Source organism: Falco cherrug, chromosome 5 (assembly GCF_023634085.1).
Source record: "Falco cherrug isolate bFalChe1 chromosome 5, bFalChe1.pri, whole genome shotgun sequence".
In the NCBI taxonomy this organism is placed as follows: Eukaryota; Metazoa; Chordata; class Aves; order Falconiformes; family Falconidae; genus Falco; species Falco cherrug.
The window spans coordinates 94376166-94505044 of record NC_073701.1 but is presented as its reverse complement, the minus strand read 5'-3'; the positions used below and the strand labels follow the sequence as shown (position 1 = coordinate 94505044).

General features: G+C 50.7%; 2 long non-coding RNA genes and 1 pseudogene across 2 annotated transcripts; all 3 read right to left on the bottom strand.

The window, feature by feature from the left end:
• Positions 1 to 44712: 44712 nt before the first annotated feature.
• Positions 44713 to 49017, bottom strand: LOC129736199 (uncharacterized). The gene is made up of 3 exons (XR_008732462.1): positions 48791 to 49017; positions 46206 to 46307; positions 44713 to 44872 (listed from the first exon to the last, which is right to left on the bottom strand). It is a non-coding gene; the product is annotated as an uncharacterized LOC129736199 (long non-coding RNA).
• A 7748-nt stretch (positions 49018 to 56765) lies between these two features.
• Positions 56766 to 60663, bottom strand: LOC129736290 (uncharacterized). The gene is made up of 4 exons (XR_008732660.1): positions 60532 to 60663; positions 59230 to 59274; positions 56972 to 57060; positions 56766 to 56863 (listed from the first exon to the last, which is right to left on the bottom strand). It is a non-coding gene; the product is annotated as an uncharacterized LOC129736290 (long non-coding RNA).
• A 17638-nt stretch (positions 60664 to 78301) lies between these two features.
• Positions 78302 to 126820, bottom strand: LOC129736197 (hydrocephalus-inducing protein homolog; annotated as a pseudogene).
• Positions 126821 to 128879: the final 2059 nt, after the last annotated feature.

The window sequence follows — 128879 nt, the reverse complement described above, 5'->3', positions numbered from 1 at the left end:
GGCCAAGGCGCAGGGGTCCGGTCCTGTGGTCTTGGCCCCAGTCCCGGTCCGAGACGCGGGGGTCCAAGTCCTGAGCTGCAGGGGTCCCGGTCCCCGGGGTCCCGGTCCTGAGCCGCGGAGGTCCCAGTTCCTGGTCCCGAGCCGCGGGGGTCCCAGTCTACAGTTGTCCGGGTCCCAGTCCTGAGCTGCGAGAATCCTGGTCCCGGTCCGAGCCGCGGGGGTCCCAGTCCCGGGGGTCCCGGTCCAGGTCCCTGGTACGAGCCGCAGGGGTCTCGGTTCCGAGGATCCTGGTCGCAGTCCCGGTCTTGGTCCGGGCCGCGGGGGTCCAAGTCCCAGGCGTCCGGGTCCGGAGGTCCCTGGTACGAGCTGCAGGGGTCTCGGTTCCGAGGATCCCGGTCCCGGTCCCGAGCCGCGCAGGTCCCGGTCCCGAGCCACGTGGTCCCTGTCGCCGGGGTCCAGAGGTCCCGGTCCTGAGACGCGGGGGTCCCTGTCACAGGGGTCCCGTTCGCGGTCCGGAGCCGCGGGGGTTCCAATCCTCGGGGTCCTCATCGCGGTCCCGAGCTGCGGGGGTCCCGGTCCCCGGCGTCCCGGTCCTGAGCCACGTGGGTCCCTGTCCCGAACCGCAGGGGGTCCTGGTCCCGGGATCCCGGTTCCGAGTCGTGGGGGTCCCGGTCCCCGGGGTGCGGAGGTCCCCGTCCCACGCTGCGGGGGTCCCAGTCCCTGGGGTCCCCGTCCGGGTCCGAGCCGCAGGGGTCCCAGTCCCCAGGGTCCCGGTTCGGTCTCGAGCCCCGGGGGTCACGGGTCCCGGTGGTCCAGGTCCCAGTCCTGAGCTGTGAGAATCCTGATCCCAGTCCCGGTCCGAGCGGCGGGGATCCCGGTCCCGGGGGTCTGGGTCCCGGTCCCTGGTTCGAGCCGCGGCGGTCTCGGTTCCGAGGATCCCGGTCGCGGTCCCGAGCCGCAGGGGTCCAGGTCCCGAGCAGCGGGGGTCCAGGTCCTGGACCCGAGCCACGGGTTGTCCCGGTCCCCGGGGTCCCGCTTCGGTCCCGAGCCGCAGGGGTCCCGGTCCCGGTGGTCTGGGTCCCGGTCTCGATCCCCAGCCGCGGGGGGTCCCAGTCCCGGGGTCTTGTCCCCAGTCCCGTCCCGAGCCACGGGGGTCTCGGTGCCAAGGATCCCGGTCGCGGTCCCGAGCCGCGGGGGTCCCGGTCCCGGTCCCATCCCGAGCTGCGGGGGTCCCGGTCCCGAGCCGCGGGGGTCCCGGTCACCGGGGTCCCGGTCCCGAACCGCGGGGGTCCCAGTCCCCAAGGTCCCGGTTCGGTCCTGAGCCGCGGGGGTCCTGGTTCCAAGCCGCGGAGGTCCCAGTTCCCGGTCCCGAGCCGTGGGGGTCACGGGTCCCAGTGGTCCAGGTCCCAGTCCTGAACTGCGAGAATCCCGGTCCCAGGCCCGGTCCGGTCCGAGCCACAGGTGTCCCGGTCCCTGGGCTCCCGGTTCAGTCCTGAGCCCCCGGGGTCCCGTTCCCGAGCCGCGGGTGAAACGGGTCCCAGTGGTCCAGGTCCCAGTCCTGAGTTGCGAAAATCCCGGTCCCAGTCCCGGTCTCGGTCCGAGCCGCGGGGGTCCCGGTCCCGGTCCTGAGCCGAGGGGTGTCCCGGTCCCCGGGGTCCCGCTTCGGTCCCAAGCCGTGGGGGTCCGGGTCCCGAGCCACGAGAGTCCTGGTCCTGAGCCGCGGGGGCCCCGGTCCTGATCCCGAGCCGAGGGGTGTCCCCGCCCCGGGGTCCCGGTTCAGTCCCAAGCCGCGGGGTCCCAGTCCCGGGGGTCCAGGTCCCGGTCGCGGTCCCGAGCCGCGGGGGTCCCGGCCCCGGGTCCTGCTCCAAGGCGCAGGGGTCCGGTCCCGTGGTCTTGGCCCCAGACCTGGTCCGAGCCGCGGGGGTCCAAATCCCGAGCCGCGGGGGTCCCCGACCCTGGGGTCCCGGTCCCGAGCCGCGGAGGTCCCAGTTCCCGGTCAGCGGGGGTCCAGGTCCCGTCCCCAGCCGCAGGGTGTCCCGGTCCCCGGGGTCCCGTTCGCGGTACGGAGCCTTGGGGGTTCCAGTCCTCGGGGTCCCGGTCCTGGTCATGAGCCGCGGGGGTCCCGGTCCCCGGCGTCCCGGTCCCGAGCCACGTGGGTCCCTGTCCCGAACCACAGGGTGTCCTGGTCCCGGGATCCCGGTTCCGAGTCGCGGGGGTCCCGGTCCCCAGGGTGCGGAGGTCCCCGTCCCGCGCCGCGGGGGTCCCGGTCCCTGGGGTCCCCGTCCAGGTCTGAGCCACAGGGGTCCCAGTCCCCAGGGTCCCGGTTCAGTCTCGAGCCCCGGGGGTCACGGTCCCGGTGGTCCAGGTCCCAGTCCTGAGCTGCGAGAATCCCAGTCCCGGTCCCGGTCCGAGCGGCGGGGATCCTGGTCCCGGGGGTCTGTGTCCCTGTCCCTGGTTCGAGCCGCAGGGGTCTCGGTTCCGAGGATCCCGGTCGCGGTCCTGAGCCGCAGGGGTCCCAGTCCCGAGCAGCGGGGGTCCAGGTCCCGGACCCGAGCCGCGGGTTGTCCCGGTCCCCGGGGTCCCGCTTCGGTCCCGAGCTGCGGGGGTCCCGGTGCCGGCGGTCCAGGTCCTGGTCTCGGTCCCCAGCCGCGGGGGTCCCGGTCCCGGTCCCTAGTCCGAGCCGCGGGGGTCCGGTCCCGTGGTCTTGGCCCCAGTCCCGTCCCGAGCCGCGGGGGTCCCAGTCTTGGTCCCGAGCCACGGGGTACCCCGTCCCGAGCCGCGGGGCTCCCGGCTCCGTCCACAGCCACAGGGTGTCCCAGTCCCTGGGGTCCCATTCGCGGTCCAGAGCCTTGGGGGTTCCAGTCCTTGGGGTCCCGGTCCCGGTCCCGAGCCGTGCAGGTCCCGGTCCCGAGTCGCAGGGTCCCTGTCGCCGGGGTCCGGAGGTCCCGGTCCCGAGACGCGGGCGTAATGGTCACAGGGGTCTCGTTCACGGTCCCGCGCTGCGGGGGTCCCAGTCGCGGGGGTCCTGGTCCAGGTCCCGAGCAGCGGGGGTCCCTGTCCCCGGGGTCCCAGTTCGGTCTGGAGCCGCGGGGGTCCCGGCTCGCGGTGGTCCAGGTCCCAGTCCTGAGCTGCGAGAATCCCAGTCCTGGTCCCGGTCTCGGTCCGAGCCACGGGGATCCAAGTCCCGGGGGTCCGGGTCCCGGTCTCGGTCCCCAGTTGCGGGGGTCCCGGTCCTGGTTCCTGGTCCAAGGCGCAGGGGTCCGGTCCCGGGGTTATGGCCTTAGACGTGGTCCGAGCCGCAGGGGTCCCGGTTCCCGGTACCGAGCTGCAGGGGTCCCGGGCTACAGTTGTCCGGGTCCCAGTCCTGAGCTGCGAGAATCCCGGTCCCGGTCCGAGCCGCGGGGGTCCCAGTCCCGGGGGTCCCGGTCCGGGTCCCTGGTACGAGCCGCAGGGGTCTCGGTTCCGAGGATCCTGGTCGCGGTCTCGGTCTCGGTCCGAGCCGCAGGGGTCCAGGTCCCGGGCGTCCGGGTCCGGAGGTCCCTGGTACGAGCCGCAGGGGGTCTCGGTTCCGATGATCCCGGTCGCGGTCCTGAGCCGCGCAGGTCCCGGTCCCAAGCCACGTGGTCCCTGTCGCCGGGGACCGGAGGTCTCGGTCCTGAGACGTGGGGGTCCCGGTCACAGGGGTCCCGTTCGCGGTCCGGAGCCTCGGGGGTTCCAGTCCTCGGGGTCCTGGTCCCAGTCACGAGCTGCGGGGATCCCGGTCCCCGGCGTCCCGGTCCTGAGCCACGTGGGTCCCTGTCCCGAACCTCAGGGTGTCCTGGTCCCGGGATCCCGGTTCCGAGTCGCGGGGGTCCCGGTCCCCGGGGTGCGGAGGTCCCCGTCCCGTGCCACGGGGGTCCCGATCCCTGGGATCCCCGTCCGGGTCCAAGCCGCAGGGCGGTCCGAGCTGCGGGGGTCCCGGTTCGGTCTCGAGCCCCGGGGGTCACGGGTCCCGGTGGTCCAGGTCCCAGTCCTGAGCTGCGAGAATCCCGGTCCCAGGCCCGGTCTCGGTCCAAGCCGCGGGGTCCCAGTCCCGGGGGTCCGGGTCCCGGTCTCGGTCCCGATCCGCGGGGGTCCCGGTCCCGGTTCCTGGTCCAAGGCGCAGGGGTCCGGTCCCGTGGTCTTGGCCCCAGACCTGGTCTGAGCCGCTGGGGTCCCAGTTCCCGGTCCCGAGCCGCAGGGGTCACGGGCCACAGTTGTCCGGGTCCCAGTCCTGCGTTGCGAGAATCCTGGTCCCAGGCCCGGTCTCGGTCCCGAGCCGGCGGGGTCCCGGTCCCGAGCCGCAGGTGTCACGGGTCCCGGTGGTCCAGGTCCCAGTCCTGAGCTGCGAGAATCCCGGTCCCAGTCCCGGTCCCAGTCTGAGCCTCGAGGGTCCCAGAACCGGGGGTCTGGGTCCCGGTCCCTGGGTCGAGCCGCAGGGGTCTCGGTTCCGAGGATCCCGGTCGCGGTCCCGAGCCGCAGGGGTCCAGGTCCCGGACCCGAGCCGCGGGTTGTCCCGGTCCCGATTCCTGGTCCAAGGCACAGGGGTCCGGTCACGGGGTTATGGCCCTAGACGCGGTCCAAGCCACGGGGGTCCCGGTTCCCGGTCCCGAGCCGCGGGGGTCCCAGGCTACAGTTGTCCGAGTCCTAGTCCTGAGCTGCGAGAATCCCGGTCCCAGTCCCGGTCTCAGTCCGACCCGCGGGGGTCCCAGTCCCGGGGGTCCGGGTCCGGAGGTCCCTGGTATGAGCCGCAGAGGTCTCGGTTCCGAGGATCCCGGTTGCGGTCCCGAGCCGCGGGGGTCCTGGTCCCCGCGGTGCGGAGGTCCCAGACCCGAGCCGAGGGGGTCCAGGTCCCGAGCCGCGGGGGTCCCGGTCCCCAGGGTCCCGCTTCGGTCCTGAGCCATGGGGGTCCCAGTCCCGGGGGTCCGGGTCCCAGTTCCTGCTCCGAGCCGCGGGAGTCTCTGTAACGAGGATCCTGGTCGCGGTCCCGAGCCACCCGGGTCCTGGTCACAGGGGTCCCGGTTGCGGTCACGAGCCGCTGGGGTCCCGGTCCCCGACGTCCCGGTCCGTGTCCGAGCTGCGGGGGTCCCGGTCACAGGGGTCCCGGTCGTGGTCCCGAGCCAAAGGGTTCATGGGTCCCGGTGGTCCAGGTCCCAGTCCTGAGCTGCGAGAATCCCGGTCCCGGTCCCGGTCTCGGTCTGAACCGTGGGGGTTCCAGTCCCGGTATCGAGCCGCAGGGGTCCCGGTCTTGGGAGTCCCGGTCCCGGTCCCTGGTCCGAGCTGCAGGGGTCTCAGTTCCGAGGATCCCGGTCATGGGGTCCTCGGGGCCCCGGTCGCAGTCCCGAGCCGCGCGGGTCCCGATCCAGAGCTGGGGGGTTCACGGGTCCCAGCGGTCCAGGTCCCAGTCCTGAGCTGCGAGAATCCCGGTCCCGGTCTCGGTCCCCAGCCGCGGGGATCCCGGTCCCGGTTCCTGGTCTGAGGTGCAGGGGTACGGTCCCGGGTTCTTGGCCCCAGACCCAGTCCGAGCCGCGGTGGTCCCAGTCCCGGTCCCAGCCGCGGGGTTCCCGGTCCCGAGCCGCGGGGGTCCTGGTCCCGGTTCCGAGCCGCAGGGTGTCCCAGTGCACGGGGTCCCGTTCGCGGTCCCAAGCCGTGGAGGTCCCGGTTCTGAGCCGCGGGGGGTCCTGGTCCTGGGATCCCGGTTCCGATCCGCGGGGGTCCCGGTCCCCGGGGTCCCGGTCCGGGTTCGAGCCACGGGGGTCCCAGTCCCCAGGGTCCCGGTTCGGTCCCAAGCCACGGGGGTCACGGGTCCCAGCGGTCCAGGTCCCAGTCCTGAGCTGCAAGAATCCCGGTCCCGGTCCCGAGCCGCGGGGTTCCCCATCCCGAGCCGTGGGGGTCCCGGCCCCGTCCCGAGCCGCAGGCTGTCACGGTCCCCGGGGTCACGTTCGCGGTCCGGAGCCTCGGGAGTTCCAGTCCTCGGGGTCCCGGTCCCGGTCGCGAGCCGCGGAGGTCCCGGTCCCCAGCCGCGGGGGTCCCGGTCCTGAGCCGCAGGGTGTCCCGGTCCCCGGGGTCCCGTTCGCGGTCCAGAGCCTCGGGGGTTCCAATCCCCGGGGTCCCGGTCCCGGTTCCGAACCACGGGGGTCCCGGTCGCGGTCCCGAGCCGCTGGGGGTCCTGGTCCCAGGGGTCTAGGTCCCGGGCGGGTGCAGTACCCACGTTTGGTCGCCAGGTGGCAGGAGGTCCCCACCAGCCCTGTGCTGAGCACTGGCCGGGCGAGCACTGGGCGGGGTCTCAGCCCAGTTTACACCACCGGGCCCCGGGAGTGCTCGCTGCGGCTGCGGGGTGCCCTGCGCTCTGCCCTTTGCCCACTCGCAGCCCGGGCACTCATACTTATTGCCTCTGTATGCAAAAGCACCCACGTGGCTCAAATTGTTAAATCCTTTGCGTATGATGCATTCCGTTTTGCTGTGGGAAATAGGGGTGCTTTTGCTCTGTTTGCATTTGGAAGCAGCTGTTAGTAACAGCACCTTTAAATTATTTTTTTACAAAAGAGAAGAGACTTTGCAAGACTGCCCTTTTTGAGTAGGGAAAAACGAGCGGTGTAAATATGTGGCTTAGGAGAAGCTCACGCTAGGTTTCCCCTTGCACCACTAAGCCATTACGAGCTCTTGAGTTCATAGCCACTCCCTGTGACGGGAAAGTGAGCCGTTACCAGAGTGAAGGGGTGCAGGGTACGCGGCAGAGCTGAAAGGTGGGACAAGGGAGTGGGGTCTTTCTTCCGCCTGCCTCCCTTCCTCCCCCCCCCCCGCCCCCCGCCCCCCGGCAGCGGGTACCCTCCGGCGAGGATTTGCTTTCCGCTGGGCCAGCCGGTCGGAGGGGCAGCTCGGTTGCTCTCGGCAGGGCGTCTGTAAGCAAGTGCAGTGCTTTGCAGGGCAGAGCCAGCGGCGGGCCGGGGGGCTGTGACACCGAGCGGCAGCTGCTCTCGGCCAGCAGCTTCGCCTCGGGACCGAGCCCCCCCCAGGCAGCCGCTGTGGGCACAGCCCGCACCCCGCGGGCAGCCCCCGCAGAGCCCCGGGGCCGGCAGGCTGAGGGGAGCCTGCGGCGGCACCGAGCCCTGGCCCGGCGTGGAACGGCAGCCCAGCCCCCGCCCGCCGCAGCTCTGAACGGGCAGCTGGTGCTTCTTCTCGTGGTGGTGCTTCTCACTTTGCCCTGGTAGCCATGTGGAGCGCACCACAAGAGCTGTGCTGCCCACTTTCTGGGGCGAGATGCGGAACTGCTGCCTTTTGCACTTGTCGGCAGCCAAAATGCTGCGTAAGCCTGGTTTTGGTTAGCTAACGACTATGAAGTCGTTCTCGAAGCAAGTGGTGGAGTCATAGTATACTACTGTGTGTGGGTGAGTGTCCCACAACCCAGCGGAAAAGTGTCTGAGCTGCAGCAACAGCAAACTAGTTGTCCAATACAACAGTTGAAGGGAAAGTCTCGCGCTTCCCCTGTTCCAGCCTTGCAGTCCTGCTACTTCTTGTTGTGTTTGGTGAGCATAAGGACCGCTGAGCTGACCGGAATTGACTGAAATAAGGACTGGTTGAGCTGACCAAATAGCGAGTCTCCCCTAGAAAAAGACCATTACTATAGTTATACAGCAAACACCCTAAAAATCATTCTTCTTGTTTAAGTTTTATAAGAAATATATATATATAAAGAAATATTTAAAGAACTGTATAGATCTGTGCTAGAAAACCTAGGACATCTACTTACAGGTAGTAGAGTAGAACTCCTCCTTACTGATTCAAAACAATCCATCCAAGACACAAGCTGAGGAAAAACTTCTGCTGTTTTTGAGTCGGTTACTGTACTCTGTCAGCAGCACATTGCTGGAGACAGAAGAGAAGAACTAATGTCTTCTGGCAGAATACAGTGTCCAAAAGAAATGCAAACCCAGCATCACTAAATTTGCACCCCAATCTAGAATGTTAACTGTGTCCTCAGCAGCATCAAAACAGGTTTGCAAATGCACGAAATTTATAACTATTGCATGTATTCTTGTGATGACGTAATGAAAATAAAAAGGCATGCCCAGTGACTAATGTTCGCTCAGATTGAATACTTATTTCCATTGAATTTTAAACTCATTGGATGAAAAACTTGCTCAACAACTTTTTTTTTTTTTTCTGGAAAAGATCCCTTTAGCAAGTGTTGTGACCACTCCTTAAATGGTTTTCAGTTCATTGGTCCCCCTAAAGAGTTCTCCAGTTAAGCTCATTCTATTATGCACGTGTGAAATATTTTTTTTCTTCCTCGCCTGAAGTTTTCTTTTAACCTAAACGTAGATAGCTTAAATTGATATCACCTAGGCTCTTTTATCTTTATGCTACTCTTTTCCAATAGCCATGATGTTTTGTTCGCCTCTCAGATGGGAAAAGTGTGTGGTTGTAGAATGGTAGTGCATTTTTTTCTGTGGGGCAAAAAAACAAGGGTGTATTGGAACCCTGCTGTTACAGATCTGAACGTTAAAGCTTGACCTAAAAAAAAAAGAGTTAACAGAATAGTGATTTGAATTAAAAAAAAAAAAGGGAAAGGAGGGGGGGTGGGGAGACACGGACACGACACACACCAGAATACAGTAATATTATCCAGAAATCCTGCGTCTTTGCATCTCACATACATTCTCATTGTTTCTTCACTCCTTTCCTGTTTGCATAGGTGAAATGGACCAGCACTTCATCTGGCAAGTTGTTTTGCTTCCTTTCCTCCTGAAGGGGAGGCAACTCCCTGGTACTCTTGGACTTCTTTGTTTCAGCAACACCTTGATGGAGCAGATAGAGATAAGGAGCATTAGATGCGGGAGCTGGAGCAGTATCAGAAGACTGAAGCCTATAAATCTTTAGCAGGAAAGCACAGGACAGACAAAAGGCAAACACAGACAAGGTATTGAACGGGACAAAAATATGTGCCTGGAACAACACAAGATTCCCAGCTGGTTGTGCAGACTGACACTCGTTTACAGCCTTTGATGTAAAGGCTTGTTAAAACGTGGATGCTCATCTCAGTGAGCTCATCTGTGGGTGTGAAATAGAACATTTTTCTTCCAGAAAATCCTAGTTTCATAAATATGACATACAGCAACCTACACCAGAAATAATAATTGTCATTATTTTGTCACAGCAGTGACCAAACCATTGTTAATTGTTCTCCATTGTTCTGGTATTGCTTGTTAAAGAAAATTTGAATTCAGAAATTTAAAGTGCTAAAGCAGCTAAGTGGCAGAACCAGGCCTTGTCCCTAGTGTAGCCCTAATCCAAGGCTGGTTTAACACCCAGTCCAGTTAATCACTGGGAGAACAGAGAAACAACAGATGATCAACTTGTGCACACAGGTGCTCGCAGAAACGCAGGTGTTTCAAGAAACAAAAATCAGTATATGTGAATAGGAATTGTAAGTGTGCTTGAAGGAGTGTGTGAGTTAAAGCAGGCAGAAAGAAGATCACGATCCGAGGAGGAGCTTGGAACCGAGGCAGAGACTGGAAGCAAATAGATGAATCAACAGGGACAGGGTCAGGTGATGGATTTGCAGAATGGACAAGACCAAAGGAAACTTCTAAAAACTTCGGACGTTGACTAATGATTTGATAAGTGTATATAAGCCGTGCTGTATCCCTTTGCTCTCTGCCACTCGCTGGGGCGGTGGCCCAGCTCTGAGGGGCGATTAAAGCAAACCTAGTGGTACCCACGTCTGTGTAAATTTCTCCTTTAACACTATATGTGAAGCATATGACGGAAGTGCTGGTAATCCACCGGTGTTGTGACTGTTGACTGATGTCCCGTGTTAGAATAAATACAAGTACAATGGCTAACAGGCCTCACATGCATGAAGAACATGAGAACGGTGGTGCTGGGTCAATGGGTCTGTGCTTTTCTCTAGTGCTCTCCTTGCTACCACCTAGCACTCAGCTGGCAAGTTCATGGGCACAGCCAGGACCAGTCCAGCCTCTTGTTTTCCAGGGAGCCGATCACAACACATATGGGAAACAGACAGTAGACAAGACGTAGTTCTTCACATTCTTTCCGTTGTTTTGCTAGAGAATCTAAAGTTTGATAGACCTTATTTTGTTTATATTTACATTGGCACTTCAGTGGGTCCAGACTAAATGGCCACTCTCTACCTGACTGCTGCAAAAATTGGTTTGAGCCCTCGGTTAGTAACCAGCCGTTGGTTAACTTTGTCTTTGAAATACAGCAACCTATGGTGGAATATGAAACTGAGACAGTTAGGGACATCGGTTGTATTTACTCAAAGGAGGTGGAAAATTTTCTAGGGAAATTTTTTAATAGTGTTAGCATAAAAATCCTGTATGTGGCACATGAGCGACTGCTCTAGGCAAATGGCTTTTTAGAATGAGAAGCCATCCCTGCCTTAAGTGACACATTTAGAAAAAGTCTCTACGTGAATATTAAGCTCACACAACAAAGCTGCAGCTACCTGATAGCACAGTATTTTTCCTGGTTTGGAGGATTTTTTTATTCACCTAAAACTTTCCAACAGTCGTCACTGCTAGTTTATTCCCTGTATGACAAATAAGTAGTAAATGAAGGTGTTTTCATACAATGGAACAATCTGCATGCTTGCATTTTTTTAACAGCTGTTGCAAAGATGTACTTGAAACCCTGAAGAGCTTTTGCTTTTTATACTGCTGAAAACCACACTACACAGCTTTTTGCAAATTTCCAGTCTGGAGAATCGCAGAGTAATTGTTCGTTTGTTTCCGTGAAAGAAAAAAACCCCAACACATCTTCCTTTAGAGGCAATATTTTGCTGCAGATTTTAGTTCTATCTTTTCTATTTCATCTACCCCTTCTCCAGCTCAGAAAGGTCTACTTCTTTAGAAATTCTTTTCATTTGATGTGTTAGAATATCTCTGTGTAGTAGTCGAAAAGGAACTGGACCTGCCCTTTGTCTCACTAAATTCTCATTTCTATAATACACGCAGTTTTCCTTTACTTATTAAAGAAAATTACCAAATCCCATACAGCTACCTGGGATCATGGATCAATCTGAATATGCGTGGCCCAGCACTACTTTTTGCAACTGATCTAAAATTCTGTGCCAAATTCTATCATAACCCAGGAATGGCAATAATAGAGATAACATACTTTGCATATCTTCTCTGCAGGTTGTTACGACCCGCTGCAAGGAAATAAGAAAAAATACAGGTAGTGGACATTTCTAAATAAACCTCTGACATCTGAAGAAGTCATTTTAATATCAGATTCATTCTCACCATACTTTCTGCATGGAAGACCAGAAGAATCTATGCTTTTAATACAATTTGTGCAGGAAAGCATTGGCAAAAATACTAGAGTACTTGTAATGTTTGTTCCTACACCAAACATGCTGAGGTGAGGCTTAAAAGCCCACCTGTGAATTCACATTTGCCGCAGTGCTGTTAGTAAAAGCTGTAACTATCTGTATTTTTTTAAGAATGCTTAAAATGAAACACAACCTAACTCTCAGTTATAGAACAGTGTAGCACAGCAAAGACGTTATCATCTAATTTTTTCATTATAAGATGTGGGTGCATAACCAGGAAGAACACTAACAATTATTTCTTAGTAAACCTTTCCAGCATAAAACCATTTAGTGGGGCAGTGCAAATCAGAACATACTCTGACTTTAACACGAAAGAACACTTCTGCTGTATAGGTAGACAAAAAAATTGACTTAGTGGGATATTTTCGTTCTCACCGTGCTGTTTTCTCTCCTTTCATTGTCAGTAACCCAGTGATTTTTGTGGGACATTAGGGTTAGCATAGATGTTAGGTTAGCTTTAGATGCTTTACATGTTAGAGATGTATTCCTCGTGATTCTGCTCCACGCACAAGAAAAAGCCCAGCTTGCCTTTGCCTGGAGCGGGACTCAGTATGTTTTCAAACAGTTTTTCGCAAGGATACAAACACTGCCCCACTATCGCTCACAATGCTCTGGCCACAGCCTTAGCACCATTCCACCTGGCCTCACAGTGTATCGATACATTGATGGCATCCTCAGCGGGGTAGAAGGGCCAGAAAGCATTACAGATGCAATGAAAACCATTTGGGCAACACTAATCAAGTTGGGACTGGAAGTCCCAGAGTCAAAGTGCCAAGGGCCAGCATGAGAAGTTAAATTCCAGGGAGTCTGGAGGGTTGCAGGAGCTGCCTCTCTTCCACCAGACACACTGGAAAAGAAAGAATCTGGGCACAACCCATCCAGTACGCTGGAACTACAAGTTCAAGGGACTGTGAAGTACTGGCGTAACCATATTCCTGCCTTTTCTGTCATTGCTCGTCCCTGGTAGAATTTGTTATAAAAGGGAAAATCATGGCAGTGGACATCTCATCAGCTCTGCGGTACCGTCAAGTTCCCCTTCCTGAAGGAGCATAACAGAGCCTGGCCGCCGGCTCTCCACTCCGCTCCAGCCCCCGTTACTCCTGTCAGCACGTGCTGAGGTTGCAGGCTGCGCTGCTTAGGGAGCCGTGGCAACACACATTTAGGATGGTGAATGCCAGCCATCCTGAAAGCGATAGCTGTCTCTTACCCTAAAAAGTTTCCTGTAATACTATGCTTCTCTGAGGTCCCACTTTTCTCGAATTGCCCCCACCCCAAAGCAATTTCCCCACAGGGTCCCTAAGCAAGGCAGTAGAGGAGTGGCTCTCTCAGACTCCCTCCCAGCCCTGCCCTGGCTGAAAGAAGGCAGAAAGAAGCCTTCAAATGAGGAAAGTTCTGGCTGCAAGAGAATACAAGCTGACCAGGTCTTGGGATACACTGACATCAACAGAAATTTAGGTGAAAACTCCCCTTTGACATGAAACTCAACTCCCAAACCAAAAAACAGTTGTGATGGGAAACTATGGTGGGGGTGGGAAATCAGCACTGAGGGCAGGAAAGCATCAGCAGGATGGGAAACCATTGAGTTGGGAAGTTGTTCTGTCATTAAAAGTCAAACTGTCACAATGCCGGCTGACGCAGGTGCTGGCATAATGATCACCATGGAGATGGAACCCCAGAACACTGTTTGCCCCAACAAATGCCACACTGGCCAACTGCCGCGGCACAGAGCAGCACGCTCCTCGTGGTGCTCCTGCCCTTCGGGTAACCCCCAACCAGCTGTGCCGGCCAGCATCTCACCCCATCACCCCCCTTCGCTTCTGCCCACAGAGAGGTTCCCCCTCCAGCTGCCGACAGGACCAGAGGTGCCCGGCATGAGCTTCAGCACCCTGACCATGCCGCCACCGGTCACTGCTGGTGTGCTGCCCTCTGTCCCGGGGCTGCTGATCACCGTTCGGCCTTTCCAGCTCCACACTGTCACCCACCAGCCCGCCCTGGCAACCTGGCAGGGGGTGCAGGGGCCCCTGGGGCACTCAGGGCAGGTCATGCAGCTGCCACACGTGCTGCAGCTCCCCAGCAGTGTGCAGCTGCCCCCTCTGCCTGCTCCTTGTCCCCCTGCCTATGGCCGGGGACAGCAAGTGGTGATGGGGACACTTGTGCCCCACCAGCCAGTGGGGCTGGGCCCATGGGACATGGGCCAGGGGCAGCCCCTCTACCCTACAGGCTGCACTGTGCTGAACGTCCCTGACCATGCTGGGCCCCTGCCACCGCAACACCCTGCGGCTCAGCATCGCGTGCAGGTCTCCCCTGTGCTCTGCACCCATCCTGGCAGCGCCCAGAAGCTGCTGGAGGCCTTTAACAACGACATGGTGGCCAGTGAGGATGGCGTCCCTGCTGCCACCCCCTGCCAGCCTGCCCTGGATATGCTCTCTGCAGAAGCAGGACCAAGCACCAAGGTGAGGTCTGCAGGGTGGCAGAGCCCATAGGGGGTGACCTGCACCAAGGAAGGCTTGCATCACCCTGGGGGTGGCTTGGCTTCGTTTGCTTTTTCAGAAGTGGTGACCACCCCGCCAAGCCCAGAGAATCTCCTTGACCTGCCCGAGCTGGGGCCAGATGCCTTCAACGAGGCCTTTCCTGAGCTGGCAGAGGACAATCTGCAGTTTCAGGATGAGCATTCGTCCACCATGGACAGCAGTGACCCGCTCGCCTGGCTCGACAGCATCCTGAAGTTCTCAGCGGCTCCTGCTTGACCATCCTCCTCAACAAGTTCCCGGAGTTCTCAGAGCACGTGGCAAAGGGTGGCTGCTCCAAGGAGCAATCGCTGGTGGCAGGGCTGGGGGACAGCGAGGACACCGACCATGGTGTCCCTGATGTCCCTGTCTTGACCACCACCCTCAACAGGATCCCTGACTTCTTGGAGTGCATGATGGAGGGCAACTGTCCCAAGGACCAAGTGGTGGCCGCAATGCAGGAGGACACCAACCCCTCCTGGCAGAGGGTGGCAACATCCCCCTTGCTGGACGCCAAAGGCAAGCAGGGTGGTCTGGCAGCGGTCTTCCCCACCCGGCTGCCAGAGAGCCCCATGGAGCCCTCTCAGGAGGGTCCTATGGACACTTCAGAGGAGAGCCCCTTGAAGGGATGCTCAGAGGGTCCCCACAAGGGTCTCCCAGAGAGTCCTCAGCAGATCCTGCTGAACAGTCCCCGGGCCAGCCCCCTGACTGCACCCCAGCACCATCCGCCCCGCATGGCCCAGCTGGTGGAGGAGGTGCTGCAGAGGCAGCCCGGGGTCATTTTGACCCGCTTGCCACCACCACCGGGCATCTCCTCCTGCCGGGTGGTGCCCAGATCAGGCAAGGCTGCTGGTAAACAGGCCAAGCGCCCCACATTGGCTGACACCCTCGGGATGCCAGAGATGTCCCCATGGGGCAGCATGCCACCCAAGAAGAGGAAGAAGATGGTGGTGTGCCCGGTGGCAAAAAGCTCCAGAACCCTCTGGGAGGGGAAGCCACACAGGGATGCCACAGCAGTGGGCTGTAGTGAGGAGCAGGGGGGCAGCAGCAAGCAGAGGGCATCCAATAGCGACTATGTGCCCACCAAGCGAGCCAGAACCCTGAGGAACACCAGGAGACAAGGTGCTCCACGCTGCCCCAGTTGCCGTTGATATATTGATAGAGAAGGTGTGGAGCACAGATCCCTCTGACGTGTGACCTGCACCTGCCCACTGCAGCCCCGGCCCTCTACCAGATCTGTCTTTCTTAATTCATTAAAGGTTTGATGTTCCTTGCACAGTGCCTCTGCCTGCGGTCATTCACGCAGCGGGAGATGAGGGTTAATGCAGCCCCTGCCACATGCAAAGATCTGACGCTCCACCTTCCCCTCTGTCGAGGTGACACCTCCACAGAGCTGACCCACTCTCTAAAGTATTTACAAATGAAGGGACTTCTCATCAAGGGAGGCAGCCTTGGCAGGGGTGAGAAACAAAGAGCAGGTAGTGAAAAGAGCACCGTTATCTAAGTTGTGCAAAAAGAAGACTTCCAATGAGGAAAGTTCTGGCTGCAAGAGAACACAAGCTGATCAGGTCTTGGGATCCACTGACATCAACAGAAAATGAGTTTAAAATAGGACAAAGATAATTGTGGCAGTGGGAGATGGTGACCTCTAACTGAAATAGTTCTGCCCCAAGGAGGCCAAAATCCCACTTGGGGAGCATGTGTAGTCTGTAAAACACTTCAGCAGTGCTACTGAGGATGCATACGCGTTTGCATTAGAAGCGAGAAACCAGTCACCAAACCTGTGTATGACACATGACTATGCAACGTGTGGCGCTCTGAGAAAGGCCCCGAACCCCTTCTCAGTGTTCCAATTGGACCTAAAAACTTTGCACGCACTTTTTAATCGCTGCCCCCAAAGTGATTTCCCCACAGGGTCAGTAAGCAAGGGGGTGGCGGAGTGGCTCTCTCAGACCCCCTGCCAGCCCTGCCCTGGGCGCCGGTGCCTCCGGCCCTGCCCCAGCAAACGTTGCTGCGCTGATGGAGGGGCTCCCTCCCTCTCCACTGCATTTGCAAAGGGAGTGGCTGGCTCACCCTTTGCTGCCCACGCAGCCAGCCCTCACCTTTAGCTGCTGTCATTCCCAGGGGCGCCGGCTCTCTCCCAGCACCCTCACACCTTCTCCCTGCGACACTGCGAGAGAAGCATTTGCCAGGCACACGGGTGCCGTCACTGCCCTGCGCAGCTGCACACCCCAGACTGGCCCTGCCTGACTGCCTCCCTCACCAAGCACCTCCACCTCCACAGTCTCAAGCTCCATCCCTTTAGACGGAAAGGGGGTCACTTTATTTCGAAGTAACTGTTCCTCATGAGGAACACAGTCTCTTCAGGAGGCAAAATACTTCAATAGCACTTAGAAACAAAGCTGGGACATCTGGGGGGCCACCTCATCACTACTCCAAACAATGTGTCCTTTGTGGAGAAAAACTGAAGAGCTAGACAGTTTCCAGAGGACAGCAAAATCTGACCTGCTGAGAGCTTAGGACAGTGCACGTCATGTTCTTCTTCACACTTGGTGCACGTTTGACAAGCTGCGAGATGATGGTAAATTACTTCCTTCAGAGAGGACAGCAAGACACTGTTGCCAACTCAGCTTAGGGGTTTTTGGCTTTTTTCTCTGGTTGGCTAAGCAAAGAAACGGAGGCAGTTTCGAAGTGCACAGAAGCACAGCTGCAGACATAATTCCTGCTGTCACGCAGGCAGGAGGAGTGAACTTCATCTCTTTGGGTCCTTTTGAGAACACCAAGCACCCACATTGTGCTGAAGGATGCTTTGTACACAGGGGACCCTCTGAGAGAAGCAGACATGTCCCCTGTTTTAGTCCCTGGGAAAATGGCCTGACACTGTCCTGCCCCTCAGGTGGCGTAGGACAATTAAACTTATTAGTAAGCATGGGCTGATTCCTGGCCCGCCATGATTTGAACAGCAGCCCTCAACTAGTTTTGTTCAGCCTGCACTTACGACAGTTACATTGCTCTATGTTGTGGGGGAAAGCAGATGACACAGCTTGCCCCCTTGATGCACAGGGCTGTGTTTCAAAGGACTACGACAAGCCCAGAAGAGCATTGCACAGTATGGCTTACGAATCAAGTAAATATTGCATCACAAACCATAATGCATGTGTCTGTCTGAGAAAATGGGGTTTATGTAGGCACATGCAAAATGGGTCTGCTGCTCAAAACCCAGCAAATCCTGATTTTAAAAAATCATATACTGAAACGATAGGGCAACATACTTTTGGATTAGTCTCTAAATCCCCATGTAGATGTAACTCCTTCATTGCCATCTGAAATTGTACAGCTTAAGGCACTTTCCACATCAAGCAAAGAAAGCTCAACTCAGAAGGGAAAGATCCTTCTTGATGGGACGCATCATCTGTGACAACCGGACACCTTCCCGCCCACTGAAACATAGCAGCAGAGTTAAAAGCAGCTTTTAAATTCCAAGTGGAGACATTCAAAGTTTGAAAACTACAGGACATTCTCTTCCTAGCACAAAATAATCAACTTTTTCCCACTTCTCTGCAAACCTTAACCCCAGTGTTTTGTGTTTTTCACACTGCAGCACAGAAAGCCAGTACCCACAGCTGCACAAGGACTTCCAGTGCCAGTGTGCAAAGCATTGAGGAGCCTGGGCTCAGTCTTGGCAGTACAGGAGTGATCCACCTCAAATGCACTGCACAGTCTGCACCTGGGGGTATCACAGGTCAATAGTTAATCACTGCTTTTCCTCCCAGTAACAATAAAAAGAGAAAAAAAGAAAATCTCCTTACATCCATGGCTCTTCTTTACAGGCTAGAGGTTTATGGAAGTGATGACCCATTTCACCCAACATCCAAGACACCTTTTGAACAATTTTCAGAACTGTCCCAAAACCCCCAGATCTTACACAACAATCAGTCCAAAGAAAGTACAGAGGTCTCTGCGCTACTGGACACATGCAGGAACACTTGTGTTTACTGGACACCTTTGTAAAGGGAAAAGGCATTACACCAGCGTACCAGATCCTTGCCCAAAAGACTTTTCAAACCACCTGTTTGTTGACGCAGTCACTGCATTTCAACCCTTCCACCCACGACAACATCCTCTCAGGGGGCAGACTTGCCTGCTCTCGATCACAGAATCAGTCAGCAGAGTTCATATTGAACCAAGCTAAAAACTGGGCCCAACCTCTACGTTCACGGTTGGGATACACGGCTCCTATCACAGGGCTCACATGGCAGTCCCACCTGGGTTACGTATCTGAAGTTGCATTTCCCACGGGTCAAATATTCCTCTTCACATTTGAAACTGAGGGCTCATGGTCAGCGAGAGAAGAGAGTTCCTTGCCTCCTGTGCAGTCAGGTCATGTTCCCCCGCTAAAAGCAGCCTGCTCAGGCCTCCCATTTGTGTACAATCTGTTAAAAGAGTAAAATCAAGTCTGAAGGTTACTCATTTGCTTCCTTAAACATTCTACCATTTGCAGCATTCAGCCCCCAGAAGATGACTTCTGACATAGCAACTTCTCCAAGCAACCTGCTATAAAAGGCAGTTCAACAGAATCACCAACAGCCAGGTCTGTACCCTTGGGGAGACACTTTCAAAGCTCTTTGGAGGATCGCACTGGATCTGTGCGCTTTAGACCCCACTGTGTGGATTTACTGTTTTACTGGCAAAGGTTTTATGTACCACACGTGAACATCTTCAAAACACCTACTGTAATGATCTCATGCGTAAACAGACACAATGATCCTCTAATATCACACATGAAGAACTCAATGGATGCTCCTACCAAGGCAGTGGTTCCCTTCTGTAGCCACTGAACAAGCAAAAGGATGGATCAGAACGACATTATCAAGCTCTGAAGCAAAACTTCTGTCTTCCTTTAGCTGCAATTTAGAGCTTCATTGAGTGCTGAAGAGTGTCAGCCTGACAGCTCTGAAGCATGAAGAGCTTGATCCTCTGTGCCAGAACCACACCGGCACTGGCCACACAAGCTGCCTGCGTACTTGCAGGGTCAGGGTCAGGGTCCGGGTCCGGGTCTGTACTGCCCTGCCACCACAACACAGAAGTGAGGAAAGTGAAATGGAGATAGAAGTGTTCGTTTTCCACATAGTTGATGCTGGCAGCTTCTTGCCTCCAGCATTCCTGCACCTCAGGAGCCTGGGAAATGACAACAAATGTGAAAGTTCCTAGAAATAATTTGCCTAACACACCACAGCGTAGCACTTCCATATGCCCACACCACACTTCTGGCTCCCAGCTGCTCTCCTGTGCTTCCCTTTAGCTACCTGGGAGGCACCTTTTCCATCTCCTCAGATCTCAGAACACCCAACTCATGGCTCTAACATTCTTCCCCTTCCTCTCAACATCTTCCTGGTGGTCTCAGCTTTCTGCCCTCCAGATTAGGGCCTTATCATAAAAGGACAAGGATAGCACTGGGGTATTTTCCTGTAAGGAAGCCAAATACTTAAAACTCTTAATTAAAATATAAAAATTAAGAGGAAGGGAAAAGCCAAAATGACAGCCAAGTGGAAGTTTCATTTGGTGCTCAAACCACCTGAATACTTATGCTGCAGCTGCAGCCGAGAGCTGGCCCTTAGATGCCTGATCAGGATAAAGCCCCAAATCCTGCCACTAAGGATTCAAATGACAAAGTAACGTCATCTAAGGGAAGGCAAAATGGATAAACACAAACATCGCCGTATGTTTACAGGGCCTTCACAGCACAGTGGTTCTCTGATGGCACCCAGAACTTAGCAGTATGAAGAATTACAAAGGTCAAGTGCTATTTATAAGCAATGCACCCTTAAATCAACACTAGTGACAAAAGAGCCAAGCACTTGACTTGCAGAACAGCAGATGATTTGTGACTTTCTCCACAGCTTCTACTACTGATGAAGCTTACAACCACCTCACCATTTGGGAACAACATCCGTTGCTAGTGTTGCTCTGGTTGGAAACTCAGCAGGCTGGCACGTTCATTCCTTCAGAGCCAGAAGGAATTTGTCATTACAGGAATTCTCATGCCACTGAACTGGCAGCAAGGTACACAAGCCTCTTAATCCCTTTTTATACTTCTACACTTGTGCCATAAAACCATTCTCCACTCTCCATCTCACTACCTCTCCAAGCAGAAAAGTCCCATCTGCCACACATTTGTCACAAACTACATAGGATATGACACAGGTTTCAAATACATCAGAAAGTATCAAATCAGAAACTTTAAAACATAAAAGAAAATTAAAAAAAGGTGGCAGTGGGAAATTATTTTCTACCTTGACTGTGAGGTTCACAAGCTGCTAGTAGTTAACATTAATGGCTCACTATTTCAAGGTCGTGATGGCAACAGCTCTGCAATGTGTGGATATCAGCGAGAGAATTGCTGCCTTACACCAGTTCAGGTGCTCCACCTATACCTTGTCACAGATTTGAATTTTTTTTGGTTTGTTTTAAATGCTTATCAGGGTAGGATCTGCCTACCAAGACCAGATTTTAAGTGAAGTTACGTTATGCTGCTCTTGATTTAAATACAGCAAGATAGCTCCACTGCTACATTCAGCCACAAGAACGTAAACACCTCCAGCTTCATAGACACCCATACATTATTTTTGTAAGGAACAAATGGCTAAACATGGAACAACACTATGAAAAAAGCAAAAGAATGCACACAATCAGCATTTCCCTATTTGGACCAAAACCCGAACATCTCTAACAGCAGATAAGTCTGAATTAAAAATCAACCACATCCAGATCCCAAATGGGGTAGGGGTTATTGTATGCCACAGACCTGGACTTGACTGTTGAAGGAAATCACACACTACGGAAAATTTGAGGTGGTTCTGCGGAAGTTTAACTAGAGCCTTGGCAACTTCACTTGGGACATGAAAGGTACGTGCGCTACAGTACCACCCGCAATAAAGGAAACTAGTCTCGCAGTTTGAGTTCAACACCACATCCGCAAACCAAATGAGGCTGCTACGTTTGAGGAACACTGATGGAAACCTCACCTGCCATCCCAAAGTTATGCTACGGCATTTCTTCCCTTTTTGCCACTTTCCTCAGCCTTGGTACATCTTTTGCAGAATCTGAAGCAAGGGCCCATAGCTTCTTCCTGTTTCTAACAGTGAATGCCTGGGTTTCACACGTTGGTTTCTTGTGCGGCGCCAATAAGACCCAACACTTGCCTTCATAAATGCATCCGTACACTAGGCAAGAAAAGGAAAATTACCAGTCACGACATTGTACTGCCCACAGGGCAACAGAGTGCCCCACTCGTAAGAGGATTTAAGGCAGTAAATAACCCTCAAATATCTTCATAAACAAGCACAGTTTAATCATGTGCTTTTAATCTGACTACCAACACAATCTAACAAGAAGACACATTAAGGGAAGCAGAGCTGTACTTAAAAAAGTGGGGCTTCTCTTTCCTCTCCTGAGGGTTTACCATCCAGAGCTGGCTGAAGTTCTGAACCTGTAAACCGCTCCCCCATGCTTGTATGCTTGCTCTGGGAAACAAAGACGGCTGTTTGAATTCTTTTGCAGGTACAATCTTTCTTTACTTTTGAGTTGGAATGAAATGAAAAGCTGCCATCAGTCCCACTTACGGCACACAGACACACCTATGTTCCATGCACATGCCTGCCCAGAAACGCATGCAGAGGGAAACCATCCCTTGGGTATCAAACACAGAAACAGCACTGAAAACCTTGACTTCTGAGAGTCCCTGCAGCGTTCTCCCGGGTCAATACACAGCATGCTTGTGGCAGGATCACCACTGCGTGTGCGTCACTTGCTTTCATTTCCATCTTCATCTCTAACCTGGCACTTGCCACCTCCAGAATGCAGCATGCATAAAAGCAATTCCATTTACTACAAGCACAGCACCGTGTGAACCTTCTGCATGAAGCCCGGTATTTAAAGAAATTGCTATAAAGAATAAAAATCTGCCGGCACCACTGACACACAGACACGCTGTGTTTTCTGAAGAGGGCCGATACATTAAACCTGCAAACTAAGGACTGCGACAGCTCGCTCCTTGCCCCTCTTCTTCTGCCCTCAGGCTGGTGCAGGAGCTCCTTTCACCAGAGCAGGCACACCACAGACACAGCCTCACCGAGAGGAAGGGTGGGGAGGGGATAAGGGCAGAGGGGGAAAGGAAAGACCCACAGAAGCAGCTTTGCTGCCCACTGCCAAAGTCACAAGCCGCTCACGGATCCTGTCCCCTCACCCTGCCTGTGCTGGTCTGTGCCTCCGTCCCCCTTCCCGCCCCTCCGCTCCTCTCCCTAGCCCTCTCTCCTGCTGCTGATCCTGCATTCCTTGCGGCACCCCCTGCCCCTCTGTCTCTGTCCCGCTCCATCCCTCTGCCCGCTCCTCGTCAGCCCCTGTCCTTTCTCCATCCCTGCCCAGCCCCTCCCCTCCCCCTGCCCCTCTGGCCGCCTCCTGTCCCTCTCCGGCCACCCCTCCGTCTTGACCCACCTCTCCTTGCCGCTCAGTGCCTCCCTTCCCCTCGTCTCTGCCCACGGGGGCTCCGGGGCCGGGGCCTGTGCTCGGGCAGTCCCGGGAAGGGGCCATGGGGCCTACAGGGCCCGGGCTGGGGGCTGGTGTCCCCCCAGGGCCTGACTGCTGGGCAGGGATGTCCCATGGCCTGCTGGGAGAAGGCGGGCCCCGGGGCATGCTGGGAGCTGTAGGCCCGGGGCTGCCCCATGGCCCGGTTGTTCCTAGGGCATGCTGGGAGCTGTAGGCCCGGGGCCGCCCCATGGCCAGGTTGTTCCCAGGGCATGCTGGGAGCTGTAGGCTCGGGGACCTGAGTGCATCATGGTGGAGGGACGTGGCAGTGCAGTAAAAGCAGATACTGTGGTGTCGCTGGGATGCCCGGAGGACTACAGGGAGGTCAGGGCTGGGACCACCCATCCCATGCCCTCTCCTCACTGCCCGTCAGTTCTACTTGGGAATGACATCCTGGGTTCAGGCTTCTTGTTCCAGCTTTATTGAATTGCAGCCATTCTCTGGAGAAGAGCTGCACCTCTGCCTGGCTTAGCAGCACCAGCAGCACAGTGATTGCAGGGTGCATCGTGACTTTTGCCACACCCTTGGAGTGCTCAGGATGGAGGTGGTCTGAACTGCCAGGGAACAGGTGGAGGCTCCACTGTCTTCCTCCAAGGCCTGAAGGGCTGTGATGGAAAGAAACGGAGCAGAGATGAACTGCCGTGTCTGCGAAAACCACCAGGCATCCCCTCCAGCCCATGCTCGCTACTCACTGCTGCAGATCTCAGCCAGCTTTTCCTCCCTTTGGTCCCTCAGGAGCTGCCCAGCAAGCCCTAGGGACAGAGCTTCATCAGACCCCCCACTCCCCAGCGTGCTCCCAGCAGCACAGCCCCCAGCTCAGCTGGCTGGGCTGCACGCCCTCCTCCCCCTCACCAGGCTGACCCCAGGGAAGAGCAGTAGCTGAGGCCGGTGGGACTGAGCAAGGCAGCCATCAAGCCCACCTGCATGGTCAAGGGTGGGAGAGAGAGGCCAAGGCCCTGCACGGGGCAGCCGAGGCTCTGGCAGCCACAGTGCTGCTCCTTGCTGCCGGTGCAGCGGTGGGACTGGGGCTGGGCTGCCAAAAGCGGGACCCTGGGGGCTGTGACTCACCAATGAACCTGACAGCTGTTGTTCGCAAGGTGGCCTGAGCATCCTCCAGGTATGGCAGGCTCTGATTCAAGTACTCTGCGGTCCTGCACCTGTCCCACCGTAGCTGGAGAGAGCACAAGGGTATGGGCATGTCCCACAGCCTCCCCAGCTGGCCAGAGCAGTCCCGCCTGCCAGCACCCGCCGCTGCCCAGAGCCCTCCCTCCCGCTGGGTGCGGGGAGAGGGGTGTGGAGAAGAGCCCTTGGGGCTCTCTTCTCGAGGACAGGGAACAAGGATGCAGCTCCAGGCTGTGGGCTGCGGGCTGCAGCAGGGCAGGTGAGGCACAGCTGCAGAGCGCACAGGGCAGACCCGTGCGGCAGCCCTCCTCCAGGGGTTGTCCTCACCAAGCACTCTGCAATCCTCCATGCCTGATGGCTCTGCAGCAGGTTTTTGAGTGTTTTCCACTTGAGGAGCTCTGCTGCAGCGAGGAGGGCTTCCCTGGAGGCCTGCAGAACAGCAGAAACTGGGAGATGACACCACGGCCTGGGGAAGGAGACCTGGCATCTCCCTGCCTTTTCCTTTCTTCCTGGGGTCATCCTGCCCTTAGGAAGCTGGGAGGTACCCTGGCCCAAACATCTCAGGTTTTCATCCCTACATCACTGCTTAGCTTTGGAATCTGTGCCTTGGCCACGCTGTGGATTTGGTCGCTCATGTGAAAGATGAGAGGGAACAAGCCCATTTCCACTTTTGTCTTCACCTGCCTCTTGTTTTTCCTCACCACAGTCTTCATTAGGTCTCTGAAGAGGCTGATGGAGAGCTCTCTCAGCTCGCTGAAGCCCTGGTAGAGAGAAGCAGAGTAGGACTTGCATCCTTGTAGGTAGCTGTCCCCGACCAGCACCTGCCTGCCCACGAGGCTTGGGCTCCCCCATCAGCCTTACCGCAGCAAAGAGGGGCAGGAGCTTCTCCATCAGCTGGACAGCGATGGGGCTGGCCTTTGTCTTCTTCAGGTGACCCACGACGTTTTGCAAGACCGCCAGGGACTTCATCTTGATATATCCACAATGCACATCACACCAGTGTCTCCGCTCGTGTGACTACGTCCTCAAACTGCTGGTTTTTCTCACCACTGGCCAGTACTCTCCCCATTGATGACACAGTCAATGAACACACCAACCATTTTCACAGTGAGCCTGTCAGCAGCACCTTATCGTTCCTGGCAATCACCTTCACCTCCACCAAAGGCCCTCATGGGCAGCAGAGACACCACTGTCAGCAACTTCTTTTCTTGTCAGGGCTGTGCTTCCCAGTCGTGTTTCTCTCTGCTGTTGAGGACAGCAGCGTTTGCTCACGTCCTTGGCATCCAGTTTCAGCTTTCAGGTGCCGTCCCCTCGGCCTCGTCTGCTGCTGCTGATCGTTTCCCAGTAAGGGACAGACCTTACGCACTGCAGGTGCTGCAAACTGTGCCTTGCACAAAGGCACAAAATCTGTCTACAGCACTGTCTGGGGTGCCCTCTACCCTGTCCTGGTGAGGCTGCGTCTGGAGTGCTCTATCCAGTTCTGGAATTCCTAGTTCAAGAGAGATGGGGAACTACTGGAGCAGGTCCAGTGTATGGATCCAAACATGAGGGGACCTGGAGCATCTCTCTTAGGAGTAAAGGCTGGGAGCTGGACCTGTTTACCCTGGTTTTCACCCTGCCCTGGTAGCCATGTAAAAGACATCATAAAAGTTTTGCTACCTGCTTTCTGTGTTGAGAAATTTAAGTGCTCCCTTTTGCATTCGTACAGAGCCCAAATGCTCTGTGAAAACCTCCAGCCACAGCTCCCCCAGAGAAGGTGTCAAGAAGGTTTTCTCTTGCTGGATCTCACCTTGCCCTGGTGCCTATGTGCAGGACACCACAAAAGTTTGGCTACTTGTTTTCTGTGTTGAAAAATTTAAGAGCTCATTTTCGCACTCGTACAGAGCCCAAATGCTCCACTGAAATATCCAGCCACAGCTCCGCCATATAAGGTGCCACGGAAGAATTATCTTGCTGTTTCTTACCCTGCCCTCCTAGCCATCAAAAGGCACACCACAAAAGTTCTGCTACCAGCTCTCTGTACTGAGAAGACTGGCCACTCACCTTTGCACTCATGCAGAATCCCAAAACACGTTGGCAAAGTGCAGCAGTGCTCTCCTGGAGAAGGTGCCAGGCAGGAATTCTCTTGCTGCTTCTCACCCTGCCCTGGCAGCCATGTGAGGCACAGCACAAAAGTTCTGCTCCCCGCTTTCAGTGGTCAGAAAATTGACCCAACACTTCTGCACTCATGAAGAGCCAAAAAAGTACATCTTGGGCAAGTGCAGCACTGCTCCCCTGGAGAAGGTACTTAGTGGCTTTATTACTTTTGCTACAGAAAGGAGGCGATACAGCTGGTCCTGGGAAAGGAGAAAGCCGACAGCTTAAAACAGGCAGGGGAAGGCAGGGCAGTTAGGACTGCCTTTATGGAGTTCAGCATTGTTCGCGTAGGCACATACACCTTTTGGCGCATCAGTGAGTGTAGGGAGTAGGGTTATGACACTGGCTGCATGTGCACAAACTCGTGCTCTCCGTTATCTATGGGTTGCTTTTATGGCGTGTAGAAACTAGTTTGCAAAATTGAGCCTTGGAGTCCAGAACGAGGCAGCACTGTATTTGCAGGAATCCAAGTAGTGTCTTCTCTCCCGAGAGCCACACCTCACTTGTCCCCCTTCAAACCTTGCAGCCGGTCACTTGGTTCACATGTTATCAGAGAATACCAAACAGGTGCAAGAACATGCTGGTACCCACTCCCTGTAAGAGCTTGTTCAGCACTGCTGTCTTTCTCAGCTGCTGGTCAGCCAAGACGACTGCATCTGTGTGTGACAGCTGGGATTCCAGCGGTGACCTCTGCACGCCGCACCAGCTCCAGCAGTGCCGTCTTACTGGCAGCTGGCTGTAGCCCGTGCAGCTGTGCCAACAGCAAAGTGCCGCTACACAAAAAAGTCAAACGCCATGATGCAGTCAGCCGCGGGTGGAGCTGACAGCAAGCGCCAGCCCTGCCAGGCAGCCATGGATGGGAGGAAGCCCAGACAGAACGACCTGTGAATGCCCGGAAAAGCAAGTGAGGGTCTTGGCAGTGCCGCAGCCCGGGCGGGTCTCTCCTAGGGAACCTGTGTCCCACCAAAGCCTGCCGGGGGGAGAGGCTGCAAGTGCGGGTTAAAACCGCCACAGCCCCCCCCCCAGCAGGGCCACAGGCTATACCCTGCAGCACAGCTGGTGGGGCTGCCCTGCAGCAGGGAAGGGCTGCGGGTTTCCCTGAAGAAGTGACCCCAAAATGTGAGGCACATCCCAGCTGGGGCTGCTTCTCCCGCAGGCAGCTGCCCTTGGGCAGGCAGCTGTGCCAGGGCTGCCTCCCCCAGCCCGGAGAGCCTCCCCCAGCCCTCAGCAGCACAGGGGTGTGGGGGCAGGAGAGGAGAGGAGGGTCTCCCTGAAACCCCCATCTCAGCTGCTTGCCTCGCCCTGGCCTTCAGGACAGCAGGCACTGGCCCCTTTGGGGATCTGCTGGCAAGAGTCCCAGGGCACTCCCCCTTCCCCTTCTGGGGATGCATCCCATCCCCGCAGCGATGAGCAAAGCAGCAGAGAAGAAGCCAGAAGTGGCCCCTCTCCCCCATTCCGACACCCACATTCCTCCCTCCCTCCCAGTTCTTGAGCCATATGCCAGCCTCTTCCCCAGTTCCCAGGGCCATACCCCTCTCACTCCCCGACTTGTGCAGCAATGAGCAACCAGACACAGAAGAAACCAGGTGTGGCCCCTCTCAGCATCCCCAGTGTTTTTATTTCAGGGGGCCCCTGGGGGGCCCGGACGCCTCACTCGGTAGCGGGGCAAGGGGCGGCGGCGCGCATGGTCCCCTGAGCCCGGCTCATCCTCCAAGAACCTGTGCAGCCACTGCAGACCTTCGCTGACGTCCGGCAAGCGGCAGAGGGGGCTGCGGTCTCTGTCCTGCGGGCTGGACATGCTGCGGATGCGCTAGCGGGGCATGGGGAGTCTGCCCTCCTCAGCATTGTCAGAGAGCCTCTGGCGCCGGGGACCTCCGGGGCCCCGCTGCTGCTGCTGCTGCCACCGCCCCTGACACCGCCACAGCTCTACCTGAGGATGGAGACGGCCGTGATGATGGCGAGCTGCCCCATTGTGGTCCACCTGTCCCTGCAGGCGGTGGATGGCCACAATGCACCCCCGGCATATGGGGCAGGTGGCAGTGACGGTGGTGTCAGCCCAGTGCTGGATGCAAGCGTGGCAGAATGCATGCCAGCACGGATCCACAGCAGCGGGGCCCTCAAGGGGACCCAAGCAGATGGGGCAGGTGTCCTCCCGCCGGGAGATCCTGGCGGCTCCCAGTGCTGCTGGCTCATGCCTGGACGCCTCCATCGCTGGTGCTGGAAGTTGGTGCCCTGTCAGCTGCTGGCGGCACTTGCTATATCACCTGCCACTGGCAGGGCTGGATGGGTGCCGCCGGCAGGACTCGAAGGCTCAGGTGCTGCTGGTGGGACTTGGAAGGCTCGGATTCCACAGGCAGGACTCTCTGGCTCCTCAGGCGCTGGCAGCTCTCAACATCTGGCGTGCTGTGGCAGGACTCGATGGCTTGGGTGCTGCCCACAGGACTCCACGTCTCGCGTGACGCTGGCAGTACGCGATGCTGGCAGTGTTGCTGTGCAGCCCAAGTGAAGTCGAGGGGTGACTGTGACCCTCTGGTGACATCACAGTGCTCTCAGGGGTGCACCTGCAGGTGCACCCAGGCGCTCACCCAGCCTCAGAGACAGACCCTGCGATGCAAAGCCCCTCCGGCAGCGTTGTTCCACACCTCCGTGTCTGCTCAAGCCCCTTTCAGGTGGTCCCTGCTGCTGCTGGTAGTTGTGCCAGCATCACACGCTGGTGCAGCGGTTGGGGCTGGCAGAGCCCTCCGGGGGCCACCTGGTGACAGCCCCTGTTGAAGGAGGGTCACCCTGAGCCGCATGGATGCTGGGCACCACTGGAAAGAGCCAGGCTCCAGGTTCTTCACACCCTGCCTTCAGATAGTGATCTATATGGAGAAGGTGCCCTGGGCCTTCTCTTCTGCAGGCTGAAGAGTCCCATCTCTCTCAGCCCCTTCTCACCAGAGAGATGTGTTGTCCAGATGGTCGGCATCAGAAAGTTTGTGAGAAAGAAATATCACGGCCCAGGCCTTCCCTAGAGCCACACACCCACCACAGAAAGCCTTTGGAGACAACTGATGGGAGAGACACGTCCAGAACTCTCTCCCACCTCTGCCGTGGGCCAGAGGCAGTGCTAGACCTTTGCCTCCCTCACTGGTGAGGGACTCCAGGACACATTTCACAAAGGTCAGAGGCTGCATCATCACTCCCATGCTAGAAAAAAAGAGCTGCCGAGATCAATCCCACCGTGGGCAGTTTCTCTTCTATCTTTTGGCTTGCAGTTCTCACCCAAACTCTCATGTTGTTCTGCACTGAAGCTAGGCAAGGTCTGGTCCTGACTTTCAGGACTGCCTCAAGTCCTCTCAAGTCAGCTGGACGGCACCATTAGAACTGGGTCCTGTGACAGGTCTCCCAGTCCCACAGCAAGATGTAGATGCTCCCTCTGAACATTTGAGCCGAGTTTTATTAGGCAGGAGCTGCAGTTTTCAGGGTATGTCCCTGCCACGCAAATCCATTCCTGACCCTGCTGCTTCTTGCAGCATTATTCAGGTGGCAGAGAAGGGTCCGGGAGCTTGGATTGCAACCCAATGCCTACTAATGAACAGGCACCACAAAGCCCCTCTCTAACCACTGCCAGAGCAGAGGGATGCACAGACCACTCTGCAGTCACACCCAAGGACACAGCCAGAAAAAGAAAAACTTTTTTGGGGTTGGGGTTTTTTTTGTAAATATACAATCACAGAAGCCTCTGCATAACATTCTCAACAGGACAGGCAGCTCCGCGGCCCTGGGGGCGAGCACAGGCAGCCAGTTCCTGGCTCTGCCGAGCTGTGCTCCGGAGCTGCCCCTGCTCTCGGTGCACGACACCCCACTCCTCGCCCTCCGCAAAGAAATCTGGCCCTCCTGGTGTCAGGGTGTTGCCTTTTTGTAGGTGACGTGGAGGTGCTGAGCCATGGGCTGCATACCATTACAGAAACAGCAGGGAATAACTGCTGCATCCGTCATCGCATCTTTACAAATGGGACATAACGACTCCTCTGGAATGTGATCATCTGAGGAGGAGGAGGAGGAGGAAGGCTCCTCTGGTAAAAAGGGAGGCTTTTCCTTCTTCCCTCTAGCATAAGCTTCTCTGGAGGAGAGGGGGGTGAGAGGAGGAAAAATTAAAAATCGAAAGATGGCTAAAGGAAAACTTTTACAAGCTTTGGATTTTATCCAACGAAGGTAATAGATGGAAGCCTTCTCACTCCACATTGGCTTTCTACAACGTAGGCATTTATGCTAAATGACTTCTCTAGAGCCACGCTATCAGAAGAAGAAGGAGGGAGGAACAGTTTTCCTTCTGCAGAACTCTCCTTTCCATTGGATCAACTCCAAAATTAGCTCAGACTGGAAAAATGATTGCTTGGCAGCTAGAGAGCAGGGGAAAGGAATCCCACCTCTTCTTTGCCAGAGGGTAAATGTAAATTGCTGGATCAGGGTAAAGTTTGTCCCCAAGTAATTTCATTTTGTAAATTAAAGAAGCCTGTGTTACAGCTTCTACAACAGGAGATCCACGACAGAAAAAGGGAAGTGCTACCGAGTGCACTTTCCAACAGCCACTCTTGAGAGCACACAGTAGGAATTTCTTAGTTTATAGCTACAGGAAAACTTCACTAAAAGTTGGAGGGGGAGGAAATCTCAGTCCAAGGGCTATTTATTAAATTTTGCAAGAAGCCTTTGAAACATAAACCAGAAGCAAAACAAGTTTTCAAAGAGAAAGATGCCAACTGTAAATGCTACTGAAATGCCTTGCATAAATACAGGTTCTTAGCATATCCCAAGGTCAGCCAGCTTCCAGGGGCATGAACATTAAGACCACCCTATTTTAATATTGTAAAGTATTGCAGATCTTAATGTTAAGATACGATGATAATGTTTCCTCCCTCGTAATGGCAGAGGCTGGCCACCTCGGCTACATTGACACTCAAGACATTTTTACATGGTTTATCTCATTCACTTTTTGGTCAATCCAGTGAATTCCACACTTACACATTAATAGTTGGTATTGCATTTTTCCTAGCCTTTGTCAGCATGGCACCCTTTGTATTGGGATCTTTCACCTCCATCATGAAACTTGTTGGAATTCCTGTGCTTCTTTTAATCCTGGGAAGAGACTCAACATTTTTGTCCTGTTAAGAATGGAAATGCAGACATCTCTCATCTTAAGACCCACACTTAATATGACATTGCAGTGATTATTTTAAGCAGTGAAAGCCTTTAATCCTCCCCTTTTACCTAGCATAAGGGTTGCTCGACTGAAATATCTACTTTCCTCAGTGAATATAGCCAGGATGTACCAGAGGTTTGAGCAGTGTTTTGGACTCAGTCATTCTTTGGCTTAACTTCAGGACCCTTCAGGGTGAAATAGCCCTTTGCTCACCATCTGTTCGGAGCAGAGACACAAACCCGCTGCCCCTCCAAAATGCTTTGCAGAGTGAGAGCTTCTTTCAGGGTTCTGAGTCAGTCCCTGTGGCTTATTGATGCACGGACACTGAGAGCAGATTGAAGACTCGAAGACAATCAAAGACACCTCAAAGACACTTTACTAAAATCAAGCAAGCCTTTTTGCCTTTGCAGCGGGCTGACGTATCAGCCTGTGATTGTGCTCAGTAATTTTCCACTGTAGCTCTTTTTTCTATTGCAGACACAGCAACTTAGCAACGGCCTTTACCTACAAGGCCACAAGCTCTGCAGACAACTCCGTATCTTGAAGTTTCTCTTCTTGCTCCCATGACTTCCTCCCAACAAGCATAACTGTGTCTCTCTCCCAAGGTCAGTTTTTGCTCACTGATGCTGTCGAGCTAGCTCGAGAAATATCCACAAGTCCCTGGGGAAACTTATATTCACCATCTATGTTCAAGGTTAATCATAGATTAATAGCAGTATTGTCTAGGTTAAAGTAGTAAGATTAGTTGTTAGCAGCAGTGAAAACACAGGTGCAGCAATAACAATATAACCACGTCCATTGTACAATTCTTTCCATGATTGATTTAGCCTTCAACTGAGTTAATCGGTAGTTAAAAATAAATGTGTATGTTAAACAGTAAGCAATAATCAAATAAGCCTGTCAGATGATTATGATTAGATATAAATGACTTTTATGATTTTGAGTCAAGAGGAGAACAGCGTGACCTACACGGTCAACAATTGGATTGAATGATGAGGATCAGCTGACGGATGAGAATTCAAAGTACTTTCCGGCTGACCAAGAAGAACAGAAGAATTGGAAAGATGATGAAACTTTAAGTGGACTCTTATGACTGGACTTTAGGGATTATGTAATTGCTTTAAGAAATCTATCTAAGATGCAAAATGAAAAATTGCAAGTTGCCACTCACTGAGGTGATGCCCAACTCTGTACTGTGATTAAAAGCAAACCTAGAGGAACCCATTCGGCTTGTGGAAATTCTTTAATAATCCATCTATGAAAGCTGAATTTGTCCCTTTTGCATATACATTCAGTGACTGATGTTAAACAGCATGAATACTCAGCCAGAGGCTTCTGGTAGTTAAAACTCACAGATATTCAATAGATGGGGTCAACAGAAACATCTTGTTTTTATAGGAAATACTAAAAACTTTGAATGGTCATTGAACAGAGTTAGAAGCAAGAAAAATTTCCAGTCCTACTGAAAACAGACAAAAATAGGTGTGAAAGTTCACTGAGAAAGATCTATGGACATCTTTAATGACTGTGAGCTAGAGAAAAGAAAATTTCACATTCAGAATTCCAGGCTTCCCTTGAATATGGAAGGGCTTTGCAACATTGCCATGTAACCTCTGTATTTCACCCCAAGAGAAACAATTCTTACTAGGAGCGTTCATGTCTTTGTCACATAAATGCCAAGGTAAAAACCCTAAAAGGTTCAGTAACACCAGAAGCGCCCCACAACCTTACCCATTTTGTTGGGCAGTTCTTTCTATCGTGGCCAGGTTTTCCACAACGAAAGCAAATGTTCGATGGTGGAGGTGGATCCCAGGGGTCTTTCATGTAACTAGAAGTTTTTTGAAAAAGAAAAAAAAAAAGGAAAACGTATGCATGTATCTTTCTTCTTAAAACAAACATCTCTACAATGTTCCCATAACCTTCAAAGAACATACCTGACACTTCCTTGACTGGGTTGTATTCACAGCAAGACTGTACCATCATAGCCTGTACCTTATCCTCTTTGGTAGCATTGTCTTCAGCCAGGTTGTCAGTCTGTTTAACAGGTACTGATTATTTGACACTCATGTTAGGCTACAAATAGGCTCTCTTTGTACCTTACATAAAGACTTGTTTAACCAATCCAATTTTCTTCCAAGTGGACTGAAGCTATGTGTAGAAAAAAGTACACCGCCAGCATTTTGAAGCTGGCCTTTAAGCTCCAGACTGGTTGAAGAAGCTAGCCACGGTACATTTAACTGAGATGCATGCAAGTAGCATTATTTATGTCTTGCAGCATTAAAAGGACACACAACTTAAGAGCTGTTGAAGATGCTTTTGCTTGCTGAAATTCAGCTTCAGACCCAGAAGCACTAAAAGGAATCAAGCTTTTGATAATCCCTTAGCAAGGGATTTAAGAATTTTCTGTTGGTACTGGATTTTCTGTTGGTTTTTGTCTGCCCACAAGCTCTGCTTCTGGCCAGGAAAAGGACTCTTTAACAGCAGCTATTGCCAAGTGCAGTGGAACTGCAGGTCCAACACGTACTCAGAAGCTGCTCTTTGTTGATCTTAAATGATTCGAAAACCATCCTCAGCACTCCTTTTCAAAACAATCGCCCTTTGACACCCAAAAGGAAACCTTTGGGATCAACGTGTCCCCAGGGAGGGCTCGACACAAAACCTCTGCCCAGACCTGCTGTCCTGTGATGCCTGCCAGCAGAGCTGGTGACGCGAGTGCTCCTTCCCCGTCTCCGCTGAGGACACTAAGGTTAGCAAAGCCCTCCTGTTTGTCTTGTTGACAGGCATGCTCAGCCTGAAAGGCAGTGAGGGAGCGCTAACAGGCAGCCCTGCCAGCCAGCCTGAAGGGCAGGGGGGATGTGAAAATCAGCTTGGGGCCGCCTGAGAACTAGCACAGGCATTTACGGAGGGAACGCGTGGGAGCAGGGTGTTCTCTCGCTTTCACTCGCTGGGAATGTGCAATCCATTCCTTCCCTCAGAATCTCTCACCTCTAAGTGAGAGACAGTCAACGTTTTAACGAATGTTTTACTAAATGCCTCTTTGTAAATACCTACACATACATACACAAACACGTTCTGTTAAAGTAGCAAAGAGTATGTTTCCCAGAAAAGAAGTACCTGAATTTTGAGAAATTTTGAAGACTCTTTGATGGCCATCTGAATTGTGGACCGCATCATCTGATTTGTGGACCCCATTTTAAACTCTATTTAAGGAAAGGGAGGTATGGGAATGATACCACTATGGAAACAGACAGTTAGGCATTTCACAGGAGTCAGAAAATGGTGCGTCAGCCACAGCTGGTGACTACCAGCTCCAATATTTTGAAGATTAGGAAACTATTTCAAAAATTTGTTGACAACTCTTTCCTAGAATTGTAATGCTCTTTCTAAGAAATCATTCGCGCAGTGCATTGCAAGAGTTGAAAAGCCCCTCATTCTTCTTCCTTGCAAAAAAAAAGAAAAAACCTGTTTACAGTTCTCTTCATTGTACTCCTCATTGTCATCTTCACCACTGTAGATGACAGTGGTGAAGACGTTAATCAGTGCAGAGCGTGTTGGTCTTAAAATATTCTCTTGAATTCTGCGTGATTATTTATGATGGGCTGGATGCAGAATCCCTTCCTGGAGACCCCGTTGCAATGGGGCATCTACAGCAAAGAACATTCTATTTATTTTGTTAGGAGGGAACTAGAACATGAAATCCAGGTTCAGACCAGCAGGCACAGTTTTTAAATCATTATCAGGCTGAAGGAACACTTAAATGGACAGATTGAGCCTTTTAGGAAAACTTGTCTGTGGTGGCTGGCAAAAACACTTCTTCCAGCTACAGAAAATCTGAAAAAAGATGGATATGACCCCCTCTGAATGGACAGGGGAGGCACTGCTGATTAAAGCCTTTAGATAGCATACAAAGCATGACTAACCCCTGATTTCTCATTTTTATAAAAAAAAGGAGCAATCTAAGGAGTTCTATAAAAAAGAAAGAAATGTTGTGGTTTATTTGTTTTTAAGCTTTTTGCGAGCTTTCCCAACCTTAATGGCTGTCCATTGCACGTTTAGTTAGAGCTCACAAAACAGAAGCCACTCTGTGTGGCTGTACCCTCAGTCCTCTGCACTACTGGCTTCTGCAGAAGCAGCAAAGGTACAAAGAAAAAAACCAAAACTCCATTGGTGAGGGGTGTATGTATTTACTTGACACAATATTATTACTGTCCAAGGAGTTGCATTTTAAAGACTGATCTTCAGGTTTTGAAAATCACAGGCCGTCTTTACACTGCAGCACAGTGAAAATGTCACAGAGGTACCTTGGTGCCAAGAACCCAGCGCAGCAGAGTGGTGGGCTTCTCCTCTGCCTCATTTAACCTGCTACCTCACAGACCTTGTGCTGGCCAAGTTCCGTGGTTCCCAGTGATGATCCCAGATTGACCGGAGCCAGATCAGGAGCTTCTACCCTTTAGGTCTTAGGGTTAAGTCTTAAGGATAGGTCTTTAGGTTAAGACTTATGGTTATGTCTCAAGGTTAAGTCTTAGAGATAAGACTTAGAGACACGCTGAAACTCACCAGTATACTTTATTTATTGAGAACTAACATTAGACAGACACGACAAAACCACAAGTCAATAATATCTACTAATGGTGGAGGAGAGGTCTACCTTGAAGAAGGCTGGAAAACATGACCATTCAAACCATGCTGATGCAGCTGATACAGAACTGGACTGGACGAATACATCGATGACAGCAACAATGCTGTAGTCAGGCTTACATTTGAATATCTGCTATTGTAATCAGATTCTCTGTCCTCCATAAATCTGAGGAATACAGCAGTAATACCTGGAGCACAGAGAGCAGCTTAGGCTGAAATCAAACTTAGAAAGGTAACTACTAACATTTGGGAATGTGCTCAACTGCTTTCTGAGCTTCAGGTTTGGAAAAGATCAACTGTTCCTTCACCGTCCTGGCACAAAAGGCAATACGCTTTAGGACGTTGCTCTTTTTCTCTTGCCCAACACAGGCATTGTCTTTAGGAAACTAATAGGAATCACTTAAGAATGAAACTTCTTGTTTGCACGGTTTGCCAGCTGGCCACTCTCAGTCTTTCCTCTGGAGACAGCATGCAGCCCCGCCACCCCCACCCCTTTGGGGTGTAAGAATACCCTGCCCCACCGCCCCCAAACAAAGGAAGCAGTCAAACACTGAGACTCGGACTGCTGGCAGATGGGAACAAATTACCAGTTCACACTGCAATGTGTCTCTCCGTTTACTTTAAAAGCACTACAAGCAAAAGCATAAAATAAGGAATCTCTCTGCTTAGAGGAAACAGGATGGAGAACTTGACTCTCAGAAAAACCAACCCCAAGAACAAACCCAATTCAAACGTCTGAACAGCTACCACTGTTGGGCTTTGAATGCCACGTCCCAGCGGGCTGAAAAATCTAAGTCTGCTTTGGGACAGATACATTGAAATCTGCCCTGTCACAACACAATTTAACAGCAGCTTTAACAAGAAAGATACAGCCGGAATGCCTCCGTAAACCGACAGCTACAAAGAAGGTGAACACACTGAAACCCCTCCCACAGGACACAACGCGTTATGGCTACTTACCCAAGGTCTGTTTTGCCGGTAGCTTTAACTCCTCTAACAGGGACTCTCCTAACAGTTACCGATGAGTGCCTTGGAATCAGGGCATTGTCATCTGTGTATTCTGAAAACAACATCAATACAGAGAAAGCATCAGTCAGTTTGTAAGAGTGATATTAATATGTCATGACATAGCACTTCAGGGAATCCCTTTACAGATAGAAAAGCAACATTTTACACACAGCATCAAGCTTTTATCATCTCCACACACTCACGGCACCTTTCCAGAAATCTTCAGGTCTGAGAGTCAAACACAAGCAGCAAAATCTTTTCCATTTGTTTTGAATCGTTTCAATGCCAACAGCAAAATGGTCTCCAAAGTCACTAAAGCAGAGTCTGCTACAACATGAGGCTCTTTCCTGATCTAACTTTCATTGCTTTTGCTCCTGTTAGCTTACAAAACCCTAGAACATGTCTCTATAATAGCGAGCACAGAAGAGGACACCCCCACCCCGCCTCCCACCTTTTAAAACACATCCCAAACATCCATTTTGCCTTCCCAACATCTTCAAAAAGAGTCCACCATCTCTTTTTTTTTTCCCCCAGTGATGTGTAAAATCCTGTTTACTTTTAGCTTCTATTAGCATTGCTTCTATTACGAGATTTCCGTGATCACGCGGCTCGGAAAAATCTGAGCAAGTTGGCCATCTTCACTCAAGGTTCACTGAAGGGTCTTTCCAAGATCATGCCAACATTTAGTCAGGACTCCTGCACAAAGTTATAAAACCCACTACCATATCTCCACAGGGAAGATCTCCAAGAACCCCCTTTAGGCAGAGCATCCTGGCCTAGTTCTTTCCTTCATCTTCTGAAGGTGACTTTAAGCACGTAGATGCTGTTCAATAAAAACGGAAATTCACGGTTATGTATAAAACCCCAAAATCTGGCATACATGTGTATGACACCAAAATGTATTCCTTAGCTTTGCTCTGACAACCACTGGGGGATTTTTGCATTTTCACTGGGAAAACACCCTTACAAAAGTTCCAGTAAGCATCTGTGTCACAACCTGTACGTCTGCCTCTACCTGCATGTCTGTCTCTACTGCTGTATATGACATGCGATCCCGTAACACCCCCAGGACCCCTAACACCGTGCTGTTAAGTCTCCTCACAGATGCGGCGAATGAAGAGACGGGACACAGCTTGATGAAAGCAAATGTCAATTTATTGTACAGAAGCACGAGGTTTTATACACTTTCAGAAGCTGCGCGTTTTAAACAGATTGGTTCTTGAAGCTAAGCCTTGCATACTAGGCAATCCCTGATTGGTGGTTAACTACCAGTAATTAACAGCAAGGTGTTGCCTTTCCTTGGTGCCATCCGTCTCCTGTTGCAGAATGGATGAAAGAGAACGGCCACGGTTCCATAGAAGGACTGTGTGATACAGCTTTTGACATAAGTCTGGAGTGAACCAAGCTAGGCCGCAGCGGGAAATTACCAGACTTGCTAGAAATGGAAAATTACCAGGCTTGCTAAAAATGGAAAATTACCAGGCTTGCTAATAAGGGAAGAGAGATAAGGTCATGCTGACCTTGTGCCTAATGTTGTAAATAACTTTGAGGAATTCGCGTAGACAAGAGAAGAAAAAAATATATGTAGTTAGCTATCCGCAGAAACTGCAAATAGGAGGACGTATGAAAGTGTAATCCTTTAGAGCTTAGCCAATCAGCAGATGATTTGTAGGCATAATTAACTGGAACTGTATATAAGACATAATCGCGCCGTAATAAATCGAAGCTTGCTCTATCACTCATATTGAGTCGGCTGCTTGCTTCCCCTCGCTCGTCGCAGTCTCCCACTCCCCTGTGCTCTGCAAACGTGCCTCATCACGTTAATTGTTGTCCAGACAAGCCTGAGCACATTCCCCTCAGCTAACTGATTGCCACGCATGGTCCTAGTTTCCAGACCGCTCCTGCATCTCCCCCTTCCTGTTGCACAAAAGAACCCCTGAAACCGAGCAAAAACAAGGCACAAGTAATAGAACAAATAAAAAACCAACTAAGACATATTATCAATGTCAAAATAACCCACTGTCTTTGTTCCGTACAGTTTTACAATTTCCCCTTTTTGTTTTTGAACAGCTAGTACCAGGTTTGCCATGTTCTGCAGGGCCCTTGCAAACATGACTGCAACCAAGGTAATAGCAAACAAACAATACTGCCAATTGAGTGAATGGATGCCAAAAAGGCTGAAATTTTCTCAGATTTTGTCAACATGTTGCTGCAATGGGGTGCCTAAAATCCACGCAGCACATACCATCAAAATCCTCACATCCATGTCCTTGAACCAACAACAAAAAGCAGTGGCAATTTTGACTCACATTCTTAATTGCTTATCAAACAAGGTGATTTAACTCTTCAATGCTTTCCCTGCTGTTACTCTGGATAAGAGAAGAACCGCTGCGACACGTTCCCATCATAGCCTCCTACTACATTAGCATCTACAGCAAGACAATTACCGACATTCAAAGTGTAAACAATATCAGCTTCTTTTGGATTAACATTATACGTAGGTGGAAGGGCACACCAACCAAGAACTGGTTCAGTCAAAAAGTTCGAAACATCGCATGCCTTCTCTGAACATACCTCTGGGGTCATTCCCTTCATTCCCTCTCTTTTTTATGCAAAGAGAAACACTTTTACCATAACAGAGAAGCCCCTATTTACATCTGAGCCCGGACACAAACCGCAGCTGTATGCTCCACCAGGCTCAGGGCAGAAATCGTTCATGTAGTTACATAGCTATGTATCACTACAAGTATGCAGACACCTATTAAACACTAGGTAACCATGTTTATCTTTCCTAGTCTCCTTCACAATACCCAGCTGTTCTCTCATCTCGTTAGGTCAAATATTCTCCAGCTTCCTCTCCTATATCTCTCTTCAGACATTCTCTATCCTCCTCTTTTTTGCTTGTTAATTGCGAGGAGGCAAAGGTTGTGTGTAGCTGGGTGACCATGACCTGATTTATGTTACAATCAACTAAACACTGAATACAGGAAAAAAAGGTATGGGAGACATAAGGCAAACATCAATAAGGTGGTTAAAGATAATTATAATAAATCCTGTAATACTTTTGAGTCATGGCCCAAAGTTTCCCAGCCGTGAGAAGAGACCAAAGGCATCCCGCCCCTGGCTCTGTTGCAGATCTTTGTTTTAAGGCTTTTAAGTTTTGTATACTTTTGTAAATTAATTCACAGTGGTCACTCAGATTCACGTAACACATCCTATCAAAGTCTTCACACTTGTGTCCCTGTGCTAATAATAAAAATCAATAGCAACTCGGTTCTGTAGCAACATATGATGGACAGAATCAACATCTGTTAATAAGCCAGAAAAAAAAAAAATAGTATTTGTAGTATTACTTTGTTTAGCAAGCTAGCAGCCTAATTTACTAAGCAAGTTAAAAGCGTGTACTATTCTTACAGAAGAGATTAGAGAAGCAAAAATCTGTTATGCTGCATTCCAGAACTCAGCCTGAGAATTACAGTCTGCTGTGAGTTCTGCGTTACAATCATTTGACACATGTTGGGGTTGCGATTGTGAAAGTTGCCCGTTTACAATTTTCATTGACATTATCACAGCTAGTTGTTTTAAAAGCAACCCTTGAGCTTCCTGATGTTCGACTTGTTGCAAAATATTCTGAAGCCAATCAATCAAGTTAGTATTAAAGTTAGTGACTCTCTAGGACCCTGCAAGACTGTGGCAAGACTCCCGCATCCTGACTGCCTTAATAGCCATCTCATTCATTTGCAAACAGTTGTCCCTGGCATACCTTGCCTGAGTCACAGAATCGGCACAGTTAATTGCTCCAGCCAACTGCTCATAGTTAACAGCAATTCCCCGATTAAGGTTTTCAGTCAAGGCCACTACACATAGCTCACAAAAATCAGATAACCACATCATATACTGTATCAGTTAGTACCATACAAAGCAGTAACTTCCAATCATGCAGTGTGAGTGTATAAGGCTCTGCCATCACTTCAAGAAGGGACATAGCAAATGTATGATGAATCCTCCCTTCCCGCACTGCTTTGCTTAACCCTTTAACAGCCTCGTATTGCACAGGCTGCCACTCTGCAGGTTGATTTGTCTGACAAAATACTGAACATGCCCTAGCAACTCCCAAAACCCATCACTTAAGTGTTTCCCACTTGCATTCCTGCCACCAATCCCTCAGACCCCCTTTCACCCTCCCCAAAAATACAATCAATGCATCAGGAGAGACGAGGGGGTGGGGAAAAGGTCTAGCTCCTTTTCCAGATCTATAGGACCTGGATCAAAAGGTTTATCAGTGTCAATAAAATCATTGTCCGAGTTGTCCTGTTCCCGTGCTTGATCCTGTGTTGTGAGGGTCGCTGCAATCAGTGACAGAAGCTTTGGGGGCAGAGGAGGTGTGGACAGAATCGCCATCGCTGGCGGTGTCTTGAGAAGAGTCGCGCTGTTGGTGGAATTTACAGCTTCTTCTGGTTTAGCACCATTAGTAGAATTAGTCCACACTTGGCAAAGAGTAGTCAGAATTTGCCACCAAGATGCTAAATGCATTCCCGACACGGAGTTCCCCTCCGCGGCAGCATCATACAGTTGGCTGCTGTATGTACACACTTTCATTCTTTCAAAGTCTCTAAAGTTTCTTGGCTGCTCACCTGTCTCGATGAATATAGGTGTTATCCTCGGGGTTTAGGTTGTCCGCCTGGTCCAGCCAGCCAGACGATCGTTCAGCCAAGCCGTCTCCTCCGGAACGCAGCCCTCTTCCACGAGCTGTCTTTTTTCCGTCCTTATTCTTCCAAGGCTTCGGAACACCACCATAGGGGTCACCATTTGAGGAGACTGAGGCACGGACTCTCTGATCTGACTAGAAGACCCTTTATGAGTCCATATACATCTCTTTCTGGGGACGAAGCCTGATTCCCCGTCACAGATTTCCCACAGCTCACCTCTCAACTCCAGAGGGATTTATGGCCGGCCGGCTCCTGCTTCCTTTCAGCAGATCATTCAAAGTTCTGTGGGATTCGCTGCATGTCGCTCACATAGGCGATTCGAGAGCCCTCCACATCAGATCCTTAAACGGTTCACGTCGGGGTCACCAATTTGCGGCGAATGAAGAGACGGGACACAGCTTGATGCAAGCAAATTTCAATTTATTGTACAGAAGCACGCCTTTTTATACACTTTCAGAAGCTGCGCGTTTTAAACAGATTGGTTCTTGAAGCTAAGCATTGCATACTAGGCAATCCCTGATTGGTGGTTAACTACCAGCAATTAACAGCAAGGTGTTACCTTTCCTTGGCGCCATCCTTGGCGCCATCCGTCTCCCACTCCCCTGTGCTCTGCAAACATGCCTCATCATGTTAATTGTTGTCTAGACAAGCTCGAGCACATTCCCCTCAGCTAACTGATTGCCATGCATGGTCCTAGTTTCCAGACCGCTCCTGCACACAGATACTCTCCTGAACATACTTTACCTATCTGTAGGTAAACAGCGTGTTTAGGTCCAACCACTCGAAAGGCTGGGGCCAAAGTTGCAGTTACTGCAGCAGGCATGTTATTCTGTTCAAGTTTTAATACATCAAACAGGGAGAGGAAAAAGTCCTGTGAGTACACATTGTCAAGAAAAGACTGTTGTGGGAATGTCACAGAACCACAGGAAAAAAGAAAAAAAAAAATGATAAAATTTGAATGTTTAAGGAATGGAGACGGTTTCCAAGTCTGTGTATTTCTGACAAGTCATATTCCAAAGTCTTTAATCACATGCAAGCTTTGCCAGACGGTAGATTACCAAACTGAAACAGCACGCTAAGTAATACAAAACCATTACCGTCTCTGAGAATCAAGCACCATTTCTCAGATTCAAAAGAACTTAGGGCTTCTCTAAGAACATTTTTAGGTATATTCACCATAACTGATCTGCCGTAAAACTTCAGTACTGCCCTGACACCGTTTAACACGCAGTACCAGGACAAAAACGCACCGTTTGAAAGAAATGAAGAAATGATGCTCAATAGCATCTGAATGAAAATGTCTTTGGTGTAGCAAAGAAGCTGTATTAGCAAGAAATGCCAAGTATACTTTAGACAGAACACTCGTGTACAAGATGGCTTTCCAGGGTCTGCATAGATTCTCACTCACAGATACACTCTTGATCCAAAACGTTGCTACTGAGCAGTTTCTGCAGCAGCCAAGCACCACTTTTCCAATGCGGTGGAGTAAAAGTAGCTGAAGACAAATTTCAGTCACCAAACCCACTTTTTTTCCCTTCAATTTAGCCACCCACTCCTTTTCTATCACGTTCAGCCTTCTCTGCCGGCTTTCAAAGAAATCTGGCAGGTTTGTGATTACAAGGCATTGTCCCACATTCCCTTATCGTTTTACCTAGAAGGGTTCCCAGAAACCAAACCTCTTCCACGTGCGGTGTCGCACATGGACCCCGTACGCTGCTGTGCCTGGCTGCGCACACAGCCCTGACGGCAGCTGCCAGTGCACAACCACAGAAGAGCAGCTCTGAGGCCCCAGCACAAGTCACCGCTGCCGGCCGTGGCCCAACCGCCTCACTGGCCGCCTGCGCCGCCGCCAGCCGGCCGGTCCCCGGTCCCCGTGCCCGCCGCCCCCACGCACCTTCCATGGTCTGGGCGTTGGTGACCTGCAGGTTGCAGTGGGTCGCCTTCAGCCTCTCGCGGCCCATGATCTGGCGCCTGAGGTCGTGCAGGGAGATGTGGGGGCCGTGAAAGGTGACCACATTGGAGTTCAGCCTGGAGGAGAACTTGTAGTGGACACACGACATGGCCGGGGCCAGGCGGTGCCTGCTCCGCGATGGCACCTCACGCAGCAGCTGGCCTCGCAGCCCCCACAGCAGGTCAGGGCCCACCGAGGGGCTGGGGCCAGCAGCGCGGGCTGAGCCCGCTGGCTCCTCCTCGCAGCCCCGGTGGGAGGACGATGGGGACAGGCCCTGGCTCGGCCTCCGCTCCCTCCTCGCACCAGCGCTGCCAGGCCAAGCTGCTCGCTATGGCAACCCAGGCGGCTCCGCATTGTGACAGAGGGGCTCAGGGGGCCACTCAGCGCCCCTGGGAGAGGGGCCTTCATCAGCCCCGCCTGGGCCGCCGGTGTCCCTGCTGTCCCCCAGCCTGTCACCGCCCCGTGCCCTGTCACACTCCAGGGCTGTGGTGTCCCTCCTGTCACCCCCTGGGGCCTTCACCACCCAGCATCACCTGTCAGCCCCTGCGCCTGTGGGGGCTCTCCCAACAGCCCTGGGCACATCACCGCCCCGTGCCCTGTCACCCCCCAGGCTGTCACGGCCTGCTGTCCCCTCCTGTCACCCCCCAGGCTGTCACGGCTTGCTGTCCCCTCCTGTCACCACCCAGGCTGTACCTGCCTGCTGTTCCCTCCTGTCACCTTCCAGGCTGTACCTGCCTGCTGTTCCCTCCTGTCACCTTCCAGGCTGTACCTGCCTGCTGTCCCCTCCTGTCACCCCCCAGGCTGCCACTGCCTGCTGTCCCCTCCTCTTACCCCCTGGCTGTCACGGCCTGCTGTCCCCTCCTGTCACCCCCAGGCTTTCCCCAGCCGCTGACCCTTCCCGTCAACCCCAGGCTGTCCCCAACAGTTGTCCCCTCCTGTCACCCACCAGGCTGTCCCCACCAGCTGTCTCTCCTGTCACCCCCCAGGCCTGTTACTACCAGCTGTCCCCTCTTGTCACCCCTGGGCTGTCCCCACCTGCTGTCCCCTCCTGTCCCAAGGCAGCCTGGGGGAGATGCTGGGGCTCTGCCGAGTGGCACTTGGCTGCCCGTACCGCAGGGACAGCGCAGGGAGGGGACATCTCAGGGTGTCGCAGTGTTGTCCTTGTTGTACTCCTCCATGGTATTAATGATGGTTCCTTTTGTAACTGGCTTTTATTCACTCTGTCTGACGGGGCTTCCTCTGGTAGAACCAGTGCCAAGAGGAAAAAAGGGAGCAGTCCAGTCGTAACGGGCGAGGTGCACACTGTCATCTTTTGTAATGCTTCATAAAATAGCTTTTATTTAAATTCTGTATCCTCAGTATTTATTCCAAAAATGTTCAGTTAAGGGAAGATGAGAGAAAGGGTAAGTCCACTAGCATGAGCGGGGAGAGATGTGCGACCTTGACCTTGAGCGGGGATAACCACGTGACCTTGAGCTAGAATGAGAGCCCCGACTCTTCTCTCTGCCTCTTCTTGGATATGGTGGTGATTGTGGGTAGGAATGAGAGGGGGCACGACTAGATGATTGAGAGCAGCAGCGAGGGTGGGAAGGACCTGATCTTGACTTGGAGTAGGTATGCGAACTTCTAGAGTGAGAGGAAGTGGCATAGGGAGACATGGACCTTAAAAAACAAAACGCAACACAAAGGAAATTAATGAAGTTAATTCAAAACAGTCACTCACACCATTTTTTTTTCTCCCAAATTTGTTTGGGTTTGGGTTTTTTTCCTCTCCATACGCTTATGTCAAAGCTTCTTTCAGCTGCTGGTATACTGCTCCTGCAAACCGAAGAGCATGACGGCATGTAAAGGTTTCTGCTTACGAGCCAGAACAGCTGCTGCTGTGGTAGTGTAAAAACATGCAGGAAGGGTAAGTCTGTTCCCACTCACTTCTATCGCATGGACTACCCTAGCTATGGATGGATTTCAGGGGTGTCTACTGGTCTCTGCTGGTACATGGACATGCAGATGTCTCACTATCCAGCATCCACCTGCAGTGCAAATCACTCTTGTGCTTTGTAAGATGCAAAACATGTGAGTCTTAATGGCTACAGTGCAGTATCAACTGTCAGGAAAGCAGGGTTTAGCCTGGAGGCAGTAAAGCTCCCTTTGAAAATGCCAGCTTAGTCTATTTAACTTCACTACGTATTTGGCAATTTGTACAGGATGCAAAATGCCCCACTTCTAGCCAGTGGTAGCCAAATTCTGCACATACCTCTAGCTCCAACCAAGGCCAGTGACTGCATTTCAAGAAAAATCCTAGCTAAAAGCTTCTAAACTCAGTCTCTAGTAAGCTGACGGAATGCCACTACTCTGGGAAAGATACTGACAGCATTACTACAAAGACAGCTCTTCAGATTCCTGCCCAAGGGCTTTTTAAGGACAGAAGACAGCAGCTATCTTTAGATTTTTCTTCACAAGTTATTCCACATATGTTCATTCCTCCTCCAACTTAAGATTTCCTTACGCAAGTCTGATCTTTTAATTTGTAAGAAAAATTTAAGGATGTCAGCAGAATCTGAGCAAAAGGCACCAGTTTGCAGTCCAGGTTGCAATCCGTCTGTGCGAGATTAGATGACAGAGGCAACAAAGGCAATTCCTCTCACGTATCTCCTCCAAAGTGCTTTGAGGTAACAGTTACAGTCAGAGCACGGAGGCGCAGGAATCCACACCTGTCCAGTTTCTAGCCTCCTCAGGGCTGTCAGGAGGCGAAGGATGTCACTGCAGAGAAGCTTTGGCAAAAGAGACACCCGTTCCTTCTCAACTGCTGCCCAGTTATAACTATCAGTCGCCTGTAATCCCTGCCATCTTTGAGCTAGTGACCTACATGTGGAGCTCCCATCACTGCTCGTCCCTTGAACCATCCAACCCACCTCAGGATAGAGAGGTGGACTGGAACTCCTCCTGATTCTTCTAGACAATCTGCTTCTCCGTTAGGGACATGCAACGCAATTACCTGGGAAATGAATGCCTGCGCTCCTCCTGAAACTCCTCACGTGCCACCAATTCCATAGAAGAAGTGTTTGTGAACACTTCGGGTCTGGACTTTTTCTTTTCCCTGTTAAAATCAGTTTGACCATTATTACAATTATAGTTGGGTATTTATTCCAAACAGACACCAAAATACAAAACACGGCCAAGATGAGAAAATGTCTACTGCATGTAATGCCAAACATGAACATCCTAGTCAAGCAAAACGAGTTTAGAATTCCCCCAGGATTTAGGGAAAGTTCTACAATTCCATTTGTCTTGCTTGAGTTTTGCACATTTACCATCTGCAATGAAAAGGTCTGTTGGATAAAACACGATGCCATTTTTGCTTCTGCCAGATGCACTTTAGTGTAACTGCAGTCCAAGGTGCTAACGAAATACCAAAGCGCAAACCCGTGCAACTTCCTGGAGCCAAACACTTACTCCTTTTGAAGTCTCCATTGTTCCCGTAAAACTCCTCCCTAGACAAGGGAGGCCAACAGCATCCTGGCTTCTGCCTGAAATACGGTGGCCAGCAGGACCAGGGAAGGGATTGTCCCTCTGTACTCAGCCCTGGTGAGGCTGCACCTCTAACACTGGGTTCAGTTTTGGGCCCCTCACTACAAGAAAGACACTGAGGTGCTGCAGCGTGTCCAGAGAAGAGCAACAAAGCTGCTGAAGGCTCTGGAGCACAAGTCCCGTGAGGAGCAGCTGAGGGAACTGGGGTTGGTTAACCTGGGGAAAAGGAGGCTGAGGGGAGACCTCACTGCTCCCTGCAACGACCTGAGAGGCAGCTGTAGTGAGGTGGGGGTCGGTCTCTTTTTTTCCCAGGTAACAATTGATAGGAGGAAAGGAAATGGCCTCAAGTTGCGCCACAGGAGCTTGAGATGGGATATTCGGGAAAATTCCTTCACCAAAAGGTTTGTCAAGCGTTGGAACAGGCTGCCCAAGGAAGCGGTTGGGTGACCATCCCTGGGTGTATTAAAAGAAATGTAGAGGTGGCGCTTAGGGACCTGCTGTAATGGCGGACTTTGTAGGTTTAGGTTAACTGCTGGACTCAATGATCTTAAAGTTCTTTTCCAACCAAACCTAAATGACTCCGTGATTCTGTAAAGAAAGTGCTGGTGTCGCTGGGAGGGTATCTGAATGAGTCGCTGGCCGTGCTGTTGGCTGATGACATGTTTGCAGGAGCTGGGGGATATTCTGGAGCGGGGCAGGGGTATACCCAGCAGATGGAGGCTGACCAGGTGGAAACTGAGGAGGTAGTGGTGGTGGTGGTACCGCCAGCGGGAAAGGAAGTGCCTGGGGTGGGGGAGGTGGAGGCACAGGTACAAAGGCTGCTGTTGATGATGGCAGTGTCGGGGCCTGAGTCCTCTGGGTACGTGTGCTACGTGGATGTCCTCCATTTGAACTTCCAGAGAAACCCAAACCCGCGTGTCACTGTCACACTCTGCCCTGATTTTAAAGAGGAATGTGAATGAAGCGGGAGCACGGTGGCGAGCACTTCTTGTTCTCAACCTGAGCATTTTTCTGGCAGCTTCCTGTCCATTTGAGCCTACCCTCATTTCTGGATCCTCACACTTGCCTTCCACATCCTCACCCCAAGCAGTTGCCTCAGGCTTCTCCCCCTACATTCAGCTTTGTGACTGTGGGCAGAGGCTGCCCATGCTTAAAGGAGACTCCCATCTCCCAGGTGCCAGGTGCCCACGGCTCTCTGCCACTCCTCGATACACTTCCTACTTCACACTTCCGAGCTTCAAAGTACTGCACAGATATTAACCAAGCTTCTCTCCAACTTCCTTTCAGTTCTTCCCCACAAACTTCCTAGGTTGCCTTGTGATGATCTGTTTGGCCTGGTCTTGTCCCTGAACTGTTCTTTCCTTGCTTACTGAACCTGAGAATTTTAGGTATCTCTGGGACGGATGCTGCGTTTTCTTTTGATTTATCTTTAAGATTTTATAAACACGATGCACACTTATAATCTATCCATAACAAATACATACCAAAAGGAAGAACTAACTGGTATGGCAATAACAGCAAAAACAGATTCCTCTCTCTCCAACGGAGAGAAAGCAGCTTGGCTATTTGAGATGACTAGACTAAAGAAATTCAAAATGGTCATAAAAAACCAGCACTGACTCTTCCAACAATTTGCTCCATCACTAAATCATTAAAAATCAAATGTTGGAGGCTGACTTCAGTTGGGAAATCAATTTCTTCAGCCCTATCCAGCCAGTAATTCGAAAGGGTGGCTTTGCACCTCATCCTGTCATTATGTTTAATTTTGATATATACTTACGGTTTCCTCCAAAAGTGTTTGTTTTTCAGAGTCTACTTTTCGGTCACATACTGGAGTTTTATTTGCAATCGTTTTACTGCAAGCACAGATCCCCTTTGTTAAAGGCAACTCAAGCTGAGCCACTTAAAAATGAATTGCCACTTGTATTCTCCACAGCTATCTGTGCATACGCATTTCATTATAAATCAGCTACTGTAGAAGTAATGTAGGTGTTACAGCCTGGTTTAACAGGTTACAAGTCGTCAGAGACTGAATTTCTGTGAAATACTTACAGTCCCCAGCCTGGTCTGCCACCTGCTGAGCGAACTGCACTGGCTCTCATCGGATGACCTTTTGGAGTGGGGAGAGGAAAAAGAAATAAATCCCATTCAGTTCATCTGAAGATAATTTTTTTAAAAGAAATTCTAAAGTTACGGTCACTCAACAGGTGTGGGTATTTTTTGCTCTTGGGGGCCCAGAAGACATGGTACTGCCGGTTGTCTTGCTACAGGAACCGGAAAGCCCTTGTGAATAAATGCAAACAGTTGGAAAATAAGCTCTAATAAATACTGTATTTCAAAAGCATATGTTGAAATAAAACTTAACAGACCGCTGACTGACAGAGAGGAAGATTTAGAAAGTCTGGTGGCAGTCACCTGAGCAGCAGGTGTCACAGTCACAAGTGGTCGTGCAGGCGGTGACGGCGGCTGTCGCTGCTGCTGCTGAGTCTCCTTATGGAGCCCTGTTGTGTAGCCGGTTCCATTGTGGAAGTTGTTCAAAGCCTAGAGGCAGAAGAACATTGACAAAAAGATCAAAGTGTCAGATTATGATGACAATAGATGAAGAAAAGCCTCCACAGGGTAAAATTGTAGGACAAAGCCTCAAGGACAAGAGTCCAAGTACTGATAGCCTGATAAATAGAGACTTGTTAGAACTTGTAGGGCACAAGCCCTGGGAGCAAAGGAACAAGCTAACTGCAGACCCCTGAGCCCTTACAGTTGAGGAGGCAACCAGACGGACAGAGAAACAAGTAGCCAGATAAGGGAACGGATGGCGCCGATATGTAATTAAGAAAGCCGCGTAGAAAGAAGCTCCCTAACCTTGGAATAAAAATTATTGCTAGGTCAAGATAAACTAGTAAGTATCTATTGTTCTAACGGTGTGCCTTAAAAATCAACCAATTAGTGTTTTTTACGCTTAAGATTTAACCAATCAGTGTGTAATATGTAGAAGGTAGAAACATATATAATTGTAAGAAAATCACTAATAAATGGACAACTTGCTTGCATCAAGCTGCGTCCCGTCTCTTCATTCGCCGCAAATTGGTGACCCTGACGTGATCCGTTTAAGGATCTGATGTGGAGGGCTCTCGAATCGCCTATGTGAGCGACATGCAGCGAATCCCACAGAACTTTGAATGATCTGCTGAAAGGAAGCAGGAGCCGGCCGGCCATAAATCCCTCTGGAGTTGAGAGGTGAGCTGTGGGAAATCTGTGACGGGGAATCAGGCTTTGTCCCCAGAAAGAGACGTATATGGACGCATAAAGGGTCTTCTAGTCAGATCAGGGAGTCCGTGCCTCAATCTCCTCAAATGGTGACCCCTATGGTGGTGTTCCGAAGCCTTGGAAGAATAAGGACGGAAAAAAGACAGCTTGTGGAAGAGGGCTGCGTTCCGGAGGAGACGGCTTGGCTGAACGATCGTCTGGCTGTCTGGACCAGGCGGACAACCTAAACCCCGAGGATAACACCTGTGTTCATCGAGACAGGTGAGCAGCCAAGAAACTTTAGAGACTTTGAAAGAATGAAAGTGTGTACATACAGCAGCCAACTGTATGATGCTGCCGCGGAGGGGAACTCCGTGTCGGGAATGCATTTAGCATCTTGGTGGCAAATTCTGACTACTCTTTGCCAAGTGTGGACTAATTCTACTAATGGTGCTAAACCAGAGGAAGCTGTAAATTCCAACGACAGCGCGACTCTTCTCAAGACACCGCCAGCGATGGCGATTCTGTCCACACCTCCTCTGCCCCCAAAGCTTCTGTCACTGATTGCAGCGACCCTCACAATACAGGAGCAAGCACGGGAACAGGACAACTCAGACAATGATTTTATTGACACTGATAAACCTTTTGATCCAGGTCCTATAGATCTGGAAAAGGAGCTAGACCTTTCCCCCACCCCCTTGTCTCTCCTGATGCATTGATTGTATTTTTGGGGAGGGTGAAAGGGAGTCTGAGGGACTGGTGACAGGAATGCAAGTGGGAAACACTTAAGTGATGGGTTTTGGGAGTCGCTAGGGCATGTTCAGTATTTTGTCAGACAAATCAACCTGCAGAGTGGCAGCCTGTGCAATACGAGGCTGTTAAAGGGTTAAGCAAAGCAGTGCGGGAAGGGAGGATTCATAATACATTTGCTATGTCCCTTCTTGAAGTGATGGCAGAGCCTTATACACTCACACTGCATGATTGGAAGTTATTGCTTTGTATGGTACTAACTGATACAGTATATGTGTGGTTATTTGATTTTTGTGAGCTATGTGTAGTGGCCTTGACTGAAAACCTTAATCGGGGAATTGCTGTTAACTATGAGCAGTTGGCTGGAGCAATTAACTGTGCCGATTCTGTGACTCAGGCAAGGTATGCCAGGGACAACTGTTTGCAAATGAATGAGATGGCTATTAAGGCAGTCAGGATGCGGGAGTCTTGCCACAGTCTTGCAGGGTCCTAGAGAGTCACTAACTTTAATACTAACTTGATTGATTGGCTTCAGAATATTTTGCAACAAGTCGAACATCAGGAAGCTCAAGGGTTGCTTTTAAAACAACTAGCTGTGATAATGTCAATGAAAATTGTAAACGGGCAACTTTCACAATCGCAACCCCAACATGTGTCAAATGATTGTAACGCAGAACTCACAGCAGATTGTAATTCTCAGGCTGAGTTCTGGAATGCAGCATAACAGATTTTTGCTTCTCTAATCTCTTCTGTAAGAATAGTACACGCTTTTAACTTGCTTAGTAAATTAGGCTGCTAGCTTGCTAAACAAAGTAATACTACAAATACTTTTTTTTTTTTTTCTGGCTTATTAACAGATGTTGATTCTGTCCATCATATGTTGCTACAGAACCGAGTTGCTATTGATTTTTATTATTAGCACAGGGACACAAGTGTGAAGACTTTGATAGGATGTGTTACGTGAATCTGAGTGACCACTGTGAATTAATTTACAAAAGTATACAAAACTTAAAAGCCTTAAAACAAAGATCTGCAACAGAGCCAGGGGCGGGATGCCTTTGGTCTCTTCTCACGGCTGGGAAACTTTGGGCCATGACTCAAAAGTATTACAGGATTTATTATAATTATCTTTAACCACCTTATTGATGTTTGCCTTATGTCTCCCATGCTTTTTTTCTCTGTATTCAGTGTTTAGTTGATTGTAACTTAAAGCAGGTCATGGTCACCCAGCTACACACAACCTTTGCCTCCTCGCATTTAACAAGCAAAAAAGAGGAGGATAGACAATGTCTGAAGAGAGATAGGAGAGGAAACTGGAGAATTATTTGACCTAACAAGAGATGAGAGAACAGCTGGGTATTGTGAAGGAGACTAGGAAAGATATACATGGTTATCTAGTGTCTAATAGGTGTCTGCATGCTTGTAGTGATACATAGCTATGTAACTACATGAATGATTCCTGCCCTGAGCCTGGTGGAGCATACAGCTGCGGTTTGTGTCCGGGCTCAGAGGTGTAAATAGGGGCTTCTCTGTTATGGTAAAAGTGTTTCTCTTTACATAAAAAAGAGAAGGAATGAAGGGAATGACCCCGAGGTATGTTCAGAGAAGGCATGCTATGTTTCGAACTTTTTGACTGAACCAGTTCTTGTTTGGTGTGCCCTTCCACCTATGTATAATGTTAATCCAAAAGAAGCTGATATTGTTTACACTTTGAATGTCAATAATTGTCTTTCTGTAGATACTAACGTAGTAGGAGGCTATGATGGGAACGTGTTGCAGCGGTTCTTCTCTTATCCAGAGTAACAGCAGGGAAAGCATTGACGAGTTAAATCACCTTGTTTGGTAGGCAGTTAAGAATGTGAGTCAAAATTGCCACTGCTTTTTGTTGTTGGTTCAGGGACATGGCTGTGAGGATTTTGATGGTACGTGCTTCGTGGATTTTAGGCACCCCATTGCAGCAACATGTTAACAAAATCTGAGAAAATTTCAGCCTTTTTTGGCATCCATTCACTCAATTGGCAGTATTGTTTGTTTGCTATTACCTTGGTTGCTGTCATGTTTGCAAGGGCCCTGCAGAACATGGCAAACCTGGTACTAGCTGTTCAAAAACAAAAAGGGGAAATTGTAAAATTGTATGGAACAAAGACAGTGGGTTATTTTGACATTGATAATATGTCTTAGTTGGTTTTTTATTTGTTCTATTACTTGTGCCTTGTTTTTGCTCGATTTCAGGGGTTCTTTTTGTGCAACAGGAAGGGGGAGATGTAGGAGAAGGCCTCAAGGACAAGAGTCCAAGTACTGATAGCCTGATGAATAGAGACTTGTTAGAACTTGTAGGGCACAAGCCCTGGGAGCAAAGGAACAAGCTAACTGCAGACCCCTGAGCCCTTACAGTTGAGGAGGCAACCAGACGGACAGAGAAACAAGTAGCCAGATAAGGGAACGGATGGCGCCGATATGTAATTAAGAAAGCCGTGTAGAAAGAAACTCCCTAACCTTGGAATAAAAATTATTGCTAGGTCAAGATAAACTAGTAAGTATCTATTGTTCTAATGGTGTGCCTTAAATATCAACCAATTAGTGTTTTTTACGCTTAAGATTTAACCAATCAGTGTGTAATATGTAGAAGGTAGAAACATATATAATTGTAAGAAAATCACTAATAAATGGACAACTTGCTTGCATCAAGCTGCGTCCCGTCTCTTCATTCGCCGCATAAAATGACTTGTATAATCCTGTACATGCTATCAAGCCTAGAGTAAAGCAGCACACAGAGATAGGAACACATCACATGAAACACTGCTATTAAGGACTGGTAGCTCAGAGTATCTGTAGTTAAAGGACTTCAGTGTTAACAGCGAATCTGAGAGGCAGGCAAGCATGTTTAGACAAAAGTTTGACCCGAGTTTGCCTGATTATCTCTAAAGAGTTGTCAGCTTCTGTAACGACAGATAACGCATTTGAAAGTACACGCAGTCTTATTCAGTTTATCCTTCTTTAAGGAGATGTCAATAATTACTTCCCTTTCAGCTTTTTACAAACAGCCTTTCCTTACAAACAGTTGATGAGAAAGTCACCACGTTACCTGGCGCAGGAAGTTGTTGGCAACTAAAGCGTCAGGAGAAACACCTGTCTGATGACACGCCGGGCAAGTATGTTCCTCCGATTCCAGTAAAGCTGTTCTAATACCTGTGTGTAATTAGAAGCGTCAAAATAGGTTTCAGCCAAAGTAGGGAAATCTTTGGGGTTCTCATCAATTATAAGAACACACAGACGATTAATGGGTGAATATGGTCTTGAATGGAGAGCATGAAGCTATAAATGGTCAGTAGTGTAAAAAATGCCCAGTATGCAGCAAATCGCTATACAGTTTTGACATTCCCCTGTTGTAACAGCTGAAGACATAGAGTGGGCTGTGTCCTGATGTTTGGACTCGTCTTTTTTCCACTACCGAGTACAGCAAGAAGCCACCAACATCAAGGCTAATGAAGAAAGCACATCTCAAAAAGCCATGAGTCGGTTGGAGTTTTGAAGGTTTAACCAACTCCTGTGGCAAAGAATGTAGATTAAATGCCTGACTGCCTGTGTGTGGCGGACCAGAGTCAGTCACCAGAGCTGGCTCTATAGCTGTGTATGAGAGAAAGAGCTGTGGACAAACTACGTGCATTCCATATCTAATACTGTAATCATCTGCACAATTATGCACTCTTCTCGTACTCGACCTTCCGCATGTGAAGAAGATTTGACTAGATACACAGAAAGGGAAACAAGCTCTTTGGCTTTTTTTTTTTTTTTTTTTTTTTTTTGTCCCCCCATTACAGAGAAGAGGCCTTTCCTACTCCGGGCGTACTGAAGCATGAAATAGACCTGGTAGCACAGGTGATCTCCTATTCCTGCTTTCAGAAGATCCGATGTGGTGTTTTGGATTAAAAAACACGGGAGGGGAGTTTACTCCTTACATTACATTACTCACATTCGTCACAATAACTTGCTCCACAGCAGGGAATAAGCGCTGCATCCGTCACTGGATCTTTACAAATGGGACATAACAACTCGTTTGGAACAGGCCTGTCTGCGGAGGAGGAGGAGGGCTTCTCTGGTAGAAAGGGTGGCTTTTCCTTTTTCTCTCTAGCATAAGCTTCCCTGGAGGGCAGGTGGGGAAGGAAAAAGAAAAAAGTGAAAGATGGGAAAGGAAAACTTTTACAAGCTTTGGATTTTATCAAACGAAGGTAATAGATGGAAGTCTTCTCACTCCACATTGGCTTTCTACAACATAGGCATTTATGCTAAATGACTTCTCTAGGGCCACACTATCAGAAGAAGAAGGAGGGGGGAACATTTTTCCTTCTGCAGAACTCTCCCATCCGTTGGATCAACTACGAAATTAGCTCAGACTAGAAAAACAATTGCTTGACAGCTAGAGAGCAGGGGAAAGGAACCCCACCTCTCCTTTGCCAGAGGGTAAATGCACATTGCTGGATCAGGGTAAAGTTTGTCCCCAAGTAATTTCATTTTGTAAACGAAAGAAGTCTGTGCTACAGCTTCTACAACAGGAGATCCATGACAGAAAAAGAGAAGTGCTACCGAGTGCACTTTCCAACAGCCACTCTTGTCAGCACACAGCAGTAATTTCTTAGTTTATAGCAACAGGAACACTTCAGCCCGTTTCACACATGAGATTTGCTAAAAGTCAGAGGAGGAGGAAATCTCAGTCCAAGGGCTATTTCTTAAATTTTGCAAGAAGCCTTTGAAACGTAAACCAGAAGCAAAACGAGCATTCAGAGAGAATGATGCCAGCTGGAAACACTACTGAAATGCCTTGCAGAAATACAGGTTCTTAGCATACCCCAAGGTCAGCCAGCTTCCCGGGGCATGAACAGTAGGACTACTCTATTTCAATATTGGAAAGTATTGCAGATTTTAAGGTTAAGATACGACAGTAGTGCTTCCTCCCTCGTAATTAGAGGCTGGCCACCTCGGCTGCATTGCCACTCAGACATTTACGCATGGTTGCTCTCATTCGCATTTTGGTCGGTCCAATTAATTCCATACTTACGCATTAATAGTTGGTATTGCGTATTTCCCAGCCTTTGTCAGCATGGCACCTTTTGTGTTGGGATCCTTCACCTCCATCAGGAAGCTCCTTGGAATTCCGGTGCTCCTTTTAATTCTGTGAACAGGCTCCACTTTTTTGTCCTGTTGAGAACAGAAATGCAGACATCTCTCCTCTTCAGACGCACACTTAAAATGACGTTTCAGAGATAATTTTAAGCAGCGAAAGCCTTTAATCCCCTCCTTTTACCTAACATAATGGCTGCTCGACTCAAATTCCTGCTTTCCCCAACGAACATATCCAGGACGTACCACAGGTTTGAGCAGAGTTTTGAACCCAGTCGTCATTCTTTGGCTTAACTTCAGGACCCTTCAGGGTGAAATAGCCCTTTGCTCACCGTCCGCTCAGAGCAGAGACACAAACCTGTTCCCCCTCCAAAGCCCTTGGGCAACGTGTGAGAGCTTAATTCAGGGCTCCGAATCAGCCCCCATGGAAACTTACATTCACATCTCTATAGGAAGGCTGAATTCATCCCTCCTGCATGTACATTCAGGGACTGATGTTAAACGGCATGAATATTCAGCCAGAGGCTTCTGTAGTTAAAACTGACAGATGCTCAATAGACGGGGTCAACAGACACCTCTTGTTTTTAGAGGAAATACCAACAACTTTGAACTGTCATTAGAAAGAGTTAGAACCAGGAAAATTTCCAGTACTATTGAAATAGATACAAATATGTATGAAAGTTGACTGAGAAAGATCTATGGACATCTTTAATGTCTGTGACCTAGAGAAAAAAAAAAGTTTCACATTTAGAATTCCAGGTTTCCCTTGAATTTGGAAGGGCTTTGCAACATTGCCATGTAACATTTCGCCCTGAGAGAAACAGTTCTTACTGGGAGTGTTCATGTCTTTGTCACATAAATGCCAAGGTAAAAAACCCTAAAAGCTCGGTAACGCCAGAAGCCTGCCCCAATCTTACCCTATTTACCGGGCAGTTCTTGGCATAGTGGCCAGGTTTTCCACAACAAAAGCAACTGGATGATGGTGGAGGCAGATCCAAGGGTTCCCTCAAGTAACTAGAAGGTTTGGGGAAAAAAAGGAAAAGGTATGCATGTGTCTGTCTTCTTAAAAGAAACATCTCCATACTTTTTCCATAACCTTTGAAGACCACATTTGATACTTACTTGGATGGATCGTATTCATGGCAGGACTGTATCATCATCGCCTTTATCTTATCCTCTTCGGAAGCATTGGCTTCAGCCAGGTTGGCAGTCTGTTTAACAGGTAATGGTTATTTGACACACACATTAGGCTACAAATAGGCTCTCTTTGTACCTTACATAAAGACTTGTGAAGCCAATCCAAGTTTTGTCCAAGCGGACTGAAGCTATGTGTAGAAAAAAGCCCACCAGCCAGCATTTTGAAGCTGGTCTTTAAGCTCCAGACTAGTTGAAGAAGCTAGCCACAGTACATTTAACTGAGAAAGATGTGTGCAAGTAGCATTATTTACATTCTGCAGCATCAAAAGGACACACAACCTCAGAGTCGTGGCAGTTGGTTTTGCTTGCTGAAATTCAGCTTCAGACCCAGAAGCATTAAAAGGAATCAAGCTTTCTGTAATCCCTCAGCAAGAGAAAAGATTCTTTTCAGCAGACATCTGACCAGCATGTGCTGTAGGCAGTCCAAACCGCACGGTTCCGCCCCCTCCCCCGCCGCCGCTCGCTTCTTCATAGGAAGTGACTGAACTACAATTTTTTTCCAGTTGGCACTGTCCTTTTAACACGCAAATTGTAATATAAACCTTATGCAGAACTAGATCTTCGAACTATGGAAGCCAGATGGTTTTTTTTTACACAGTACTTCTTCAAATGTTTCTATTACACACTAGTCCAGATACAAGCAGGGTCGAAGGGGGTGACTGTGAATTATTTGGAACTTCAAGCACCTATCCTACAGACCAACTGCTCATGTTTTTCTTTTCGCATGCATTCACTCACAAAAGCAACCAACTAGTTTCCACATGTTATTTCATCTAGCTGTTCCATATACGCAGGAACATAATCCAGATCGCCATCTATGAAATCATTTCCAGTAACATTTGCAGAGAACTTTTATAGACACTTGACTGATTTGTTTGAACCCAAATGGTTTACAAAACACATCCAAAACCCACAACACATTCCTAGGAACAGACCAACATTCAAGTATGGCATTCAATACATAGTCATAACAAAGCAGAAAAGTTCTTACTACACATTGCCTCCAGTGCCAGCCTGCACTAAAGAGGTTAGGGTAACAGTTCGGAGCTGCTTTGTTACCTATCTCCGTATTTCTGAAATATTTGAATTTCTCAAAAGCTTGGACAGTTTTCCACATTTTAGAGTAAATTTCACATGACTTTAGAGAACCAAGGGACAGCCCTGAGGGAGACCAATGTCTTTTGGTGGCTGCTTCCCAAACTAATTCTGCACACGCCGCCACCACCACCACCACCACCCTGCCGCAAAATGTTAATTAACACAATTAAATTTATTAAAAAAATAAATTAAATAAATGCAGTGAGCGAGGGAAGACGTTCCCAGTGGGAAGGATTTCTTTCTCTTGGAAATGAGCTCTGGCCTTCATTTTCAGAGGAAAGAACTAGCTCCTCTGCGTTAGGCCCTGCCTTCTCTAGTCTTTGTAACTTTAAAGACTGTGTTTTTAATCACTTCTGTGGCTAGCACTACGCCTCTTCACCAAGTGCAATCACTAGTGTTTCCCCAGACAACGTTACACGTTGCTGAGCACAAAATACAAGGAGTTCCATTACAAAACATGCTTTCAGGCGGTCACATCTGCTGATGTGCCTCGCATAAACACTGGCACAGTCCTATCAACAATTAGGTGCACTTGCACAGTTTTCACAGTCTGCATGTAAACAAATTAGGTTGCGTTGTCCTCTGTCTTATGCCACATTTCAAGCAGTCCCGCACCATTCAAAGAGTGGATCTGTAACTGTAATGACTAGAAATTCAAAAACAGCCATGCAATTGTCCGTGTTCCAGAAACACGTCTCTTCCGGCTGTTGCAAAGGCCCCAGAAATGTCCATAACTTACAGCCAATTAAATCCTGCTGTAAAAATTGTGTTAGTTTCCAATGAAGAATTAACGGGACATATGAAAAATGGTAAACAGCTTCTGAAGTGCTGTTTCTTTGTGTCTTGCAGATGAGTAACACTGCAGCATTACGCTGAGGCCAATAAGGTGCTCCCCTTCCATCTTCCCAAGCTGGGAACTACTCTCTACAGGAGAGTATCAAAGTATACGCACATTTTAAAGTTAGGAGAAACACTCTGAATTATTTACAATTAATGTTTTGCTCATATTACAGCAGTTATCCAGCTAGAGAGCACAGTGTAAGGTTTAAAAACACTATCTCACAAGAAAGTACATCTAAGCATACCTTAATAAGCTGGGCCAGAGAAAGAGGTGCGGAAGAGTCGCTAACCTATTCAGAAAAATTAAACACATATTCAAGTTCTACAATCAAAACATAGCAATAGTTCACCCCTGCTGCTGTATGAAAGCCTGCGCTATATCCTCTGAGTGTCACTGGAAGAGCCATCTCCAAGCCAGTGGAATTTGTATTTGTTCAAAACAAAGTCCAAACCTTAAACAGCTTAAGTATGCCTACGTTGTTAATGAGAAGAAACTAAAGTAACCAACCCCTCTTGAGATCAAACTGTTGCTCAGAATACCTCAGAGGGGGACGCTTGTCAAATGCTCACAACTGCTTAAAAGACGGAGGGTTAAGGAAGCTGTCCATTTGCAGCTCGAAAGGATCTAAAAAAATTATTTCCGTGCATTTGAGAAGGAAGTGTCACTACAGGAAACATTGTCAGCACAGTTTATAAATCAATCAGTTAATAGCTCATCATTTACTAAATGCACACAGGTGTGATTCATGAACGCAGTATAGTTTTTGCGCTGTCTTTCATTTACATTAATTAGACCCCAAGTTCACGAATTTCTAGATTAAGTTATCCTAAGAGCTTACAAAGTGATCAGATCCAGTGACCTAGAGCTCGTGTAATGCCTCACTCCATTCTAGTGAAGAACAAGCAGTTATACTTACAGATGAAAACCAAACACCACCACAAAGTAATGTTTGTACTATGAGGGCTATTTTGAAATGCATCGTTGCACGTAGCATTCCCCCCAAGGGCCAAATGGAGATCTAGGCCATTACGAGTCAAGTATCTCCTCGAGTTACTTATTCATGTTTTAGCAGCAGAACAACAGTGTTTTCTGACCGGAAGAAAAATGCTGCCCCTTTTCCAAATGTAAATTCAAAGTGGTGGTGTACTGAAGAGTGGCACCAAGTTCAGTGGTGCAAACCTTGAACCTACAAGCCCTACAAATGAGCATACATTATCGGTACAACACACAGTCAAACAAGAAATAGTCTAGCCTATTCAGTACGAAATGCAATGCGTTACTAGGCACAAATACCATTATTCACATTAGAACCGCGCAAATGTTGGCATTGCTCAGTTTTCACTATGCTGAATCAAATACACCGGATTTACAGCATACACTATGTTTCACTGGAAAATATGTTTTATATATATATTATAAATATCATAGATAAAACATATATATTTTATATATATTTTTATATATATTCAAAAATTAGTACAAGGCTACATTTCTTAGACTTAGGTGCAGCATGTAGAAAAAAGTTTCAGCTTGTGTTTTTACATACCTCTTTTGATGTTCTACTCGCTGGCTCAGTTCGACTTCTAGAAGAAGAAAGAAGGATGATCAGAACTTAAAATAAAGCACTTGTAACCAACATAAAGCAGTGAAAACAGTTTATAAAACCTGAACATCAAAACATTGTGTTCTGGTAGTCTTATGAATACGGAAATTTATTTCTATACATAAAGTGTGCTCTCCTGGTACATTCAGTGCAACTGAAATAAAACCCCAAATCCCATTCCTCCTTTGTCCCCGATTACTCTAAGATACAGAATACAGCAGTGCAAGAAGAAGTCCTCAGATATTTTCTTTCTGCTCTCTAAGTACCAAAACTGTGAAGACTGTGCTACATTTTTCTGTTCTTAAACAGTCAGCCATCCAAATACGAAGGCACCTTCAGGCAATCTGTAGAGCCCCACTATCACAAATAGGTACCAGATAGAGCACGTTGGTTTCTACACTCCTCTGACAAAACAAGAACAACAGTTGTCTGTAGAAAAGTGTTTCTTTGTGGAAGCCCAAGCACTGTGTTCAGGTACATACCATACTTAGCCTAAAGTGACTACAAATAGCAGAAGAAACATCACCTGAAAGCAGTTCCTAGGATTTTCTGTGATCGAGGAGGCCTGTGTTAAAAAAATAAGAAAAAAAGTCTTGATTACCAGAACTTGCTTTAAGATCATCTTGAACACGCTACATGCCAGGCCAAGCTGCTCGCTATGGCAACCCAGGCGGCTCCGCATTGTGACAGAGGGGCTCAGGGGGCCACTCAGCACCCCTGGGGGAGGGGCCTTCATCAGCCCCGCCTGGGCCGCCGGTGTCCCTGCTGTCCCCCAGCCTGTCACCGCCCCGTGCCCTGTCACACTCCAGGGCTGCGGTGTCCCTCCTGTCACCCCCTGGGGCCTTCACCACCCAGCGTCACCTGTCAGCCCCTGTGCCTCTGGTGGCTCTCCCAACAGCCCTGGGCACATCACCGCCCCGTGCCCTGTCACCCCCCAGGCTGTCACGGCCTGCTGTCCCCTCCTGTCACCCCCCAGGCTGTCACGGCCTGCTGTCCCCTCCTGTCACCTTCCAGGCTGTCACTGCCTGCTGTCCCCTCCTGTCACCCTCCACGCTGCCACTGCCTGCTGTCCCCTCCTGTCACCCCCCAGGCTGTCACTACATGGTGACATAAGCTACATAAGATAAAAAAGAAAAAAGAAAAAAACCAAAATGAAAACCTGCTTTGGTGAACACCAAAACACCCATGACTTTCTCAGAGTCTTCACTACCCCACATGTGAGTCAAGGGACAGGATCTCCTAAAGGCTCTTTTGCAGGCACTTCCTGAAGACACCCCCACCCCCCACCCCACCCTGCTTTTCTACAAGTGCACAAAGAGGTTAAGAAGAGTTTCACATTTAAGTTAAAGGAGGCAGATTCTGAAATTAGCTTAGGTGAAAAAATCAAGGTGGTGTACTCATGGATTTTCTCCTCTGCAGAGCCATGAAGAAAACATGAACCGCAGTCCCCAAAGGCAAAGGAGCAAACTGAGGGAGAGCAGCTCAACGGCGCCTTTCAGAGCTTCTACAGTCTGCAGAAACGGGAAAAAAAACCATACAAAGATAAACAGCAGCCAAGAAGCACTTTTATAAAAGGCATATTGGGGCCTGTTCCAGATCTCAGAATGACTTTCAATGTTGCTTTGCATGACTATTAGACCAAGGCCTAAAGTGGCGTGATAGCTTCTGCTTGCCAGGGCATGAGAAGATCACTCTAATGAGCCACACAGTAACAAGTAAACACCAGAGGCAATAGCGGAGCTTACCATTTCCCTCCACTGGCGACCAGCTGTGCAGTAAACCAGCTTAACCAGCCTCCCTAAGGATGGCTCTAAAGTCGCTGAAAAGGAAAAAAAGAAGGTAAGTTCTTAGCCTGGAATGCAAAGGCCCCATCTTGGCTCGCAGGCAGGTGGCACAGATGGCCCAGCAGGGTCATGTCCCCACGTTCCAGGAAAGATAAAAAAAAAGCACAGGACGTCTTTGTGGGGTGGGTTTGATGCATCCTTTCCGTTTGGTGAAAGCCTGAGGAAGGATGTACCCCACGGTAGGACCGGTGGCACTTTAGACCTGAGGTTAAAAAAGTGCTGCACATCAGTGACACTTCCCAAGCTGCTTTCACCACCAAACAGAAAAAGATTTGCTTTCTCCAGTATGGTGGGAATGATGCCATAAAGTCGGTCATGGAGAAAACCCCTCTAAGCCTTGCTTGCAAGTTTCAGAAGGCAGGCATTCTTTATGGCAGTGCTGGGAGCACGGGGGAATGTTTCCTCTGAGCGTGCTCACCCAGTTACTCGAGGGCACGCACTATGGACAGCAGAGCACTTGCACACTCATAGCGCATTACACATGCATTTTCAGTCAGGCACAGGATGGGTTACAAGTTTCTTGCTGTAATGTAAACAAGCACACACCCTCAGACAGCACTGCTGAGGTTTTTTACTAGCTCCCCAAGCGGGGCTTTGCCCTCTCTCGGGGGGCTATCTGAGTCAGAGGTCACGATCTCCCCCCACAACAATTACCTTTGTCCGACTTCCAACCAACATTCTGCCGATCGCAGCACTCTATCGGCTTGTCTCCTCCTGCGGCCACAACGTCCTCACCCGGAGGCGCTTTCTGCATCACTGAAGAGAACGAAGATCTTTTCCCCATCCATTCTTTATTCCCCATCCTTCCCGAGGCTGACTCCCTGGATGAGAGGTCCCTTGATTTGTCACTTCTAACAGCTTTAGAGAGTCAGCTTGGCCTAACCTTTGTGCACAGGTGTGTTTACCGTAGAGCTAAACACCAAATCAGAGCGTGGTAACTGGGGAACTCAGACATCATGTCCCTTTGCCGAGCCAGCAGCCTTCCCTTAACAGAATCCCTGGACACAAACGTATATACAGTGGAATCTATACGGTGGCATCAAAGGTCCCCCCAGACACCACATCCGTCCCTAAAATCCTTCCCCCCAAACAACCCTGAAGGACTTCCCTTGACCCCCTCCTCCACTCTGGCTGTTCCTGAAATCGTCCCCCACCTCCACCTCCCCGCCCTGTCCCTAAAACCTTTCCCCCAGACCTTGGTCCAGCCCTCAAGTCCCTCCCCCACCCTTGGTCCATCCCTAAAGGCCTTCCCCCAACTACCCGGTCCTTCCCTAAAGGCCTCCATCAACCCCCCGTCCGTCCCTAAAACCCTTCCCCCAGGCTCCTCAATCTGTTCTCTAAATAACACACACACCCTCAACCCCCCCCACCCGCCCACCCCCCCCACCGGTTTATCAATACACACACCCCCACCTCCCCCCACCCCCCACCTCCCACACCCCACTCCCACAAACACACATCCTTGCCCCACCCCCACACACCCCGCTCCATCCCTAAACACCTTCATCCATTCCCACCCGTCCGTCCCTAAACCCCTTCCCCCCGCCCCCTCCTCTGCCCCCGTCCCTCTGTCCCTGGCATGGCCCAACTGCCCAGCACCACCAGACCACTCTGGCCCAAACACCGTAAGGCAATGGTTCCCACCTGCCAATAGCAAGTCGAGGAACTTTTTTGTTTTCCTAAATAGAGAGAGTTTTACTTCGTACAATGCCGACTACGCCGAATTATGTTTTGCTGACTGACTGGATTCACAGCAAAGCTGAACTCCAGATCAAATATAGTCAAATCTATCAAATATATCAAATAATGGAATATATCACATGCAGTTTCTTATATTACAATAAAAGAAAATAGCATGCAATATGATAAAAGGAACCAGTAGCAGTTACTGTGAGCAATATGATAAAAGAGCAATAGGAGCGAAGCATCCAATTGTTATTCCAAAGTGTTAACAACGTGACTAAGGAAAGGAGACATCGCCAATTCCCACCCCAACAACACCCAGGCCCACCCTTCAGCTGGGAGCCCCCTTGCAGCTGGTGCCAGGAGTCTCTCGGGAACTGGGAAATTCCCCTGGAGAAGGTACCAGGAAGGAATTCTCTTGCTGCTTCCCACTATGCATGGTAGCCATGTGAGGCACAGCGCAAGAGTTCTGCTCCCTGCCTTCCGGGGTTGAGAATATTGACACAGCACTTTTGAACTCATACAGAAGCAAAAAACATGGCTTAGGAAAGTGTAGTGCTGCTCCCCTGGAGAGAGTTCCAGGCAGGAATTCTCTTGCTGCTTCTCACCCTGCCCTGGCAGCCATGTGAGGCACAGCAGAAAAGTTCTGCTCCCTGCTTTCTGTGGTGAGAACGTTGACCAAAACCTTCTGCACTCATGCAGAACCAGAGCTCACCTTGTGAAAGTGCAGCACTGCTCCCTGGAGAAGGTGACGGGAAGGAATTCTCTTGCTGTTTCTCGCTCTGTCCTTGCAGGCACGTGAGGCACAGCACAAATGTTCTGCTCCCTAATTTCTGTGATCTGAAAATTAACCCCTCACATTTGCAATCTTATAGAGCCAAAAAACCCCTCACCTTGACAAGTGCAGCACTGCTCTCCTGGAGAAGGTTCCAGGAAGGAATTCTCTTGCTCTTTCTATCCCTGCCCTGGCAGCCATGTGAGGCACAGCAGAAAAGTGCTGCTCCCTGCTTCCTGTGGTGAGCAAAATTAACCCTTCAGAGTTGCAGTCGTTAAGAGCCCAAAAAAGTCACCTTGGGAAAGTACAACACTCCTCCCATAAAGAAGGTACCAAGAAAAATTTCTCTGGCTGTTCTCACCCTGCACTGGCAGCCATGTGAGGAACAGCACAAAAGTGCTGCTCCCTGCTTTCTGTGCTGAGAACATTGATCCAAACCTTTTGCACTCATGCAGAGCTAAAAGAAAAAAGAAAGTCTTGGGGAAAGTGCAGCACGGCTTCCCTGGAGAAGGTGACAGGAAGGAATTCTCTTGCTGCTTCTCACCCTGCCCTGGCAGCCATGTGAGGCACAGCACAAATGTTCTGCTCCCTAATTTCTCTGATCTGAAAATTAACCCCTCACATTTTCAATCGTATAGAGCCAAAAAACCCCTCACCTTGTGAAAGTGCAGCACTGCTCCCCTGGGGAAGGTGACAGGAAGGAATTCTCTTGCTGTTTCTCACCCTGCCCTGGCAGCCATGTGAGGCACAGCACAAAAGTGCTGCTCCCTGCTTTCTAAAGTTAGCAAAACTGACTGTCCACAGTTGCACTCATGTAGAGATAAGACTTTCTTACTCAAAAGCAAACCCCAAGAAGCCACGTAGCCTTGGGAACCCCTTTGTCCTCCCGTGTGGCTGGTGACTTCCCATAGCTCTTCCACAAGGCAGGAGAAAGAACCATGTATTTGGAAGCCCACGTAAATTCAAGTACACTTAGTCCTCTGACAGTCACTACTTATGGGCCAGCGGTGCTTTCACCCCTCCACAGAACTGCCTCTTAGTCCTCTAGCAGTCATTCTCCATGGAGGGACCACAAGTCCTCCATACCTAACCACCAGCTCATCAGAAATGAGTCAGACCACGCCAGAAGTGACACTGCCTGACCTGCAGGAGATATATTAGACCAGTAACAATGGTTTCAAGACAGAAAAAACACCACCATCCACCAGCACAGCAGAAAAACAACCAGAAGAAACTTCGTACACAAACCAAAGGCACCCATCCATACTGTATAAAGGAAAAAAAAGCTCAAAAAGGCACTCTCCACAAAAAACCCACCACACAGATCACAAGATAAGATAAAAATACCCCTGGTTCCATAACCCCAGGAACGCAGGGCCAACAAACACAGATTCTGACCATAACAGTAACACACTTTGACACTAACTCGCTTGACCTCTGGCATACTTGACCTTGTTGCCCCCAAACCACAGCACATTGTAGCCCTAAGGCAACACAAAATGGAGCACAAAGTCCCTGGAGATCTCTGCCAGGGCAAAAGCAAAGCACAGAGCCACACAGGAGGGTGGGGTTGGAAGGGACCCGTGGAGGTCCTCTGGGCCCAGCCCTCTGCTCCAGCACGCTCACCTCGAGCAGGTCGCAGAGAACTGTGTGCCCTTGGCCTTTGAAGATCTCCAAGGACAGAGACTCCACAACCTCCTTGGGCAACCTCTGCCAGCATTTGACCGCCCCGAGGGGGAAAATTTGCCATTTCTATCTCTCCTTTCACTGTACCACATTCCAGAACAGCCATGACATGACAAGCTCAGGCTTGAAAGCCAGTGCTGTGGTTGGCCTGAAATTCTGTCCCCCTTTTTTTCATCCACTAGTAGCTAAAGGAGGACAAAGAAGGATTTCTTTCAAAGGAGAACTTCTCTTTTCCTCTGTCCTTCTTCTCTACCAGTGATCTGGATTCTGAGTGCTGTGCCACTGTCCTAATGGCTGGGATAGGGATACTTCTTGTAGGACAGGGAGGAGGTGACAGTGGAGATGATCAGGCTGGGGAAGCTGAAGGAAAACGCAAGCAACTGGAGTTGCCTGGAGCACGAGTGGCCAGCTTCTAAGCTAGGTCACCTCGTGTCCTCAGCTCCTATACAGGAGCTGAACCACACACATGGACTGCAAAGCAGTGTGACCCATAGAAAAAAACTTTGCTTAGCTCGGGATCGCCCAGGGGTATTTAACTGCAATCCCACCCTTGTCAGCGGGAAGGAAACATGCCCTGCAAGCACACACTGAGCCACGACACCTTGCCTGGGGCTAAAGGGTACCTCAGGAGACCTACATGGGACCCCCCAGCACCTGGATTGCTGGCTGGAGGATGGGTAGGTCAAAGGACCCTGATGGGAGCCCTGCAGGCTCCATACATTGGACCAACGGGCACCTTCCCTTGTCACACAGTGCATCCTCTCGGATGCTCTGCACAGTTTCTGGTAGATCTCTGGAGAAGAGCTTCCCCCCAGCCTGCTCCCATGGGCTTGCCCACCCCCGGTGCCCTTCCCAAGCACAGCCCCAGCAGGTGGATGCAACCGGCGTTGCAGGGAAGAACAAGCAGCAGGCACCACAGTCAGCACTGCGGGAAAGCTGGGACCCCAGACACCCACCCAGGCTCTCCAATCCCAGCCTGGCCCACAAGAGTGCCTTTATATCCCTTTCCCAGAAGTCCTAATTCCCCTTCCAGCATTAGCCACTGGACCCACGCTGCTTCTTGCTGCAGTGTACAACAGCCACAAGAGAATTCGCTAGATGCCTCTGATTTCCTGCATTTTTCCTGAAAGGGCGGGTGTGTAACTCTCTGAATCGCTTCTATTTGAAGCAAGGCATTGCTTAGGGTCAACAGTGAAACGAGACACGGGCCATCAAAAGCTGACTACTTTTCCCCTTCTTTGCCATGGTCATGGCCTACCCCACAAACTCGCCCCGGCCGTGTCGGCCACCAGCTGGGTGAAGGTCATGGCTAACAGGGCAGGGGCTCCTGTGGCGCTCATCCAGCCCTGATTGCCAAGGGTGAAGCCTTAGCACCCAGGTGGAATAAAGCCTTCACAAGCAAGGGTGGTGCTCCAGGGGCACCACAATTCCTGCCGAAGTTCACCACACATTTCATTTACCTGTGGCGCCTGGCAGGACATGAGCGGCTCTTGACTGCTGCTAGTCCCCCCGTCTTTTGGTAAAAATGGAAGTTTTTCCTCCTGCTGGGCCTGCTCCAGTTCCAGCGCCTTGGGGCCTGAGGCCTGGCACGGCCTGTGTGCCAGAGGCCTTCCGACCGCTAGGCTGGCCTCCACCAATAGGAGTCTGCCTCAGGCCACAATGGTCATCTCTAGGAAAAACAGCTTCTTTTATTGACCAGGACCCTGTCAAAACCCCAGGTGAAAGCGCTGGCCGCAGGTGCAGGGAGGTGGCCCTTGCCCCCTGCCCTGTCCTGCGCGGGGCTCCCCCTGGCAAGGCAGGCCCGGCCATACTGGAGAGGGCCCCAGCCCCGCCCCGCAGGCCCCGCCCACTTTCCATTGGTCACGGGGAGCCCACGGCCACCACAGGCAGCAGGGCAGAGCCGTGCTGGCACGCAGCGGCGCTGGCAGGAGGCAGCCTCTGGCCCAGCAGCGCTGCCACAGCATCAGCACCCCGCTTCCCAGCCTCACCGTCACCGGCTGGGCCCCCTCCCGGTGCATGGCCAGGGCCCTCCTCTCCCGGGCAGGATGGGCCAGGCCGGCTGCTGCTGCGGCTCCAGGTGGGCTCCCCCCGGGCTTGGGGACACGCGGGCACAGCTGGGCCACGCAGCACTGGCATTGCTCATGCCCGCCGCTCTCTGCTCTGCAGGGAGGCTCTCAGCGACGCCGAGCCGGTGCTGAGCACGGATGTGTGGCTGACCCGGGGCCGCAAGAGGAGCGAGAGGCGCCTTCTGCTCCTCCACGAGGAACTGGTGGTCGCCAAGTTGCAGTAAGACCCTCAGAGCCCAGATCCTTGCCCCCAGCCCCGGCCCAGGGGCACCCTGGCACCAGCCCCAGGCCCCGGCCCCTCGGTGCTGGAGGCACCATGTCCGTCCCAAGGGCAGGTGGGGGACAGGGATCTGCGCGTGGGGACCCAGCCCAAGGAGCCCCCCTCCAGCTCAGTTCCCGCCTCTGCTCTCTGCAGACATGGCACCAGCCTGCACCCACAGCTCCGCCTGGCGCTGGACCAGCTGTGAGTGCTCAGCAGTGGGAAGGAGGCTGCGGGGCAGGATGGACAGGAGGAGGAGGAGGAGGAAAGCACCAATGAGGACAGCACCTCTGTCATCCTCGCCTGGCCCACCGGCTCCTGCATCGCCACTTTTGGGTGAGTCGTGCTCGGGCAGCAGAGGTTCCCAGCCGTGCCCATGCCATCCCATGAACACAGGCCTCTGCCTTGCGTGCAGAGCTGGGCAGGGAGCAGGCAGCTCGGTGGCAGGGAGGGAGGGACGGGGGATGTTTCCTCATCCTGCATCCCCTGGCCACCTTTTGGTCCCCAGAAGGGAAGGGCAAATGCAGCCGCTCAGGCAGGACAGAGCGACCCAGGGCTTGGACAGCGCCTCTATCCTGCCCCACAGGACAGGGCTGTGCAGGCCCCCACCTTTGCCCAGGGCTGGGGGCAGCAGGGCCTGACGCTCTCTCTCCTCTCTTTCTGCAGCTCCCAGGCACTGAAGGAGCTGTGGGTGGCCACACTGCTGGGGTAAGACGGGGGGATGCTCCAGGAGAAGCTGGACGGACGGGGGAACACAGCCCCCAGCTGGGGAAGGTGCCCCCATGGCTGCGAGCAGCTCTTGGGCACAGCTGCCTGACAAGAGACAAGAGATGGCTTGGGGCTCACCCAGCTCTCTCCCTCTCCCTTCCCGGTGCACAGGACACCAGAAGGATGCAAGGGAGCCCGCGTCACCCACCTGACATCCATCAAGCTCCTGGAGAAGGAGCTGAGCCGCCGCCACGCCGTGAGTGTCTCTCTGCTCTGGGCCCTGTCCCCGAGCACTGCTCCTGCAGCCGAGCAGCAGAGCCATGGCTGCTCACCTTCTTCCCCTCCTTCTCTCCTGCCCAGTGGAGGACACTGCGCGCCAGGAGCCTGGAGACGCTGATGGAGGCATAGGCAGAGGTGAGAATGGCTGCCTTGCACCTGCCTCTGGCTGCGCCGGGATGCGCAGGGACTGGGGTGACCTTGTGCGGGAGGGACAGAGGGTCTGATGGTGCCACTCAGGGAGCAGAGAGTTTTGGGAAGCCAGCAGCAGGCCAGCACGTTCTGACTGGTGACACTGGGAGGAACCCTGCCACATGGGGAAGAAAGCCCAGGAGGGCAGAGGGTCCCAGCTCTGCCGCGCTCAGGCTGCTGGTGGCCCTTTCTGCTGCGGGGCTGCTCTGCAAGCACAGCCTGATTCTTGGTTCTTGCAGGCTCATCCCAAGCAAGGGCCTGCGACGGCCCCATCTGCAAACGCAGGGGGATTTTGCCCCGCACCAGGTGAGTTTGGGAAAGCAAGGCAACCTCCTGCAATGCTGTGCTCACTTGTCCCGAGTGTCACCATGCAGGTTGGGCAGCCCACAGAAGGATGTCATCTGGACGGACAAGGACAATTGCTGGGCCGCGGCTGCTGGATATGCTTCTGCAGGGACACGGAGACTCTGCTGCAGCCTGCAGCTTGCAGGAGGGCAGGGCGAAGGCTGGCACAGGCTGACCCCGTGGCACGATGGCTCTCAAGAGCCTCTAAGTCAACACCTCCGAGCCACAGCCGCGGTTCCAGCTGCTGCCTCCCTGCCCATCCTGCCGCACCACACAGCACCGTGCTACAGGCGGGGCAGCGCAGGGCAGGGCAGGCGCTGGGACCGCTGGCCTGGGGTCTCCATTGGTGGTGTCTTACTCTGTTTTCCTTTGCAGCAGGAGGGAGCAGCAGCGGGAGCAGCACCAGCAGGAGGAGGATGGGGCTGCCCTGGCCCTTCGCCCTGTGGCGCACCCCGGCCGCTGCCCAGGCGCCAGGGCAGGCAGGCGCCAGCTGCAGCAGGGCGCTCTTTGGGCAGCCCCTGGCAGCCCTCTGTGGGGAGGACAACACGCTGCCCCGGCCCATCCAGGTAAGCCAGCCTGGACTCCCTCCGGCTGCTCTGGAGAGGGCCTGCGTGTCCCCAGCAGCTGCGGGGACAGGGCACTGGACTCTGCCCCCCCAGAACCTGCTTCTGGTCCCAGACCCTTTGTGGCGCTTAGGCAGCCACGTCTGGGGCAGAGCTCTGGTCCTTGCCACCGCTTGGTTCTTCAGCCAAGCAAGTGGCCTCCTGCCTCTCCTGCAGGAGCTGCTGGCTGTCCTGCGCCAGCGAGGACCGACGATGGAGGGGTATTCCGCAGAGCTGCCGGCGGCACAGAACTTCGGCAGCTACGCGAGGCCCTGGACCGCGGCAAGGACATTGACATGGGAAGTCAGCCTGCGCTGCTGCTGGCCGTCATCTTGAAGGTGAGCACTTCAGACCTGCAGCTGGAGGAGCTCCTGGCTGGCCTGCAGCGTTCAAAGGCTGACCTGCAGCCCTTGGCATTGCAGGACTTCCTGCGAAGCATCCCCACCAAGCTCCTCATCATCGACCTCTACGAGGACTGGATGGCAGCCATGGAGAGGGCCAGCAAGCAGACCAAGGTGGAGGAGCTGAAAGCGTAAGTGTGGGCAGCAGCCTGCCTGGTGAGCAGGGACCAGGAGAGTTCTGGGACCTGCCTGCAAAGGCACGGGCTCCTCAGAAAGCTGTCTTTCCGGGCAGCTGCAAAGCTGTGCAACACGGCCGCTGGCTCCCACCCGCCTGGGGCCAGCTGCGGGGACGGCTGTGGGCACCCTCTGCTTCATCAGCCTTGTCTTCCTCTTCCCTCAGGGTGGCCAACAAGTTGCCTGCGGCCAACCTCCTCCTCCTGAAGCGGCTGATGGCCCTCCTGCAGCACATCGGCCACAACGCAGCCACCAGCAGAATGAGCTGCAGCAACCTGGCCATCTGCGTCGGGCCCAACCTGCTGAGCCCACCCAACGAGGACCTGCTCTCGCTGCAGGCCATGCTGGCGGTGACCGAGAAGGTACGCCCTACCCAGCAGCCAGTGCTGCCTTCCCGGCCCATCGGAGCTTGGCTGTTGAGAGGTCCCTGGCTGCCTCCTCCCTTGGGCCAGTGCTGGTGGGCTGGGTGCCTGGAAGAGCAACCCCCCAGCCGCAGCCGCCTGCGCAGACGAAGGGTCAGCAGTGGGAAAGGCTGCTTGACACGTCTGCAGGCACCTGGCTTGAGACCAAGGCTTTGATGTCTGCAGGTGAACGTGCTGGTGGAGTTCCTCATTGAAAACTGCGGGGACATCTTTGGGGAGGAGGTGGCCGGCCTCTCCCCTCCATCAGCCGAGGAGGTGCCAGCACCCATGGACAGGTGCACAGGTAGGAGGCGGGACTGAGGATTGTCACAGACACTGGGGCTTGGGATGCCAGAAACCTCAACGTTGAGGAGACAAGTGGTGTAGGGCTTGGCTGGGCTTTGCTTAGGTGTTCTTGACTTCCAAGAAGTCACGCTGCTGCACGTGCTTTTGCTTTCCAGAGCTGCGGTGCGAAGAGCAAAGTGGCCCTGCAGGCACAGCAGAGACCCAGCGTCCAGCAAAAGCCTTTCTGGATGCAGCCGCCTCTCTGCTGGACATCGACAGAGGAGCTGGGGGAGACACAGGGGCAGGGCCCAAAGTGGCAGAGGTACGGCAGCTCCACAGACACTGGGGCAACATGTCTCAAGTGGTAACAGTAATTTCCCAGGAGGCCGAGCAGCCGCTGGGCCTCCTCCTGGCAGCCGCTCTCTTGTGCCTTTGGGGTTCCTCCTCTCCCCCCAGAGTGGTGCGTGTTAAGGAAAACTGGAAAGGCTGTTTCTGGAATGCACTTCATTAAGTATGATCTGCTTCATCAAACAAAACATACCTACAAAATACCCACAAAAGGACAGAAAGGAGTAGCTGCCACCTTGAGAGGGCTTTTGCTCAAATCCTACTCCGTCGCAGCTTCATCAAGTCTAGGCTGCGTTGGCTGGACTGTGCAAAATGTGCACGATGCAAACCAGCATCTCCTCTGTAGAGCTCATACAGCAATTTGGCAGTCAGGCCCTCACTACACCAGGCTGTCACTTGCCACCCGCTACCTCCCAAATTTCTGGTTTAGGCACCTCCAGATTTGCCTCCAGGCACCCCCGAGGGCACGGCAGAGTCCCTGGCACGCCTGCCACAACTGACCAGCCTGCCCCAGGAAACCAGGTAGGAAGAGCTCCCCTTGCCTGACCTGAGAGCTCACTGCAGGGGCTTGGGGCTTTCCCCATCTCATCACGCTGTGGGATGGAAAGGTTTGCAGGCTCCCACCAGGAGAAGAAAAAGCCAAGGAAAAGGAAGAGAAAAGAAGCCTGGGCAGAGGAGAGGGACAGCCAAGCACAAATAAAAAGGAGAAGAGAGGAAATGACTTCGTGGACCCAAACCTGAGAAAATGCAGGAAGCTGCAGCACGTCAGGAAGGCCAGGTGCGTACCACGCGCTGCTGCCCATCTGTCCCAGCTCTGAACACAGCCCTAAGTCAGCCCAGCTGGCTGGCAAGGGCCGGCGAGGGCTGGTGCTGAGCAGGGTTTGGGATGAGCCCCACGGCAGCTCCCCAGGGGCTCCCCGCCGAGCCCTGCTGAGCAGCACAGGGGCACTGTCAGCATCCCTGCGCACGCACAGCTCCCTAGGGACATCACCCCTGGGGAGAAGGCACCGGAGCCGGCCTCGAGTGGAGGCCAGCAAGAGCTGTCCCTTCTGGGCCATGAGGAATTCCTCGGAAACAGCATCCCCCAAAGAGGGGGGAACCAAATCCTGCCTCTTCCTGCCTCTGGGGGCTTATCAGAGCTTTCTGACTCTGTCCTTGCAGGTGCTGACTGATTTTCACCGGCTGAACATCTGTGACTCCTGGGCCCCCGCAGCTGCTGTTGACAATAAAAGAATCTTTTCCCTCTCCTGACTGTGTCTGCCATAGGGTCTTGTGGAGTGGGGAGCGCTTGTGCTGGGAAGGACCCTCGGGGAGGAGATTGGGATCGTCCCTTGCCCCAGCACCCTTTCCAGCGGGCATCGGGGCTGAGCTGAGGGACTTTAGGAGGAAAAGCAAAGCACAGAGCCACGTGGGAGGGTGGGGTTGGAAGGGACCCGTGGAGGTCCTCTGGGCCAAGCCCTCTGCTCCAGCACGCTCACCTCGAGCAGGTCGCAGAGAACTGTGTGCCCTTGGCCTTTGAAGATCTCCAAGGACAGAGACTCCACAACCTCCTTGGGCAACCTCTGCCAGCATTTGACCGCCCCGAGGGGGAAAATTTGCCATTTCTATCTCTCCTTTCACTGTACCGCATTCCAGAACAGCCATGACATGACCAGCTCCCTACAGCTCTGGCAAAACCAAACTGGGTGGAAATCAGAAACTGGTACTGCTGTATAAGCAGCACAGCCTTTAAACCCAAACCATGGGTTTTATTCTAAAGGTCAGCTTTTGGAGCACCATGAGGCTCTGGTGGGACAGCTCTGGAAAGAGTTAAGCCTACGCATCTTCAAAAGTTCTGCTCGCCTTGGAAGAGGCCACATATGCAGGGCTAGCGCTGCCCGTACCCTGGAAGGTTAATTTAACCCTGATTTCTAAATAGCACTGCAGATACCATTTGAAGGGCACAGCACTGTCTCCCTCTGTCTCACTATGAGTAAACACTGACCCGCTGGCTAATTATTCAGCTGCTTTGGGGGTGCGGGGTGGTGGTGGTGGTGGTGGTGGTGGTAATTTGCAGTAGATTTAAAAACCACCCTCTTGCCAATTCATGTCTGCTCCGACTTCAGTGAGAGCAGCTGGGGAGAACTGCAGTCAATGCTGACATGCTCTTCAAAGCCTTCACTGCCCGCAGACTGCACGGTTTGCTCAGAGAGCAACAGAATCGCATGTCAGCCAGAACAAGGAACAGAATCACTAAAGCAGCATCCCCTCATCAGAACTGTTTTTATTTCCTCCGTGTTTTGCTGTCTCTCCATATGGCGGTTTTGTTAATAAAGGCAGTGTCGCCAAAAGCTTGAGGTAATAAACAATTAAATTAGTAAATGAAAAAAATTGTGTGCTAGAGGGGAGAAGCCAGTATGGGAATGGGAACTGCGTGTTCTGCCCTTGCTTACATCACACCTGACCAAGAGCCTTTATACATTGCCTGAAAAATCAGTTATCTGCAGTGAATCCCAGTTACAAGACAAATAGTTACGGCTTTTTTTCTTTTTTTAAAAAACATACAAAACCTGGTCTCTTCTTCAAGGTCAGCTCCAGTTGAATGTGACAGCAGCACATCCCTGGGATCACCGAAGGGGATCTGCATTGAGCCACCAGGCACCCTCCTGAAGATGACGCAGCTGGCTGTACGACCGCTGCTGGAAACCAGGCAGCAGCGAGCTTCACCTGGAGCACAGGGCTCTGGATCAGGGAGGTCAGAGACCAGGCTGAAGGAGACAGGACCCCGCATTACGACTGTCATGAGAAGAGGAAATCCCAAGGAAGGTCTTCTGCCTCCTCCCTCATTACAAGGCACTGGGAAACCATTTGCGCCCTGTGGCAGCACATAACAGACCCAGCACGGGGGTTATGCAGGCAGAAAAAAGCTGCCACTGACTAAGAAAACTTACACCCTAGGCCTATCTTTTCTTTCCTGATCACAGAGACGTGACATGCAGCTGCCTTCTGTGATGCCAAGAGATGTCAGCCTTAGCAGCCACACAAAAGATCCCTGAGAAGACAGCATGACAAAGAACAAGTAGGAAATGATCTAAGAATGATGCTTTTTCCTTTCTGCAGGGAGAGCAAACACTTCCATCAGTCCATAACAAGCCTTTGGCACTTGTCAATATGGCAAAAATCAGGCACTTAGGGAGGCAGGAAAAGAAGATGACAGTGGAGCAAGGAGAAGACACAGCCACTTTTGTCAGCAGGTTACATCAGCCCCCAGCTAAGCTGCAACAGCTCCTTCATGTTGACCCATTGCTCCAGTCTTTTTTTACACAAGACAGACACAAATCCTCCCCTTGCTGGATCCAGAGGATTCCCTAACAGGCTGGGCTGCCTGGCAGCTGGGAAAGCAATCTGACAGGGAAAAGCACAGATTTTCCTGTCCGACAGACACAGGATTTGACAGTGTGAGCACAGAACGACACACTGGTCCCAAGGGTCGCAGATCTGCAGACACCCTGGCAAGCAGGGATAAGCCAACTGAGGACGCAGGTATGCAGTCCCTACACCCCTCTTCCAACCCAAAAAGCCCCGTCTCAACACACAGATTTGGCGGGGTTTTACTTATTTTCTTCTGGTGGCAGAGATACTCCCTCCCTGCTGCTCCCTGCAACTGAGAATAGAACAGACACAACTCACCCAGCAGAGAGGAGAGGGGTACAGAGAAGCTGGTGCCTGAGGGGTACTGCAAGTAATTCCTGAAGTCACTATCCCAAAGTGAAGTTCACCACAAATCATGCTGGCTTGCTCAGGTAATGATCTTGTCTCCCACAAAGCCAGCAGCAAGCTTGCCTTAACAGGAAGAGCAATTATCACTCGAGGGTTAAGAGTACCATCGGGGTGGCAGCACGGCCACCTGCATTACAGCATTTTCCTTTTCTGTTTCAAACAAGACACCAGCCTTTCATTTGCCCTGTTGCTGCCCCTTAAATTAACCTCATTCAGTTTGTCAAGCTGCCGGTCAGTGCGCATAACATTCCTGATGCAACGCTCCTGTGAAAATTTCAGTCAATAACTCGCTCTTTCAAGTGGAGACCATGATCTCTGAGCCTCACAGCCACCGTTTGCAGATTGGCCAACAAATGGGAGACAGGGAAATGATGGCTCACCACCCTGCAGCAACCTCCAAGCAGGAATCAGAGCAGCGGCTTTGGCGCTTTACAGGACACAAGGCTTGGGTTCAGGGACACGGGGGAATGAAGGATGCCTGTGTCACCCATCAGCTGGGTTAAGGCACAGCGCAGCCTGCTCCGCTCTCAGATGGACACGTGCACGTCACCCTGACACCCGACTGCATCTTAGGCTTTATCTCCACAATTATTCAGTCCCCTCTGCTTCCCGTCAAGGAGCTGCCAGGCAGCGTAAGGCAGCCAAGGGCAAAACTTCAACTGGGGCAGCAAAAGAGCAGCAGAGCAGGCAGCTGCTGAGGGCCAGGGCACAGCTCGGGCACATCTCGCCCATGCCCGCGCTGCTCCCATCAGGCAGCCTCAGCAGCACCGTGCCCGGAGTCTGTCTGAAGAGCCCTTGGTGAAGCGGCTGATGGAGCAGGTTCCCAGGACCTGCCTCCTGGCACGTCTCCATGAGAGCAGCAGCTGCCCTGAAAAGCAGAGATGCTCACCATGGGGGAACTCAGCCCCGTGGAGTCAGCAGGGGGGAGCATCACACACACAGAGTCACAGAGCAGCTGGGGCTGGCGAGACCTCTGGAGATCATCTGGTCCAAGCCACTGCTCAAGTTTCTTTAATGCAGGGAAAGAAACCGTCCCTGAGCCGCCTCGTATTACTGCTCTAGTGATCGATCAGCCCCAGGATTTGCAGAGATGGCGGTGAAGCACGACAGGCTTTATTGCCCAGTCCCATGGGTTAGGGCCCTGAGGCAACGGAGGGGCAGATGTACCCTGCAAGCCCCCTGGCTACACCGCGAGCTGCCCGGGGAGGAGGGAAGGCATTGCACCGGGACAGCAGGACCCAAACAGCTCTGCGGGTCACTGCCTGCTACAGGCATGCAAACCCATCATTTCAACACCAGTACCAGCCATCCCTGGTGGCTTGCTCTCACCACAGATGGAAAGTGGGTTTTCATGGTGGATTCAAAGAAAGCTGCCCTGGGAATCCCTCCCCCACTTGGAGGTTACCTTTGCCCCCCAAACAGCTGGAAAAGCAGCAAGGAGGAAATTCACCCCCCTCCTCCTTGGCCCAGGAGGCTGAGCCTGGCCTCTCGCACGCTGCCTGATGCTTTACCCGCAGACCCAACCAAGCCCACAAAGCCAGGCCTGGGTGAACCAGCTCCACAAATCCAACCCACCTAGCGTGGAGCAGAACAAACCTCCCCCCAACCCTGTTTTTAAGCCCCTCACAGATCCCACCTCCAGTGAGCGGCACATCCCACCCAGCCTCCGCACAGGAGCCCTCCCTGGCTGCACCAGCCCTGCCCCTCCTGCCAGGGCAGCGACCCAACCGCCTCCTGCCACGCAGCTTGTCAGCTGCAGCCTCCATCAGTTCAACGGCCTTTCCCTGCGGCTGGCCTCCGGAGATGCTCTGCAACGTGACGGAGCCCACACACTCTGTAGCTACACAACCCTTACTGTTATATTTTTGTGCAACACCACAGCTGGTTGGGCCCCCAGCAGGTGTGAAATTTACCTCACCACAAGCAGGCTGAGGACAAACTTCACACCCCAGACTCTGTCACAAACAGCAGTCTGACACAAAGCAAACGCAGACCTAATGGGGAAAGTGTCGGGAAATCCATGCCCTTCCAGGAGCAAAGGGCCACAGGGGCCTCTTGATCTCAGAGCTCCAAAGACACGACTCTCCGTTAGATACCGTCCCGAAAACAAAGGGAAAACCTGTAAAGATGATCCAGACTCATTTCTGCACAAACGTCTATGCAAGCTGTCTATTTTACTGAGGGGTGCCCCAGCTAAAACTGTCCCCAGAGCCAGGCTCCTCTCGCTGCGTTGGGACGGAATATCTTGCTTTCTCTCTGAGACAGCAATATGGAAATGTTGCATGTAAAAATCAGGCCACAGGCTGCTACAGACCAGTCAATTTTCATTGGGAAATAGCCCCACAGATACTTACCATCTCTACACAGAAGGATGCAGGGATGACAGCCTGATTGGAGAGGTGGAGAGTTTTGGACACATCTTGTAGAACTTCAATACTGCTGGAATTTATCTCATTCAGATGCACGTAGACAACCCGTCCTTCTCCAACGCTCGCTAAACAGATATTCTGCTCCAGGAAGCAGGTAGGAAAGAAAAAAGAAAAGCAGGGGAAGTTAAAAAATATGTGACAGCTCTAAGTGCCCTCCTCAACGGGGCGATAAGTACGGCTGTTGGAAGTTTTCAGTGTTGCAAGGCTGAAACAGAAGGCCTGGGGCAAGTGCAGGCTCGGGAGTGACCCCATCTGAAAGCCTCAAGCTCCCGTTCTCAGAGGACAGAGAAACCCTGGGTCCCACACTTTCCTTTCCAGACCTCCTCCACAGTTACCTCTCCTTTCTCTGCCTTGTGCCTGCTCCCACTCCTTCTGCCGCTCAGCCTTGCCCCAAACCACCCTGACCGCTGCTGCTGCTGCACAGTGACACTTGGACAGTTACTTCTCTGACATTCCCAAAAATGCACCTCTGAAAACCAGCAGAAGCCAGAAGCGAAGCAGGCTCTTCAGAGCAGAGATCGTGCAAGTTATGGCCTCTGATGTGTGCTTATGTGTATTCCTGGTATGACACGAATAACAGGCATTAATTATTAATTACATCATTCAAGAGGTATTTTTTCTCTTGACAGTCAGACCCAAAAGCTTTCTCCTTGCAGAACTGGCACAGACTACTGGAGGAGGAACACAGATCCCTTTGCTAAACCACCTTCCCACATCATTAAAAACAACAAGTATTTGTCCAGTCTTGCGGTGGATTTCACTGGTTCCAAACACCTCAACACTTCAACAGGATCTGAATGCATAAAACTCCCAACACTGACCAGACGCCGTATGATTCACTGGAGGGCACAGAGTACGATTTAACAGAAAAAGAAACCAGCCTCCATGATGAAAAACCTTTAATGATGTCTGGCTCAAGGAAGTGGTATTGACAGCTGTCAGAATCACCAGACCAACTCAGCCAGAAGCAGCAGCATCCAGAAATGCTCACCCCTTGACAGGGCACTGCTGCGTGCAACTAAGAGCCAAAAAACTCACCTACCAAGGCTGGGGCCTCAAAAATAAGGAACTGAAGCCACACATGATGATGCATGTCTGGGTGATGCTGCCCAAAGCTCCCAGGAAGGAGGAGCTGCAGGGAAGAGCTGTGCCTCGCCAGCCAGCTCAGCTTCCCGGTGACAGCGGGACAGCAGCAGCAAAGGCAGGGCAGAGCCCTTTGGAGATGAGCAGAACAACACCTGGAGGATGCCCAGGAGAGCTGCCTTCTGTCAGCCTGTGTACTAACACCACGCATCCTCACCACCAAGGAGAGGGCTTCAAAACCCCCAACGCCTTCATCTACAGGGTTCTAAAAGGGACAAGGAAAATGCCATTCAACAGCGTTACAGGCAACATGGCACAGGGAAAGGCAGCAAGAAGCGATGGCAGCTCTGCCATCGGCAATATTGCCACAGCTACAGACACAGCCGCCCCCCCCAGCACCGCTGGCTTTGTCAATAGGTAGGTCATGTCACATTTGATCACTTAGGAACAAAGAGCATCTGACCCTGGCGGACAGCTGTGCTCGAGTGCCCGCTTATTCTGACAGCAGCCAGCTGCCAAACCCCCTGCCCGCGGCGCCCGAGGCTGCCTTGCCACCAGTAACGCCAGCGCTGGGATTTACCAGCTCCTTCATGCAGATGCCACACGCCAAACTGGAGCGGGCACGTGGTCACCTGCAAACCAAATACCTGACAACAGAGCTGTGGAGGGACTCTGCACAACCTGGATGAAAGATCTGTACCATGTTCCGCCTGAAACGGTGGTAAAGACCAGGCATCAACACTGGGCACCGCAGCCTAAGGCAAGAACGAGCTTTGAAGTTCTATTGGAACACGCAGCAATTCCCAAGGTCAGACTTGCATCCGTACGGGTAGGATCTGCCACCAGCGCAGGACACGTAACAAGACAGCCAGCTCTTCTGCCAGCCCAGAAAGCTTTGGGTGCGTCAGCTACCAGGGAACTACTGGAACTGCACTGCAACCTGAAGACAGACCTATAGAAAATGCAACGCAGCTAGTCCTTTCTTTAGAGACAGCTACGCTTCTCCAGCTGAAATGCTCACCCTTTGGGCAAAACACTGACACGTTCACGTCCAAATAGAAAAGATCAAGGTAAGGTCAACTTTCAATTTATAAATTGTTAGCCCAAGGGTAAAAGCTTTTCAAGGAACCTGTAGTTTAAAAACCAGCTGACATTTAAACAACTGGTTATTCCAGTGGGGAGAAACCCTCCTCTTTCAGGGAAGCATGCCTTCTGTTTGCAAGCAACTGTTTTGTCAAACCTGACACTTCCCTGCAAAGCCTGCATTGCCTGGCCTTGCTGTTGACTGGTTTACATGCACATCCCCAGCAGCCAGGGTTGAGATGATCAGTGGCATCCAGGGGATTTGGCATCATCGTTTCAATTCGGTTTATAAAAAGTTTATATCCCTGCAATTGTTTTCAAAATGTCAGCCTTCCTTTCTGTTACAGAAAGCTTCAGGTTCTCGGGAATCCTCTGATATCCCCTTCCGTGCTCAGAGAGAGGACAAGACATTTTAAAACAGCTGCTTCAAAAGTTAGTATCCTTTTAAATTAAAGTTTAATTAACTATATTTGTTCTCGATTTCAGCCAGTGGAAGCCAGGACACCACATACAACATTCTCTTGCCTACACTTTGTTGTTGCTGCTGTATATGGCTGAATGCAAATGTCTTGTAGGAGCCTTTAGTCCAGGAATGCTTTTTGCCTCACCCCTTTCCAAGCTTGGTAGGGAAAAAAAAAAAAAAAAAGGAGCAAAAAGCCTGTGCTCCAGATGCCAGCAGTGTGGAGTCTCATGCGTCTTTGGCTGGGGCTTTTGGCAAAGAAATACGATGGATATTTCTCAGGCGGGATGGACTTGACTTTCAGGAAAGCTTAAATCCAGCTTTACAGAAATCATCATTTCAGCACGGTCTCTTACACCGCTCCTGCTTTTAGCGGCATTCAGCGATGTCCCCGTGAGCTCCTGAACAAGAGTTCTAATGAAGCAGCAGTTGTTGCTCATCTCATAATACACGAGAGAGAGAGACCCAGGAATTGCTCTGGGTTTCAGACTGGGCTTGTTATCCCGCCTCACACGTCTGTAATTAAACACCATCTCAGACACTTAGATTTCCACCTAAGAGGACACTACCCTTCTCTAGGCATTAGCTGCTACTTATGCCATGAATCCCTTCTTTCCATGTCCGCACCAGCCACATATTATGACCTTCTCCTTTTCCCTGGCAGAACCCCTGTACACTTTATGCCCACCAAGATGAGTCACACAAAGGCACGCATCTCGCCTAGCACTCACCAGCGGGGATCTTTCATTCCCAAACACTGAGACACTAGCCATAGTGTCCTGCCTTCCTATCGCCTGGGCTTCCAGCGTAAACGGGATCTCCACCAAGCTGTGAGGCTGGATAATCCCACACGGCACAGGGCTGGAGTACCACACAGCAGCATCTTCCTTGTGCTCCTATAAGGGACAGAATCAAAGACAACTTCAGAGTGACCTCTGAGGAAACTTCAAGCTCCTTAACATCTACCACAACGGCAATTCGCCCACATTTTTAAAAATCCCTAGGAGAAAGCAGAAAGGTGCAACACAAAGTGCAAGATTTATATAGGTCTAATTAGCATCCTCGCAGGGTCTAAAAGCTGCTGCACTCACAAACACCCACTCTGGTGCTGGTGGCCTCCTTGCAGCAGCTTTTCACAACCCTCAAAGTTCTCCTGCATGAAAGCACCCCAAAGACTAGAACCGAAACTGCTTCCTGAAGAGTTCAAACCGCTCCTGAAGTTCATATTCAGGTACCTTCCCGTTCTCTCCAAAACTTTAGGTTTGAATATAAAACAGCAAGGTCTTATCCAAACCCTATTTTTTTTCCTAATAAACCCCTCAATAACGACGTTTGAGGGCAGGAGGCGAACACGACGCCAAGCCTGAGGAAGGACTCCATAGCAGCCTGGAAGATCACTGTCATTCACAAGGGTCAGCATCCACTCGTAAGGGAACTTCAGACAGCACCGTCCAAATGTCAGAACAGGGCTGAGCACGTGCAGCGGAGGAACGACACATCCAGGTGAAGAGATGACCAAAGGGAATTAGAGACACTGAGAGAATGTAGAAGTTGTTTACTCCCCAAACAGCATGAAACAGACACAATGCATTTGTCTCTGCCAGATAGACATTTCCTACCTCTACGGCAATCGATCACCTCTAACTTCTTTTTACTCAACAGCCTCTTGTAAAGGAGGGGCAGCCCCAGACTCCCGTGGCAGAGGCTGCCCAGTGCCCTGCCCCAGTGCTCTCTCATCAAGCTTTGCCCCTCCCTTGCCCCAGGAGGCCGGCAAGGACCCTCCCACAGTCCCAGCAAGGCACGAGCTCTGCGGGAGCCTTCCCGCTGAGGACCAGCGCCCCCCAAAGCTCAAGGAAAACAAGACTCCCGCATCTCAGTAAAAGCAACTCCCTCCTCTCCCATACCGCTCTCGCCCTGCCTGAAACCTCAGCCGCTTGCCCCCGCGATGGAGGGCACCAGCACCGCCTGCCTCTCGCACTGGGTGACCAGCCCCTCCCAGCTCCTGCAGCTGCCTGGGTCCTCCACCCACCAGCCCACACACTGACTCTTCCCATTCCCACTCGTTTTATAAAATTGCAGCGCAGGCACCCAGTGGGTGACTCTGCCGGGGAGAGGGAACAGCGCCAGCGAACTGCATCCCTCTCGTCATTAAACTGGCACCCGCTGTGGCGCAACGGCATTGAACGACGCTGGAGCTTTTGCCTTAAGTCTGGGAACGTTCATGCTCAAGAGAACCAGAGAAACCTGAGCTCACCTGCCACACCAAGGACTAGTTTCCCCTCAGCAGTCCTGCTGTAAGCCCCTTTCCCATTTGCACATGCCTTCACTAACTGAGCCAGACCCCAGCTTTCAGCAGGCTGCTCGCCGCCTTCTAAACAAATGCTGCATTTTGGGCCAACCCAGCACAAGCCCACCGCTTGCAGGGAGAAGCAGGGGCAGCCCTTTGGAGATTTGTTACTTCTCAAGTCCCAGACAACAGGCCAACAGTGAATATAATCACTGCTCCCTTAAAAAAATATAAAATAAAAATAAGACAGAGACATGGCCCCGAGCACTGAGCACAGGTGCTTCTCATTATGGGCTGCTTTCAAAGCACGGCTGTGCTCACAGCGAGCTGGGCAGAACTAGCTCGCTAAGCAACATTTCTCATTTGGAGCTGAAGCCAGGACACCCCACGCCAGGCAGCGTGCTGGGCATGGGTATGCGGGGAAAGGTGGCCAGCTGCAAGGAAAGCGCTGGTACCTGGCTGTGAGAGGCAGCGCCAACACCTCCTGGCCAACACCATCCACGTCCACCACCAGTGCCAGCTCGTATCGCCTCACCGTGTTGGAACACAGGGTGACCTGGTAGAGGAGAAGAACGTCAAATACTTAATCACTGCCAGAAGCCATCAGCCACGCGTGGTGTCCTCTGGCTCTCACCCATGGTCAGGAAAGGGAGCGATATTTTGCCTTAGTTCTTCTGCTGGTCCACGTGTAGACCACTGTCTTTCCGAGTAACAGAACTCTTCTGGCGATATCCAATTTATTAAGTACGCCTTGCATACCAGGGCATATGTAAGCTAAATTAAAGCACAATTCATGTTCTACTTGCCACCGGGACCAATTTTTACTCTCAACTACAATAGCATAAATCCAGAGGAAATCTGTTGACTTTCACAGAATGAATCCAGCTTTACAGTGGGAAGCTGAGGGCAAAACATGGCCCAGCAGCAGCTGTGCAGTTCACGGCTGCTGGAGCTTTTCCAGTCCTCGCTGCAGTGGATGCAACCATTCTGCTCAACACGAGAGGAAAGATAAGACCGGGAAGAATAGCAAACTGCTTTATGTAATGACATCTTCCTTTTAACAGTCACCTTCTGTCCTCATCCTTCCTCAGCCCACTTTAAATCAAATTGCTCTAAGCAGCTCAGACACACACGCATGGCTTCTGTGCTTGACCGTACGGTACATGATCCTTGGCTTACAACTTTGGAAACAAAACGGTGCTCCGCCCCAGAGTACCCCAGCTCACAAAAACCTAACACGAACACTGATCTCTTACTTGCGTTATGCCCAAAGCCAGCAGCACTACAGCCCTCCTGCGCACCAGTGAAGCTTCAGCTCCACCTGTTGAAGCATGTATGGCCGGGCTCGTGCCATACCTGGATACCCAGGGTTCCTTGGGAGCAGATGGTCCCCTTGCAGGGCATTATGGTGAATTCAATTGGCTTGATGTGATGTTGGGCTCCCTTTCTCCAGGACGGGCAAGTGTTGTCTGATATCTGAGCAAAACTGGTGATGCTGCGCTGTCCTGAGCCATCGCCAGGGATGCGAAGGTTGAAAGTCATGGGAACCAAGGAGGTGTTAGTGAGGCGACACGGCAGGGTGCGAGGAAAGCCTGGAAAGGTGAGACAAATATCAGTTAAGTCCCCGGTTATCCCGTGATTCCTGGTGTGACTCTCCTGTTAGGATAGACCGGTGCTTGTTGTTTATCTCTTTTCAGTGTGAATGAGAGGTAATGGAGAAGCTCAGGGAGGAGTGAGTTGTGACTGGAGTTCTTTTTCCATGGATGGCACAGCTTGCTTCCTTGGCAATGGGCAGTGCCGTTGGTGCTGAAGAGCTGTCTCTACCTGTGAGGAGCTCTCTCACCTGCCCCCAAACCAGCCCCAACTCTTTCTCACTGATCAGTGTGCATCCAGACAGAGCATTTATTCTGAAAATTCAGTCTGTAAAATCCCCCATTAACTCCATGAACATTCCCCCAGTTTTCAATATATGAAAGTAGGGCATTGTCATGTAAGGAAAAGGAAGGATGAAACTGGGCACTACAACATGATGCATTGCACTCTAATGCAGTTTCTCTAGGCAGGACCCTTAAGGCATCTCCTCTTTTGGGGCAACCAGACTGAGCACATGACAACTCAGCCCACCTCACTGCAGGCAAACCTGATGCTTCCTTAGGAATGAGCAGGAACTGTGTCTCACCTTACCTAACAAACGGGGACATCACATCCACACTGCCTTTGATTACTGGCTACAAAGCCTGACATCACTTTAGCTCTGACACTTGCTTTCCACAATGGAAAACCAGTGGTACAACCACACTGGGTGAGGGGGTGGCTGTTCTGCAGAGGCAGGACACCAGCCCGCAGCTTGGTCTGGAGCAGACACCAGCTCTGCCAGAAGAAGACACCTCCCATGCCCTGCTTACCAAGTGCTATTTGAATAAAGACAGGGAGGAAAACCACCTGCAGACACAGCAGATAGTTTCTCTGTGCCCAGCAGCAGTGACCATTGCCCACCGCCAGCAATTACTCCGGCAGGGAGGCGGGGGTGGGGCACAGAAAGGACATGCACTGACTGACCCACTGCACAGCCCCAAATGGGACCGAAGTCACCAGATGCAGACAACAGCCAGAAGCACAGTGACAAGAAGCAAAAATACAATAGCTGCCTTCAGCTGAAAAGGCCTTGTTAATGAAATCAGATTAAAGTAGGATGAATCTCCTATTACACAACCGCATTTCTGCTGGTGCGTTTCTTGTGGGTTTATTTACTCAAAAGGAAGCAGAGAAGGGGCCGAGTGGTGACGCAGGGAGAGGGGGAAGTGGCTCAGGGAAAGTATCGAGTTTTCCTAGAAAGTCCACGAACAGCATGAAACCACAGAGGCATCCTGGGCACAGAATGGTCATGGCCCTTCAATCAATCCACAATTGATTTCACATTTAAACTTTAGATCATCTCAGTACAAAGCCTTTTCTCTGAGACTCGAGATGGAGAATCAGAATCTGCATTTCAGTGGAGATGCTCTGGGTGCTCAGCCACCAGCTCCACAGTGCTTCGGCTGGGGAAGGAGAAGGAGCCCACATCTCTGGAGACATCACTGCCCAATCCAATGCCGAGCTACTGCCCGGGCTTATTACCAGGCAGGTGATAACAAGGAGCCCTCACAGCACAAATTAACAGCTCACACTAAAGGTCAAGTGGGTAAGTGGTGTCCTCGCCTTGCAACAGGAACGTTCACCCTGAGCAGCCACAGGCTAGCGTGTGGCTCCAACTCCCTTCTCCTGCAGCCCCATCCCCTGGGCCCTTCTGGGACAAGGGCTTTCACCATCATTCTGCCGCCAAGGATTGGGAGGCTGGGGCTGAGCAGGCTCTGAGGGCACCAAAAAAATACTGACTTTCTATTCCTTTGGTCCTGTTTGATCTCACGGCAGCAAAATACCACCTGAGCAAGCGGCAGCCCTGGTTTTAACACCCTGAAGGCTGCTGTGGAGGAACACAAGCGACAGACGCTCCCAAAGCGCTTCATTTCAGTAAGGCACAGACCTCCCCACCAGCGGTCCAAGCCCAGGGCACACTCACCAAAGGAGATGTCGCCGAAGTGGAGGGAAGGTACATTGAAAGGGAAAGTCGGTCCGATGACACAGCCCCTGTAAGGACAAAGGCAGAGGAGGAACTGGCTTGGTTGAAAAGAACTGCAAAGCGTTCAGCTTTTGTTACCACCGGGACAGACAGAAGCTGGGCTCAGCAGCACAGTGGGTTTCAAACCAACCTGTCACCCTTGCGCTCGGCACAGCATCCCTGTGCACAGGAGGCAGCCAAAGCAACGTGGTCAGCAGGTGGCAGCTGCTGAGGTGGCTCAGGGCACCAGGGCAGGCAGGGTACACCCCCAGGTTGCTGCTGGCCCAGTGAAGGACCCTGAACAAGTGATGGCTCTGTGCCTCAGTTTCCCCATCTGTCATGTGGCGGGCAGAGCTGTCCATGCAGAAGCAGGTTCATTGTAACTAGCCCTCTCAGCCACAGGTTCCCTGCTTTGGTATCTCTTTGCTGGAACTGGCCTTTCCATGGGCTATATGGACATCTTCCTCAGATCTTATTCAACACTACCATTATGCGTGCAGGATTTTGAGGCACGAATCCACAGGAGCCCCAGACATCTACTGAGAAATGCAGCACAAGTTCTACACAGCGGATGGCTGAATCTTGGAGGAAAGTATCAGCTTGTCACCAGTGCACCAGCTGACACATCCAAGAGCAAGACTGTTTGCACCACCGAACATGAGTGTCCTGAAGCCACCACACCAGCTCACCCATCCCTAAATTCAGAGAGGTTCCAAACTCCAAAACTCACCAACATCCACTGAAATCAGCACTTGAAGCTGCACAACATTCATTAATTTCATGGTTGATGCCAATCAATGCCAGCTCTGCCTCTTGGTGAAAAAAACAAATACAGATCAAGGACCACAGTGACCTGTGCCTTCTAGTTTTATTCACAGGACTGCCACCGGGTCTCTCGTACACATGAACAGACCCCAGCCTCCCGCAGGAGGGAACTGCACTCACCTGTGGTGTCCCAGTTCTAGCATCCCTTTCTAAACAGCAAAAGAACAAGCGTTCAGGACCTCATCAGGTCTGTTTCCAAGTAAAGAGCGATCACCTATGGTTTGGGCATCTTCTGACTGCACAATCAAAAAGCACTCAAAATCTGACTTTCAGGAGTTTCAATCCCATGCTAATTCTCGATTCCTGGAGCTGAATCAGTTCCTGAGAACAAGTTAGGTAGCAAATCCCTTCTGACAATGAGGTTCCCTCTCCAAGGACCTCACGTAATCAGACTTAACCTCCCAAGCCCCAGCATCCTACTCTGGATGGAACAAAGGGAGCAGACACGCTTTCCGTAATAGCACTTGCCAAAAGACGATAGAAAACTGCCTCCAAACCAGCCACAACTGGGTCTCACACTGGGAAACTGCCAAGGGTGAGCCTTGCAGCGAGGGGGGAAATAACTGCCGTTTCTGCTGAGCACACAGGAGCTGTGCTCAAGGAAGTCAGACCTGAAGGACTGCCCAGACGGCTCAGCCAAGGAGCCAGCCCAGAGCCCTGTGCACTACAGCTGGTAACAGCACAGCTTGCAAGAGAACGGGGGAAGAGGGCAGTCTTTATGGCAACAGCCACATCTTCCAATAGTGCTTCTGAAGAGAGATCGGGGTCCTCGCAGAACAGGAAGGAGCGCAAGGTAGGAGAGGAACCACCTGCACTCCCACCGCTGTTCCTTCCTCTGCAGCCCCATGTCCCACCAGCCAGCTCACCTCCACTCAAAAGAACCGGGAGTTTTTCCCTCCCTGGAGAACTAAATCCAGTGCACAACCCCCCCGAAGAGGGAGGCTCGGCTTGCCCCGGTGGGTGGGCATCTCAAAAGCATTTGAAACAAACAGCTTGAGTTGTGGGGCTGGAGAATGAGAGATAAGGGCTGGACAGGGATCCTTGAAACAAAGGCAAGACAGAAAGCAAGGAGGCAGATGCCATCTCGAGGAGAGGAGTCTGCAGTGGGAATTACTGTGGAGGCACCCACCAGGCTCCTGTAACCTTCCTCACCTGATGGTCAAGGTCAGGGGCTCAGGGGACCCATCCACACTGAACCGGAATCCTTCTGTGAACTGCCCCAGGGCGGTGGAACTGAAGGAGATCTGGATGACTTGGAGGACATCTGGTAAAACGATGCCCTCCTGGGGGAGAAAGGAGAAGCAGGAGCCCAGAGCGGTTGCTGGAGGGACCAACTTGAAGGGGGCATCGATGACTCCTTTGTTAAACAGGATCACCTGCAGCAGCAAGAAAGCAAAATGGAAATACATGAGGAATCTTCTTTCCTTACAGAAGGCTGATTTGTTTTCTAATTAAACATCTACAAAAGGCAGAAGATGCTGTGTGCTGCTGCTTGGCTGAAGCCAAAGAAAACACAACAGGACAGTTTCTGCCTTTGGGGTTTTGCATGCAAAAAAACCCAGTGGTAACTTCACATAAACAGAGTCACTCTGGGTTTATTCCACTGACACAGAGCAGTCCGCTTGGACTTGCAGGGCTGAGGATGTGCTCAGCATCACCAAGGCGATGCAGACCTGCCCCAAAGAGCAGCAAAGGGCGGTCGCAGCATTACTAGCGAATCATCACCTAACTGCTCCCGCTCCAGATGAGCCCAGTCCTGCCAAGGGCAAAACACATTCAGCTCCCATTACAGCCAGCAAGTTTATTGGATGTAGAAAATACCTCGGGACAGCCCCATAACCAGCTTCAGCAGCACTCCCCGACTCTGCTAGGGTACGTCAGTGAGGTGCATTTTATTCTTTTCTTTAATCTGAGAGTCTCTTTGTCTTTGCTCAACCAGACATGTCAAGAAAGGATGAGAGTGAGGTGCATAGCAGCTCCACCTGCTCTAAAGAATCTCTTTCATAAATATTCACAGCCATCATCTACTAATTTACCATTATTTACTGTTCCAACAAGCTACACAATCCTGCAGCATTTGCTGAGACTCAGCAAGAAATGCCCACACCTGCCTGTGAGTATCAGCACACTGGTGGTCACCAAACCTACCCAAAGCAAAGCTCTACAGTTTCCGAAGGCTGCAGGTGAAATCCTGCCATTTCTGTGGACCTATCTACCTGCTTGGCAGTTATTTTCCCTAAGTTTTGTCCTCGCAAAACCTGTCAGAAAAACTGAGACAGAAGCAGAGGTACAGCCCTTATTTTTTTAATTTTGCAGCCGCTGTTGAAAACATTCATGTATTCAAATTCTGCACTGGTAACTTGGAAACTACTCATATGTTTTACACCTTAATTACAAATGCACTTAGGGATCCTACACGGAGGTTTACCTCCAGTCTGGCTACTTATTACAGCACTTACAGTATCATCTACTTATTCGCATTTTCTCCAGTAATGAAACCAATACATTGATATATATAGAATCAATAAAGAATCAGCATTAAAAATGCATACAGTGCACAATATTTTGGCAAGAAAACACCTTAACATGTCCTTCCCTGCAACAGTCAAGCTTTTGAAAGTGTCTGGCATGATGTATTGCCTCATTTTCTACCTCTTCCAGTCACTGTATTTTTTTTTATTTTTTTTGGGGGGGGAAAACTTGCCACCATCGGTGGGGGGAGGCAAATACCCAGAAAGCTCCTTTGCTTCATTTCCAGAACTGCTCTGCTCTGTTCATAGAGCCAGAGGGGCACCAGGTCTGAAGGGTGGCAGGAGGCTGGTCAGCAGGGACAGCGCTCCCGGTGCCTGCGCGGGCAGCTCTGCGTGGGGAGACTGGCCGGCTTCCCTCCGGCACCAGGAGCCAGCAGGATGTGCTTCACTGAAAGGTGTTTGCAACGGACTCGAGTCGGAACACAACACGTTTGTTCCAGCTGCTTTTTAACCGCCAGGGTATACCAGGGTGCAGTGCATCTAGGGCTGAAACAAAAGCCTCTGGATACTGACCTTTTTGACCCGGTGTTGCTTTCATGTGTCAAGGGCTGGATTTTCTGCATGAAGCCTCCCAGCTGATCTCAAAGGGAGGTTGCCAAAATGCAGGGATCGGGGCTTTGTGGACAACATACACACCTTTCAGACCCCATCAAAACTATCCAGATTCTGCAAAAACTCCCACATTTAACTTACATCAAATAATGCGTGCACATAACTGCCTGTGTTGCCAGAAATCCAGCAGGTCCACAAAGCTCACTGCTGCCCCAGGAGCCATCAGGATCCACCCCAACCCCAGCAAACCCCACTGCTCACCTCATAGCTGTGGGCTGATGCAACAAAAACCTTCCTGATGTCCAGCTGGTCAAAGCTGAAGCGGAGCTGGGGCCCTATGCCGCTCCCTTTGATGCACAGGGGCAGCCTGGTCTCACGGCCTGGGGAGAGGTTGCCATGTCAGTACAGAATTCCTTTGGTTCGCCTGGATTTTCCAGGCAGCCTCAGAGCCAGTCCCTGACTCCAGGCTGGGTGGCACCAGCACTAGATGCTCCGCGAGAAGATACGGGACCCTTCTCTTCCCTCAGCAGATCAACTTTGCGGCTGGTTTCTAACTTCTGACGGAGCCCTTCGGCTGGTTTGTAACTTAGCAATCAGTTTGCACCCTCAGAAAGTGATGCTGCATATAAAACATGATTTCTGAATTCCTTCCCATGCACTTAAACGAGCTTTGAAATCCATTCAGAGAAGGCACAAAGCTCACAAAACAGAACCAGAGAGAAAAATCTGCTGTCTGTATTGCTGCAATCGGAGATGACTGCACAGGAGCTGAGAAGTATGAGCCCAAGCAAGGCAAAGCAGCCTGCTGACAGCGATACCCCAGCAGCCTGCTGACAGCGACGCGCGCACCCGAGCGCTGCCTCAAGCAGGCAGAGCATCTCAGCCACCACCTGCGCCTAACGTAGGGCTCTGTACCGGGGTGCTCCAGGGCTCACCGCCTGCAGCAGCGCCTTGTTAAGACAGGGCTTTACGGTCTCCAGAGAGCAGCACTCACCTGTTCCCACCATCAAACCAAGAGCTCAGCTTTGTAAAGACGCCCCACCTGAAGCATGCCGAGCAGTTACGGAAAACCAGCCTCCTCGCTACTGAAACCAGATAAGCTCTAAGTGTACTGCTAACACACATATCCCTTGCTGCAAAGGCAACTGAGACCACAAGGCTTACAGCTGAACTCCAAGATGCTGATTTTCTTCCTTAAGTCTGAGATGGCATACTGCAGGATCTTTCAGTCTGAAGGCCTTCTAGAACCACTGGAGCAGCCTAAAGTGCCTGAATTCTAGCTCAGATTTTGGCTTAGGTCACCCTGCCATCCCATTCTACTCTTGTACGGAAAGCGAGTAGCACAAGGAGCAGAAGAAAGCCCCAGAAGTTGTACACAACCGTCACTGTGGCTTTTGTGCAAAACTATGCCTCTATCCTTTGAGCTCCTTTTGTGTGACACCCAGCATTAACTAAAGCTTAGGGACTGAAAGTTGATTTCTTTTTTTATAAAAGTCTGCTGCTTAGTCATTCCAGAATGTCCAAACCAACTTCTTATTGCAAAGAGCAGCCCACGTGTGACTAGATCACAACTCGGAAAAAACCCTCCTGGAACAGCCTTTTCAGTGATCGCTGACTGGGCTTGCAACCGTGGCATGGGGATTTTTGATCACATCCAAAGCCAGAAAGGAAGAGCTAGGGTTCTTTTGCTGAATTCAGTGGTTTTTAAGTGGATCCAGCCGAAGCCCAGCTGACAGCAGAGATGAGTTACACTTCACAGCTCAGGCATGCATCAGAGGGCTGTGTACTTCTATTGCACAGACACCTGAAAAGAGGCAGTACTGGGTGCTCACTGTTCAGAAGATTTTTCCATCTTGCATCATATGTGGCTTAATTTTCATTAAAAACTTGACGTTCTAAACCATCAGAGCTCTTAGGAAATGACAAAGATTTCCAAGGGACAAGTTTTGTCCATAATCATGGGTGAGGCATGTCCATGGCCACAATCATCAAAAAAATATCAGTGGCAATTCTTTCCCTTCTGCAGCAGGCCCTCAGCCTCTCCTGGAAGGTCTGCGGAAGCTATCCTTTCTTCTACCCCTACATTGATGCTGGAACTTTAGGAAACCCTGGGAGTTTTACGCTCTCTCCTTCCAGGTGAACCTCAGAGAGTGCTCTCCTGAAAGGAGGAGGAGCAGAGTAAAATACAGACCATTCAGGACAGCCGAGAGAAAAAGAAAGAAAAAAGAGAGTACATCCTGCTCCCCGCTAGCAGCTGGGGCTTCCAGGAGCACCCAGCCGCTGGCCAAGGCCTGGGTGCCCCAGGCTGGGACTGTGTGATGCTCCCACCACAGCATGTCCCAGAGCACATGGACCAGGGCATGGAGGGGCCACAGCCTCCTTGTCCTCAGTCCCAAAGCCACACCTGGTTGTGTGGAGTGAGAATTCGGATCTCAGTCGGGTTAACACCTTGGCACATCATGGAGGGATTACAACTCGGCATTCAAAGAAATAGGGGTGTGGGTGGCCCAACAGCACAGAACTGTTTCCCAGGTCCGTAACTTCTGCTGCTTTCTGGCACTCATTTTTTTGCCCACAGAACGTCCCCAGGTTTTGAGATTGGTTTTGAATGTGATTCTCATCCAACCACATCAACACAGAGATCCAGTTTTACACGATGTAGGACGCGGCAAGGTGAAGAAGTGATCAGCATTTAGGATTTTGCTTCTCCCTGCAAAAGTGGCTTAGAAATGGGTTTTGGAAGAAATCAGATGTAACCCAGTACATTTCCATATCCAGAAAAAAACAACAAAAAAAAGAATTTTAGGTGATTGAGCCCCCCCACCATGTGCTTCCTTCCAGCACTCAAGAGCCATGGCTTTATTTGCATGAATAACTAAGAAAGTTCATTTTGAGCTTAAACAAAACAAATTTCAAACCACTTCTTAACTGCTGGCTTTGCAAGTTGCACAGTGCTGATGAGTTCTGTAAATCACCTGACCCAGAAGTGTTCGGCTAAGCAATTTATGGAGGCAACTGCAAAAAAACGTGGAGGCCAGCCACTTCCCCATGGGGCTCGAGATCCAACTGCACATTTCACAGTGCTGCACTAGGGCAAAGCTTCTAAATATTCCCTGCAAGGGGCACACACTGTCTGCAAATTGTCCTCCAAAGGGATCTGTGACTGGCATGCAAATGCACGAGGAAGGCAGTCACACTGCTCAGAGTCATCAAGAAGCAAAATTATTGACTCCCTAGTTAAATATCACTGGTTTCTTCTTTAAACTCTTTTTGCACCCTGGGACAGTTTCCACCCTGACGATACAGTGGCTCAGCTCTGTTTTGTGAGGGATGGGGGGTAGGTGACCTCCTTGAGGTCCTCTCCCAAGGGGCCCATGGAAGAGTTCAGACCTCCTGAGGGACCATGAGGGTTTTTCCAGAGCAGGCTCCTCTTTCTAAACACCGATCGCTTGCCCAGCTCTGTTTCCTGTAACTCCCAGGTTGCATGTAAGTAATTTTCCTTTTTCTCTGCCACAACAACAACAACAACAAAAGCTCTCCAGGCACAACCCCTGGAGATCCCTGCAGCAAAGTGATGGACAGCCCCACCACCGGAGCAAAAATCCCAGGGCCAGGAGCACAGCGCTGAGCCAGGATTCCCTTGGGAGCAACTTTTTAAATCAATCCTTTCCTTCCACAGCTCTAACAACTGCAGCTGGTGGCCAGGAAGGCGGTTTGTTAACATGAGCCCTGGTTAATTACTGTAGGTGGCATTTGCCAAGTAAACCCTGCGCAATTACCGTATAAATAAAAAGCTGTTTCACGGCCTTTGTATCTGTCAGCTTGGAGCAGTAAGGAATGGCTCGAAGCAGCTGGGTTAGTGATCTCAGCACCCTCCAGAACAGGAGCCTGGCTGCTGGGGACCACGGGCCTCGCACCTCCTTCCTCTTAGATGGGGAAAACCAGAGTGTTCCCTGGATGGAAATCTGACAGGGACCTCCCACTCTTGAAAAACACCTCAAACAGCACCACACAGACGGAGAGGAAGGACAAGGTAACCTGAACCACGGAGCTTGCTGCAAGCATTCCCTGCCCCGTGCCAGCACAGCAAGGCCATCACCTCTATAAGGGCAAAGGCGGCATAACTCGGTGGGTCAGTGATAACCGCTCCCAGAAAAAGATGTGACAGCACTTCTGTAAGTCGGGAGGAGCATAAAGCTTGTCTAGCAGACTGCTCACACTCTGACTTCTGGGGAGGGTACTCACCCTGCTGAGGACAGCGAGCCCTGTAACACGCGACCCAGATGAAGCAGAGACTTGAGCCACGAGGTGACGATTCCCACGCAGGGACAGCAGCACACGTGTGGCACGTTCACAGACACCCTGCGCTCAGCGGGGCTCAGCCACCTACGGTCTGGCAGTGCCTGGAGAGCGGGAGGTGACCCAGGGGCAGGGAGCACGATTCACTCAGCTCCTACCACCTCAGGAGCCCGATGGTGCATCCACGTAATAAAGGCTCATCCTGGAGGTCTATAGGGGCTTAGTGCTCGTCCACCAAAGCTCTTCTGCTGTGTACCTCTCTGCCTTTACAAACACCTTGCAGCACAACGAAATGCATGGTATGAAAGCTCGTTGCTTTGGCTGCTCTGGGATCAGCGGTCGGAGCCCTGGCTCTGCACAGACCAGCTGGAAGCCACAGGGACAGCAGGAAGGTGCTGGCACTGCCCTGCTGACCACCGGCCCTGACTAGAAATTCCACGGGAACCAACTGGGCTGGAAGAGTATTTGTGCCTCACCTTTGCTGTGGGTAGCAGAAGGAGGAAAAAGGAGCTGTACCTGAAATGTCGCAGTAGATTGTTTGTTGATACACTCTGGCTTCTCGGGGTTTGAAGATCACGTAAATTTCAACTGAAGAATCTGGCCAGACATCTCTCTCCTGACAGGAGACAACAAACCATTTATCTTCAAACATTACATTTCTTGTTTTCAACCACAGCCCTGTAAGCCTTTATTTAGAGCATCAATGACAAGCAAGGAGCAAACAACACTTACAAAATTTGTAAGACTTTGGAGGCAGCTGTGAAAAAATGTAAGTCCCTTACCTTTACTAGCACCTGGTAAAGGCTTGGTTTTTGGTTTTTTTTTTAATTAGGGCTATAATAAAGGACCTAAACTGGCTGGCTTCAGCATATCAAGGATCTCTTCAGAAGTGCCAGCTGACCTAAAGAAAAGATACGGTTTCCCTCCAAACCTTCCCTTATATCCCTGTGTCACTACAGCCATGTGAACACGTTTACTCAGACCAAAAGAGATTTAGCAAGTCAAATGGATTTTTCCATTCTTAGTTACAAAGAAAGAAAGAAAGAAAACCATGCCTGCCTTCATCATTGCAGAAGAGATCTGTAAACCAGCTCACAAACAAAGGCAAGGTCCCATCAGAGCTGGCTACCCCGGCCAGGGCCCACTGTCCAAGCCTCCCTCTGCTTGCAGGCAACAACTGGCAGAAGAGGAATATCAGGGCTTTGCAATCTGCTCCGGCTGCCTGCGGGTCTCCACAGGGGGTATGAGACATCGCCCATGACACAAAGCCCTAGTTGTCCTGGCCTCCTCCCGTTCCTGCATCACCGCTGCTGTCGGAAGCAGAACCGGAGCTGGGTCAGTGCCCACGTGGCATTTCTCTGACACTAGAATGTGATCCTGGCTCAAAATAACCCAAACCGAACACCAAAATGGTGAACTTCCACCGCACAAAAAAAATCCAGCTTCAGCAAGAACCTGGGAGAACCCTGCAAGTGTAAATCTTCAAACAGCGAGGGAGTGGCGATGGGTCCCTGCAGGTGTTATTCCCAGCAGCCAAGGCCCCAGCGGGATGATTTGCCCAACACCACCAAGACCACGGTGATTGCTGCACTGTTGCTGGGATCTCTCTGTACGCTGTATAATTCACCAGATGTCCTGCCATGCTCCAGGAAGCCAGTCAGTGATGCAATAAGATCCTGGTAAGGGACATATCTCCCTACATCCAGGGTGCTGCTGGATCCCAAGGCACAGTCAGATGAGACTGCTCTAAGGCATCAGAGGAAACAAGCCTACAGACGAGCAACACAACCCATCCATTCACATGCATCCGCACAGCTCTCTGCAACAATCCTGATGCAGCATTATTGATGGAGCCTTGCACTCATATCCTCACTCCCAAGAAAACCTGCACCAGCAGTTAATAGACTCAAATCTCTGACATGAAATCACCGTTCTCCAGGATTCAATGTATTTGGACAGAAACTTCGGTCAGTACATCCACAATCAGCTTCCCTGTATTGTCAGTGAAGCTACACACCAGACTGACTCAAAGGGAGAGGGCAAGAAGAAATCATCAGTTACACATTATTATACTATTCTGTGGCTAAAAAATAATTGTTAAGGACATGACTGTTTTGGGAAACCTTTGTCATTTCTCCCTTCATTACTGCTGTATGTCAGACCATAAAACTGGAAAATATTGTGAGTTATTTCTCCTGGGAAATGAAAATAGGCTGTTGGAAAGGTTCCTCACATTCCTGCTACCCCACGGGGAAGAAAGAATTGCTGGTTAAAAGGATACACTTCACTACTCACCCTTGCGGGCTACTGCTACATACGTGTACCAGCCCTAGAACACGGCAGGAGCCAGCGGTCTGCCACGGCTAGCATATTCTCCATAAGATGGCAGTTGAGTCAGATCATGGAAAACTACCATGGATGCTTGCCAGGACAGAAATGCAACTATGCAGTGCTGTGAACACGATATTGCAACACTTCTGGCTTAATGTCAGCCTCAGGCAGGCTGCAGCTGGCAGGTGGCATAAAATACCTGTGGATGTATGATGATCCAGCACAAAAACTCCTGCTGTTGCGGCTTGGCTTTGCTACAGCATACGGCAACGTGATACAGGAGGGGACGGCACACCATGACTCACCACTACAGAAGTGATCTCAATAAGGAGACCAACCATAAATAGATGCAGATCCTATTTCCCCTCCCTCAGCCCCTAAATAATGAGAATCTCCTCCATCTCCACCAGCCTGAAAAGGAAAAAGCTGGTCTTGGAAAGCGGGGCACCACCAACTGTCGGCCTGCTTTGTTTGGTGGAGGGAGAAGGTGATCCATGGAAAGGAAATCACTGCTCAAAGCACAACAAAACCCCCAAAGACAGAGCTGGCAACACAAGTACTGAAGTGACTCCCCAAAGTGCATCCTGTTAGTTCAGGGCACTCAGGGAAAAGGCAACGCCAAAACCAATATCTGCCCCTTCCCATAAATAACCGAACCCGCAGCGAGTGGGGGGATGGACCATAGCTCCCACTGGAGATGGCGCCCTCTGCCAGAAACCAAAGTGCTCCGCAGTCCCCTCTCATTTGGATGGGGACCAGCTGGGCACCTCAGCTGAGGTGGAGGTTTGCAGGAACAAATATCGCTGTTATCTCCTGGCCCAACCTCTGCACCAACAGCAGCAGCACTTTCGTAACCTGCACATCTTGAAGACCACCTCCATTGGCTCAGAGCTGACACGTGGCACTGAGGAGTCGCTACCAGGCAATGACAAGACAGTGATGACTTGTCAAGGTAAGAGCAATGATTACAAATCCTTTTCCTCCCTTTCCTCTGGTTTCCATTTCCAAGGAGTCAGCTCCCATGTGTCTGTACTGTGACTTACAGCTAAGCTGTGGTGGGGAAGGGGCAGCAAAGGACTTTGTCCTTTGAGAGCCACCTGGGCTTCTACCACAGATGCTTCTGCTGACATACCATGTGTCTTTGCAAAAATAAATCAAATCTGAGACGCACTCAGAAAGTCAGAGTTACAGAACAGCTTGTTTCCCACAGGCTTGGACGACTGCTCAAAATGTTCATGGTCACAGGCTGACTGCAAAACCGCTCCTCCTCTTTTTTCTTATTATTTTCATCAGCAAGTTAACCTTATACAGGCTGAAATAGCCTGCTGCAGCTTCCACTGAGAGCAACACCTGGCAGCTAACAGCCCGCTTACACAGCAAAGCTGCTGCACAAACCCTGCAAAGCCACCCTGCCCAGAGAGCCTTTCCAAGGCTATCATCCCTCCAGCGGCCTCCTAACCTCTGGAAACCTCCAGCCACTTGTTCCAAGGGTTTGATTCTTTCTATAGGGTGCTCCCAGGCACCACAGGTGATAGGTGGGAAGAGCAGCCACCACTTTTGGCCAGGAGGTCTGAGGCAGCAAGGTCTCAGCTCTGGTGGGGCCCCTCCAGCAGATTTACACGGCGCTGCAAGAAGGGTCTCTGTCCACGCCTAGAAGTTACGGGACTCTCACGGGGAGAAGGTTGTGGAAGTCAGCAGCAGTGGATTTTTAGATTTTACATTTGATAGGAAAAAACCCTAACATTTGATGTGAAAACACCCGTACGCCAGGGAGGAAGACAAACATCAGCAAAACTATGAATTTGAAACCCATTGTTCCATAAATCATGGATTTAATGGAAATCTAAAGACTGATAATGCTGAACAGGACAGGAGGGGAACGACTCCTGTAGTACCGCACTTACACCCAGTCCTAAGCAAACTGTAACATCAACACAGCCCTTTAGGAAAGGTTTCCACTCAAGACTTGAGGCCAGGCTACACTCTGGGTCCGTACAGTGCTACACGGAGCACCAGGACTCGGCGGGCAGCCAGGCTGCTGGACCTCACCCTAATGCACTTCAGGAGCCCAAGAGCAGGTTAAGCTCGTTATGGAGACCTAGCCCAGTTGTAATGAAGCAGGAGCCCTGGGACATGTTCCAAAACCAGCTGGCACAGCTCAGGCGATCGGCTCCCGCTCTCTGCAATACCCCTGCTGCTCTGACACAGGCTCTTGGTCCCATCATGCTGCTCTCAGCTGCAGTGGTGTGAAACTGCAGCTGTGCTGACATGGGGGGCTCTCAGCCTCATTCGGGCTATAGGAGTAACAAAGAAGAGAACAAGATCCCCTTCCTTAAAAAAAAAATAAATAGTTTCACCTACTATAAAAGAAAGAAGAGGCTCAGATTATTCTAGGGTTTGCAACAAGATGAGAAGGGATTTTGCATTGCTCAGGCAGCAGGCATTCTTCATCTCAGACCATGCAAATACTCAGAGTCAGGGCTCTGTTTCATTGAAGGACATGAGGTTTTGATTGCACAACGCTGCGGTCCCTGAGCAGCTGAAACACTGCTTTTGGCCCACGGGAAAAAACAGGGCAGGAACCTTCATTCTGATTGCCTGGCAAAGGCATGCTTAATACGCCACTTCATAAATCAATCACCCTTCAAGCTACTCTTCTGCTTCTCAGCAGACATTGATTGATCCATGAGGAAAGGAGACTAATGAATGGTCAGTTCTGCCCCGAAATGCATCCAGGGTTCATGGCACCTAAGAACATACTAGTGATTTCCACTGATGATAGAAGAGACAAGCTGCAGTCCAGGATGCCCCGCAAAGAGCTGAAAACTACATTCTTCCAGAAATCCTTCACAGGCTAAGAACAGGATAGGCAGCGTCACATGGAAGTCTGCTTCTGGGGATGAACAAAACATCCAAAAGGAGACTTTTAACTCCAAATAACCCTCCTAGCACCCACCCCACAGCCGTGCTCATGCAGTCAACTCCACGGGTTGCTTTAGCAGCATTTTTGTCAGAAGGGGTGTTACATAGTTTGGGAGATATAAAGCCATGAAAAACAAACAAACAAAAAAAGATCGAGCAAATGAAGCAAAAACCTAATTTCTCTTCTACCCTCAAAGCGACAGACCATTGGCTTTGAAACAGAAGGCCCTAGAGTGGGGCGAAGGCCATACTCTGTTTGCAAGAAATTTAACAACCTTATCTAAAACAGTATATATAAAGAAAAATCATTGTTACAAGCAGTTGTGGAAAAGGGGAACAAAGACAGGAAACGGTTGTTAACTGTTAGCTGATCTGACATAAAGGAACACTTTGGAGACCAATTATACTCACCCATCAATCTAATTGATTCGAACTATAAAAGCCTATATAACCAATTATTTGTATAAAGTATTAGTTACCAATCCTCAGTCCATTGCAGCGCTGCTACAATTAAGATGCAAAGTCATATAATCGCACAAACTCCTATTTACACCTTTTTTGCCTACAGTATATGCCACCCTGCACTCACTTTGAAGCAGATGTACAAGAACATAAAAGTCCAACAGAAACTAGCCAATCCTGCTGGGAATTCTCACAAGTGAAGGAAGAAAAGCACAACATGCACTCACGACCTGAGGCAAGCAGAAAGGAAAATCCCTTTGCAAAATTCTTAAATGCCTGGCAGTCCAAGGAAAAGCTAGAGCAGCCTCTTGTAATAACCACGGCATCAGAGCCTGGCTTACACCTTTGGATAACATGGGAAACAAGATCTTTAAAAACTCACCAAACAAAACAAGTTTGTCTGCATCTGCTAGCACTAAACACAAACAGAAATAATTACATCAGTTCACACACTACAGTAAAGCTCTGGAGCCAAGAGAGGCTGCTGCTTAGGGAAGCAGAAGGTTTCCTCACCTCTCAGCACTGGTAAGAAGCCACTACAAGCCTGCCTGCTGTTGAAGGATCGGAGAATTGTGCGACGATGAAGAGCTACAGACCTGACCAGCAGTGGCACACAGCGGTGGCCACCAGAAGCTATGGGGCTGTTGCTGTGAATTTAGCTCAATAGGAACCGAACACACTGCGACATCAGAGCCCCCGTGAACGCTCACACCAGACTATGGTTAAAACCAGAAATGGTTTTGGCATTCCCACCCTGGTATCCTGCACGACACAGGCACAGCTCAGGTCAAGATGCAGCGAGGCAGAGGGTTTGCTCAGGCAAGTCCTGAGCCTCCTCCGCTCCGGCTAGAGTCAGTACAAACTGCGAGGGCTCAGCAACCTGAGTGATCTCAGGAATGTGAAACACAACAGAGCGAGGGCTGAACCTCAGCTAAACCCTGCTGCCTATCCACATTCATCAGTGGGTTTGCAGAGAAAAAAGACAAAGAAAAAGGCTTGATCTAGAGGCTAAGTCAATAGGATTTTAATTTTGTTTTCAAACAAGTTCCTGGAAGCTACCGATGGCAGTGCCAGCCTGGCAAGATGACAGGACCTTCGGTAGAAAGGGGGTTCTTAAAGGACAGAGAAGAGAGGCATGCAGAGGTGGTTGTCTTCTCCAAAGTCTGCACAAAACCACAGACTAATATCACAGCGAGGTAATGTTTTACTCTTGCGAGTAGCTGAGATGCCCAGAGGTGATGGCACATCCGTGCTGCCGTTACTTGTTCAGCCTCAAACATCAATAAACACGTAGGGCTGGGATTTAATGAGCTTCCTGCGTGTGTACAGTGGCCACTAACACACCGCCAAGCCCTTGCAGAGGTGGCCTCATTTACCAAAGTAAGCTGATTCAGCTAAGCCCAGCATCAATTTCAGCTGAAGAAAGGGATTCAGCATCCCAACACATCGACATTCCCGGCTGGGAACCCCATGCTGATCTGTGCAGGAGCTGAGCAGTCAGTAACGCCCCTGACAATTCCCCTCGGCCCATATGCAACGCGATGCAGCCCCTACCACAGTTTCCCACCGCGGCCGAGATGCACAGGCTGTGCTTGCCCTGCTGCCAGCCGAGCACACCTGGTTCTGTAGTTACCGTCATCTTCACCAAACCCAAATGGTTCTAACACACCACATCAAACTCTCTGTCGTGCCACAGGTGGCTGAAGAGCTCCACATCAGCTCCCTAATTAATCGTGTTTCATATGCCTTGATTTTTCCTGTGATCTCATGCCTCATTTTCCCCCATTTGTGATGAAACCTCGGTGTTTTCTCAAGCTGGCGGTTATCACTTACAGCTCCAGAGGCTGCTGCAGCACAGAGAAGCTGCCTGTGGTTAGACCGAGAAGGGCAGAGGCACCTCAGGGCAGTGGCTCAGGCCATCCTGCATAGGGCAGAAGACCCAGATCTTCTTCTGACATCCCCTGCCACCCTGAGCATTGCTGCCGCACTAAATACAGTGATCCCCAGCCAGTTCTTCCAGATCTACCCAAGAAATTCTTTTGTTATTATTTTTTATGCTTACGTTGCCCTAAGGAGATCTTGTCTATCGTGCAAGTGTTGGTGCTGGCTTAGAGGAAGGGGAAGATCTGAGGCCAGCTCATCACGCTTACTGACCAACCCAAACCACACATCCCAGTAGCTCTCCGGTGCTCAGTACCAAACCCCCCTGCAGCAGCCCGCCGAGTGCGGGCAGCCTAAGCAGCAGCTGCTGGCCAGCCTTTGGGACTGGGGGGCTGGCGGGACCCTGCCAGGGAGGAGACGGCTCCGGCAGGGCTTGCTTCTCCACGCTGCAGGCTGGAATCACCACCCCTGATGTGTTTGACAAACACACAGATGTGGTGCTTCGGGACACGGTTTAGTGGTGGGCTTGGCAATCCGGGGTTAAGTTGGACTTGGTCATCTTCAAGGTCTTTTCCAACCTCCATCATTCTATGATCCTACGAGGCTGATGGCATTTGCCCCACACCTAGCAAGCAGCAATGGGGAGGAAACGGTGCTGGGGACCCCCTGCTTTCAGGGCCAGGCAGCAAAGCTCAGCGGCTGGGGAACAAGGCAGCCAGACCCCTCCCTGACCCAGGGCAAGGCAAGCTCTGCTCCACATCATCTCCAGCTCCCAGCGTGCTGCACTCAAGAAGCCTGTTTAGCTGCTCTCTCCTGCCATACAGGAATAACCTGAATCTGGCACAGAGCAAGTTTTGCTGCCCAGGGCTCAGGAGGGGAGACATGACTTCACCCACTTCCTATGGGGACAGGAACTGAGCCAGCGCAGGAAAACTCACTCTGATTAACAACCACAGAGCCAGAATCAGACCCTGCTCACACTTTCTACCTGCCCTTGAAGTAAGCAATTGAGGAGCCGAGGCTGAACTCCCCCAACTGTGCCCTGGGCGTGCAGAACCACAAAGGATGCTCTGAGCCTGGGTCTGCCATCCACAGCAGAAAAGCCAAGATTTGCTTTAGCACAGCTCTTGCTCAGCAGCTGTCAGCCCTCCTGCAAGCTGTGTGGGAAGCTGAGGGAAAACAGGGTATTCATCTGCCAAACACCTAGATGGTTCCTCAGCAGGCTTCTAGCACAAGGCTGGAGGCTTCCAGCAGGACTAAAACCACCGAGAACTACTCCTGAGCCACACACGTTACCTCTCTTCTGGGGAAACTGCTTTTTGGGGCTCCGAACCAAGGGGAGACAGAAGAGTAATGGAATAGGCAGTTCTGCTTGAGGGCTGCCTCCTCTTGGGTATGCTGTCTCCTAAAATACTCCTATGGGTATGGGTTCTGATCCCCCCCTCAAAGAGGGTGAGATCCTGCCCCCAGGCTTTTGTTTCTGCATTAGACTCACAGAGCTACTGAAAGAGAGCCATCTGCATCGTTACTTTTATTACTGACAGCAATAAAAGCATCTCAATATATAGCGCCTGTCAGCCATGCACAAGCTCAGTGGTGCTTTGCTAATTACTGAAGTTTTCTGTGCTGACAAAGAGATGCCAAGGGATGCAGCAACCGATGGGGAAAAACTGCACAGAGGAATTTCAATACCGCACCACAGATCCCCTGGGCTAGAAGCGTGTTGTAGCGCCTTGCCACAAGGGCCAGTGGGCACTGGAGGCACCCACATACAGGCACAGGATCTGGTCCTACACCTTGAAGACCACCCATCATACTATACTAGTACTCGTTGGAGACAGGAGCCTGATGTGAGTCAGCATTTAGGGAGCTCTGAGTAGAGAAGCAATTCTCCTTCCACAACTCCAAGCATCTCTCCGGCACCTCCTGTCTCTGGCAGCCTTCTTCACCTGCATGGAGCACCTGCCGTAGACGTTATTGTTTCTGGATGGCATTGGACTGGTGGTTTTGCTTTGCACCTCTGGCACACCTCTGGGAACCTGTCATGCATCTCCTCAGCCACGTGTCCCTGAGCAAAGCTCACCTTCCCACACCAAGCTGGTGCTATGCTGCCAGGTTGCAATAAATGTTGTTACTGCAGCAAACTGTGTTTGGTGTACAATCAGCAGCACTCAGGGCAAGCAGCTTGGGCATCATCTCACTTGAGCAGGACTTGACAGCTGAAAGAATATCTAAACTTTATGAATACTGGCTTGGCTGAGACTAGGACTTACCTCCATAAACTTATTTTCCCACATCCACACGGTCCACGCAGGGTGGGCTGAACGTCATCTGGGAAAGGCCAACTGACCGACAGGACTTTCAGTGGTATTGAAACCTTTTCCAAAGCTGTACGAGTGCTTCGCATACAGGTTTCAGAAACCCTTTCAAGTACCATAACCTGATGTTAAGGTGCTGGACAGGGATATGCTGGAGCCCAGAACATCCCAAGTCACCCTCATTTCAGTACGAGCTGGGATTTTTCACACCCAGACACATGTACACAGGTGAAAAGGAGGAGTTTAGGCATGTAAAGCACTGAAGGACAAGTTTTCATTGTAAATCATTACGCTCATAGCAGCAAACATTTTCTCCACGCTCATCCATAAATGTGTAGCAACAGAACTGCCACCACACACACAGTCTATCCAGGGGACAGTACCTGTGCTCCTAACCAGCCCAAAGGACACACAATTTAAATCAACCAAATCATACGCTAAGGGAAAAACTGTGACTTGTTCACATGGAAGAGCTCCATGCTTGCTTAAGCAATGCTAGGGACAGATCTGACCCTGCTTCAGCAGAAATTTAAGCAATGTTCACCTGATCCTGCGTAAGTCACCCTAAGAAGGGTGTGATCCATTGAGAACTACTGCTGCCTGCGAGCAAGTCAGTACTGATACACAGCCAAGCGAGGGAAACGCCTCCCAACACCTTAAACTGCTGTTTTGCTCTTAGCACTTCTGCTTCTTAATAAACACTCTGTTGGTGGCTCTGAAAGAGCAACCCAGCTGCTTTCTGTACGCGTGTCACAGGGAGCCTGCCGTGGTGCCGGACACATTAGCCAGGGCTCGCCGCGCGAGGTCAGGTAACACTGTCTGGTGCTCTGTGCTACTCCTGCAATAAGCTCTGCACCACACCTTTTAAGACTGATGGATTAAACGTTTCTGCTTCACATTAGCAATTAATCTCAGCAGCCTTTCACTTACCTGTATGCTTCAAAGCTAGAGAGATAATCCCTTCATTATCCCCTTGCTCTCCTTTGCAATTCGTAGTTTATTTCAAAATAACTGCAACATTGTACTGGCAGGCAGGAATGAAATCCTGGGTTCATCTCCCAGGGAGCTGCACGTGTTCCTGGGAAAACACCCATCTCAGAGCCAGCAGAGGGTTTATCTCCATGGCCTACCCACACAAATCACTTTTGCAAAGATCGACTATGGAGGAACCAGCTGTTTCAGTAAGAACAAGACTCTCAGGTTTTTCAAAGCAAGCCACAAAGATCCTGGCCCTAATTATTCACTCATTCTGTTCCGTCACAAAGTATAAACCCTACGGCCCTAATCTCCACTGTCACTGCTCATCTGCCCCAGAGAAATTCTAGCCCTCTGAATTTTATCCTATAGATTCTGTATAGGCATACAAATAAGGCACTTTTTTGTGCTTCCCTAGCTGATATTTCAGTCACTCTTCCTAGAAACTGTTACCCAAAACAATAAGCTCCTCTGAGTGAGCATAAACCATTCTCCGTGAATATGTCAATAACTGAAAAACGTTAGACAAAGCTGAAATAAGTCGTAAGGCTACATAAGCATTTGGAAGATACAGGAGCATTTGTAACTTCCACAAACCCAAGACAACTAAAATGCTCTTTGCCGGGCTAAAGCAGCACACAGCATCACCTCGGTTAGGACACCACACTTCCAAGGACCAACGCTGAGGAACAGGGACAAACCAAACCTCCCTCTCAGGCGAGAGGAAACACACGCCAAGTGCCTTCATGCAACTGAGGAAGCGTCTCGTTCGGCACCACAACATACCCCTGCTGAGCCAAGGCCGACAGAAGCATTTTAACATGACGCCTTTTCCTAAAGATATTCCCCACTTACTCTTAAGTGAAGCTTAAAGCTGATGGTGTTTCTGTGGCCTGATCTCAGCTTCTCCTAGCCTAACATAAATTTTACACCTATCTCGGGAGGCAGCGAGCTCTTCCTGCCAAATCCCAAGAGCCCTCAAGTCCTGGCTGCATTAGTCCTGATGTCGTGAGCTGTGGGACGCAGGTGGGTAGAGGGCAAAAAGAAAGAACAAGGGTCTGCGGCAAAACAACGTAGAAGCAGTGCAGGGGACAGATGTGTAAGAGACAGCGGCATTGGAGCGAGTCTGACAGAGGCACGCATTCCCACGTTGTGCTTCAAACATAGCACCGTCAAGGAATGAAGCTTCACACGTGCATATGCACACCGTAACGGAGAATCAAGGTTCCTCCCGCATCTGAATCAGCAACTCCCAGCAAAACCCGATTCCAAAAAACCTCATTCCTGCTTGAGGGGATGCACTTTAAAAGCCCCCTAAACACCAACTATTTGTCACTTTTCTTTGAGGCAAAGCCGGGACAGGGGAGATACACCTGGAGAGGGAATTAAGGTGACTGGGACAACAGGGAATGATGGCAGATGACAGTCATGGGCGGTGCTGGGTGGAGAGCACCCAGCCGACACCAGCATCCCCCAGGGAGAGACCGGCACACAGCCACACAGAACAAGGGCACAGGCAGTCTTTGCCCCTTACCTGCTCACTTAAGCACCGAAACATACAGAGGTTTTGAAATAAAAGGTTTTAGAAGTAGTCTGCAAAGCAAGCTTAACATTTTTCTGCTTTGAAAGGTCTCTGTTTTGAAGGACACAGAGACTGGGCACCATGCAGTGCCCAGACCTTACCTGTGTCATAGTGAACTGTCAGGGGTCTAGAATAATCACCAGTCTTCTCTGGGTGGAAGTCCACGTTACTTGCATGGCATTGCCAATCCCAAGAGTCCCAACAGAGGGATCAACAGAGAAAGGGCTGCAACACAGAGAGGCACATCAGGATTATTGTGGGACATTTGGGGACTACGTTCCTTCTGCCGTCTAGCTCACTCCAGCTCACCTGTATTAGCAAGGGGCCAAGAAACCACAGTCAGCAGCAGAAAAAGAGAACATACAGGGCCAGGAACTGAGCCACCGACCCAACTCCTGAAGAGCTCCAGCCCTCAGAAGATCCTAAGCTATAAAATGACCTCGTCTCCCCCATACCCTGCATCCAGTTTTCTGCAGCAAGGCTCAAGAGTCTGACTGCTAGCGATACGATCGGAGGAGGGTTTTTGAAGGGCACGGAGATGGCAAGAGTTATTTGCATGCACAACTTGACACTGAGTTGAATTCGTCTTTTCCTGCCACCTATAAACCTCAAGAGATGCAAATGTCAAGGCGATACCTGTCCCAGTGAGATTACACCCTGGAAATCAGACAGGGAGAACAGAAGTTTATTCTTGAATGACCAGAGAATAATTAAGAGTTTAATTGGCAGAATTAATCTATCTATTTTTTTATTTATTTTTTTTTACCTTGAAAGCATCCTGGTTTTGCCTCAGAAAGGGCACATTTTATCAGCATTTCAATGAAAGCTGTTCTAAGCAAAGAAAAATCTGTATGAGTGCAAAGGCAGATTAGAGTGATACAGAAACAAGAAAACAAGACACAAAAGGAGTATCCCATTTACAGCCTGAACAATTAAATCTCTAGCTAAATGAAGCACCATTACCAGGAGCATTTCAAGGCACCTTTAACAGGAGGTTTTCTGCATATTCACAAGCAATGCAGTCTGGGGCTCTGGGTTGTAATCCAGGCTTGGTAACTGTTTGCTTGGCCTACTAGAGAAATTCTTTGCAATGTGTGGGAAATATTATGAAAAAGTGTCAGTGTACTTTAGATTTAACAAGAGCAATTATGATTTCTCACCAGATAAACAGCTCTCAGCTGACAGACATAATTCAGTCCTTTAATGCTCAGGGAAAAGTCAGATGCAACATGTTTCTGCACAACAGCAGCTGGGCTTTGCGGCTCTTGTACAGCCTCACTTAGAAAGCAAAAGTTATTTGATTTAGTGCTTTGCTGCTGGTCAATTTGTCACCTTAAAAATATGTTCTGCAGAGTTTTACAGGGATTGGGGAATGCAGCCCACAAAAATAATGAGAAAAATCGGAGCCATGCGCAAGCTGAGCTTCGTTCATGTAAGCAGTGACAGCTGATGAAATTGCTGGACTTCCTGCTCATTAAGGAGACACTGATGCAATTGGGGGCCTGACCTGCTCCCATCACAACTAGCAAGAACATCGCCAGTGACTAACGGGGAAGCATTGGGCCTGCAATGTTCACGTGCTGGACCTGAGACTTTTGGGAGGGAGGAGGAAAGCCAAGGCGCCGCCAGCCTCAGAACCGGACTGCTCTACATGGCCCTGCACCTGCACTGGGGGTTGTGCCTGGTTATACTGGGCAGGGCTCTACTGGTGCTTGGCTGGGATCACTGCCTGCTGTGGGAAAGGCACAGAGAAATCCCCCCCCCCCCCCCCCCCCCCCTTTTATTTTATTATTTTTACCAGAAACATTGCCGGAACCGAAAAGCTGCTGGTTAAAGGCCACACTTCAGCCCTACCTCCCATCCCATCCCCTTCCTACTCCGTCCCCATGTCTGCATACCCCTGCCCTCAGATAGCTGGGATGGGAATGACACTCCTGAGGATGACTTCAGGGGATGCCTGAGAAAGTAGAAACCTTCATATCTTCAAATTACCAGAGAAGAGGATCCCACCGAGGTCAGGACTCATTCTCAGGACTGAGAAACAGAGCACAAGTCAGACACTGCACCTCCTGCCTCCCACCCCACGCTGTACCCACAGGACAACTTGGTTCCTGCTGTAGCAGGAGCTTGGTATCCCTCACGTAGACCTGGTTCTCCAAGACCCAGAGGGATGTAAGGTCCATGCTTAACCTGAACTCTGAACTTCAGTCCACATCACTAAGCTGTTCCCTGCAGCCTACAGATAAGAGATGCTAAGGAAACGTCCCTGACACACTAATAGCCACATGAAAACCACTGCCAACAGACAAAGCTGGCAGGCTAAACTTTGGCCTTTTAGCCATTAATTGTGAGCTGTTCTTTAAGATAATTCTTGTCCTGTTAGATCTACCCTTGTAATGAGTAACTACTGCTCCTGACAAAACAGGAAAGATAAGGTTTGGAGGTTTATTAATAGCTCTTCTTCTGACATGCTTTTTAACTATGTCCATTTGTACGTTTGCTTTGCTGTACATCTGAACTTTCACAGGTCCAGATCTCCCAGCGGTGCCTTGCAGTCCCCAGCTTGTATAAACTCATCTAGCCGCACCAATCTGAGGGAGACCTTCCCAGCAGAACCTGCTGAGATCTTGCCCGTAATTGCCCTTCAGAAAGGGAACAACACCAGATTAGTAAGCAATTTCATTGTGATCTGTCTTGGTGTTTACATCTTGCTTGCTTTCACCAGGCATCAGCTCCCCATCTTGACAAAGCTGGGCAAAAGTTAAATCCCATGAGGATACCACGGGCAAAATACTCCTGGCAATTTAGCAACCAACTGACAAGTGAACAACGCTGACAATTCTGTGGCTCAGGCTTTCCCGACTACCGCGCTGCCTTTTCTCCTGCAACCGTACGTTTAGTCAGTGCAGTGTGCAACGAGGCTGCAACATACTTCGTCCCATGGTATGTTTCTCTTCTACAACCAAAACCCCTTTACTCCACTGGTGCCTTAATTTGCATTATAAAATCATCTGAGTTTGTGAGAATTGATTTCATTAAAAGCTGCCTCCAACCGCAAGACCGACAGTAAAATTACTGGTGATTGAATTGCCTCATCTGTCAACTAAGACCTATTGCAGGAGAAAAACCCAAAGATCATCTAATCTTGGCATATATAATGTTTTGGTAATGGTATAAAAGCCAAAGTCAAGCACTGTAACCACTCCGGTAAAGACAGTCTGTTAGGTCAAAGCATCCAAGACTCCATCTCCATACTGAAAAAATCCTGCACAGAGCCAGCATCTCACAAGCTCTCTCTTTCCCTCTTTCCCTGCACATAGGCTCTGTTGTCACATCCCTGTACATCCCATGGTAACTCTCCAGTCCCACACCTCCATGTAGTATAATGGGTACTGCAGGGAGGGATGCAAGGCGGCTCCTAGCACTGTGCCATGTAGGATCATTTCCTGAGCTTCCAGAGCTTGATGGGACATTCCTAAATGGACCTTCTCAGACAGATCCTCTCTAACCCATAGCACAGCATAGCACAATGTAATGTCAGCAAAAGGCAGTGCTGCACTGAGATCTGCTTCCAGGCACCATTTTCAACTGAAATGTACTGGAATGACATTTATCTCCATGAATGCCGTGGAGAAGAAACTCACTATCCAGCCTTAACAATGAGAACAGCAGGAAGAGATTTTTTTATATTTATACTATTATTATTTTGTTATTACTACGCTATGCAGTGAAGAGCTGGGTATGGACATGCAGGGGGAGGACAGGCACAAAGCCAAGCTGCGTAATGGGGAGTGCTTCGGTGTTAGGGTCCCTGTGCCCCCCCACCCTTATTAAAGAGGAGTCAAAATGTGGCCATGTTTTCTGGTAGATACCATGGCAAGGCAGAGTTCTGAACAAGCAACAGCAGAAGGATGCTGAATTGGCCCCATGGATTCATTTGAGAGCTCTGCCGTGGAGTGAAATACACTACACAAGTCCTTAGATAAAGTTGTAAGAGGCAAGGAATGTCCTTGTGAAGTGACCCGCTGCAAGAGCAGAGCTCGCAGTACTGACCGAGAGGAAAGGTTAGCATTGGAGATGGGCTGAAAAATGCACTGAAGGTGAAAGCTGGTAGGTTACACTTGATGCCATAGAGAAGGGAATCTTGAGAAAGGAGGCAGAGAGAAGTGACAGGAGCAGCGCATTGGACTAGGAAACTGTGGCACCTGCAGCTGCCTTGCAAAGGGGCAAGAGCCTGAATTCGCCCAGGCCAGACGACAGAAGTTGCAGCAACTAAGAAGTCTCAGTTGTGCAGAGAGAGAATAAAGGACACTGAGGCCAGCTGATGGTCTACAGACTTTGATCTCTCATTCCCTTCTACTCCACTAAGCCTCCTCCCCCTCTCACGTGCACACATGCTTACACATAGCGGCACACAAAACTATTATGTGATATTAATATTGGCTTTAACACAACACTACATCTGTACTCAGCAGAAGTTAAGCACACACTAAAGCTGCTTCAGTTCTCCACTAAATAGGAAGAAGCTAAAACAGTCCTGAATTTAAGTCTGTAAGGCTGGCACTCCTACCACCTATGCCATAACTCTTAAATACTGCGTCTCGTATCTACACATTAAGCTCTCCAGGACAGGAAACATCACTCGTTAGTGTCCAAAGCACAGGTTTAAGTGTTTGTGATGCTGAACAATCATTATGGGAGTCATTCAAAAGAATGCATGACATTAAACTAAAAACTTCCCCTGTCGTTAATAATGATGCAGCCTTGGTTACAGCCTCTAACGCAGGGAAATTAATCCCCTGACATGAGGAGGAAAGCGGTCTCTCCCGCAAAAGCCTCTGTAAGTAGAGTTGTTCAAAGACAATTAACAGCTAATGACCTAATCGCCTGTGGAGCAGTGTATTGGTGTGACTCTCCAGCCAACTTGTCACGCCAGCCGGGAGGCCAGTTCTTTTCTGCTGGGGTTGCTGGAGCCACTGAGCTCACCTGGGACCTCGGGGCAGGCACCTGAGCAACTTCTCACAGCACAAGCAGCAGGGAACCCACTGTCACCTGGTGCAGTCCCCAGCACTGGCTGGAAAAACCACTCCTGGCACACTATGGCCTCATCGCACAGGGAGAACGTGGTTGTTCTGCTCCCAGGCTGCAAGGGGACGTGGTGACCTGGTCAGGAGTGGGGAGCACTCGGATTTTGAGTGGAGGATACAAGCTTGGGGGAGTACAGTCGAGATGCTGGAGGGCTGGGCTGCTATTCAGGGGACACAGCAGAACTGCATGCAGCCGAGGGATGGAAAATGCAAAAACCTGTATTTGGGATGAAAGAATCCCTGGCAGTACAGGCTGGTGGGCACGAAAGCCTTTCTACAGAAGAGGAGCTTAGGGGCTGGAGCACAGCACATACAGGGAGATGCTGGGATAAATGGCTTTGCACAGCCTTGAGAAGGAAAGACGAAGGCTGGTATCACTTGGTCTTACTTTTCGTGTTGAGTGCACACCTGATCAAACTTTGACACTGGTCTTGCTTTGAGCACTGTGTTTGCTCAGATGATCTCCAGAGGTCTCTTCCAAAGTTATTCTAGGATTTTATCTTCTCCAGCAGCCCAATTCCATTTCACATGTTCCCCAAATTTCTCATATTATTTCCTATACATCTGTGCATATATATAGGCAGATGGTAGAAAGACAGGCATTAGAGGAACTCAACCTTTAAGAACGTTCCCAATGAGGAATTCATTATGACATATTGCTGAACACTTAAAGCAAAAAAAAAAATAAAAGAGCAAAAAGACAGGAACCTCAGAGTATTTAAAAAGAAATCTGAATGAAAGTGGGGGCGACCTAATTAGAATAAAACACTGCTTATATTCAAAGATCATCAGCCTGAAATTTCAAACTGGCTTTCAAAAGTTCATAACGAAATGGAAGAGATGACTGATGCCTTTGGCTGACATGGGAAATCTTACCAGCTTTTGATCTCTGCGCACACGCAATCCAGTTATTCAGAATTGTACTTTCTTGTGTAGTTTGAAATAAAGCTTTCGTAACGCTTCCCATCCCTTTGTTGCAAATCAGGACTGAAACATTCAATTGATGAAGTTCAGCATAAAATCCGTATCAAGCAGGATTCAACATACGCTGGATCACTCAATAGAACAGTTGGCAAGGACATTGTCAAGAGATGCTACACACGACTGGGTACTTGTTTTGGTGGTGACGACTAGATCTGGAAATCCCAGAGGGAAGCTGTACAGGGATTTACAAGTTCCTGCCTATGTATTTCCACAGTGAAAAGAAGCAGCCTGCTTGAATAGCATCCTGGAAGCCTGCTTCAACAGCCTTGCCAGGCTTTGGTAGAAGCCTTTTGGACCTTTGCATTTCCCAGGAGAAAGAGCAAAGAGCCTTCTCTTGACCCCTGTCTTCCTGGGGAAGAAACCGAAGCAACTCAGGTGCACTAAGGCAGGCAGCAGGTCTTTGCTGCATTCTGGACCTCAGCTCCTACACCAAAACCTCTGGGACCAAGTAACACGGAGCTAACTACCAGCCAGCTGAACTGGTTTCCTTGCAAGTGCAGTTTCCAAAACGCATTACCCTCTCCAGTTCAGCAAACTGGAAAACCAGTGACTGTCTTCTCAGACCAAGAGGAACAGTACAGGCTGTCCACGACACAGCACACATCAGGCGCTTGACCAGGAGACTGCTGAAATGCCACGTGCTTGTGGCCTCCCAGGGAATGGGTATATTTGGCCAATAGGGCCACATAACCATTTCAGAAGGTACTGAAGATCAAGGAGGTTGCTGGTAGCTACTACAGCATGCTGAGCACTTTCCAGGAGATCTGAGAGAGACAAAGCTCTAGAAAAGGCTCCCAACCCACGCACCAGGTATTTGCTGCACCTTTTGCCTGTGCGCCCATTGGCATTCTGCTTTGGGGCTAAAGTGCAGGTTTGAAGCCACTGCCAGCTCATCTCCACTTAAGAGCTCATTCTAATGAAGAATATTGGATCCCAGGGACCAGATCAAACCTACTGGAAAACCAGGTTCTGGACCCCACAGGGTTTTTGTCAGGGTCTCAATACCAATTGCTTTGATCTATCATCTCTGATTGCACTTGCTACTATAGACAAACTGCTGATAAAGCTGACGATAAATTCTTAAATGTCCCTTCCACCAGCTCAGAGCTTGCCCATTTCTTAACACTGCCTTTGGTCTTCAGGAGCTGAGCTCCTAGAGCTGTTGTCTGCCACGCAGGATCTTATACAGCCCAAGGGCAGTCCAGCTGCCTTCCTACATTTGCTCGTTCAATCTAATAGAATCAGTCATGCATGACTGTGCACTGAAGACACTGTTGCACTACAAAACTCCACTCTGCAGCTTGCAGAGTTTTAGCAGAGGTTGTGCCATGCTTCAAACACTATAATCAACAGCAAAACCCACGTGCCTTGCCCATTTCCAGCCACGGCAGCAGTACAGCAGCTCACATGCTCTGGCTCCTTTTTGTCGCTGTTTACCAACTGTATTATTACACAACAGTGTTTTGCGCAAAAAGAGATGAGCTCCCTACCTCTGAGTGCTGATGCAGTAGCGGGCCGCCCCGTTACCGATGTTGCGAACCAGCAGTGTTTTCTGGGTGCTGTACTTGACTGGACAGGCTGAGAAATTCACCTGGTCGGGGAAGTCCAGGATAGCTCGGGCACCTGTAGCTCGGAGAGGCACAACAAACTTCTCCCTTTCTGTGATGCAGATGAGCTCGTGGAAATAATCCTGCAGGGAAAGAAACAATCTCAGCACAATGCTTTTAGTACTTTCCCCGTGGCAGAAGGAAAACTGCTGTTTTCTATGACTGTAGCAGTATCATTCAGTAACACAACAGTACTTTTTACCTTCATGAGCTTTCATTCCAGTAGCATGACTTGCACAGGGTTGTTAACTTGCAAAGAAGAAACAACCCCATTGATTCACCTGCTTTTGCAGCAAGCTGGCAGCACCACAATTATCTGATGCTTTGATTCTGAGACACCAGAACAGTCTCTTCATGCAAGGGATCACAGCACTAACGCAACCTGCTTCGATCACCACTGCAGACTATTGGAAGCACCACTGAGAACCCAGCTGTGCCACAGCACTAACTCCAGTGCCAGCAACGCGGCGACCTTGTTGAAGCTTGGCAGGGGATGCTCAGGTACACTTTCAAAAGGACTTCACCACATGCATAGTCAACGGTCAGTCTTTGGTGAAATACTTCACAAGCTGGACACGGTAATTGCGGCAGCGTCAGGGCAGTGCAGGGTACGGCTGTATTTCCTGCCCCTTCTCACAGCGTTACAGGGCCAAGGCTGGGGACACGCACCCTTCAAAAGCCACCTGATCCATCTCCCCACACCAGAGCTGGCTCAGCTCCAGACCCAAACTGTTTTTGCGAGAGGTTTCACAAGTACCTAAAAGCGCTGCCCTCAGCAGCCTATGCCACCTCTGCGCTAGAATTAAAGGGTGTTAGTTCTTCCTGTGTCTGAACTCCGTTTCCCTTTACATCTCACCCCAGCCTCAGGGGACACAGGAGACAGCTCTGGCTGATGCCTTAATCACACCCCTTTGTAAGGTCTGTTCTAGAGGAGTAAGTGACGGCGTGCCTGGTTAGCACACCCACCCCAGGCAGGCAGCATTGGGAGCTGCACACGGGGGACACTCAGACACCCCACCAGAGCAAAGCCGGCTGTGCAGTCCCAGCCACTGCCTTCTGCAGAACAGAGCCAGGCAATCCCCCCCGCGCCCCGGCTGTCTGGCGTTTAGCAGCAGGAAGGCAAATCAAATTACCAAAATCATGTTACTGTAGAGATGAGCAGAGCAGTCTCCAGATGTATGGCGTGGCATCGCTGCGCTGGAACTATCACCTTGCCCCCACTGAAACCAGCGGTAAAACTGCTGCCATAGGGCCAGGAGCCATTACCCCCAGCAGCGCTCTTATTGATGAGCTGATAAAAGCTCTGCTTCTCGTCACTCACTGGCTGCCCTGATTTTTTCCTCAGTGCTTTTAATTAATTTGATATTTTTATCATTGTTGAAGCAGCAAGCGCTTTAGGATTTTAATGATTTAGGAATTGCATACAGCAGCAAACTCCCTTCAGCAGAACCGATCCAGACTCCCCCACAGCTGGGATTTCCTGCTCCTGTCCCCATCCCCTCCTGGAAGGGCCCTAAGGCAGCCAGCCCAGGCACAGACACGTACCTATTGCTCTAACACAAGCGCTGACAGCCAGCGCCTCACCCAGCACCTCGCCTACCACCTGCTCAGCTGGGGTTTAAGCTTGTCAATACAGATGCTGCCCCATCCAAGAAAAAAAGGAATAATCTCTTTTTCTAGACATCTCAAATATTCACCCTAGAAACTGCAGAAGGGCTTTTGCTTTTCCTATTTGGAAGGTAAAATACTAGGAAGGGAACTGCAGCAAGCAACCTGCATGATTTAATACCGCATTTCAGGAAAGCGTTACATCTTCAGCAAGTCGTTCTGAATTGGCAATTTTGTACTCAATCTTGCAGCCTAAGCCCTCTAAAATAAAAGCTATGGGCAGCCCATATGAATTTAAAGCACCTGTTATCTGGGTACTTCACGTCCTGCACTGTTTCGATCCTCAGAAACTCATTAGCAAATGAAGAATGTTATTTGCTTTTGTTGTTGTTCTTTTGGCCACACTACTGTAACAAAGGCATTGCAAAGCCAGTTGAAAGCTACCTGCCTTATTAAGTCTTGTCATGCCATATTTACTTAGCTCCCTCTTTCAGGTGCCAGGTAGGCAGAGGAGGATGCAAGTTCAGATCAGCAGGAGGATAAAGAAAAAAGGAACTTCAACAACTGGAGCTACTTGGAGCAAGTAAAAGGAAGTAATTGTCATTGCTAAGGAGCAAATGGATCAACAGCAATGCAATTAAGAGCCCAAGAAATAAATCCCCCCCAAAAGCAAGCACAGGCAGCCTTCCCAGCTCCGTTGCTGGTGAGGGGCGCTGGGACCACCTGCACAGCAATGCACAAGGGATTTCTCCAGGGACCTGAGGGCAAGGCTAAAGCAACAAGGATTTGGTTTCACAGAGACAACCACGACCTTGAGAGAGAAAGATGCCTCTCGTCATTCACGCAGATGCACATTATACTCCAGATGCCTCTCGTCATTCACGCAGATGCACATTATGCTCCAAGCCCCCTCTCCAGGGACACCGTGGGACATGGCATCCCGTGCAAGGCTTGACTCAGCACTTCAGAGTGGGCTGACCCTTCAGCCACGCTCTACCACCCCACCAAAGTGGGACCTTGCACCAAGCTGAATGCAGCATCAGCCCAAACAGGGGGAAACCCAAGGCAAGAGGGGTGCTAGGCAGAAGCTGGCTGTTTGTGCCACTGTGAACCTATGGTCCCTTAAGCTTTTGAAAGCTGAATTGCCCTCCCTTGGGGGCCACAGGTTGCAAAGTCTCTACTGCAGCACTGCCTCGTGTTACCAGGGCGCTAACTCTGCTACGCACTTGCTTGCAGCCTAGGGGCACAGTTGAGACCAGTTCAAAATGTTGTTCTACTTTGCAACTGCAAACCCTTAGCAGACTGTTTAAGACGAGGTTTCTAAATAAACGTGCCTGGATGACAGAGGGGTTGCATCCCATCTATGCATTAAAGTTTGCTGTGTTTAGACACAGCTTCAGGCTATAGGTTTTCATGAAAATACGACTTCATCCTGCATACAACTCCCCTCTCAATTTCAAGGAAGATACAGACAGTTGTATGATGGTTCCCCTTCTCGTGCTCCCCTGTGACAAGCAGTAAATTACAAGCTCTGGCCTTCCAGGTATCACCACTGGCACCTGAACTGGCACCCACTGAGACTGAAGCAGCTGCTCGTCTTGGGTGTTGTTTCAGGCTCTTTGTAAACTCAGGCTAACAGTAATTACTGTCACAGCAATATCAACCCTAACTGCCCAGAACCCCAAACTCAGATGTCAGTTTCCCTGCATAACCTATCCCAAATGCTTCACTGAAGTCCTTGCAGCAGCCAACTTGCAAAGAAAAGATCCTTGTAGCATGAGGTAACACGGCAAGCCAAGCAGGGAAAGCTCCCGCTGAAACCCTGATATCAGAAAGGCTGGAAAATAAGGGCCGTGACAACAGAGGAGAGACCTGAGGATGAAGGTCCGTTCGCAGCAGAGGGGGTGCCCCTGCGCCTGCCCCCCTCGGCCGCCGGTTCGCAGGAGTCTTTGAAATGAGTCACTTGGCTTCAGGTTCCTGTGGCGCCGTGCCATTTGCCTTGGTCCTCTGCCCCTTTCCTCCTCACAAGAGTCATCTTAAAAGTATTCTTGGAATAGCTTCTGTGCACAGCAAAACATCTAACAGGGCTGGGCTGAATTTTAAAGGACTTCATTTCAGTAACGCAATAACTCACTGTCCTATTTCAGAGTAATCAATGTGCATTAATTCAGTCTCCACTGAGCATCAGCAATGAATTTCACAAACCTCACAGACTGAACTTGCATTGCCTGAAAACAGTGCACTGCTACAGTGAAAAGAGCAAGAGGACAACACAGAATAAGCTGTGCTATGTTTTTATGTGCTTCTTACTTCCTTCTTCCTTTACAATAAACTATTAATAAGCCTGAAGGACGCACAAATGGAAGTATTTCTGTCTGTTGTTTATCTGCCAGTCAGTGCCACAATGGTTTCCAATTCAGCAGAGGCCGTCAGACCATAATGCAAGAACGCACGGGAACAGGGGCTGGCACGAGAACATCCGCACTGTACAACTGGAGCCATAAAACAGAAACGTGCAAATCAGAAGCAGCAAGAGTAACAAACTGGAAATGTTGCCCAGCAGAAAAATTAGCAGTTCATTTATAACACAAGTGCCAATAAACCAAAAGGCACACCAGCTATTTCTTTTCTGACAGTCCAAGCACGTGGCACATTCCCAAATGACTGCGAGACAGTAGGAAACTGCTCATTTTCCAAGAAAGGGCTATGTGGCATTTCAGCCACTAACAACTCACATGGCCCTATTACTTAGGGCTGAGGCACAATTTTACTCCTTTCAATCAGGACTGACTTCACTGAAGTCAGACTTACTCCAGGGAAGAACAGATTCAAAGCAAGAGAATGACATAAACCAACTCCTCATCAGGAAGACCCAGACCCCAGTTCACTGGGTTATCCACAGTCCCTGTGGATCATGCAGTATCAGAGATGTAGGGGTTATTCAAAGGTAGCACTCCTGAGCCTTCCACAACTAACACATAGATATTCTGCAGGCAAGCAACTGCAAGCCCAACACAGGTGGCTTTACAGAACCATTTCCCAAAGCCTGCCTCTTGGCTAAGGGCTTTTCAAGGTGCTCTGCACATCCTGACCATGCTACTGATGCATTTCTAGCTGAGTGACAGCACTCCAGCACTTTGCTGACTCACACTCCATCAAGTATGAGACAAAAAGTCCGATTTGTACAACATTCTGGTTCTGCTGTAGAGTCCCCATGTGCTCCTCACCAAGCAGCCCACATCCCTCTCCCAATGCCCTGCAAGGAGCACAAAACCCAGGTCGGCAGAAACCGCCAGGGTGTCGCTCAAGCTGTGCGGAGGACCTCGCTGGCACAGCTCCCTAATGCCACACACTCACCAGTTCAAGGGCAAGACAAGGGACAAAGTACTGGACATGAGTGCTCCTAGGAGTTATCTCACCCTACTTCTGTTTGGGGTGATGTTCATGTGTTGCTCTGCTGCTTCTCTGTAGTTGAAGAGCAGCTCTTTGCCCCTCATGGGAACCAATTTACTTCCATCCCAAAAATGAATGCTCATGAATACTAATAAATCACATTTTAAAGGAAGCAGTGTCCTCTGCAAAGCCTACCTTGGTGAGATTAAGCTCTTATGTCACTTGGGCAGTATGGAGAACTGCCCTAGGCCAACATCATTTTAACCTTCCATACGAATGACGTAAAATAATTTCTCAGTCCCTCCCCAAAGCAACAGATCATTTCACAAGCATGGGGAGCCAGGCACCACAGGGCATTTCCTCTCTAGTTTGCTACAGCCATGCTGTTTGAGGATAGGACAGGGTGTTAAACTACATCTAAGCAGCAAACAGAAGATGAGAGACTAGCTGTGCCCAAAGGGAGCCTGCACCTCTGGCCTGGTGCAGAAACACCAGCTGGCTCAGAGCAACCCCCTCACCTTGCATCACCCACAAAGTCACGCAAAGAACTGTGCCAAGAGGCAGCAGAGTGCTGATGCAAAGAGTCAGCCTGTCTGTCTGTGTTCCCCTGCAGGGCTTCCTCCCTTCCATGCCAGGTACTAAACCCTTTTGCGTTAACAAGCCTCCAGATAACACCGTCGCCCCTTCACATCACAGCACAGTGCCAGACTTGCCAGGGCCACAGCACCGATGTTCCAACCTCCAAGCAAAAGCATGGCACACGGGGCAGGGAATAGGTGCCAGCTGACACAGCAACCACAGCCCCATGCACGCAGGCACAGCCACACCAGCGTGACTGCCCAAAGGCTCCAGGCTAACACTCTGCCTGCAGATTCTACCTGCCCCTTCATTCCTGTGTGCGCTCCAGATGCCTCAGTCCTCTGCAGCACACCAGCCTCCTGCTGGTTAAAGACATCTGGAGCTCAGCGTGTCTGTGCCAGGCTGGCTCCCTGCCACGAGCACAGCGCATCTTCTCCCCTAGAATCACAGCTGGAGCACAGGTGGGCAAGTATCCTCAGGGGCAGCACAGCGGCAAGGCTGGAACACAGAGGGTATGAAAAAGCATCACCTTCGCTCCAGCCCAGGCTGAGGCAGGGAACTGGTTGCCAGATGGAAAAGGGGAAAGCTCTCTGGATCTAGCCATTCCCCTAGCGTTTTCCATCATAATTAAGCCCCTAACATTGAGTAGAGAGGTGCGATGGCTAAACACCTTATCAGCACCCCTCCCTGCCATTTTCCTACTGTCCCACGTGCACCTTCCCCTGAAAACGCTCAGGAAAGCACAGGGAGGGAACGCACAGCTCGTCAGTCCCTGCTGCGGTGGCATTGCATGGTGCTGCCAGCCAGGATGTGACCAGCTGCAGGCTGCCTGACCACAGCCTAGAGCAAACCTCGCAGCACGGCACGGGCTATAACCGGTGTGCAAGAAAAGTGCCGGCTTCAGACAGAGCGTTCCGCTGTCTCACTACTGCGTCCAACACGATACGCATTCAAGAAGCGACTCCAGTTTTCAAAGGTGGTGGTCCTCACTCTGATCAGGCTCAGCTTTGGGTCCTCCAAACAACAGGTTTGTATTTATGCAAACAGGCTTTTGTATTTATAATTATCAGAGCAAACCCGTAATTATGCAGCAATGGTCAGATACTAGAAACCAACACCATGAGAGGCCACCCCACCACACAGTGCACTCTTATCCCTGAAGCCAACAGACATGGCATTAAATGTTCCAGCACTGAAGGATAATCACAGTCTGAAGCATAGAAGAGCCTCCAGCCTATGACAGCATCATCTTCACCACAGGAAAAGTTTCCCCCAGCTGTAGATCCAGTGCAATGCCACTGAAACCAGGACAGTGCCTCAAAACCCACAGCAGATGCCCTGTTCTGAACCCAGCCCCGCAGGATCACCTCCCACTGAAGGCACACATCTCTCGGGACCTCCAGTCTCACCTTGTTCTCATCAGGGGAGAAAACGATGCGGAAAGTCGCAAGCATGCCAGGCAGTACCTTGCGGCACACAGCATGGTGGCTGATCAGCTTGAAATAAGGTGAGCTCTCCAAGATGACCTTCACCAGCCAAGGAACCTGCAGAAAAGAGAGGAAAGTATGATCTTGCCGCTTGTGGAAACAGGAGGAGAAGAGACCTGGTGATACCACCTTCACAAAGCACTTTTAGCTCTGGAGGTACATGCACATAACACATAAGAGTGAACATTAATCCCTTCTGCCTGGGCTAAACAGCTCGAGGCCAGAGGTAGCAGGGCAATGAAGGAAGGGCACTTTACTCTGAACATGCTGTGGCTCTCCAAAGGGGAAGCAGAGCATCACGTTGTCTCAGGAAAACCTGAGCAGAACCCAACTAAGCTTAGCAGGAGCCTGAAGGGGCACCTAAAGGCCTCCCGGTGCTGCTGCTAAATCAGCCTGCTTCCACTGCTGTTTCAAAACACCTTTCCTGAAGCGCTGTTACCACTAATAATAACTTACTCCAGCATAAAGTGGAGAAGACCCCACCCCGAGCTCTGACAGCCCGTTCAGCTCTCTGTGCAGCTCACCCAGAGGCAGAGGTGCCCTGTGGAAACTGAGATTAACCATGGAGCCACCAGGACGCGGTGCACACTCGAGGGAAAGCACGAGGGCAGGGAAGAACTGTACAGCCCTCAACATTCCCATCCGTGCAGGGCTTCCACGGGGAAAGGTGCTGACTAGAAAAGCTCCTTTCAGTGAGGTACTACCAACACACAGCCAAAACCAGGGGGAGAAACCTCAGCATGGGAAGATTTCCACCGTCTTGCAAAATAAAGGCAGTGAGACCTTTTATTCTGGATGCGCTGTGCTGCAGCAGGTGACTGGCTATGCTGTGCACCGCGCGGATGACACTGCTCTCCAGTTCCAGCACAGAGTTAAACTTCCACATCCCAGCACTTACCTTGTCCACGTTCCTCAGAATCAGTGGCACTTCATAGACCTCATCGGGGACGTAGTTCTGAAATACCACCTCTGATGGGAAAGGCTGGAACAAGCTCTGTTCCGGGGCAACTGCCGAGAACTGGAGATGCAAAAGAGAGCAGAGAGTTTCAGCCGCGGGGAGAAAGACTCATCAGTGAGAGAATACAACACTGGCCTCCAGTGAAGGACAGTCCCTTGGTGAGTACGCCTGCCCAGCTCACGCTAGGGGAACAGAAGCTCACCCACCTGTGTTCTGAGCAGATCAAAAGTTTCTGGGCCACACTGAGCAGGCTCAAGCGAGCAGCTCTTTTAGCAGGTGTTTCTCCAGGTCTCCTTCTCCAACAGGCAAGGCAGCACTTACCTCCGGCAGAGCCCTGGGCTAACACAGTCACACAGCTCCAGAGCACTCACTGCAAGATCTGTAAGCACTCGTGGAGCAAGGGAAAGCCAAGAATTTACAGGAGACCCCATGGGAAACAATTTGGGGATCATCTTTACTTTGAGACACAGAGACGGAGCCCTACACATCCTCAAATCTCTTTTTTGACACACAGCCCAGAAACCAGGAAGAAGAGAAGACAGGCCAAAAAGGAACACCGCTGTTAAGAAAGCGACAGATGAGGTGGTAAGTTCCAGGTACTTTCCCAGCATCACTGGGCAATTTGAGTAAGGCTGGACTTGGCATCTCCTTTTCCCACAAGCTTTAAATGGATGCTTCGTTATATTCTATTATTGCCATTTTATTTAATACCACTACAGAAGCAGGTGTGAAAACATACAGAAACAGCAAATGCTTACAGCGCCGAGGCGTTACTTTGAGAAAACTCCTCCCTGCTCTGCCTCCCCCCTTCCAGCTGAACTCTTCACACTCACAAGACACAGGCACGTCTCCTGCTTCTCCACAGGAGTCAGGGTCGTGCTGAAGCCAGCAGCCACAGCACACGGCCAGTTCTGTGTGTGCTCATCCGAGGCGTTCCCAACCTCACACGCTGTCTAGGGCAATCCTTAACCAATTTGCTACAGGTCTCTTGCTGGCAGTTTTCCACTCAACAGCCTACCTCAGTCATCTACCCCTTTGGAACGTGTGTTATACTAAGCAGATCTGTAAGAAAAGCAGCTTTAAACACACGTGTAAATAAACATTGATCCAGATAAAGCACACCCACTCCCCTCTGCCCAGGGCCATTCCCCTGTGTACCTGGCAGCCTGAAAAATCTAACACCCTGTACGGGTCCCACTCGATGTTCCAACCCAAAGCATTCATGCAATTGCTTTAGCTACACCTTGAGTAGTTACCGTAGGCCCTCAGCCCTCAAAGACCAACGCAGCCACCACTGAGGGCATCCTATGACCCCAAGCGTTTGATAGAGACTACACCAAACCAAACGCTGGCTATTTCAGCAGGAAGGTGGGAAATTGCAAGCTTGCATCCTTGTGGCCCGCCCCAGCCTTCCCCCAGTATCGTGCTTTAGCCACAGTAGCTCATCTCCAGCAAAAGCCACCAACTTCAACAGAGGTTGTTTATATGGGCTTAGCGCAGGTCAGGACTTCAACATCTCACTGGGGAAAAATGTTTCACCTTTCCCCCAGCAGAAGGAACTCCACACCGGCAGCAGTTTGAAACAACAACAGGACTTAGTCACCAAGGCATTTAGATAAGCTGGAGGCAAGCCTGTCACAAGCACGCGCTCTCTTCAAATGTCACATCAAACAGCAAGGAAAAGGGCAAGAAAAGGCTACCTTATGATGGGAGGCTTCGCTCATGTCTAGAATCTGGATAATCTGGGGTCGCCGCATCTCCTGAGTGCTGGCCAGCCTCTGCTTGGTGGTAAGAGACATCTCCTTCAGGAAGGCAGAGGGAGTCAGCTGAAATGCAAAACACCAGCAAGAGCTACAGAACTGCCTTTATTCAGAAAGGCTTTTCTTCTTCAAGAGCCACCGATGAATAATTTGTGATCATAGCCGCTAGGATAGTCCTGGAAGTTCCATAATTACCTGTTGAAATATTTACCATTAGTAAATTAATGATAGAGAGCGCAATACACATGCTCCAAACAAGTAGCTTTGTCCCGTTAGCTTCTCCTTCGTGATTTGATGTGACATGTTGGGGGATTTTGCTCTTCGGGCATTTGTTTCCTTTCCAGTTTGGCCGGAGTGAGCCAGTGACCTTTGGAAAAGGTTGGGAGGAGTTACCAGAAATCCCTTAACTCCATCCTTGTACAACGCTCACAACCACCACACATGTGGAGATGTCTGCTGGGTGAGTCAGGAAAGCAGAAAATAAGTGTTGTGCCAAGACTGAGGTGGAGAGGAATGGCTCCAAGTTTTAGTTATCTCTTTTGAATTAGCACTTGTTTTCTCTGTTTGGGCCTCCGAGACTCCTCCACAGCAGTATGCAAAGGTATCTCCTCAACAGAGGTTCAGCACCAGGTCATCTTCAGCCAAGTGAGCTCTGGTCAGCAAAAGGGCCATCTGAGGATGGGGAGGAGGAATTGCCCTGACTCCGCTGCTGTCTGCAGCGCTGGATCTGTGCTCCACATGGGATACGGGACAGAACAACTGTTTTGGAACCTGTTCCATCTAGGACCAGCCATACCTCTCGAAACCTTCAGGCAGAGTTTGAGCAGCCCACCACATGCGCAGCTGCCTGGAGGGCAGGTATGGTCAGAGCAGCGCTGGCAAGCATCCCGACGTGACAAAACGTTACTGCCCACACAAAGGGGACGGAAAGAAGCACACGCTCACGCTTCAGCTATTCCGGTGCAATGCCCGGTACGTTCATTTAAACTGGCTCCAGTGGCACATCCAGACACAACGCTGGACTTTCCCTGAAGCAGCACACAGTCCATCCCCTACTGCACCATGGTCACCACCTCCGACAGAAGCATGGCAGCAGAGAGACGGGGAGGTGGTGTCCAGCTTCACAGTGCTGCCAGACAACAGGAGGGGCAGGTAGAGGAAGGACGCGGGGGCAGTTTCCAGCCTTACACAGCTCCTACCTGGCCGCAGCAGGTACTTACAGTTGCAGGCTTCTCTGTCCCTCTGGCTAGCTTCAGATTACGAGGCACTACCACTTGGCTCGGGAATCTACCAGCCATCCTGGAGGACCCCGTGAACCAGCGGGGCTTTCCAGTGGCCATGCCTCAGTTGACCTGCAAGGAACAGCAACGGGACTTGGAAAATCCAGCATCCCCTTCCATGGCAGACCCAAAGGAGACAGCTGTGTCTCCGGGCTGTGGCATCCTTCATAACTGGGGAGCAGCCGGCATCCCCACCCTGTTTCATAATTAGACCATATTTCAGTGGCAGAGTTAAGACTGATAGAAGTAAAAGCCCAGAACAAACACTCCAAAACAGCCTTTTGCTGTGGGCTCAGTCCCACAAGCCACAAACACACATCAAAGACTGCTGGCACTTCTCATCTTCTCCCCCTCTTCCATGTATTTTGGAACTATTTGCTGGAATTATTATCCAAATCTCTATTAATACCCAAACTGTCCTTTATTACTCTTTAAAAGTTTTTTGGTGGGAACAAAGGATAAATGTCACTTCACTGCTTCATTTTGCAAAAACAGCTGACCCGATGTGACTTTGTGCCTGACCCTACTAAGTGCTCAGAGTATTATGAACAACCTTAAACCCAGGGATCGCTGCTGCCCCAAGCATCAAAATCAGACTGCTCTCCTACTTTGCAAACCAAACGCCCATCCTTTGTGCAAGGAGGTTGGTGATGTTTTTAACTAAGGGACCATAGAGTTCAATACTCTGATTAACAACTATGGTTTCTCAAAGCTAATTTGGTTAGGTTACAAAAATTATCCAGCAAATATGACTCCTTCCAGGCATGAAATTACCATGCCCAAGAGCCTTTCTCCATGGAGAATGAGGGCCTTGTTTTTCACTTACTAACACCCAAACTCTAGGCTCCCTACAGGCATTAAAAGCTGTAGCAGCAGAAATAAAAGCATGAAACCATTAAAGTCGCATGAGCAATTAGCTCAAATATAAATACAACATATGTGAAAGCTTGGCCACTTCAGGCTATCCTAATGGCAGTTCCTCTCAAGCATCCTTATCCTGCAGGCAGCATGGCTTAACAGGTCCATGGGCCATCCTTCTTCTATCACCAGCCTGCTGACAACCTCCCCATCTGTGTCTCAAAAAGTGGGTGTGCAAGAAAGGGAAAGAAAACTCCCCCAGAAAGTGGGTCTCAAGCACCGACAAAAGTCAAAGGTGAGTATGTACAGCATTTACTAAGCACTACTTTGGACGAGAAATCATTTCCCCTCCCTTTCTGGCTAACTGGGCCAAGGAACAGATGGATGTCCCCACCTCTTTTTTTCTGGGACTTGAAAGACCAGTGGCCTCAAACCCAGCTCTACCCTAAAATTATTTTACATCCTGACGATAAGTAAAAAATCACAGATCCTACCACCTCCTGCTTCCTCCTGTTCCGCATCATTTTTCTTCATGTGGACTTGCTGTACAGCCAGACACCATTCTGTGCAAAGACCACCATTCCCTTCCCCTCAAGTTTGACCCACATCCTGCAAGCAAGGCAATACTTTCAGCTCATTACTCCCGAAACAGCTACAGCATTGCGCATGTTCACGGTACCAGGCCCTTCATAGTTTCAGGGAACAACAGGGTTGCCATTTCCTTTTGTCCTTGCCAGAAACATGAGAGAACAGCACGGTCCTACGGACACAAGGGCATGCTGCAGCTGGAGCTCGGATTGAAAGCTAGAAATAACTATTAGTTAAGAGAGAAATCTAATGGGGATGATACAACACTAATCTGGGTATCAGTGCTTTATTACTGGGTCTTGAGAGTAACTGGATTATTTGTTCCAATTTTCTAACTATAATTTCACTTCACTTGAAACTAATCCTGCTCATCATGCCCACACCAGTTATTTCCAGAGGGCTTCCAGTCTGTATGCCCCCATACCAGTCCAGCAGCTTCCCCTACCGTCTAGCCCCAGAGTCAGGTACTTCCAGAGCCCCACTTCCCTGGAGCCTGCAGGGATCAGCCTCCTGCATTAGGAGGAAAGCAGCAGAACTAAGAAAGCAGCCACATTCTCCTGCAGGGGCAGGACAAAACAGCAACCGCAACACAGCCCACCTCCAGCCACCACCCCTGGCTGCTGTGCAGAGAGCTCCATCTTCCCCACCTCAGAGAGCCCTTTACCCCCCCCCCCCCCCCA